Genomic DNA, 143,873 nt, shown 5'->3' with positions numbered 1-143,873 from the left:
GGAGATCATCCATCCTGGAGGAGAAGGAAGATGAAAATTAAATGAGTTGGAGAATATCATGGGCTTAGGGCCAGAACAGATAGCCTTACCCCAAAGCATAAATAATTGGTAAAAGTCTAATGTGAAGTTTAGTTAAAAATACTGAAATATATGAAACAAAATGGAAGAGATCTGAACGGGCCAGTAGATTAGAATAACCCTCAAACTGAGACTGACTTTCCTAACAACAAGAACAATAACAATATAGCACAATAGTGCTAGAACTTAAAGGGTAATGAGAATTAAGAAAGATTCTAAAAAAAAATCCTACTACTTAAGCTACTTTTTGGCTAATCAAAAACCAAAAGAATCCCAGTAAGTTGTGGAAGGGAAGCAAATTAAATTATCCCATTAGGTCTCCTCAGAAGAAGAACCAAGGAATTGTGCAAAGGAAAGCATAATTTAAAAACCTGTTTAATCCAGCAGGTTAAGACAGCTACCAGCAAATCACAGATACAAATAACTCTTACTAGGAGAATCTATTAAAATGAACAAAGCCACATAGAGCAAATCAAATCTTTGTAATGATAAAAAGCAGCACAAGGACAGTGGCACACAGCAGTGGTGGGTTCCACTTACCTTCACTACCAGTTTGCAACTGTGACCGCGCTTGCAGTGCTTCTGCGCATGCATAGACTGTGATGACGTCTGGGCAGGTGGGTGGAGCCTCCTGCTACTACTGGTTCGCGGGAACCGGGGCAAACCAGTAGAAACCCACCACTGGCGCACAGTCAGTTAAAAAGCATATAAAATACATCAGCGTTTTAAGATTAATTATACATAAAATAAAATCACAATAAAAGGAGTCTTTCAGAAGTTAGTCAATGATGTTGGAATTGATTCATCCCAGCTTACCTTATTACAGGGACATTTTGATTTGAATGAACATTTACTAATCTTCATGTGAAATAAAATATAATATCCTTCTCATAGCTCCTGTCTTCATTGTACTCCATCAGTGTTTGAGAAAGTATTTTAAAAAGTACATGGCTCCAAAGGGTTGGAAATCAGGAAAAGAATTTAGCAGAAATCCAGATATGGACTAGAATTTAGTTGGGTTGAGCCATTTTGTTCTAGGTCAGGCATGTCAAATTCAAGGCCCGTGGGCCGGATCCGGTCCATGGGGTGGTTAGATCTGGCCTGTGGGGCCACCCTGGAAACAGCGAAGGACTGGCCCTCGGTGCCTCTGCCAGTGAAGGACCAGCCTGGGTGGCCTCTACCTCGGCCACCTGGGCTCTATTCGCGGCCTCCCTAAGCTCTGTTTTCACTGGTAGAGGGATGCAGGAGGCCGTCGCAGCCTGAAAAACCTGGGTGGGCTGCGCACGTGTTCCCCAAGCTCCATTTTTGCTGGCAGAGAGCTGCAAGAGGCCGTCATGACCGAAAATGGAACCTCAACAAGTGATGCCCACCCCGGCCACACCCATCCTGTTTATGCCCACCCCAGCCACGCCCACCCCCAGCCCCCTGAGGTCAAACACAACCCTGATGCAGCCCTCAATGAAATTGAGTTTGACACCCCTGCTCTAGGCTGTTGAAAAATCCATTCAAATTCATTCATTATCATTTTATCTTACCTTTCTTCCAGGAGATCCTGGTGATGTACATCTCTCTCCCTTCCTCTACTTTTTCCTACAGTAATTTCTTGAAGTAAGTTTAGGCTGAGAGACGGGCCCAAAGTTAACACAAATAGGGTTCACACAGCATCTAGCAAGAGCAATTTTGTTCTTTTTAGAATGCTCTATTCTAGAATAATCTATAAATTATTTTATTACAGAAGTAAAAATTGGAAATTTTAAGCTACATTGTATGCTACTGTTAGCATAACAAAATGTTATTGATTTTCAGGAAGTGAAATAAGGAGTCAAGCCAGGCACAAAAGTGCACGATCCATTCCTAAGAGCACTTTGTGTTAGGCCTAGATTAGAACACTTCCCATAATTCAAGGATATGATTGAGTAAGCAGTGAAGGTTGCCTGCAATTCCTCCATTAAGCACTGCCTAGCCTGGATGGAGAATATAGCTAATAAAACATTATCCTTCATTGTTCAGGACTAAAGGATCTCTTTCCCCCATTTTCTTTTCCAGTTCTGCAATACAAGAAACAGTCTTCTGCTCCCACATCTAAAGACCCTTTGGCAGATATGACTAGAATCAAACATACAAAATAGAAACTCGCTCTTCTTGCTTCTCAGCCTCCTTAGGCAGGTTATCTTAATTGCATGATTCTCTACATCTATCTCTAGGCTCCCTCATGCCCACCTGGATGAGCAGAGCCGAGTGCAGCACTCCATTCTCCCTTATCTTTGGAAAGCAGGAAGTACTGCTCCTTCAGTGGTGCTTTGATTACTGGTGTCAACAACTGCTGAAAATCAAATAATTTTCACTGCACCTCCTTTCCCTTTCCTCTTGAGGCTGCACCCAGGAGAAACTGATTGAGGTTGCATGTGTCTTTTCATCACAAGACAAACTCAACTGCTTATCACTCTCTCTTTTGCCTTAGCTTTTAAAAGATGCTTCTCCCAAAATGCATACAAGCTGCTTCAGGTCCACAGCAGCGGAATGGAGTGAGCTGCTGAAGGATAGGCACAGCAACTTCCAAATAATATCTGTTAGGATTAGAATAGTTAATGGAAAACTCTATACCTCACCCTACCTCTCAAGTTTTATTATATATGGAAACACAATGACTGCACAGTTTTCCAATGGACAGGCCATGAACCAAAGAATGAAAATAGATTCTGGTCAATTAGAAAGAATGGTGTGAGGAGCAGACTGTCTCGAGAAAATGTAATGACCTCTCAAGCAGAAGCTGTATAAGCTACTTATTGAGCTTCTTCTGGATTTTCTAGATTAGAAAATTAGAACTGATTCTGAGCTACATGCATAAATTCCAAGGTCTAGGGCTCTCTAGACTCTTTAAAGAAGCTTTGCATCTTTAATCACAAAAAAACAACAACAACGATACTTTTTGCTAACTGTATTTAATTTCTTTAATTAATATTAATGAAATTCACTTTTGTTCTTGCCTTGGAATGTCCCCCTCTGCACATTCTTCATATTTAAGTATACTCCTCAAATCAAGCATTGTTCCATACCAGTGCACTAAGACATAGACAGAAACTATTTAATTTACTCTTTCTTAGAATCAAAAGCCAAGACTTTGGCAGATTTTTCCTTTAATGATACTCAAGTCTTTTTTCTTTTTTTACTGTGCTCAGACTTGGACAGTGATGCAAACACTGAAATACAGGGAGGTTTCAGTTCTCACTGGTGCTATCCAACAGCTTGATATCTGTACAAATAACTTATAAAGGAACAGATCAATAGATTTTTCTAGGTTCTTTACTTCTTTCTCAGTGGCAGCTCCTTTCTTCTGATTTGTGGAGTCAACCTACAGTAATATATCTTAAGTGTGTATTAACAATTGATATGTAGATTGTGTTCACATATGAACCCAACCATTGTCATCGGTAAATTTTGATTTATGACACAGCATTGTGGCTTCCTCCATAAACAAACCCCTTCATGGCACAAAATGATCTACTCACTGAATCATCAGTTATTGCATTGTTTGTCTGATGTCACATTCTGGGTGCTCAGAGAGAAGTTAAGTGCCAGTACAAATGGAGGAGATGGATGGAAAAACATGGCTTTCAGAAGGAATATGGACAAGAATAAATTAAGCCAAGGAAAGGAGATGAGCTGAAGAAATGATCGGGCATTAATTTTCACTTTAATTTATAAATAGCACCAGTCAAAGAATCTTACAGCAGACAGCTCAGGAACCTGTGCTTAAGGAGCAGAACAAGTGCATAACATTAAAATTATTAGCAAATAAATGAAGATCTGAATAGCTAATTTTAAATTAATAATTACTTGCCTAAAGAGTAAGTGCTATGCAATAGATTTTAAGTGCACATTTCATTCATAATTATGAATTTCCCTTGAGGCATGGGTAAATTGTTTTTATTCATTTTTTTCTTTACTTATTTATTAGAGTCAGCTGGGTAAGTATTCACAATAATGTACTTCAGAATGATATCATAAAATAAATCAGATTAAACAAAAGCTAGTTTTATCCATATCTGCAGCATGTTCCTGAGCATATGAAGTTCAGACAAAATGATTGAACCTTTATAGCTAGGTTCTCATTAAGGTATAGATTAATTTTTACACCAAATACTCTATCAAATCCTGTACATGTTAATAGCGGTATTCCCCAAGGCAGTGTCTTAGTGTCCAACAGTGTCCAACGCTCTTCATACTTTACATAAATGACCTTTGTGATCATATTAAAAGCAACTTGTTCTCTTTGCTGATGATGTTAAACTATTCAACACCACCGACTATGCAACTACCCTTCAAAAAGACCTTGACTATGTGTCAGACTGGTCTAACAAGTGGCAACTTCAAATCTCAACAGCAAATGCTCTGTCTTGCACATTGGCAAAAAAAAAAATCAAAACATAAAATACAAATTAGATGGACATGACCTTGTAGATGACCCTCACTCTGTCAAGGACCTTGGTGTACCCATTTCTAAAGATCTAAGTGCCCGAGCCCACTGTAGCAACATTGCCAAAAAGGCATTAAGAGTTGTTAACCTAATCTTGCATAGCTTCTTCTCTGGTAATGTTGTACTACTATCTAGAGCATACAAAACATTTGCTAGACCAATTCTTGAATACAGCTCATCTGTCTGGAACCCACACTGCATATCAGACATAAATACAATCGAGAGAGTCCAGAGATATATTACGAGAAGAGTCTTCCATTCCTCTAACTGCAATAAAATATGCCACCAGATTCCAAATTTTGGGCTTAGAACTACACCGACTTCAGTCTGACCTAAGCATAGTGCATAAAATTATCTGCCACAATGTCCTTCCTGTCAATGGCTACTTCAGCTTCAACCACAACAATACACGAGCAAATAATAGATACAAACTCAGGGTAAACTGTTCCAAACTCAATTGCAGAAAATATGACTTCAGTAACAGAGTGGTCAATGCCTGGAATGCACTACCTGACTCTGTAGTTTCTTCCCCAAACCCCAAAAACTTTAACCTTAAACTGTCTACTGTTGACCTCACCCCATTCCTAAGAAGTCTGTAAGGGGCGTGCATAAGTGCACCAGCATGCCTACCATCTCTGTCCTAATATTCCTTTTTCATGTATTCAAATTATGTTTATACTTTTACCTGTTATCTTATATATGCTTGACAAATAAAACTTATGATTATGATTAATTACAGACATACCTATTACAGTGGTTATATTCAGCAACATACTGCCTTTACATTCCATGGTGCATTTGTTTTGAATAAAATTCACAGGTTGAAATATGCACTGTGGCTCTAAGTTAATGCAGAAATATACTTTTCCCATTAAAGCCAATAGAATTTATTACCCAACAAATGGCTTCAGATTCCAGTTATAATTGCAATATTCAATATGTTTGCTTGAAAATTAATCCAATTAATTCCCATAATTATTTCTGAATAAAAATACAAATAAGAGTGTGCTGTTAAATCTATTAGCAAAGGTTACTGCTTAATGACTATTACCACTAAGTCATATTGGTCCCTATACAGTCTAAATGCGACCTAAACCTTCCGTTTACAGCTATATTGGACTGACCTTTCCATTCATCCCTCTTCTTACAGTAATCTCCCCACTCCACTAGTAATGGACATATTTTAAGACTAGAGATGTCTCTCAGGTCTAGTTCACAAATAACTCTTTAAACATGGGTTGTTGAGAAAGCCCTAGCAGCCCATGTCAGCCATAAAGAATGGACTCATTGAGCAAAAAGCAAACAGACTTCGTAATGGCTTAATGTTCTACATGAATCCAGCCTCTTTTTGCAGATGAACAAGTAATTATGGTTTCTGTGGCCAATTCTTAATTTATATTCTTTCCCGTTATTGCTATTCATCTCCTAAACTCTTAAATTTTGGGCGACTAAGTTTGGGAATAAAAAAAAGAAAAACCAAACCAGGAATAAGCATGGAAAGCACAAATAAATATTTTATTCTAATGTGCATATTCCCTAGTCGCAGCTGCATCTGGTAAGCCAAAAACCAACCTTGAGTAAAACATCATAAATGGAATAAATGGGCACAAGTCAAACTTCAGAAACAATGGCACTATTTTTTTATAAAAAGGAAGGAAACTCTCCATTCTCCTTACAACATTCTCCATGTGGCAGTACTTGAAACACCCAATCAGATTGTGAAACAGTAGAGCTGAAATTCATTCAAAGATTTGACACCATTTCTCACAGATTAAAAATAGTTCAAGGCTTTTTATCACACTACATAAATTAACTATCTGAAGCAGAAATATCAGTGTCACAGTAAGCGCTACCTCATGTTGGTCACTAAAGCAGTACATTTCTCCACCCTCTGTTGTTGCATCTTTCTCTTCTCTCAGAACATTAATGTCTTATGATAATAGATTTATTGGTCAGGGAAGCCATAGCACACTTTGTTATTTTACTGCAAAAAGATGAAAAGCTCCTCTTTAAGAAGTTATTTATGACATTATTTAAAACAACTCTGTCCCTCTGATGTCTTCATTTACCATTCCCCTTTCCCTTTCTTTTCATCAACACTGACAGGCAACCCCAATTTTACCCCCATTCTTAAATCTCTGTCTTAATTGTCTGTCCTCAAGCCATGATTTAAGTGCTGTTAAACAGCTGTTTTCTATACTCTCTCAAAGTTATTCAATAACAAGACACAGAGGAGAATGAAGTCACTCAAGAAAATATTTTATGACAGAAACTTTTTCTAAGACCATAGTAAGGGCTGGGTTCCACCAAGAGTCACTAATGAAAAATGGAACTGGGACGGATTATCTTCTAGCTATTTTCCTGGATAGCAGTATCATTGTAAAGACTGGGTTTGTTCTTCTGAACATGCAAACATAGACTTGAATGTTAAGACTGCAATGTTATAGCTGCCCACAGTGAAGCTAGTCCCTCAGCATCTGATAGTCAGGTACAAGATCACAACATAACTCCTTCCTCTTTATTAACGAATAAAACTGCTATTCTCAAAAAACAACAATTTGGCCATGCATCCTTTCAGAATGTCATACATTTGATCCTAATTCAAATTACATACCTGCTGCTTAGTTCCAGCCTAATCTAGCAAGAATAAATGGTCAGGCAGGATTGTAAGTTTCATGTGCATGCTGTATTCTCCAGTATTTTATGTATCAAAATATCAAAAGAGAAAAAATAGTTGAAAGGAAAAATTACATAGATTTTTACTGGAAAATATCAATAGCAGAGGTGATGAAGGGCAAAACTGTGCTAATGCTGAGCTTCAATTTGCACTCACGCCCCGTGTCCCTCCTGGTTGGTGCTGGCCTCCCGGGAGGTTACACGAGGCTGGCTCCAGGGGATTATCAACGCTTCCTTGAGTGAGGGTGTCTTGCCATCCACCTTGAAAGAGGCGGTGGTGAGGCCCCTCCTCAAGAAGCCTGCTCTGGATCCGGCTGTTTTGGCTAACTACCGTCCGGTCTCCAACCTTCCCTTCTTGGCAAAGGTTGTTGAGAGTGTGGTGGTGCGACAGCTTCCTGGGTACCTGGATGAAGCTGTCTATCTGGATCCGCTCCAGTCCGGCTTCAGGCCTGGGCACAGCACAGAAACGGCATTGGTCACATTGGTGGATGATCTCTGGAGGGCTCGGGATAGGAGTTGCTCCTCTATCCTGGTCCTGTTAGATCTCTCAGCGGCTTTTGATACCATCGACCATGGTATCATGCTGCGCCAGTTGGAGGGGTTGGGAGTGGGGGCACCGTTCTGCGGTGGTTCTCCACCTATCTCTCCGACTGGTCACAGACAGTGTTGGCAGGGGGGCAGAGGTCGACCCCGAGGCGCCTTGTTTGTGGGGTGCCTCAGGGGTCGGTCCTCTCACCCCTTCTGTTCAACATTTATGTGAAGCCGCTGGGTGAGATCATCTGTGGCTTTGGGGTGGAGTTCCATCAGTACGCTGATGATACTCAGCTGTACATCTCCACCCCAGGCCATCCCAACGATGCCCTTGAAGTGATGTCCCGGTGCCTAGAGGCCATGCAGATCTGGATGAGGAGTAACAGGCTTCGACTCAACCCTTCCAAGACCGAGTGGCTGTGGCTTCCGGCGTCCCGATATAGCCAGCTGGTGCCATCGCTGGCTATTGGGGGTGAGTTATTGGCCCCCACGGACAGGGCTCGCAACTTGGGCGTCCTCCTGGATGCATGGCTGTCTTTAGAAGAGCATATGACGGCCGTGGCCAGGGGGCTTTTTATCAGGTTCGCCTGATTCGCCAGTTGCGTCCCTTTCTGGATCGGGACTCCTTACACACAGTCACTCAGGCACTCGTCACTTCCCGCCTGGACTACTGCAATGCTCTCTACATGGGGCTCCCCTTGAGGAGCACCCAGAGGCTCCAACTGGTGCAGAATGCGGCCGTGTGGGGGATTATGGGAGCAAGGGGGCGCTCCCATGTGACACCTCTCCTGCATGAGCTGCATTGGCTTCCGGTGGTCTTCTGGGTGCACTTCAAGGTGTTGGTTACCACCTTTAAAGCGCTCCATGGGCATAGGACCTGGGTATTTGCGGGACCGCCTTCTGCCGCCGATAGCCTCCCACCGACCAGTACGCTCCCACAGAGAGGGACTCCTCAGGGTGCCGTCAGCCAGGCAATGTCGGCTGGCGACCCCCAGGGGGAGGGCCTTCTCTGTGGCAGCTCCTGCCCTCTGGAACGATTTGCCCCCGGAGATACGAAGGATATCAGATCCGGGTCTTTTGCCGTACCCTGAAAAATTTTCTTTCCCATCAAGCAGGGCTGGCATGAACACCCCCCCTTCTTTAGTCTTTTTTAGTTTTTTAGCTTTTAAATTGTCAATGGGTTTTAATTTGAATTGTTTTAAATTTGGGCCAAAGTTATGTAATTCTTTTAATAATTTTAAATTTTGTATTGGTATGTGTTTTAGTTCTGGCTGTGCACCGCCCTGAGTCCACTAGGAGAAGGGCGGTATACAAATTGAATAAAATAAAATAAATAAATAAAACTGTCATATTCATTTATTTCTTTAATGGTGCCATAGAATCCTTGCTCATAACACATTAAATGTGTTATGAATTAAATTAAATTAAATTAATACACAATTAAAATGTGTATTACTGTGGTCTTTTTAGAGGTAGATATTGTTAGCTCTGTTTTAAGTGGATTCAAATTATTTTTAAAAATTTTGGCTGCTGGGGTATTAGGATAGAAAAATTGATGGGAGTAGTGTTGTATCAATAGTCCTAATAATAACTGACTGCCTTTCATTTGTTTTCAACTAGCTCCCTCCTCCTCCTCCTCTTCCTGCTTTGGATGTAGAGGGAGATACAAACTTCTGGCTCTTGCTCTTCTGATGGTGTCAATCATTGTTAATTGATATTGCTGTAGTGTGTCTTTGATGTTGTCTCTCCATCTTCTTCTAGGTCTGCCACATGTTCTTAGACCTTCTCCTCTTTTTTTATATGCCTTGTACAGTGTGGAATGCCACAACATCCTCTCCAGGTGAGCAAACCATTTTATATGCTATTTTTGTTTGTAATATAAGATTGGCTATATGCCAATTTTTTGTCTTATGGTCTCATTTTTGATTTTATCCTTTCTGGTCACTCCAGCAGTTTTCCTTAAACATCTCATTTCTGTGGTGACTATTATTCATTTATGTTCTGTAGTAAGTGTTCATGTTTGGCACTGGTAACATAGGGTGAGGATGAAATATGCTTTGCATGAGATGTTTCTTTGTGCTGATGGGTACTGCCTTATGTTGTGGAATGAAGCAAGCTTGATTTGCTTTATTGCATTGTATGTTAATCTCTTCATTCATTTTACCGTCTCCGGTGAATGTTGTTCCTAGATATTTGAACTTTGATACTTGTTTTAAGATTCATTTCAATTGATATCTTGTAGACTTTTTATATACTGCATATGGCCTCAAACAATTAGACAGAAGCAAATTTCAAGAGTTTTAACAATGTGCATTAAAGATTAACCATCGTTTGTGTGAATAAATTTAGCTCTATATATCAAGTCTGTCCATTACTGTTTGAATTGTAGCATTTTTCCTTCCTGGTATTATTCAAGCTCACTGTCCTTGTTGTGGATTGTAGAATTTGCATTCATTTAATTGCACAGCTACATTTATTCACACAAACAGAAGAGAAAAATAAAACAGTATTCTATTACTCAGATCTAACTTTTCAGTCAATTATTTTGAATTACTTTCATATGATAAAGCTTTCTTCGTGACCTCACCTAATGGACTAAGCAAGAAAGCAAATGTGTCACTATATTTATAAAAAGCTCTACAAATAAACAGATAAACAAACAAACACACAAACAAACACACAAACAAACAAACAAACAAACAAACAAACAAACAAACAGGACTTGTTAAGATTATGGGCAGCTTAAATGGTAGAAACGTTGCAGGTTATCCTCTCCTTCATAATGTCCATTGTGCTTAATGTTCTCGTATGCCACCTGTTTTTTGCCCAATAACAGCACATATACTGGAAGGAAGGTGAATTGATTTAGCCATTTCATCCTTTCATCTCCTTGCCCTCAGACACAAGCTTAGATAGTTTTGGCAGCACAGATCCATTCTTGTCGTTCACCCCTCAAAAAAATTTCTTGATTTCAGTGCTTAAATTTAAGATAGCGGTTGTTTTGTATTATTGCTATTCTTCAGCTACATCCAGTGGTGGGTTGCCCCCAGTTCGGACCAGTTCACAAGAACCGGTAGTAAAACCGGCGGGAGGCCCCGCCCACTGCCCCAGATATCGTCATAAATGATCCCATTGTGAACCGGTGGTAAAGGTAAGTAGAACCCACCCCTGGCTACATCCATATTGATTTGATGAAAATCATGTATGGGGTAAGGAATGTGTGAATGTCACAAAATTAGCAGTGCAGCAGATTTCTATTCTCCATTAAATCCTCTGCAGATTCTTCATCATCAGAGAATTTCTTTAAGATAAGCAAAATAGTGCTATATCTACCTCTCCAGTCCCAAATCAGACTGATGATATCATGTCATTACTAATATTTCAGTTCCTATTGCAAATAGGCCATCACTTCCCTTTTTAGGCTCTTGAAAACCAGGTCACTTTTAAGTGCCACTTTGACCTGCCTCAGGATACCAACCATTTTATTTTATATTATAAAAAATGGTGTCAATTATGGTATAAAACTTTACTGAAATCCTAGGCTCAACATTTTCTATTAAAATGTGCAGGAACAATGAGATCACCTTGATCAATCTACCAGATACAAACAACAAATTGTCTTTCCCATTTAAAAATAAAACAATTGGAATATACAGCTGTTACATTTAACTCCCTCTGTCTCTTTTTCTAATCCCAGAAGGTTTTGTGGTTGTTGTTCTTTCTGATACTAATAATACTGCTCCCTTCCCAGGCAATTTGCATTGCATTGCATGGAATGTGATGTTATGTGGCATACATGGCTTGATAACAAGAGAAGGACAAACACTGTTTACTCTTTGTATTAAACAGCGGCTGATGAAATTAAATCCTGATTAATACTGTACCCAGTTAAGAATGAATAACTATGTGCTGACCTTTCATCACCAAATATGTGTGTGTGTCTGTGTGTGTGTGAGAGAGAGAGAGACTGTATTTATTGCTTGATGTTCTTGAAATCAAGTAAGCTCAAAAGCTGGCTACAGAATGTGAGGATACAATTAATACATTACCCATGGAGTACACCGGGCTGCAATTTAACTATAGCCTTTTCTGAATCACCCCCTCAGGCAGTATAAAATTAATGGACCTGTCATCAAGTAAGATAACACAACCCTGATCATTTACAATTCCATTAAGTAAGCCATTTTAAAATTAATTATAGAAGTTCCTAGTAAGATTAGGTCAGGCTGATTTTTTAAAAATGGATCATCATGTCAGGTAGGACAACAGGAGGTGTTTTATTTAATAACTGTTTTTGTTTGTCTAATTTTTGTCTTGCTTGGTTTATGTCCCTATCAATTGGCATGCAATAAAAACAATCTCATGGTAACATTTCTGTATATGTTTACAACTGGTTAAAACACTTGCTATTAATCTCCAATTTATCTAACCAAATGCTTGACTAAATAAGATCAATTTTGAGCCATGACCATATGTTTGTTTATACAGAATTTGGATGTCTTGGTGAAAATCCATCTCGTCTCATATTGGAGTTCCTATGAAAAGAAAAGAAAAGAAAAGAAGAAAAGAAAAGAAAAGAAAAGAAAAGAAAAGAAAAGAAAAGAAAAGAAAAGAAAAGAAAAGAAAAGGAGCTTGTGTAAACTGAGGTCTAATTCCAAAAAAGTTATTCACAACTCAGAGTCACAGAAGAGGCAAAAAAGTGAGTCAATCTGAAAAATCAAGGAGATCTCAGCAAGCCTCTCAGATAAGCTTGGGTTGCTTCCCATGACTGTGCAATCAAAGCTCCACCCCTTTTTCAAGTGTAGCATATACACAACATACACTCAAAAAGTGGGGCTTCAATCACATCATAGTAACTACCATCTTGTCTTTTTGACCCCCCCCCCCCAATGCCCCTGCTGCTTTCCTAATCATAATGAAGCCAACACTTATGAGAACAAATTAAGATGCGTATACAGAACAACTGAGATTGATTTTGAATCTTTTTTAATATGAGGCTTGTTTTGAACTTGAAGCCCAGTTTAAATGGGCCTCTTCCTCCCCGTCAGAGTAGCCCTAATCCTAATCAAGGTTCCAGAGACGAAAACTGGGGTCCAGATGTTCATATATTCAACACAAAATTATCACAGCTGAGGCACAGGCTTGCAAAAATCTTTCCTTATTTTAATTCAGTTGTGCTCCTGAGGTTGCAAGGCCAACCAGCTATTTAGAGCATATCTTTAATTTCACACAAAAGCTTTCTTTCTTGTAAGTGACTGCTCTGCTGTCTTTCCACCTTTCTTAGAGTGAGAAGGTCCCATATTAATGAGAACTGTTTCTGTGCTCAGCCCTGGCTCAGCTGGTTCAAAAGACTCAGTGGAAATCTCTGGTCTGTCCTCTTCAGATGAGGCTATGACACAACTGTAATTGTGTCTGCAACCCCTTTCTTTGCATCTTTTCCTTCTCCATGCAAATTCCAACATGAAAATAACACTGCAACATATTGTTCACAACTATGCATCACTATACTAAATATTTGAGTAAAGTTTGTGAATCCTAGAAAGGTTTAGATCAGTGTTTCTTGACCTTGACAAATTTAAGGTATGTGGGCTTCCACCCCAGAATTCCCTAGCCAGTTTATTGTCTGGGGAATTCCAGGAGGTGAAGTCTACACATCTTAAAGTTACCAAGGTTGAGAAATCTTTAGATGATGGTCAGATTCATTATTAGTTTTTTGTTATTTCCACACCCCTTGTTCAACTATATTTCATGTAGGAATGGAGGAGATGCCAACTGACTGAAGTGGCTCTCTCATAAGAGTCATTACAGTATTTTACATCTGCGGAAAAGGAGGCTTGAACGACATTAGCTGCTACTTTGCTGAGTTTGCTGTGCTCTGCTGTTGCATTCTAAGGAAAGGAATTTTTTCCTCTGGAAATCTGTATTGAATTGAAATCTGCTTTTAGAAGAAGCAAGGTTAACAGGGAAATTACATTCCGTTTCTTAAAAACTGAAGATGTTAATGGTAATGCTGCCTGTTGAGTATTGAGTGGCAGATTTGAATGGACCAATCAGGGACAAGAGCGGGAAATTCATGGGACTGTCAGTGTCTGAAGCCGCGGACAGCTCCTAGCTATAAAAGGAGCTGCCACCGCTAGGTTTGGCCATTGCGAATACGGAGCTGAATAAAATGTTGATTCTACTGCGAGTCCTGTCCTTTCTTGCGCCCACGATTTAACACTGCCAGATGAATGGGATGTCTGCTGCAGGCTTCTGACTGGGGAAAGCTGGATTTAGAACAGAAATGGGGCCTTCGGCAGTTCAATAGACAGCTGTTAAAGAGATGAAGGGACAGAAGTACATGGAAATCCAAATCAAGAAGTCAAGTTCCAAAATAGCAGCTAAATATACTGCTCAAAAAAATAAAGGGAACACAAGCAGAAGACATCCGAGATCTGAATGAATGAAATAGCCTTATTAAATACTTTGTTCTTTACATACAGTAGTTTATACACTGCTCAAACAACTAAGGGTACACAAAACTACTGTATGTAACGAACAAAGTATTTAATAAGGCTATTTCATTCATTCAGATCTTGGATGTCTTTTGCTTGTGTTTCCTTTATTTTTTTGAGCAGTGTATATGACAGGCCGGAAGGTTAGAGAGCCAGGAGATAACAAGGTCTGATGACAAAGGAGTGGGGTACAGAGCAGAACGTGTGCTTGGTCCTCAGAAGATCCAAGTGATTTGAAGTTCTACAGGTTCCTTGTACTTTGTTGTTGAAATACACACTTTAAAATCCCCCACGAGAAAAAGGCTGTTTTTTATTTCAGCTTCTGAAGACTTCTGATTTCTAATCCAATAGACTCAGATGAGAGACTGGATTTCATCCATCTGCCCTCAATGCAGTGATTGGGGTCTGGCCATAAAAGTTACAAAACTTATTATTTTAAAGCTAAAAATGTTTTAATCAATAAATAGGCAATAATTATCACCATCATTAGTCAAACTAAAACAAAAAAGATGTCAAAAATAATTCAGATTTAAATAATACCACTTTTTAACATGGAAATTTAATAATTAAGTAATAGTAACCTAATAATCATTTCTCAAATTTGGCAGGCCCTGGTACTTAACCAATGTTAAGTAATGTTAAGTAATGTAAAACAATGTAAAATAAAGTTAAGTTAACTTTATAATTAAAGGGTGAGCTTTTATAGCTGGAAAAAAATAAAGGTGAACTATTTCAATTTTGTAGATTGTATTCCCCTCACAAATAGGAAGTACATTTTATGTTTTGTATTGAATATTTTGATTCATTACACTTTGCCAAGTTGGAAGTTAAATATTTCAAACAATCACCTATGGATATACATAGCTTCTGGTCCATAACACTAAAGCAATTGAAGTCCCATTGCCAGCCAGTATAGATCAAGCTTTCTCAACCCAAGTGCCCTCCAAATATAAGGGAATTCTATTCTCATTGTAGAACTTTCACAGAACTTCACAGTTGGAAGGGTCCTTGGAGGTCTTCTAGTCCAATCCTCTGCTTATACCATTTCAGTCAAGTTGTTCCACTGGTTGATCCTTCTCGCTCTTATTGGTATTGAGCCAAGTTTCATCTAATCTGTACTTGTGCAGTTGGGTTTTTTTTGTTTTTTTTTACCTAAGTGTAAAACCTTGCTTTTCTCTACATTGAATTTCATTTTGTTAGATAGGGCTGAATGTTCAAGTCTGTTGAGATCCATCTGGATCTTGAGCCTATCTTCTGGAGTGTTGGCAATTCCAGCTTGGAATTGTCTGCAGATCTGATTGGTTCCCCTTCTATTTCTTCATCTAAATCTTTTATGAAGATATCGAAGAGTACCAGGGCCGGATTTTCCTATAGGCTAACTAGGCTTCAGCCTAGGGCCTCAAGATCAAGAGGGGCCTACACAGTGGTGGGATTCTGGGGGTCCTAGGGGGTTCGGCCAAACCCTTTGTTAAATTGCTGGCTCGCCCGCCCCTCGCCTCCCACCCGCGCGGCGCCAGCCTACCGTAGCCAGGGGTGGGCAATTGTGGCTCTTTTACAACCTGTGGACTTCAACTTCCAGAATTCCTGAGACAGCTTGGCTGTCTCAGGAATTCTGGGAGTTGAAGGCCACAGGTTGTAAAAGAGCCACAATTGCCCACCCCTTCCCTAGCCTGAGTTCCGCTGCCTGGGATCCACGTGGGCTGCCACGTGGTTTCCCACCGGCTCCGGACGCAAGAGGGCAGGATGGAGAAAGCAGCTTCCATGCCTTCACTCACCCTCACTCTCTGCTCTGTTGGATCGCCGGCCGTTCGCTTACCCCGCCCACTCCCAATCTATTGCTGCCTCCGATGGCTAGAGGAAAAAAAAACTTCAAATTCTTGCCGCGGGGCTTCAAAGGGCCGCCCTAGAGCCAGTGCTGCAGCCGAACCCTTTGTTAAATTGCTGGCTTGCCCCGCCCCTCCGCACCACTATTTATTGCCAATAAATAGTGGTGGGCGAGGGGCGGGGGAGCCAGCAATTTAACAAAGGGTTTGGTGTTTTTTTTGTAATTTTATTGGCCCACGGAGCTTCAGCATAGGCTAATTGGCCTCCCGGCTCTCAGCTGATTTGTCTCAGCTGTTTTGCTCAGGGCTCTTCTGCTTCCTTGCAAAGAGTGCTGATTTTTTTCCCCCTAGCTATGCCGAGAAACGAAACTGAAACTGCTTTGTTGTTGCTGCAAGGTTGGAAAATTAGGCAGGCAGAATTTTTTTCTTTTTCCTCACCAAAAAAGGTAGGTGCAAACAATGGGAAATTTAGGGAAAAAGAGAAGAGTTCAGGATTTTAAAACACAAAAGAAAAAAAGCTCTATTTAACTAGGGAATTGTAATAATTGAGATACTATTAATTGTATATTTCTGAAAGCAGAAATGGTTAAGTTGTGGTTTGGAGGAATATATGGGGGAAATTATTTGGTTTATTATTATTGGTAAATATAATTAATGGATTTGTAAGAAATTGGATTGCATGGAAATAATTGGAATATTCATGTTCATATTGATTAATATACAAAAAAGGTAGTTATATAACTAATTGATTTATATTAAAATGTTGAATTTATATTAAACAACTAATATTACTTAATTAACCAATGTGAGGATGGATATAAAAATAGATGACAATGGGAAGGGGTATAATATAGAATAGAAGGGAAAAATTGAATTTGATTAAGATTAGAGATGAGGATGAGGGTAATATTGGTTTTTTACAAAAATAGATGAGGAATAAATATGGCAAAAAGGAAATATAGAAATTGTACCGTATTTTCCGGCGTATAAGACGACTGGGCGTATAAGACAACCCCCGACTTTTCCTGTTAAAATATAGGGTTTGGGCTATACTCGCCATATAAGACTGCCCCTCTTCCAATGCACACCAAATAAAAATTAAAAAACATCAACTGGCTCAACACAATGTAAAAGCAGCTGTGCTAGACCCAAAATGGCCCCTGCAAGAAGCAGGAACATCACACAGCCACAAAAAGCCCAAAAAAACAACTTTCACACTTTCCACACACAACACAACACAACACAACACAACTGGCTCACCCACAATGTAAAAGCGGCTGTGCTAGACCCAAAATGGCCCCTGCAACAAGCAGGAACCTCAGACAGCCACAAAAAGCCCAAAAAAACAACTTTCACACTTTACACACACACACAACACAACACAACTGGCTCACCCACAATGTAAAAGCAGCTGTGCTAGACCCAAAATGGCCCCTGCAACAAGCAGGAACCTCACACAGCCACAAAAAGCCCCAAAAAATCAACTTTCACACTTTACACACACAAAATTCCACATACAGCTTTGTGAGATTTTGTGTGTTTGTGTAGTTAGAGTGAAACACTACAGAAACACACCACATCTCAGAAAGCTGCACAAATATTATTTTATTTTTATTTTTATATGAAAACTAAATTTAAAACTTCCTAAACTTTAAATGGCTAGGTCTAAAAAAGAACAACTAAAAAAAAACCCAATTAACTTTTTTTTTAAAGCTCCCAAAGGGGAAAAAAAACTTACCCAATAGAACAGGGGTCTCCAACCTTGGCAACTTTAAGACTTGTAGACTTCAACTCCCAGAATTCCTCAGCCAGCTTTGTTTCGCTGGCTGAGGAGTTCTGGGAGTTGAAGTCCACAACTCCTGCCTGCATGATTGCAGGCAGGGAGTGGCTTGCTGATGGAATGGATTCAGGCAAGCGAAGCAAGGCAAGCGTTGCGATTACCAGCTAAGGTAAGCAAGCTGGAGGGGGAAAACTTTTTTCTTTTTACAGGGCTCTGGGCTCTGGCGATCCCAGCTGCGTTGCCTGATTGGCAGGCAACTCAGCTGGGATTGTCAGAGTTTGCAGAGCCACGTAAAGGAAAAAAGTTTTTTCCTTTAACATGGCTCTGGCATCCCAGCTGAGTTGCCTGATTAGCAGGCAAAGCTGGGATCGTCAGACCTTCGATCGCCAGAGCCATTTAAGGCTCGTTAGAGTCTTTTGGGCTGGTCTGCCTGGTTATAGGAGAATGACACCCGGCGTATAAGACGACCCCCGACTTTTGAGAAGATTTTCATGTGTTAAAAGTCGTCTTATACGCCGGAAAATACGGTAAATTTAATTGAAATGACTAAATACTGTTTAAATTTGTGAACCGGCCAAATACTCTGTTCAAAGAAAATACATTGTATGTTTGTATGTGTGTTTCTAATTATTGTTATTTATTCATATTTGTTCTCTTTTATTCTTTAAAGTTTAACAATTCATTCTTTATCTTAATATCTTTATATTTGCTTGGGGTTGGCTTTCTTCCCTTTCATCTTTTTTATTGTACAGCAATCTTTCTCCTCAAACCTACCACCTCTCTTTTCTTTCCTTCTTACTTTCTCTTCCTCCCCCTCTTCTTCTCCTCCCTACTTCCTCTTCCTTTCTCCTTCTCCTCCTCTCTTCTCCCTCTCTCTCCTACTCTAATTTCCCTTCCCTTCCTTCATCCCTCTCTATTGTTGTATCCTTTTATGCATATGGACTACTCAGAGGGCTGAAAAAGTTATTTCTGACTGGTCCTTGCACTTTTGACCAGTCCTCGAACTTACGACTGTCCTCACATTTTACATTTTTGCCCTATCTTGTCACCATGGTGAAGAAAAGCAGTTGTGAAATGAGTGACATGGTTGTTAAGAAAGCTGCACGGGCATAAATGTGAGGATGGTCATAAGTGTGAGGACCGGTCAAAAGTGTGAGGCCCAGTCAGAAATGACTTTTTTCAGCCCTCTGAAAAAAGTCTATGCACATAGCCACGCCTACCCGGTCACATGACGAGCTACCCACGCCTACACAGTCACGTGACCAGCCCACCCAGTCACATGCTTGCCAAGCCACACCCCCAACTAAGCCACGCCCAGAGAACCTGTTGTTAAAAAATTGAATCCCACCACTGGTGAAAGGGCCTCATAAGTCGAATAGCCTAGGGCCTCTTTCAATCTAAATCCGGCCTTGAAGAGTACTGACCCTAAAATAGAACCTTGGGGTACCTCACTGCTTACTTCTCTCCATGGAGATGTACATGTCCTCCATTAAGGACTACATACGTGCAGTTTGTCAGCTACAAATTCATCTGGTGGTGATGCTATCTATCTCACATTTGTCTAGCTTACCAAGAAGTAGGTTGTGGTCTGCTTTGTCAAATGCCATACTGAAATCCAAGTATACTATATCCACAGCATTTCACCGGTCCATTAATTTAGTCACTTTGTCAAAGAATGAAATAAGATTTATTTGACATGACTGTTGTTGATAAACCCATGTTGGCTACTGGTTATACATTTTCTTGCTTGTAGATGTTCATAGATAAGTTGCTTGATTATACTTGACAATCTCAGTGTATGAGCCAATTTTCCTAATTATATAAACCATTGTCATGGTCATGTAAAATATTTGTGGGCCAGCATAGAAACCAGGTGGATGTTGTGACCCAGGTGTGATACTCTAGAAGGTGTCAACAGAACCATAAATTAAAACTACTGTGTATCTATTTTAAAGTTACTTATTTACTTTACTTACTTAATAACACAAAAATCTTGTGAGATTGCCAAAGGTCATGACAGGCTAAATCCAAGAACAACATGGAACAATTCAGCCATAATTCAGTTCTTTATTTGCTTACACAAGACAAATAGATGCTTGCAAGATTAAACCCTTACTTCTCCAAGCCTAATGGTTTTTTCCTGAGAGATCCTAAGGAGTGGTTATCCTTATTCTTTTCCTCTGTCAACTATTCATCTCTGGGCTTGACTACCTTTTGGCCTCCTCCCCTTTTGGGAATGTGCTTCTTTCTTCCTGAGAAACAGCCATTTCACTGTAGTCCATCACCACATTTCTCCTTCTGTGGGCACCATCTCTCACAGCTCATTAAATTTTGAATTAAAACACTGTCTGGCAAGATCTAACAATCTTGTAACCAGAAGTGGTATTTAGCTGGTTCGGACCAGTTTGGGTGAACCGGCTCCATGCCATCTTATTTAGGCACATTTTTGAGGCCAGGTGCATGCGCGGAAGGTGGGCACACGAAGTGAGCGTGTGCACGCACGGCAAACCAGTGGTAACAAAATGTGAAACCCACCACTGCTTGTAACATACTGGCCATTTGGAAAAGTTATTTTCATTTTTGTAATGGTTGACAGTACAAATTCCCTTGCAAATCCCTTCTACATCACTAGAGGACCTTGACTCATTAGTCTACATATTGCTAATTATTATTTAAAGTTGGTATTTTAAAACCCTAAGTTCAACTTTCAAGGCTTGCCTTCAATAATCTGCAAACCACACTTGGCTAAGAAGAGTGTCTTTTGTGTTCACTAGCCTCTTCTAAATTAAAAATACAAACATAATTCTGAGGATTCAGTGGGGGAAAAGATCTGGAGTGGACCAAGGCCTTTGGTTCCACTTCTGTGCAATAATTTATGAAGCAGATAACACACTAGTGTGAGAAAGGATAGGTCTAGTTAAATTCTTTGCCAATGGCAGTATGACAAAGGTAAAAACTTGATTCCATTAAAGTTTTTTAAGAAGCATGAGCCAGCTGCCTTTATAGCCACTCTTTTAATTTCCTGGGAAATGAGAATAGCAGGTCCCAGCTGCTACATAAGCCTGGCAGAATTTATCAGTGGACAACAAGGGTCATTAGTGTTGCTCCAACCTCAAGCTGGTTTAGCTTTCTGGGATAATCAAATGCCATGAAGTTAGAAAAGGTCCTTTATCTCTGTGAAATGGTACACTAATTATTATAGATGTCATGTTTCAGTTTGTAATCTAAAATCCTCCAATTAAGTCAGTACAAACAGATGCTGGTGAAAAGGAGATTTTAGAGATGAGAGACATTAGCAGCTCTATGCGAGAATTTAATACCTGCACCAGCAGCCACAAATAATTGCAACATGAATAATAATCTGGAGATCAAAGACACAAGAGCCCAGAAAGTTTTGATTTTCTCCTATTCATGTGTATTTTAAAGTATAAGAATTCCTCTGGTGGATGAGACTAACCCTTATCTAATTCAGCAGCCTATTCCATTAGTCAAATGTCTGTAAATGCTCAGAAATGGGATGAAAAAGTGGTTATTCCTATTTCTGTCTTTAATGCCAGGATGCATAGAGCTTCAGATTATGTGAAAAAAAAAAAAACCCAACCTCCATGCAGCTAATAGCAACTGAGAAATAATACAGTGGAAAAGGACAGGCTTGCTGGACAAGATCAAAGATATTCTGACCCAGCTTTCTTGAATAAAGTCCAGCAATGTCTTCAGAAACCTCAGAAATAGGACAAGATAATTAGCCTTCTCTTTTCTTACTGAGCCATCGTCTCATAAATATGAGGAAGACTACTTCACACTTTAGTGTTTTATCAGCATATGGTATTATGGATCTAGTACATTAGTTCATGACATTAAAAACAAGCCCAAAGAGTTTGCCCTGGTGGGGACAAAAGTGTTTACTGCTGCATAATGAAAAATCTGGATTCCACAGCTGGATACCCAGTTCCAGGCAGGCAGGCAGGCAGGCTTATTTTGTGTACCCTACAGGCTTGAGCTTAAAATAAAAGGCTCAAGTGATAGAAGGGAGACATTGTGCCTGGAAGGAAGGAACACTGTTGAAGTCTCTGAGTTATATAATGACTTGAGAAATGTAGGGCAAGTTAAAGCTGTTCACTGAACATATTTAGCTGCTCATTCAGGGTACAGTTCACTTGGTGCAGGGATTCCACCCACTTCTTCCCAAATGTTTCTTTGGCACTGAGAAATCTTTGAACCAGTTTAGGGGAATATAATACCTAACTGGAATACTAGTCATTTCCAGAAGATGCAAAATCCACAGATCATTGGCTGGATTTCCATAGCATGCTAAACTATAATCCGAGGTTTTAAAAACCATATTCAAATAACATTGTTATGTTGTAAGGTGATGACCTGGATTTGAGGCTTAAGCAGTAGCTGAAGGCTGTAGTTAGGGGAACTTTGATTAGCTCTGGACTAGAATGCTTTTGTGTGATTGTAACTCATGTCCTGGCTCCCCAGTTGGTTGGATTACCCTAACATGCTTTCAGTAGGTAGCTTTTGAAGACAACCTGGAAACTATAGTGCTCTAGAATGCAATGGCTAGATTGCTGGTGAGTCAACCCTGATTATCAGCCCTGCCTTCATTATCAATAGGCTCAATTCCAAGTGATCATTGTCACTACCAAGGCCTCTCTGGTATAGCACTGAGTAACATCAGACTCTGTCTTGCCAAGATTGAATCTGCCCACCTGGTAAGAACATCAAGAGCAGGAAAGCTCCAAGTTCCTCTCACCATAGGTGATGAAAGGGATTTTGATGAGAAAGCAGTCCTTTTGGTTGTGTTCCGTATGTTGTGGAACTCTTTACTCTTGGAGCACAGCAGCCTTCCTACTAATATTCTCTAGGATAGTTAAAGCAGTTCAGTTCTTTCAAATGTGTAGTCTGACTTAATTGTGTGGTAGTGTTCATCTTGGGGATGGTGGTAGGATTTTTTTGCTCTCTTGCTATGGTTTTATTCTTTTAAAATATCCTTATTACTCTGTTGTATATCATTCAAAGTGTATAGATTGAGCAATTTACAGAAGGGAAGGGAAGGGAAGGGAAGGGAAGGGAAGGGAAGGGAAGGGAAGGGAAGGGAAGGGAAGGGAAGGGAAGGGAAGGGAAGGGAAGGAAAGGAAAGGAAAGGAAAGGAAAGGAAGAGACAGGCTGGGTTTCTTTAACATGCTGAATCCAGATTCATTACATTGTTTCATCATAATTCAGTATGTTATGAAATCCCAGGGTTTTTTTTGTTTTTTGTTTTGCTTTAATTTATATGCCGCCCTTCTCCGGAGACTCAGGGCAGCTTACAATACGTTAAGCAATAGCCTTCATACTTTTGTATATTTATACAAAGTCAGTTTATTGCCCCCACAATCTAGGTCCTCATTTCACCTACCTTTGAAAGGATGGAAGGCTGAGTCAACCTTGAGCCTGGTGAGATTTGAACTTGCAGTAATTGCAAGCAGCAGATGTTAATCTGTTAATAACAGTGCTTTAGTCCACTGTACTACAGGCTCGTAGTACAGTTTATACTTCAGCAGTGAAAATTAGTTCTATTATTTGTATTCCAGTTTTAGGAGTATACAGATAATGTTAGAATAAGATTGCCATTATTTATAATGGGGTGGGCAACCTTTTTGTGGTTAGAGGGCAACGCTTTGATTTTTTTAAAAAATAGATGATAAATGAGATAGACATATAGAAAGATAGATAGATGATAGATAGATAGATAGATAGATAGACCTAATATTTATTTTACTTTTTATTTTGCACTCCTGCCTACCCAACCAGAATAAAAAATATGTTGGTATTATCTGTAGTTTATCATCCAATTACAATTACATTTGGAGTCTACAAAAAAGGGGGAGAGTTGGATGCTTCATAACACTTTTGGCTAAAATTGCTTACCTTACTTATACAGGAGATGGACCTAGTGGCACTTGTCTTTGGAGACATTCATTGGATTGCATTATAACGGTCTCAGATTAGAATGTTCTTAACATAAATGTTAGTGCTACCTATTTTATTCATACTATCCAGTGTATCTCAATATTCCCTCAACACTGTCAAACTAGTTATTAAGTCTGCATTACTATTAATCTTCTCATCATTCCTATCACCCATCTCCTCCCACTTATGACTGTATGACTGTAACCTTGCTGCTGGTATCCTTACGATTTATACTGACTGTTTCCCTATGACTATCATTAAGTGTTGTACCTTATGATTCTTGACGAATGTATCTTTTCTTTTATGTACACTGAGAGCGTATGCACCAAGACAAATTCCTTATGTGTCCAATCACACTTGGCCAATAAAGAATTCTATTCTATTCTATTCTATCTGAAATCCCTTTCCATGCTTTAATTCTGCTCATTTGTTTTAGCCCTTCCTCAAAGCCTCCTTTATATGCAGAGTCTGTGAATAAGTCACTCCAAGTTACGCATTTTAAATTGCTGACTGATGTGCTTGGATATGCACTTTGAAATGAAAAGAGGCTTAAAAATTACTCCACTATTTATTTATTTAAACAATTTATATAGCTGCCTATCTCACAGCAGTGACTGTAGGTGGCAAACCAAAACCAACTACACAATATGAAAAATAATATTCAGAACCAAATATTACATCTGTGTGGTCTAAAAGTTATTCTACTGCTAATCCAGAAACTGGAACTAACACCCTCCCCCCTCCAATCAGGAATTATGGTACTTAAGTTTCCAGCCCCAAAGCCTACGGGAACAGCCACATCTTTTTTTTTTTTTTTTTTTAATAAAAAAGTTTTTATTTTCTGATCAAACAAGTATACAATATAAACAATCATTCATACTATCATCAGAAAAAAAGAAAAAAAATCAATTTGGTAAACTCAATCTTCAACCCCTCCTCACCACCCCCCACCCCCGACTTCCCAGAACAAAAACAGGGCATAGATTTCACCAAACATTTGCTAAAATAAACTAGCTAACTGCAAGATTTAATAACTCCCAAGACCCCTTAACTCCCCTTTTACAATTTCATCAACCTCCCTTTATATAAACACAAAGTAACATGTAATCCAATAACTCTAAGAATTTTAAAACCATTAACAAATCTTAAACATTCAAACCTAAAAACATTTTTCCCCCTCCTACTTTTCTCAAAGTTCAGATATTTTGAAATCTCATAACAAAAAATAAACCTTAGATATTCACTAATTAAATTTCTACATTTTTGTAATTAACCATTAGTACATTAACTAGAAAACCAAAAAAGATTAATCAACCATTAATACATCATATTTAAAAATCAATATTCAACTTTATACTTTTTCCCCCTCAGTAGTTATAACACCTAAAACATAATCAATTTAAACCATGAATAGAACAACTGCAAAGCCAAAAAAAAAAAAATTAATCTTCCATTCTTGGTTTCTTATTTTAAAATCTCATAACAAAAAATAAACCTTAGATATTCACTAATTAAATTTCTTCATTTTTTAAGTTTCTAAATTTCCCCCCTTCATTATTCCTCCCTCCAATTTTTAAAATTTAAAAGATAATCAACAACATAATTAACCATTAATACATAAACTAAAAAACCAAAAAGGATTAATCAACCATTAGTACATCATATTTAAAAATCAATATTTAACTTTATACTTTTTCCCCCCCTCAGTAGTTATAATACCTACAACATAATCATTTTTAACCATGAGTAGAACAACTACAAAGCCAAAAGAAAAGATTAATCTTCCATTCTTGCTTTCTTTTTATATTTTTTCCAATCTTTCTGCATCCCTCCTACTTCTATTTTGAGGAGGTTTTTCATTTTAATTTGAGGTTGATATAACTGCAAAAATTGTCCCCTTTTTAAAAAAGTTTCTTCTGATTTAGAGCCCCCAAATCGCCTCTTCATGCTTATATAAATCAGTTCATTCCTTCGTCTGTAAAACCAAAGTTTGTCAAGAGTTTGTGAAGAAAAGTTCAATTGTTTCTTTTCTATTAAATGTATAGATACCACTGACAAGTCTCCTTCATCTTCTGAAACTTCGAAAGTCTGGTCATTTACTACTTTTTTCCAAACCAAGTCATAATTTTGAAGGATTCTATCAATTTTTCCGAAAAGAGCAGAGAGTAAGCTCGAAAATTCTTGAGAAAATTCTTCCACCCTCTCTGCTGCAATATCTCCTGAGTTGTCATCATGCTCCGTAGTTGTTTTAATTTCCTCAGTCATTTCTGTTGTTATCCCTTTAAGAATTGCTATTTGGTTACTTATAGCTGCAGTATGATTATTCATGGCTTCTTTTATAAATTCTGTAAGTTCTGCATCAAAATCCTTACAACTCTGTAAATCAGACAACTGTTTCGTTTCTGACACCTCCAAATAGCATCCAGCACTTTCAAGATCTCCTTTCTTAGAAGCCATTTTATTTTAAAGAAATTTTCTTTCTTCCCACAACCATAAAATCATAAAGTCAGAGCCATCCTTTTGAGCAGCATTCAGCAATTTCTTTATAAACAATCTTTTCCCAAACAGCTCTTCAAAATCTATTCCAGCAACTTAAAGCCAGTCTCTGAGCACGAGTCTATTAGCAAAAACTTTTTCTAACTTTCCCTTTTAAAATCGCAACAAAGAAACGCCATCTTAACTTCCAGCTCAGAAAATCCAATTAGAAACATTGTATCCCCGGAGTTAAGTGTTATACTTGCAAAAAGCTTGTCCTCCTGCTTCTGTTCCGCCTGCTTTTTTGAAATCATTTAATCTTCTGTTTGACAGCAGAAATTGGACGCAACACCTAGCTCTGTAAAAAAAAACAGAGTCCCCCCGGATCCGGAGCTTCAGTGGGCTGAACGGGGAGCTCTCACCCTCCTAACCCCTGGAATTAATCCAGGGGTTTTCAGGGAGCTCTACCCTCACCCACCTGCTCTCCTCCCCTTCTTTTCCCGAAGGGGAGATTTTCAAGCCGTTTGACAGCTGATTAACGCTGTCAGAACGGCTCAACGGAATCACGGGGGCGGCGGTCTAAAAAGACCGTCAATGGTGCTGCGGAGCCAACCCGGAAGTCAGAAGGTTTGTTTGGGAACAGCCACATCTTTAATGCTTTGCAAACGGTCCACAGGTTTGATGTCACCTGCATCTCTGGGGAGATGCTGTTCTGTAGGGCAGGTGTTATGACTGAGAAGCCACCATTTCTAGGTCCCAGAAGATGTTACTGTCCAATAAAAAGAACCTAGAAATGCCAATCCTGCTATTCTGGTGAAGGAAGCACAGCCCAACAGAAGCAGACAGTTTCACAAATAACATAGTCATGCACCATACAAAGTTTTCAAAATGACAAGACATCCTGGGCCCTGCTGGGTCATTGGTTCAGATATATTTCCTTACCTAAACAAAGAAACAGAATGGCCAAGGATGGACAAACAGCAGTATAAGCAGGAGTGACTTCCAACTTCCTGCTGTCTTCCCCTTTGAGTTTTTTTGTGGGAATCTGGCAGGGAGAATCTGAAATGTCCCTCTTTCCTTCCTTCCCAACTGTTGAAAGGGTGGTGAGAGATGTGGTTGAGACCAACACAACTGGAGAGGCCAAGCTGAGATATATGTACTTACTTTGTTGGCTCAGAACATGACATTTCAACCAGAGAAACTTTTGGGGTGACTTATTAAAGAGACACTCCATGTCTCAATTTACAATCATAAAACACCAATAAAAACCTTGGCTGCTTTTACATGTGATGGAATGGACACAAAAACTTGATGCACACTTGTGCTGCTTATCTGACTTTTTTTTAAAGCTCCCTGGACATTTCTGAGAGATACAAAAATGAAAAGAGTGGGGCCACTGGAAAAAAAACAACAAGGATACAGGTGGTCCCCAACTTACGATCACAACTGGGACCAGAATTTCTATTGCTAAGCAAGGCAGTTGTTAAGTGAGTCACATCCAATTTTATGTCGTCTCTTGCCACAGTTGTTAAGCGAATCACTGCAGTTGTTAAGTGAATCATCAGGCATATTAAGCACATATGGTTTCCCTCATAACCCCCCCATTGCCTTTGCTTATTGGAAGCTGGTTGTGAAAATTGCAAACGGCAATCACATCCCAGGATGCTGTAAATACCTGCCAGATGCCAAGCATCCAAATTTTGATTATGTGACCATAGGGTTGTTGTGTCATAAGTGTGTGGACTGGTTGGAAGTCACTTTTTTCATTGCTGTAGTAACTTCAAATGGTCGCTAAATGGATGGTTGTAAGTCGAGGATTACCCTGCATTCCTGTGAGAAAGGTTGATATTATACAAATGCTGCAACAATCAGATGCAATGACTGTTTTTTTCCCCTCCCCTTTAGCTCTGTTCTCATGGTACCTGGAGAAATGTGATGTTTTTCTGTACTGCTCATTCACAAATAAAAGTAATTCTGAACAGCTATTAGACACAGGTGATGGATTAAAAAAATCAGTAGCAACCAGAATGTTTTTGAACCTTTTGTCAATGCTTGTGATGAGATAAAGAATGTGTGTGTGTGTGAGAGAGAGAGGGGGGGGCAGAGAGAGAGAGAGAGAGAGAGACAGAAAAAGAGACAGAGAGACAGAGACACACAGAGAGAGAATATGCCACTCTAAAGACAGCCCCTCTCTATAACAAATATTTTCCCATGAGCAGACAGCCTGTATTTGAAGGGCAAGGACGTGCTTTTTAAGATTCTTGGAGCATTAATGGCATTTATCTAACCTACACATGAATACTAATTCATATAGCATTCAATGGTTTCTAGGTAAGGAATTCTATTTCTATTCTATTTCTTGTTCCCTTGGGTGGAAGGATTTTTAAAACATTTGACAATATATATCCTTGGTCTGCATTTATGTTACACAAGCCCAGGCTTTGATTAAGTCCTGATAACAACTTCTTGGCCGAGGAAGACCCCAGTCTTCAATATTCTGCTGTTGATGTTGACTACAGTAGCAAAACTGAATTTTTTTAAAAAAAATAACTTCTTTCAAGTAAAATTCAATGTACAGTGACTAAATGGAGATATCCTGGTAATTTTCCTGGCAACATTATAAATTATTTTGCCTCTGTCTTTTTTGCTGACATTTCTTTGATTTACAGACTGATCTACAACTTTAGGCTGGCCAAGTGGCCTCTCATTGAAGTAGAAGCTAGTTGCATTCCTACTTAGACTTTTTAAGATCAGCCAAGATGACTGTCCTTCCTTCCTTCCTTCCTGAATCATAAGGGACCTCTGAGGCCAGCTAGTCCTCAGAACATCCTAAATATTCTTTCCTTGAATCTGGGATCCTCGGTGTTCTCTGAACTTTTTTGGTTTCTTGCAAATGTTTCATTATCCAAATTAGTTAGTAGGGAGTGGAGATTGCTCTCATTTTATATTCTAGTGTCTTGTGCCCTGTCAGTGTTAGTGGGAGTGGTTTAGGTGGTTCTTTGGTTGGATTAATGGCTGTTAGTTTATTTGGCAATTCCTTGACTGGGGTATTCTTTACTTCTTGATTGTTGATCTGAAATTAATCTTGTGGACTTTTGGCTTTGAGAACAAAAATTAAGTTTATTAAGAGGTCCTTCAGGAAGCTTAGCAATTTTTAAATGGTGACTCTCCTTCCAAAAGTTTGAAAACTGTTATAAAATCAACAAACTATCTTTAATCTGAATGGTCAGAGTCCTGCTAGTTTTACTTACTACCAATTAACAATCATCTCCAGCTGATTATCTCCAGTATACGTTTCAATGTTGTGCTTGTTGCTGTCAAAATGGGGTGCGAAATCCCTATCTTGAGGATTTGGGTCAAACAAATTAATCTCTAATGCACATGCCAAGGAGACATTGGGAAAAACAACATAGAAATGGATCCTTTGCCCATCACTTTATATTTAGTATTTAAATACTTACTTTTCTCATTTGAAGACAGGTATCACTAAGTATGCTGAACAACTGAAAAGGTAAATCCCACTGAAATCAATTATTTTGCAATAAACATTGGTGGGGCTGGACTGCAAGATTTGCACACTTTATGGAATGCAAGATAACAAATGAGAATCCATCAGGAATTGCAGAGGAGAAGCCTATGCTCTCTAAGCCCAACCAAATTCTAGTATTTTATGAGAATAATATCAGGATGCTTTCCGCAATTCAGGAAAGCAGCTTACATAAAAGTACAATCAATCAATCTTACTAAAATCAAAGGCCTGCATGAAAGAACAAAACAATTAAGTGAAATAAAGATCTAATACTGTATGTCTATGGACTTTTAATATTTTTTTAACTGAGTATGTCGAGAAATACAGATATGAGAGCTTTGGGCTAAAGAAACTCCAAAATTGGGCTTCCAAAATTCTGTCTCTATTTACTAATAACCAGATCTTTCTAAAAAGCCCCATTTACTGCAATTTTTTTTCCCCATAGGGAAGGAGATAAAAGAAGTAAGACAAACTCTTGAAGCAGCCTGGCTCAGTTCATCTGCTCTGAGAATATTCTTTTTGGCTATTACCTATTACCTATCACCTATTACCCAACCCATAGAACTCGCCCTTTAAAGAGCTTTAAATGCTTCTTACTCCCAGCATTTACTGGTTAAGAAGTTGCATCTTTCTGCTTGATATATTACCTGGACTAAGGCAGCATAACAATGCACTTGCCTATTTTCAGGCATACCTATGTAACCTTGTTTCAGCCAGTAAACAAATACCTATGTGCAGTTGTGATGAGTTGGTATAGGATACTCCAGAGATCAAGCCGACACTAGAAACTGGAAACAACAGAATGTTTAGTAACATTTTGAAATTAGCTATCCCGATTCATTAAAATGTTTTTCCATTAGTTATGACCTGAACCAGTCAAGTAACACAACTCTGTGCTTACATTTCCTGAAATGTTCAGTCTAGTCCAGTGATGGCGAACCTTTTCAGTACCGAGTGCCCAAACCGGAATGTACGTGTGCCGGAGTGCCGGAAACCCGAAGACTAGGTGGCTGGTGCACATGCTGGCTTCGGGTTTCCAGCACTCCTGCACACCTGAAGACCAGGGGGCCAGCGCGCATGCATGTGCCAGAAACCCTAAGAGCAGCTGGTGACAGCACCCGTGCCCACAGAGAGGGCTCTGCGTGCCACGTCTGGCACGCATGCCATAGGTTCGCCATCACGGGTCTAGTCTATTAATTTCTTTCCTGATCTTGGCAACATGTGTAGGGAAACCTAATCTATAATGGAGGCCTGTATTAATAAAAAAAATTGCTGGTTGGAGTTCAGAATTATTAACTCACTGGAACTTTATGGAGATTTAAAAATATTTCCCTCATTGAAAGTGTGAAGAAGAAATCTATGACAGACTGAGGTGGTTTTTTCCAGTTGTAGAAACAAAACTGAGCAACATTGCTCGGTTCTCTAACCCCAGTTGTGATCAGGATTTGTGATACAGTGCATTGGTGTGAGAACCTACTGTAACAGTGGGCAAAGTTTTGGTGTCTGAAAAGGGCTCTGCTAAAGACATAATTGATGGACAGCAACATAATAAGAAGAAGTGGGATTCATCCAAAATTGGTTTATTATTTTAGGGCAGGATGTTAGGGGGCTTATTTAATACCAGTTGTGGCCTTAGTCTCCTTCACAAGAAGACCTGATCATTAAGAAGAAACAACTGTTATAAGGTATCATACAACTTCAACAAATTGTTTGCTCTTTTTATTGCCAGGAAAGGAAAGAGGAAGTTGGGGTGGGGGGCGTTCAGGTATATTATTGATTGCTGTGCCTCAAGCAGCAGAATACTTTTGGACAGTCTTGGACAGTATGGAATGATTGCTGCTACAAAGAGAATCAGACAACTTGAGAAACGGGGTTTTGTCATTTAAGTGATACAGTGAAATTCATTCATATATTATGGAATTATAGAAACATATAATTGAAAATGATTTTAAAGGTCACAGAGGTTTTGCTCACTGCAAATTCTGTGAAAGAGTTTGGCAAAACAGTTATTTAACCTCTCTGTGAAAGCTTTCCAGGGAAGGGGAAAGGTTTGTTAGGCGACTTATTCCACTAGATAACATCTCTTATCATCATCAAATTTATCCTACTGGTAATAACTAATCTGAATCAATGTTTCAGTGCATTGTTTCTGGTCCTGCCTTCTGGAACAACAGAGCAAAAGTCCATTCCTTCTGCTGCATGATAATCCTTTAGATAAGTGGCAGCTGTGGTCACATCTCCCAAGAGAATTGTCTCTTCTGCAGAATAAACTGAACCTTTAATTGTTGCCCATATAATTTATTTTCAGGCACCTTAATTCTTCTAAACTCACTTGAGTTTTATCAATTTCTTTATAGTATAGTATAGTATAGTATAGTATAGTATAGTATAGTATAGCATAGTACTGTAGTGGCCAGTTTGCAAGTGAAGTCCAATCGGGGCAGAGTAGAGCAAGACCATTACTTCTTGTGATCTGAATTCCACAATCCTGTTAATACATCCCAACAAAGAATTTGCCTACGGTATATAACAGTTGCATCAGACTGTTGGCTCATGTTCCCTACTGGTATTCTCAAACACCCAGATCTTTTTCACATGTACTATTGTTAAGCCATATCTCCCCATTCTTAAAGTTTTGTCTTTCTTTTTATCTCATTCTCTTCAAGTGCAGGACTTTGCATTTCTCCCTATTAAATATTATCCATATTGTTTCAGTTTACTGTTCAAGATTTATCTAAGATTTAAATCTTTCTCTTTTTTAAAATGTCAGCAACTGCTCCTAGTTTTGTGTCATCTAAAATTTTGATCATCACCCTTCAATTTATATCATTAATTAACAGGTAGACAGCACAGGAACCAGTAGAGAGCCTGTGGCATTTCCCTTGATACTACATGTCAAGCTGATGTGGCACCATTGAAAAACATTCCTTGGGAGTGGTCATTCAGCCAGTTATGGAGCTAATTTTATCATATAGCTGTTCTTTTATTACTGTAATAATAGGGATTCATTGAGAGATTTTTTAAAATGCTTTGTTGAAGTCCATGTATACCATGTCCATAGAATCCTCCCATGTTCCTAGGCTAAGAAATCTGTCTATAAAGGAGATTCTGGCATAACGTGTTTGGGATAAATCCATGCTGGCTCTTGATAATTGTTACATTCCTGTCCAAGTGTTCATGAGCAATGCTGTTTAATAATCTGATTAAGAACTTTACGCAATATAAATGACAAGCACACAAATACATTTTTCTTCATTAAAGTCTGACTCTTCACTATTTTCTTTAGTATCAGAAACTAAGGATAACAAAATCATTTTCTGACAATGCTCCAGTTATTTTCTTCAGCCAATTTCTCCCTGATAAGGATTAGGTCCTTACCCATCCCTTCCTTTCTCTTCTACTTCTCATAAATGGCAATAAAGAAAATGAGTATTTGGCCTTCTGGCTCTTGAAAGATAGGGATTTCCAGCAGATGTCAGCAGGGATGTCCACAAGGTGTAATCAAAGAGTAAAGATGGCAGCCATGATGGTGCAATTGAAGCTTGTCCCATTTTTAATGGATGTTGCTTGTATCATGCGCATAAATGAATGGAGTTTCAATTGCACCATCATGGCTGCCATCTTTTACCATATGCTCTGGACATCAGAGTAGCTGAAATCTTCCCGTGTCATTCTTGAAAGCTTCTTTGAAACTTGGGTCATCCATATCTTCTGCTTTCCCTGAAAGACTATAATAAACTCTCACAAATTTCTATTTCCTTTTATTGAGTAGATTTACCTGTCCTTTCCAGGGGACCTTCTCTTCCCTGATATATTCCATGATGGTGCAGTGGTTAGAATGCAGTACTACATGCTAATTCTGCTGGCTGCCAGCAGTTTGATTCTCACTGGCTCAAGGTTGACTCAGCCTTCCATCCTTTCAAGATCCGTAAAATGAGGACTCAGACTGTTGGGGGCAATAAGCTGACTCTGTAAACTGCTTAGAGAGGGCTATAAAGCACTGTGGAGCAGTATATAAGTCTAAGTGCTATTGTTATTACTATATTACATTGCAGAAACCCTTTCTTCAAGCCCTTTTACCTTATCCAATAAGGAAAGATGCTTACACTAACAACAGGGGTAATTTTAAGGGAGGAGGACAAACATTGTAAGACCAAAACTTGCATCCAGTTTTAGTTGCCAAAATATAAAAATGATGTTGAGATTCTAGAAAGAGTGCAGAGAAGAGCAACATAGATTGTTAGGGGACTGGAGGCTAAAAGTTATAAAGAACAATTGCAGGAATTGAGCATGTCTAATCTAATGAAAAGAAGGACTAGGGGCAACATGATAACCATGTTCCAATATCTGAGGGGCTGCCACAAAGAAGGGGGGTTCAATCTATTTTTCCAAGGCAGGACAAAAAGCAATAGATGGAAACTAATCAAGGAGAGAACCAACCTAGAATTAAGGAGAAATTTCCTGACATTTGGAACATTTAATCAGTGGAATGGCTTGCCTTCAGATGTTATGGATGCTCCATCATTGGAGATTTTAAAGAAGAGATTGGACAACCATTTATCTGAAATGGCATAGGGTTGGACTAGAAGAACTCCAAGATTCCTTCCAACTTGCCTATACCTTGAAGATTGTCACTAAGTTTCCTTCACAGTCCAAATTTATCAGAGTTTATTAGGAGACTCTCCTCCACAAAGCCCTATCAAAATCCCACACAAAACTCTCATTTGCTCTCCCTGTTTGCTCTGCCTCTTAGTAGGTTCATTTTTCTAGAATGATGACTGCTTTGTATGAGCCCTGAAACTGCCTTGGCTAAATTAGCAGGAAGCAATGTTCCAATCACATATAACAGGCAATGAAGCTGACTCATAACATGGCTTGTTTGATTTTTGATTTCATGAGTTTGATCTGATTAAGATTTATTTAACTAATTATAATTTAAGTGAAGCATCACTTAATCTGAAGTGTGAACCCAGCCAGCATATGGAACTGGCCAGAGTACCAAACATTAACTGAAGAGGCCTCTTCAGTCACACTATTCGTTGAGCGCATCACTGTCAAAGCAGCATCAATCCAAAGGACCCAGGTTGAGCTTTCTGGCAGAGAGGATGGCAAGCAATGTGACAAACACATACTCTTCCAGGGATGAAATATCATCCTTGTCAAGAGTGTCATATTCATCTGCATCACTAGGCATGTCTCCTTATAGTTCATTATTCTGACAAACACTGTGGGAGAATCTTGATAAATCTCTCTTCTTGAAGCAAGGGGAGGGAAAAAAACCACAGTGATAGTCTTGTATAAGTGGTAATGACCCTGGGCATGTCCAGTTGGGGCATGGGACCTATGTTGCCAATTATAGAGCCTTTCTCAACCTAATGGGCTTCAGGTGGACTGTGAGGCAGCTCTTTCCCTATAGGAAGGCTGAAGAATCCCAGCCAACTGTAGCTGCAACACATCTGGATGTACCAGGATGGAGAAGGCTGACACAAGATACTTTGGAGGCAAATGCTAGTCTATCTTTAGACCGCAAGTAGGAAATTTTACCACCTTGTCCCTCTCTGTTCATTTTCATTTTACAGTACTTTACCTTCATTGTATACCAAACAATCCATTTCCAAAATCTTTCTGCCAAGTATTCTCTCTAAATTCCAGATTTATAATTATACTTCGGGGAGGGGGGGGAATGTAGCAATAATATCTGCATCTTCATTGCAAGCTGCCAGGCAGTTGTGATGCTTGATTTCTCTAAATAATCAGTCTGTTTCTGGAATTGGGCGGGGGGGGGGGTTGTAACTCTTCTCACCTGCTTTTCTTCCTTATTCAACTCTTTCCTCCTTGCTCATTTCTCATTTCTGATGACAAAGCAATGATAAATGTAACCGCCTTGACCTACTGTGAAGGAAGCAGGCAGGCAGAATGCAAAAATGGCTACTCTAATGGAAAACACACCAGCTAACTTCAGTGTGACTACTCTTATATGAGACCCAGAGCCTTGGATTAGCTTTATATAATGCACAACCATTATCTTCCGTGGCTTTTGTTAATAACTTCATTTGATGTTGTTATATTTATAACTCATCTTTCCTCCAGGAGAGAAAGCAATATATTCCTTTTTGCAATGGTGTCTTTGCAACCACTCTGTGTAACAGGACAGAGGGTCATTTCAGCAAGCCATGATACGATGTGTAAATGCACCCATCATGGCATTATGTCTAAACCTGGCCATGATAGTTTTTTCCAAAATAAGGCTAAAATAAAAATGGCTTAATTTGATGGGTGAATGTAGACATAATGATTGATCCCAAAGTACCCCAAGCTCAGGCTAAATTATGATTAATGTATGGTATTTGGCAGGGAGACAAATTTATGAAAGTTCTCACCCGACCATGAAATTTACTGTGTGGCTTTGGGCTAACCACTATCCTGGGATAGTTTTGAGGGTAAAATGAAAAAAGACATCTGCATACAGATCAGAGGTGGTATTCAGCAGTTCTGACCAGTTCTGGAGAACTGGCAGCAGAAATTTTGAGTAGTTCAGAGAACCAGTAAATACTACCTCTGACTGGCCCTGCTCCCATCTATTCTCTGCCTTCCGAGTCCCAGCTGATCGGGAGGAAATGGGGATTTTGCAGTAACCTTCCCCTGGAGTGGGGAGGGAATGGAGATTTTACATGCATGTAATAATAAATTAAAAACTGGGGCTCGTAGGTACAGTCAGATTAGTGCATTGAACTGCAATCCACTATTCCTTGATATGGCAGAGAATTATCGCTAGTATAAAATTTACTAACCCACTAGCCAAGTCCTCTCCTTTCTCAATAATAAGGCCAGCAAGTGATGCTCTTCTTTCTGTCTTAATATGTGGAATATGTCAAAGAAAATGCTGTACAAAGAAAGGAAGTTTCCTCACTGTTGTACTTCACTGGATGACCAAGAAGAAGAAAATCATGTATAAGTAGTCCTCGACTTACAACCATAATTGAGCCCAGAAGTGAGAAATGTGTTAAGTGAGTTTTGCTCCATTTTACAATTTTTCTTGACACAGTTGTGTCACACATAGCCACACAGTTATTAAGTGAATATGGTTTACCCATTGGTTTTGCTTGTCAGAACGTCGTCAAAGGTGATCACATGATCCTACGACCATGATGGCGAACCTATGGCACACGTGCCACAGGTGGCACGTAGAGTCATATCTGTGGGCACACAAGCGTTGCCCTAGCTCAGCTCCAGCATGCATGCGCGCACTGGCCAGCTGATTTTCGGACCTTCCAGGCCCACCAGAAGTCGGGAAATGGGATATTTCCAGCCTCCGGAGGGCCTCCAGGGGGGGGGGAAGGCCATTTTCACCCTTCCCAGGCTCCAAAAAAGCTTCTGGAGCTTAGGGAGGGCAAAAAAGGGACCTACCAGGTCCACCGGTAACCATTTTGCCGTCGCGTGCCAAAAGCAGGGGGAGGGCAGGGGGGGGGGCATTGAATTATGGGTGTGGGCATGCACAAACGCGACCCCCCGTGACCCCTGCTTTTGGCACGCGATGGCAAAAAGGTTAGCCATCATTGTCCTAGGACATTACAATCATCATAAATGTGAGTCAGTTGCCAACTGTCTGAGTTTTTATCACGTTACCATGAGGATGCAGCAACAGTTGTGTGAAAAATAGTCACAAGTCACTTTTTTCAGTGATGTTGTAACTTTGAATGGTCATTAAATGAACTGTTGTAAGTCGAGAACTATCTGTATTCATTTCTTCATAATATGTGTGCTTCTGTGCATCTCTGATATATTTTCAATTTACACCTCTTTTTTTCCCTAAGCAAATGCTATAACCTTTCTTCCAACTCCTTGATTATTTTCACTGAATTTTTATTCTGTTTTCAGTTCTACAATAATATCTATGAAATAAAATCTCTCAAATGACTTGAAATACAGCTTTTTCATTTGTGTATATTTAAGCCTTCTTTTAAGATCAAAGAAAGGTACATTAAATCATCTCAAAATCATTATTCATGTAGCTCAATATTGTCAGAAGAGCCTTTTATATTACCATCTGATCCTTCACTTTATCATCTGAAGACAAGATATGTACTAGGGAGTAAACTGGCATTTTCTGCAAGGAAAATATTAAGTTGGGCGATTGAGGCAACAGGAGCCAGTTCATGAACAACAACAGCTCTTAATTTCACAGTGTGAATCCAGCAAAGGGTGCAACGAAACAGCTCCCTTTATATAGTTTTCAGGCTAGGGAGTTAGCCAATCACCAATGTGCATTTTCCCTCCAAAAGTTCCCTCCAAAACTAGATACATTACACCCCTCCCTTCCCAGAAGATTCTTGGGGTTAAGTATTTACATATTTACATATATAATCACGCAGGTGACTAGAGCATGCCTGTACCCTAGTTGACCTGCGCAATTCAGTCTGACGTGTGGCGTCGAGCTGGTTGGAGGGACCTTTTGTTCCTCCCAGCTCCGCCAATGGAACCTCCTGGATTACTTTGGGGGCATTGATTTCCTCGGCTGGGACTGGCTTCTTGAGAAGGCGCTGCTGGATACCGAATTCCTCAGCTAAGTCTTTCGACCACTTCGGGGTTGAGTTAGCTGCCATTGGAAGTTTTTGAGAGTTAGGGACTGGCATTATTTCTGGATATTCTATTTCGGTTGTTATTCGTTTTCTCAGTTGATCTATGTGCCTCCGCCAGATCCTCCCGTCTTCCATGTCTACATTGTATGATTTGGGGCTTGTTATTTTAACAATTGTCCCGGCTAGCCAGAGGGGCCCATTTGAATAATTCTGTGCAAACACTGGTGTTCCTACCAAGAACTCTCTAGTTTTCTTAGCGGTCTCCCTGTACCCATCAGGGGAGTAGTTGGGGTGTAAACGATCTAAAATGCATCTTAACTTTCAGCCCATTAGAAGCTCGGCTGGACTCTGTCCTGTGGCGGTACATGGCGTGACATGTTGGGCAGCCAGAAATATGTTGACTCTGGCCTGCCAATCCCCCGGTCCTAGTCTAGATAATGCCTCTTTGGCCATTCTTACGAATCTTTCCGCTTGACCATTACTAGCCAGATGGAAAGGTGCGGTGAGTGTGTGTCTGATTCCCAACTCAGCTAAATGCGCTGAGTGCTAAATGCGCTGTGCGCTCCCACAGAGAGGGCCTCCTCGGGGTGCCATCAGCCAAACAATGTAGGCTGGTGACCCCCAGGGGGAGAGCCTTCTCTGTGGGGGCACCTACCCTCTGGAATCAGCTGCCCCCAGAGATAAGGAGAATCCAAGACCTCAGTGCCTTCCGCCGTGTCCTTAAAACCCACTTTTTCCAGCAAGCCGGGCTGGCTTAGGAAGACATCTTTTAAATTTTTTAAATGTTTAATTGGTTTGTGGTTTTTTAAATTTTTGGGCCAAATTTATATAGATTTTAATTGTTTTTAATATTTGTATTTCATGTTTTTAATTCTGGCTGTGCACCGCCCTGAGTCCTCAGGGAGAAGGGCGGTATATAAATTGAAAATAAAATAAAATAAAATAAAATAAAAAATAAATACCCTTTGAATTTGGTTGCTGTGAACTGGGGGCCATTGTCTGACACTAGAGTGTCTGGTAGTCCATGGGTGGTGAAGATTTTCTGCAGAGTTTTGATTACCACCTCTGCATTTGTTGACCGCATTAAAACAATCTCTAACCACTTGGAATATGCGTCCACTATTACAAGGAAGGTCTGGCCATGAAATGGACCAGCGAAGTCAATGTGGACTCGCGACCAGGGGCCCTGGGGACATTCCCATTCCCTGACAGGTGTAGTGGGGGAAGCAGGCCTTGACTCCTGACAGGATTGACACTTGCCTACCCATTCAGCAATATCCTCATCCATTTTTGGCCACCATACGTAGCTCCTAGCCAACCCCTTCATCCTTACGATTCTGGGGTGTCCCCCATGTAAAATCTTGAAGACCTTTTCCCTTAGGCATAAGGGCACAATGACACAATCACCCCACAAAAGGCACCCCCCTTGAATCGACAGTTCATCATGTTTGGTTACAAAAGATTTAAATTCCCCGCCTTCAGTTTTTCCCGGCCACCCTCTTGCAACCCAGCTCATTACAGTTTTTAACACATGGTCTTTAACTGAGGCTCTCGCCACTTCTTCAGAGGTGAGAGGCCCAGAGTCCAAATGTCAATTAGAAGGACTGATACTCCTGGGGTTGGGTCTTCAAGACTGTCTGGTAGTGGGCATTGACTAAGGGCATTGGCATGCCCGAGAGTCCAGCCGGGTCAGTGAACAAGGCTGTAGGAGTATGCGGCTAGGAAAATAGCCCATCAAGTCTTTCGTGGGGATAAGGCAACAGGGGTGGGCCGATCCCCTGCCAGGAGGCCCAAGAGTGGCCGATGGTACATGACCAGTTTGAATGTTCACCCAAATAAATACTCGTGGAACTTTTTCACTCCCGAAATGGCTGCCAAGGCCTCCCTGTCCAGCTGGCTGTAGTTCCGTTCAGCGCTGGACAGGTTGCGGGAATAGTAAGCAATGGGCGCCTCTAGCCCATTCGGTAGTCTGTGGCTCAAGATGGCCCTACTCCAAAAGGGGACGCGTCACAGACCAATACAAGGGGAAGCGTTGTGTTGTATTGTATTGTATGAAGAGTCTGTCAGCAGATAAAAGTTTCTTTACTGCAGCAAAAGTGGCAGCCTCAGTTTTTCCCCAAACCCAAAGTGCTTTCTTTGCAAGTAGCCGGTGAAGGGGTTCAGCTACTGTTGCTTTGTCTCGCAGAAATATGGAATAGAAGTTCAAGAGGCCCAGGAAGGCTTGCAGTTCCGTCTTGTTTCTGGGGGTTGGTGCATTTCTAATGGCTCTTACCTTGCTTTCGGTGGGGTGAATACCAGTTCCATCCACCTGTATCCCAGAAACTCTACAGAGGGTACTGCAATCATACATTTGTTTCTTTTGACCCTGAGGCCTGCACTTCTGAACCTTTCTAGCACTTGTTTTAGCTGGTCCCCTAGTTATTGTTCATCTGCTGCAGTAACAAGGACGTCATCAAAATAGGGGACTACCCCTGGAGGTCCTTGCAGCAGACGCTCCATTGTGCTTTGGAATAGGCTGGGGGCTACGCTGACTCCGAATTGCAATCTGGTACATTTGAAGGCACCTCTATGAGTTACGATAGTCTGTGCCTCGGCGGTAGCGCCATCTACTGGCAGTTGCTGGTACGCCTGCTCAAGATCGAGTTTGCTCCAGAGAATGGAGCAAATGGTGCACAATTGGGACTGGATAGACGCTTTGTTGGAGAGCCTTATTAATTGTACACCTATAATCTGTGCAGATGCGCACTGACCCGTCTGGCTTAATGGGCGTTACAATTGGGGTTCCCATTTAGCGTGATCTATGGGAACTAAGACCCCTTGTTTGATGAGCTTATCCAACTCGAGATCAATCTTTGGTTTAAGCGCGAAAAGCACTCTCCTTGCCTTGAGCCTGATTGGAGCTACATTTGGATCTAGATTAAATGAAATAGGGGTCCCCACATACTTGCCCAGGGGTCGTCGAACACGTCCTGGAACTCTTGCATCAGGGTGTCCTTTAGGCTGTCTCACATGTTGTTGATTCCTGTGACCCCCATTCCCAGAGCCTTAAACCAGTCCAGGCCCAGGAGGCTTGGGAGGTGTCCACAAACCACAGTGAGGGGTAGATTCTTTCGGTGCTGGCCGAACTTGACCTGGAACGTGCTGACACCTTCTACAGCGATGCGGTTTCCCTGATAGTCTCGTACAGCATTCACTGAGGCTGTAGTTGTCGCTTCTGCAGGCTGGGGATTGCTGCCTTCAGGCTTGCCCAGGACATGATGGATAGAGACGAGCTGGTGTCAATTTTGTCAAGTCTTGCATGGACTTCCTTTGATCTCTACCACGATGAGTAGTTTCTTTTCTGGCGCCATATTTGCTTGGCCGACTCTAGTGCTGCAGGTCTCTGGACTTTTGAAAGTCGCACCTTTTTTTGGGTGGCCGTATCTGTCGGATTTCTTGTGCTGCGGTGGTTCGGTTTGACTAGTGACAGCTCTTTGCTTATGGCTGAATGGCTGGCTTGCCCGGCATACCCTTGCCAAGTGTCCTTTTTGATTGCAGCGTCTGCAGACTGTGTCTCTGAATTTGCAGGTCTGTCTTTGGTGGGACCCTCCACAGCTCGCACAGACCTCTCGACGGTCTTTAGGGTCACGTTTGTGCTTTTCGGTTTTGAAGACATCTTCGTCAGACTCTTCCTCGCTGTCAGTCTGGGCCACTTCGCTGTGCACCGGAGCTGATTTGTGGGCTGCTTGAGGTGGCGCTGTTCGTTGCAGGGTTTCCGCAGCCTTAGTGGAGGATTTGTGTGCCCTGGCTTCATCCAACGCGATGTGTAGAGTTAGATTTGACTTGGCTAGAAGTCGTCTCTGGCGAATATCTCTAATGCCGCAGATTAGTTGCTCTAAGAGTGCGTCATCAAGGTCTCGGTACTCGCAGTACGTAGCGGCCTTGCGCAGAGCGGCCATGTGAGCACTGATCGGATCCCCTTCTCGCTAAAGCCATTGGCGAAATTCATATCTCTGTACAAATTTTGATGGTACCGGGGCATAGTGAGCCCTCAGCGTGGTCTGCAAGACCTGCCACGGTACCGACTGAACCGGGGTTGGCTCAGATAGTGACTCAGCCATGTCGAAAACCTCGGGGCCGCAGTGGCTCAGGAATAGGGCCCGCTTTCTATTATTGGAGAGTCCTTGCAGGTCATTGGCCTCAAGGAAAAACTCAAATCGAGTCATATACGACCCCCACTTCTCCTTGGATGGGTCGAAAGGCATTGGCGGTGCGAATGCCGACATCATGGTTGTCGCACTTGGCACTTTAGGCTCGTCCGCCTGGCTGGATTCATTGCTGTCAGCTCTTTTTGTTTGCTACCTGTCTACCTCGATCCCACCTTCGTTGCCAGTGTTAAGTTGGGCGATTGAGACAACAGGAGCCAGGTAATGAACAACAACAGCTCTTTATTTCACAGTGTGAATCCAGCAAAGGATGCAAAGAAACAGCTCCCTTTATATAGTTTTCAGGCTAGGGAGTTAGCCAATCACCAACGTGCATTTTCCCTCCAAAAGTTCCCTCCAAAACTAGATACATTACAGAAAACGTATGTCTATCTTGAGCTATGGCCTCTTCTCTCCTAGCCCTTTGTAAATACTCAACGTATACTGTAAGTATTCATATATAACCCACAATTTAGGAAATTTTCCTCAGTAAAAACTTAATGCAGCAAAATAGTGTTTTCTTGGCACTCACAGCTACATTTTGTCCTTGGGAAAACTGCAGTTCTTCCCTTAGTTGTATTTTATAAGCACTGTGATTGCTACTTAAAATGTAGTTATATAAATGTCACAGGCATTGATAGATGCACTATTATAGTTTTGAGGATTTTTTTTCTTAACAGGAAAAAAGCTAAAAGGAAAAGCTAAAATTTAGTAAGCAGTCTGGTAGTCTCGGTGATGACCTCCTTTGGATTTACAAACTGCTGTAGCTTTTTTTTTTTTAAATTATTCAACTGGGAGAAGACAAAAACAAAAGCTGTAGGTTCTTTTCCAAGGAAAATGAGCAGGCAAAATTTGACAAAAATGTTGATGTAAATAAAACATTATACTTTCTAGGAAATTAATTTTCTGGCATTTAAGGTGACCCTTCATCGGGTTGGCAGGAAAGAACATTCAAGTTCATTATCTGGAGATGTATTATATCTGTTCCTTCAACTTTCTACAAACAAGATTATGAAACATAATGAATTCTGTTAGAAAGAAATCTTCACTAGGTTCATTTCTGAGATGGGAATAAAGAAAGTATGCAATTACCTGAATCAGAGGTGAAGTTTATTCTGTGAGCACAATACACCAGAATTGGCTGTCAGATATGGCCATGGTTTGAATTTCTCTCAATAGTTCTTTATATAGTTTCTTGAAAGCATGCAAAACCACACCTTCTAGGAATTGTAAGAAAACATACTTAGTGGCTTTACAAGAAGTGTCATCATTTGTAGTTAGGTACCCACCTGAGCTGTGGTCTCTGCTTGTTTACAGTTGTGGATTGGAAAGGTAATATCTTTGGGTGAAATAACTTTTTTTCTTATTTGATCAAACAGAGCACATTAGATTTCAGACAGAAAAGAGTTAGATTTTGGCATTTCTTGTTCCACTTTGATTTTTGTCCAGTCTATTTTAATTCGTGATTTTTGAATTGCAAAAGAAGTTTGTACAAAGAGAGGACTGGATTTCCTTTCCACAATTCTTTCAAAACCTCCAACCTGTATGGAAGTTTTGATGCAGCAATATTATTTATCCTAAATAAGCCTGATAGTAAATACTTAAATGGAATAAATGCCCATGAAATCATCTCAGATGTACTGTATAAACTTGCTTTTTAATTTTGGAATAGTTTAAAAACAAGGAAACTCCATTTCCTTGAAAATGGAATTGATCCAAAGTAATAATGTTGTGAGGCCCAGTTTATCCGCAAAACAGATTTATATGTTATTTTTAAATTTTGATTATCCCATAATACAAGCAAGTCTGTGGCTAAATGGGTCACAAAACATTAATTCCTCTATATTACTGAGTAAATACATGGAGTTTCTGGCTTTTATGTTTCTGTTTTGTAATTGATTCCCAGTACCCCAAACTGCTTTTCTAGAGTATTCTTTGTTAGACTATTTTATATTCTATTATCCCATAGCAGCCATTTGAAGTCAATTGCTTAAGCACTACTTAACTTCGTAGGAGGAGAGCTATGTTAGTTAGTGGTGGCAAAAAAAGCAAAAGTCTGATTGCATTTTTTTCTAACAAATTTTATTAAAAGGCTAGAGATTTTGTAAACTGAAGCCCCCTTCATCAAATGTCTAGAGTGACTAGACTGATATAGGATTTAAATTAGGGTGAGATGTAGGGAGGGGACAGGAAGTGAGAGGAAGACAGATTGTTTATGCAGATAGAGGCTACACATGAAACTGATTAGCAGTACCTTATCAATTAATAATTGTAATATTTAAAAACCTACTGTTGTTGAAACTATCTGAGATTGTCTGAAATCTTTTGATGGGTGTGAGTTCAGCAACCTCCCTCTTGATGATGGAGTTAAAGTCCCATTTTTCCAAAAAAATCCCCTGAGATCTGCTATAGACTATCTTGAAAAACTGAAATGCTCTGATATTATTGATTCTTATTCTTATTTTGAGTTCTGATGTTAAATTAATGTCCATTTTTTGAGGATTTTTTTTCCTGTTTGCCCTACCTAGAATCCACAACAGAGGGATAGCATGTAAAAGTACCTCAAGAGATATAAAATAATGTATGGTATGAAGAAAGTAGACTGGGAGAAGATATTTTCCTTGTCTTAGAACATCAGAATCAGGATTATTCAATGAAGCTGACTGGAAGGAGATTTAGAAAGACATCTCCCCCTCCCCAAAGTCTTCACATAGTGCATTAGAAGAAATAATGTTAACCAATATCTTGGTTGGCTTTATAATAGGATTGACTATATGTATAGAACAGTGTTTCTCAACCTTTGCAACCTTAAGACCTTCTGGACTTCAACTCCCAGAATTCTCCAGCCAGCTAGAGTGGCAGTGGAATAGAGAATATCTCTGTCAGAGAACTATTGGTCTTGAAGGTCCAATGTTACCAGAATGGTTCTGATTATCTGGTGCAGGGTAATAGATGGGAGAAAGGTATCTGTTCATTTTCTGCTTCTGAGTAGAATACCTAGTAGAATATTATTTGTTTGTCTGCTATGAAGAACAAATTCTGCATTACAATCAGCTTTGGCCTGATTCAGCATAGCTATACTTTTATTCTTATATGCTTTGCTATGCCCGGGGGATGCCAGCTTGCATTTTCTGTTTATACTGCTTTTATTCTCCAGAGCTACATCTGTCTCCTTGTAAGCTACTTTCACCATCAGTGGAAAATAGTCTGATGAAAAGATAAGAAAATAAATAGGATAAATAAGTAATATTAGTTCAGTTGCAGACATAACATTGGATATGAAATTATAGAAAAAGCTGAATTAAAACAAAGAATGTCTGAAAATAAAACAAAATGAGTTGATTAATGGCTTGATTGCAAGAGTGACAATTAATCAGAATCAGCCATCTGGCCGCTCACTGCTGGAGCTAAAAGTGTCAGGTGTTTTAGCAATGTGAAGAACCCAATATATTCTTCTCTGCTGACAAACAACCCTGCCAAAAGATAACTGGGTGGCTGAATCTACTTGTTTCTCTGGAACAAGAGAACATATAGGAGTGAAGGAAAAGTGAGTCTTCCTAATCAAGCCAGAAGAGAGCCTACCTTTCGGGACAAGATATGGTGGTATCAGCAATTCTCTGGCACTAGACAATCTGAGATTTAGAAATGGTATGTAAGGTCTTTGGTGCATGAACCCTGCAGAAGCAGGGGTTGAACTGCAAATGATGCCATTTCATGTGCGTTATAGTTGTTGGAGATTTGCAGCTGCTGCCTTTGTGTTGATTTTCGGTCCAAAGAATATTTATGGTAGAGGGGATTCACCTGCTTTTATTCAGTTTGGGATCATTTGAAGAAAATGCTGTTAATGTAGCATACATTATATATTTTTTAATTAGTCCTGCTAATAGAGCATGTTCCAGAGTAAATTTTCTTTCAAACTGCATAAAGCCACAGAAAAATTATAACTGAATATTTTGATTAATATCTTGAAGTAGTCTGCATATACATGAACTTTGCTCAGATACTAGAGAAGGGAACCAATCAAATTTTAGCACAATTTCTGCAGTTTTATTAGGAAGTAAGCAAGCAATACATAAAAGTAAGTAAAGAAAAAAAGAAATTTTATGTTATCTTTCATAGTACATAAAAAGTCCTTCACAGGGAGCGTTGCAGAAGTAATCTAGCAGTTTACTCTATTGTATGATCCTAAAAGCAGTGATTCTAAGTTTGCTTGTGCATGATCCTCTTTCTTTAGAATTATATTTTGAATGTTGCTTAGTAGCAGACTGGCAGACAGTACAGATCTTTTATCAGTTATGGATGAAGACATTCTAATCAGTAGTTTGAGCCTCTGCATTCTGCACAAATGATAGATTTTGATTTCATGCTACTCTTTCATGAGTAGCCTCACTGAATGCAGAACAACTGAATGCCATATTCCTTTGACTAACCAGGTCCAAAAAGACATTGCTGGTATACTAACATATTGTAGTAATAGATGCTTCTATCCATGTAGGTAATCTTGATTTCTAATTATGGATCCAGGAGTACCTGCAAACCATGACTATGTTACCACATGGAGCGCACAAACCTATTCAGAAAAACACAGTTCCCCTAATTCCAAGACCTAACTCTCTCTCTCTCTCTCTCTCTCTCTCTCTCTCTCTCTCTCTCTCTCTCTCTCTCTCTCTATATATATATATATATATATATATATATATATATATATATATATATATATATATATATAGTTAGAGATATTTAGTTCTAAGGGCTAAAACTAGCACCGTGTCTTTATTTATGTACTCTATTAAAATATTGCTTCCCATATCAAGAAAATATATATTTGAAAGATACACAAATATAAGCTTTGATAACTGAGACATAGTTATAGTCATAGTTCATGCCCTTAGGCATGAAAAATGGCACAGCAGATTGGCATATTTTGGGAGGATTTCAAAATCCCCACAAAAGCTGCAGCAGCATTAGAACATTTTACAAATGCGCCCATACACATAAACCCTTGTGTCAAATGTTCTTATTCCTGGTCACTACTGCCATGCATCTAAGAACAGCCTTTCAATGGGAATAGAAGCAGCTAGCTTTGTGGCAGATTGCAATTTGTAAAACAGAAAATAGCACTAATACCTAAGCTAATGTTTGCAAGATGTTGAGGAACCAGATATTTTATAAATGCTAATACCTTGTACAGTGGTGGATTTCAAATTTTTTTACTACCAGTTCTGGTTAGTGGGCGTGGCAGGGGAAGGATACTGGAAAATCTCCATTCCCACCCCACTCCAGGGGAAGGTTACTGCAAAATCCCCATTTTCTCCCGATCAGCTGGGATTTGGGAGGCAGAGAATAGATGGGGGTGGGGCCAGTCAGAATTTTTACTACTTCTCCAAACTACTCAAAATTTCCACTACTGGTTCTCCAGAACTGGTCAGAACCTCCTGAATACCACCTCTGACCTTGTAACAGTAAAATGGTATTCATGTGTGGCACAGAAACAGACATTTTCTGACCTTCACTGATTCCTTCCATCATATAAAACCATAACTAATCTTCAGGGAACCATGCAGACTTCCTTTAGATATACACAAAGAGGGTTCTGCTAATCACAGAAGTGAGAATGAATCTACAATAATATTGCCTTGTGGGAAGAGATGATTTGAAGGACAACTGCTGTTTCTCATAATTCATAGTTCTCTGTGGTTTCAGACTTGTGTTCTTCTATCCCATATTTATCAAAATAAATCACTACCATGGACTATTTCCTCTCAATTTGCATAGCAAAGCAAGCCACTAGGTTTCTTTGAAAGGAGACTTCCAAAAGAGACCTTAAGGTCCACACTAGTCAGTGGGTTTCTGAAGAGTAAGAAGGTCACCAAGCTCAGAGCCAAATTATGCTTATTAAAAGACACTGAATTCTTTTGGAAATAGTACATGAGGTGGTATCATTATACACATATCTGTAGAGAAATATAGCTAGTTTTTCTCAATGTGGGGATTCTAGAAAGCTAGAGCCTAAAAGCTAGGTCATTACCCAATGTACATTGTCCTTCATGCTAGAATAACTGAAAGAAAGTTTAAGTTTGTCTTCTCAAATGCCTGCTACCAATACTAAATCTTTCTGAGGACCTGTATCTAACAGCATGGGCAGTTCAGCTGTGCCACCAAATCATTCTTTCGCTAATGTTGTATTGAAATCTGCTTTGCACTTTATCAAACATTCACAATGGTGTGTATGTGTATATATGTATGTATGTACGTGTGTGTGTGTGTGTGTACACACACATATATATATATACATGAAGGATGCGGTGGCTCAGTGGCTAAGTCGCTGAGCTTGTCGATCGAAAGGTCGGCAGTTCAGCGATTCGAATCCCGATTTATAAATACATATATATTTTCGCAAGTTCCTTACAATTATTTTTCAGATGTCTTGTACTGATTTTCAGAGCTTTGTTTATTCTTAGAAGAGGCAGGCAACCCAGTGCTCCTGTTGATATTCTGTCTGCATTTTTCCATTACTCTGGAGCCTCCCTGGCTATCACATAATGAAAAAGTGCACAAAGGGATGGGCATCCTCATGAAGCTTTCCCTTTGATTTAACTGAATTTTGCGATGCCAGGGAAATTACAGATCACAGGGGGGAAAAAGGATTGGATTCTATTTTAACTTGCCCCAAGGTACCTCATATCTTAAAAAGTGCAAGAAAACCATCCCACCATCTCCATGTATAAGAATTTTACCAATACCTGATTCTCCTTTGGAAGCAATTTCAAAATTAAATTTATTTCATCAAATTGCATGAGAATTGGCAGGAAAAATGTAAGATAATTTATTCACATGATGCGTTTCTCCCATGTTTTTCTCTATTAAAATAATGTTTGATACATAACATTCAACTATTTACTGCCCCAATCCAATTCATTGATTTTCTTTTGCTTAGTTATCTTATGACTGCTTGCGGAAATGGATGTATTATATTGGAGTGGGTGAGAGAAATGCCTCTGATATCACAGGTTGGTGAGGAAGCACTTTTCTTTCTTAATCTGTGCTATCCATAATACCATTCAAGGACAGTGGATCTCAGGAAGAATTTGGAATCAAGTTTTTCCATTGGGAGATCGCGCTTCCTCATCAACCAAGGTCATCCACACATTCCATTATAGAAATCAATAAAGAGTAAGTGAATTCAAATGTTTAATTTACTTTACTTTCATTGTCCAGAAACAGTTTAAGAAATGCCCTGTTAAGAAAACTGGGAAATTCTGGAATAAAAATAATACATTTGAACATGGTTAAGTCATTCACTGTTGTGGTATAGCTTCCCTGGAATCTTTTGCAATACTGACCTGGGGCTTGTAAATCATACCTTTCAACCAGTGGAAAAATCTAAAATTCGTTACTATCGGTTCTGTGGGTGTGGCTTGGTGGGGGGGGGTGGTAATGTGACTAGGTGGGCATGGCCAATTTTTTTTAAAACTTTTAAAACCATTTTTTCTACAACCTCTTCGGCGAAGAGGTTGTAAAAAAATGCTTTCAAAAGGCTCTGATGATCCCAGCTGAGTTGCCTGATCGGCAGAGGTTTTATAAAAAAGCCTCTGCCGATCAGGCAACTCAGCTTGGATTGTCAGAGGCATTTAAAAGAAAAAAAGTTTTTTTTTCTTTTAAAAGCCTTTGATGATCCCAGCTGAGCCGCGCGATCATCAGAAGCTTTTTTTTTTTTTTTTTTTTACTTTTAAAAGCATTTTTTGGCCGAAGAGGTTGTAGAAAAAATGCTTTTAAAAGTAAAAAAAAGAGAAGCCTCTGATGATTGTGTGGCTCAGCTGGGCATGGAGGGGGGACAGGGATTTTTGCTACTGGTTCTCCGAACCACCGGCCTCCATCGCTACTGGATCGGGCGATCCGGTCCGAACCGGGAGCATTTTACCCCTGCTTTCAACAAAAGTATAGAGGTAGTGGTGGTTTTTTTTTTATTATCTCCAAACCAATATATAAAAGGTTTGATTACTCAAGTTTGGGGTCATTAATAAAACCTTGGCCAGAAGATGCTTCCCAACAACTTCAGGATTGTTTTGAGAAAACATGGGAACAGATGAGACATCTTTTACCACCCTGAACTAGAGGAGCACACTGCAGCTGTTCTGTGCCATATCAAGCACTGCACAGATACTATCACTGTGGATAAACATATTAGGATCTATCCCAAGCACCTGAGGGTAGGACAAGAAGCAATGGTGGAAACTAATCAAGGAGAGAAGCAACCTAGAACTAAGGAGAAATTTCCTGACAGTTAGAACAAATAATCAGTGGAACAACTTGCCTCCAGAAGTTGTGAATGCTCCAACACTGGAAGTTTTTAAGAAGAGGTTGGATAACCATTTGTCTGAAGTGGTGTAGGGTTTCCTGCCTAAGCAGGGGGTTGAACTAGAAGACCTCCAAGGTCCCTTCCAACTCTGTTATTCTATTCTATAATGTACATTGAAGATGGCATTTAATTTCGTTGTATAAGGTGCAATGACAATAAACTAAACTAAACTAAACTAAACTAAACTAAACTAAACTAAACTAAACTAAACTAAACTAAACTAAACTAAACTAAACTAAACTAAACTAAACTAAACTAAACTAAATTAGAATAAAGAAGAAAATGAAAGAAAGAAGTGGGAAAAGACTGGTTTAAGAATAGAATTAAGATAAAAATAATTTAATGATGAAACCCTGAAACTGGAAAGCAGGGTGAAGGGTTTTCATAATAGGGAGAACAACTCAAGACACCAATGGAACATGCAGGCTTGGTTGTGACTACTGATTACTATCAGAGATAGAGATGATGAGAGACTTCAAAATAACTCTTACACTGGACCTCTTTGATCTCTTTTGGAATTATACTTGTCAAGGAACATCATGATGGCAGGTAAGTAAGCTATCTAGCTCTTACTATGTAACTCCTTGTCTCATCTGATCAATTGATTTATAGAATCATAAAATTGGAAGCTGTCTCAGAAGTCATCTCATCTAACTTTTGCTTGGTGAAAAATCTGATAAAGTATTTTAGACAGATGACTAACCAGCCTTTTTTTAGGACCTCAAATGAAACTAATGTGAGACAACATATTCCACTAGTCAATAGCTCTTATCATCAGGGAATTATGACCTGAATTTACTTCCCTATACTCAGTCCACTGTTTCTAGTCCTATCCTCTCCCGTGGTTTCTTAAAGATTACTACAATCAGTTATGTTTCTAGGATTCTCTCTGCAGAACACTAGGATATAATTCATTGGGCCCTGGAGGATTTAATTCATTTAAATTGCTAAGTGTTCTTTCATCCTCTCCTTGTCTATCCTGAGTTGCAATTTCCTTCTTCCATCACTGAAGGGCCAGCTAGAGTTTCATTTTTCATCTGGGCTAGTCTGGAAAGATTTGCTAACTTTTGTTAATTACTGCAAGTGCTTACAAACATGCAGTTCAATACTCTGCTGAACGGTTTTGCCCAGTACAGATGTCAAGTTGATAGGTCTGTAATTTCTCAAGTCCTCCTTTTTTTTTTCAATGAGAGGGGTAACTTTTTTTTCTTTGCTTCTTTGAATTTTGTCTTTTCTCCAGAAGTTCTGACAGTTAACAATTCTGTAATCACTTCTGCTAGCTCTTTCAGTACCCTAGGATGTAGTTAATCTTACACTGGAAATTTGAATTCATTTAAATTATCTAAGTATTATTTTACCCTCTCCTTGTTCAACTTGAGCTGTCCAGAGAGCAGCTATAATATTCAGCTGTCCTGAGGTTGATTGCAATTCACAGATGTGTTAATAAAATAATAAGATAAAATGGGTTAATCTGCAAAATGCCACAAGACTCATTTCTTTTTTCCTGACCAAACAGGTCTCTTAGATTATGAAATAGTTCCTGTCAGGCCTGGAAGCCATCTTTTGCACTGGGCCTTCAGGCCTGCCACATTTACTGCTGTGGGAAACTGGGAGGGCGGGGGGATTGTATGGAGCAAAGGTGATATATAGTCATAATAACATTCCTTTCTCAGAGAGTCAAGGACATCTTGCCCTGCACCTGGAGGGGTATGGCTAGGAGGCATCTCCAGTTGGGACAGTGCTTTGATTGGACCATGTGATGAACTTGTGGGTGCTGGGCAGGAACATGGACTTTCCTTTGGGTGGGGAAAACTTGGAAGCTTTTGGATTCGGGTTTTCCCGGATGTGCCAATATGACATCTCTAATAAAATGGAACTTTGAGGAATTTCAAGCCTCAGAGCCTTTTTTCATTGGGGGTGTTACTTGGAACCCTGACAGTTTCATTATAGAACTACTCTACTGTAGCATGGTACCCATACTACTCTACTGTAGCATGAGTTTAAGAATTCTGAATATTTTTTCTCCTTTCCATCAGTTTTGCTTCTTTCTCTAGAAGTAGGAACATTTAACATTTCTCCTTAATGTGATACTATCTCCTATTTTTCAGCTCCCATTCCTACTTTAGTTTATGAATCTCTCCAAATTGTTCCTCTTCTTCTAGGTGTATGATTTTGTAAGTTTCTAATTGGACATCTTGTCATCTCCCCCTCCCCCACTGCTTAGTGAAGCAAACAGGTTCTTGGTTGTTGTATCTTGAATCCTTGTCCTAGAAATTGGTTTGAGTGTTTTACAAATCTCCTGCTGAAAGAAGAGCAATGCAGTTGGTTGCAATCTTGAGAATAAATTTTCTTTTGCAGTGTTCACTTTATGAATGTTGTCTTTCAAATAAATAGGAGCATAGTAGGAATATAGAATTCATGTTAATTAAGAATGCTTGCAAAATTGTTGCTGGTGCTTTGGAGGCAGTATTGGTACCATTGTTTTGGGGAGCTATAAAGATGTAATGTCTATGTTGGAGATTTATTCCCATCTCCAACATAGATATTCCTCTGCCCTGGTCCTGTTAGATCTCTCGACGGCTTTTGATACCATCGACCATGGTATCTTGCTGTGGCGCCTCGAGGGGTTGGGAGTGGGAGGCACTATTTTAGCATCCTCTCTGGATGCTCGCAATCTCTGCCCCCTTGCTCGGTGTTGGCGGGGGGGCAGAGGTCAACCCCGAGGCCCCTCATGTGGGGTTCCTCAGGGGTCGGTTCTCTCTCCCCTGCTATTTAACATCTATGGGAGATCATCCATGGTTTTGGGGTGGAGTATCATCAGTATGCTGATGATACCCAACTTTTTATATCCACCCCAAATCAGCCCAGTGATGCCCTTGACGTGATGTCCCGATGTCTGAAGGCGGTGCAGGTCTGGATGGGGAAGAACAGGCTCTGACTCAACCCTGCCAAGATGGAGTGGCTGTGGGTACCAGCGTCTCGGTTCCAAGGGAATATTCCATCTTTGGTCACAGGGGGAGAGGTGTTGCCCCCTGTGGATAGGGCGCGCAACTTAGGCATCCTCCTGGATGCACAATTGACCTTAGAAGACCATGTCACGACCGTGACCAGGGGGGCCATTTGCCCAGATTCGTCTGGTGCGCCAGTTGCGCCCCTACCTGGACCGAGATGCCTTATGCAGGGTCACCCATGCACTCGTCACCTTCCGAATCGACTATTGCAACACTCTCTACATGGGGCTGCCCTTGAAAACCACTCGGAGGCTTCAGCTGGTGCAGAATGCAGACGCCCGGGTAGTGATGGGAGTGTCCCGATGTTCCCATGTCACACCCCTCCTGCGTGACCTGCATTGGCTACCGATTGCCCTCTGGGTGAGGTTCAAGGTGTTGGTGATTACTATAAAGCCCTACATGGCTTAGGTCCAGGGTATTTGGCGGATCATCTGCGGCCAGCAACAGCTCCCCATCGCCTGGTGCGCTCACACACAGAGGGCCTACTTGGGGTCCCGTTGGCCAAGCAATGCCGGCTGATGGCCCCTAGAGAGTGAGCCTTCTCTGTAGGCGCACCTACCCTTTGGAATCAGCTCCCCTTGGAGCTCTGGGTGGCCCCCGACCTTCGCTCTTTCCGCCATGACCTTAAAACATGGTTGTTTCACCAGGCTGGCCTGGACTGAATGGGGTTTTAATGGGAATTTTAGTTTCTTTTACTGTTTGAATTTTAATCTGGATTTGTTGCTTATTGCTGTGAGCCGCCCTGAGTCCTTGTGGAGAAAGGGCGGCATATAAGTCCAATAAAATAAAATAAAATAAAATAAATAAATAAATAAATAAATAAATAAATAAATAAATAAAATCTCATGAATCCAGTAACTTGCTCTATCTGAAGCAGAGATGTGGCTGCCTTGACATCACAGTCTCTAAATGATGAGCATAGGGATTTCTTTAGGAAAGCTATCTAGGTCATTTTTAAAGTTCTCAAGTAATATTTTGCACACAATATCATGATAATTCTACTGGCATTATGATGATAAATTTCCTTTCACAATGAAGGTTGACTCCGAGATATGAAGATACTCCTGCCTTCATTTATTTATTTTATTTATTTATTTCGTCAAGCATGTATTACATAACAGATATAAGTATAGACATAATTATGAATACATGAGATGGATACAAATAAAAGGGAACATTAGGACAGGGATGGTAGGCACACTGGTGCGCTTATGCACGCCCCTTAAAGACCTCTTAGGAATGGGGTGAGGTTGACAGTAGACAGTCTAAGGTTAAAGTTTTGGGGGTTTGGGGAGGAAACCACAGAGTCAGATAGTGTATTCCAGGCATTGACCACTCTGTTGCTGAAGTCATATTTTCTGCAATCGAGTTTGGAGCGGTTTACCTTAAGTTTGTATCTATTGTTTGCTCATGTATTGTTGTGGTCGAAGCTGAAGTAGTCATTAACAGTAGGACATTGTAGCAGATAATTTTATGTACTTCTCTTAGGTCAGAATGAAGGCGGCATAGTTCTAAGTTGTCTAAGCCCATAATTTCAAGTCTGGTGGCATAAGGTATTCTATTGTGGAGGACTCTTTTCGTGAAATATCTCTGGACACTCTCAATTGTATTAATGCCCGATATGCAGTGCGGGTTCCAGACAGATGAATTGTATTTGAGAATTGGTCTAGCAAATGTTTTGTATGCTCTAGTTAGTAATACAATATTACCAGAGAAGAAGCTACGCAAGATTAGGTTAACAACTTTTAATGCCTTTTTGGCAATGCTGTTACAGTGAGCTCTGGCACTTAGATCATTTGAGATAAGCACTCCAAGGTCCTTGTCAGAGTGAGGATCGTCTACGAGGTTGTATTCACCCAGCTTATATTTTGTCTTCTTAATTTTTTTTGCCAATGTGTAAGACAGAGCATTTGTTGGTTGGGTTCTGTGCAGGCAGGTAAGCAGCATATCTTTTTTAGTTACAGTAAATTAAAATAAAATGTGAGACAATGATTAGTAATATTATAATTTTATATTTTATTATAATATAATTTAATTTCTAAGTGAAATCAAATTCCCAGTGGATAAATGTGATCTCTATTGAGGAGAATTTATATCTTTTTTAACAGCTACAGATCAGCCTTCACCAACCTGGAATCCTTCTGAATATATTGGAATAGAACCCATCATTCTTGGCCAGCTTCTCCAATGTTCGGTGCAAGTTAATTTTATATCACAACATGACTGCAGATTAGACAAAACTGGCCAATATCTTTGCTACCTTCAGCCATATAAAAACATAGAAAACTGATGGTCCATCAAATCTGCCCTGTTTTTTTTAAATTTTTTGTCAGATGATGGACATGTGCTTATCCCAAGCATGTTTAAACTCAGTTACTGATGATTGACTCACTAGCTTAGACTACCTAGATTGCTATAGATACAATATTTTGCCGTCAAAATGTCAGCTAGTTGCAAAACATTTATTTGGAAAAAAAATATTCAAGAAAGATACATGAAATAGGTATTGTAAGAGATTATAGAAACCAGGAGGCAGAGGAAGAATATAATAGCTATGAGAGAAGAAAAGGAAATATCCCTGCCTTAGGCATCTTGCTATATGCCTGCTTTCAAGAACATATTTTTATCCCAACTGACATTAAAGATACCTTGCTGCATGAATTTGCCAGCTGTGTGATGTACAGGATCTGCAGGGGGTGGGTGGGTGTGTCAACATGTAGGTGTTAATATGTAATTGAAGTCCTTCTTCCATATTACATGCATCATATATGTAAAAAAAGGGGGCTTCTATTGTTCAGTTGTGTCTTACCATCTTGCCTTTTTGATGTCCTGTCTGAAGATACTCTTGTATGGTGACAAATATATAGGTAGGGAAAAAAGAATAAAGATCAACACTAAGCCAAAAATTTATTCCAAAGTTTATGTTAGCTTCCAGGAGTTACCTGATTACTATACTGTGTAAAGAGTGTCATAATTATAGGATCTGATCACCTTCATCAAAGAAGATAAATGGTTTTTTATTTCCAAACATACATGCATGCAGACCTACGCAAATAAAGAAGGAAAGAAAAATTGGCTTAATATTGCTTCCTTTTTCTGTGATTGAATTCTTTCATTTAAAATGAGATTCCATTTTCAATGTAATATAAATATTCAGGCCAGAATACTAATTGCAAAGGAGAACAAAGAGTCTTTAATAAAAAGGAATAATTAACAGCATAGGAAGAGAACTCTTCTTTGCAAAAGTAAAATGCATTTCGGCTTCTGTGAGAAAGGTAGTCTTTTCTATTAGAAAAATGTGATTTTTGAAAAAAAAAGAAAAAGAGGGGAAAAAGAGACATTTAAAAACTAAGCTTTATCTGAGGAACTATGCTATAAAGATCTGGTTTATGTTTAAGAGTTCAGTAGAAGCTTGTGGATGATTATTATTCATAACTATATCTTGGACAAGGTGTGATGAAATATTACCTTCATTTTAGGTCTCAGATCTGAGCATCAGAATCTGCTTCAAAAACAATTTCAGGGCTTTACTGCTAATTCTCTCCACAAGCATCTTTCTGCTTTCCATTGCTATGTTGGAGCTGGCACTTTTTGTGGTTAGAATATAGAATAGAATATAGAATTCTTTATTGGCCAAGTGTGATTGGACACACAAGGAATTTGTCTTTGATGCATATGCTCTCAGTGTACATAAAAAAAAAAATACATTAATCAAGAATCATAAAATACAACACTTAGTGATAGTCATAGGTTTTCAATCCCATGTTTTGATCCTTAAGCATTACCAGGTTCTGAGGGTGGGTAATTATACACTGATTCCACTTTTGATTTGTTTGTACATCTGTATGCAGAAAAGAAGCGGACAGGTCTCAATCTTTGCATCATTCAATAGCATGCATGGTGGTGGCAGAATCTTCTAAAGAGCACTGAGGAATATGACTGTTTTTCTAATGGGGGGAACTCCAGCCTCACTCTTCCCCCCTCTCATACCTGAGTTTCAGATCATGTAATGCTAGTTTGATTACTTTGCAGGTAACCTTCATAATCCAAGTTAACCAGTAGGTATGCTTTGTCCATTTCTTTTTTCTTTTCAGTTAGGGCCACGGAGCTGCAACATGCCAGAATCTGCATTCCCCTCCCCCCCCACTCTTTTTCTTTTATGAGGCTGAGAATGAGGCTGAGGGGAATTTTGTGGCTGCACAGCCTTGGGATCAGGGTTCTGGATTCCAACATTTTAGATCAGCAAAAGCAAAAGAAATAAGAGATTTCCTTCAATCTGTTTCTATAGCTTTAGGCAGTGAAAGTGGGGGAGGGGCAATCTAAGTGTCCTGGGTTATGGCAGGTATAAGGTTTAAGCTTCTCCATTCTGCATATGTTCTAAAACTTTGCATAATACACACAAAATCTGATTAGACTCATGTGGACAATAGTAATCCTATTAATTTACACTTACTCCCACATAAGGTTTTTGAATTGCATTTCTCATTTTTATTGTAAACCACTTTGAGATTTTTTTGAAAAAAAACAAGTGATATATAAATATTTTAAATAAATGAAAGAAATGAATTAAGTTATGATCATGAAAACCATCTGAATCTCTCCCGCCTCCCCGAGCTAAAATCTTCATTTTTTTCTGCATCTACAAATGTTCACTGCATGTGTATCAGGTTAATTCCATCTCCAAAATTTACCTCTGCATAACATCCAGAGGAAAAAAAGAGGGAGTGCTACGAATCTCTGTCATGTTTTGACTTCATCACATGCCAGAAATTAAATATGACCAGCTGTCACTATAAATCAGTTCTTATATTTGCTAGTTGAATGCTTAACTTTGCCTATACAAGCTTTGACCAGGCCACTTGCCACTGGACTGTGTTCCCTTATGACTTTTGGCTTACTCTGTATAACCCCTTCCTCGCATAGAGTAGTAGGATCAAGGAGGAAAAAGAAGACATGGAACATTCTCACCCAGGACAACTAGTGTGAGTGTAGCACTCTCCCAGCCTTATTGCAGATGGCCAAGAGACAATGTTGCTGTTCCAAATCAGGATCTGGTTGAGTGTGATGTACTTCTCATTTAGAGAGGAAGAGATCTCCCCATCAATTTCTCCTTGTCCAGATAAAAGAGCTTTTCTCTGCTTGAAATGGAAGAATTTAAGCAGAAAGGCTGTAAAGATAAAAGTGCCAAGATTGAAAGAAGAGAAAGTTGAAGCTACCAATCTTCAGTTCCCAGAATTTCCAGAAAATCAAAGTAAAGTTAGAATTGAATGAGAAAGAGACTTCTGATTCAAAAGGAACTGTGACTTAAATAGACATAGGTCTAATTATCTAGTTAATACCACAGTAAGGTTATTGTTTATTTTTGTGTGCTAGCCAATATCTTTATTGTTTCTAATGTTTATCTTATATATGGAAGTTTACTGTTGTATGTTTGAAGCTTATTGGAGCTGTGTGGCAGTTTCATATATTGCTTCCACTCAGTGATCTGCCTCAAATTAATATTTTCCTTTCTAGCATTTTGATGAAAGAGTCTTTGGAAATGTGGCGGTTTTAATAGAATTACATATTTATTATTACTGTTTTGCATGTAAGAAATTAAAACCATAAAAGGAATTTTACATCCTCTTTTTCCTTAATAAAATTATTTTATTCTTAGGATTTTGATCCAACAGCCAAAGAATGGAGGGCTGATTTTCTTAGTTATATGCCTCACACCTCAGATCTAGGAAGTGGAGCTATAGAATTGACTACATTTTTATCTCCTTTATTTTTTGCTTTGTGCCAATAAAAATCTAGATTGCAGGATTTCTACATCACTTTCTATGATTAAAGTAGAGGCCACCATCCAAAGGTATCTTTCCAGAACATAGATGGTAATTAGCAAATAGCTATACTAAAAGAGGAAAGTGAGCTTTGTATATATGACTCAGAGGACATGTGGGAGGGGAGAGTTGAGATCTCTGACTGTCATCTCACAAGCTCAGTTTTTCTGGGGAAGGAAGGAAGGAAGGAAGGAAGGAAGGAAGGAAGGAAGGAAGGAAGGAAGGAAGGAATTCTTTCCTTTTACATAAATTTGTGTTTTTTGGTAAATCCTGAGATATCACTGTTTCAGTGCAGCATTTCAGTCTGAGATCTTAGCGGTCTTATTTGTCTCTATAAAAGGACACTTTTATATAGTATAGTTTTCTGTTTATTGGGCCCTATATTTTGAGTGTGCTTTTTACTCTAGAACCTGTACAGAAAATATTTGCTCAGGTGTATATATTTAATCTACATTTATATAGACCAACCATCCTCATCCTCATTATTTGCACAAAGCATCTGTGTCTGGAAGATAGGCATTCTGCATCTTATCATCAGAAATTTTAAATCCCTTACGATTTATGACTTTTGACATTTGCATTGTTCTGTAGAGCTGTGCAATGCTTCAGATTCAAAGGGAAGTTCTTTGGAGTGTGCATGGCAACACTTGTAGCACCTGTTGGCAACTCCTTAAATCAGATATGTGCTTCCTGGGGTTGTGTTGCAGATGTAGGAAAAAAAACCCATAGCTGTTTTAAGCTGATAGGTGCTATATCAGATCTGTGTGTGCTCCAAGCAGTTTTTCCCTCTTAAATCCAAGAACACTGCACAGTTGAAATATTGTCATAAATTCCATAAATGCTATATTTCTTCCTCCGTTGTTATAACAAATCTTGATACACTGTATTGTTTCAAGTGGCTGATGTTTTTAGATATTAATTGGAGATGATTGATATCCTGATATTTAGAAAACTTAGAATATGAAAAATAGACAAGAGAAAAAATAGTATATCAATATTAATTACAATTTTGGATATTGATATTACAAGCATAAAATTATTTGACTTTTTCTTCCAAAATTGAGTATAACATTGAAAAAAGTACTGCTGCAAATTGTATCAAAGTTTTGCCATTGCTGTGTATTCTCCAAATTTAAGTTCCCAAACAGATATTATTGGAATTGTATCTTTCTTCCAATGTTGAGCAAAATTTATTCTTCCTGCTCTGAGCAGCCATCTCATTAAATTATGATGTTTCTTGTTGATTTTCCTCTGATATTATACCTATAAGAAATTGTGATTTCATTTCAAACTTAAATCCTAAGTTCTGAATAGTATGCATACTATGTATACCATACCATACCATACCATACCATACCATACCATACCATACCATACCATACCATACCATACCATACCATACCATACCATACCATACCATACCATACCATACTTTAGGTTTTTTTTTTTTTTTACATGTCCAGATATACATGAGAAAAAATACTGTACTGCTATATTTCTTGTTTTGCCTGGCATAATAATAATCTATGTTACCTGTCTATGTTCAATACACAGCAATGCACCCTAAAGTTAATGCACTCCCAATTTTTCCTCCAGAAAACTGTGCATCTTATTGGGTTTATTTTGTAATTCAGCCTAAGCTGCTTGTCAACCATAGTGGTCTCAGCTGTTTAACTTCAGGAATTCCAGTCTAGCTTATGATGGGTTGGCAACAGGGCCAGGCTGATGCTCAGTTGGACATGGCTACCACAAGAACTAATTGGTTATTTCCCCGTTTTTTGGAATGCTCATTACTGTAGCCTGACCAGGGCAACAATATTGCTCTTTCCATTCCTCTAGCTTGAAAATGCAGTCTAGAGTTGAATTCGTTCCAATGTTCTTGACACTTTTCCTCTGTTCATCTAACCCAGGATTGCTGGTTCATGCATAATCTGTGGTCCAACTGTGTGACTCATTTGGCACCAACATAGACCCTGTCTCTCCCTCACATACCCACACTTTTTTTCTGATGATCTATTATAGTTCTGATGCTACAATAATCCAAACAATAGGCAACAGGTGGTTCTTTCAATCTGTAACACGAAAGCATGGGAACAAAATAGTAATGTTCCAAAATTTCAGTTTAAGATGAAAAATAAATAAATAAAAGGGAAGCTATGGTACTGAAGGGGGAATGGAAGGGGGAAAGTACTGGGGTTTAAATGCAAAGATGCCACCCGGAAGATCAAGAAGGTAGTCTGAGCTTCCAGGGTCAGCCATGACGGTTCGCTGATGTTCTGTGCAGACAATGTTTATCATGGTCCTATGGTAAATCCCCATTCTTCTTTAGCCGTCCCGGGTCCGTTGAAAAACTGAGACATTTTTCAACTGCACTCACATTAATAGCTAACTGGTCATGCTCAGGTATAGTATTTAGAAGCGTCAGCTGGTGGAGAATGCTATATCTGTACTATATTGTTTAGAAAGAGGTCTGTTCATTGTTTCCAGTTTCTGTATATGTTGTGCATGATTTTCAGAAGTTCATTAAACTTTTGGCATTATTACATTGGTTTCATCTATTTTATTCCATTTTTTTTGTTCATTAGAACATGTTCATTTATTCAATGGGCTGCTTCAATCAACAATTTCTGAATGATATACAACTCTCCAAATTCATAGTTTATGGTTAAAACAGATGGATACTTAATAGATTTCTAACACTGTACGTTGCCAATAACTATAAAATCAGGAATCAACATTCAAACAACAATAAAACTGTTTTTCTTTTACTTTATTCTTAGTATTATTTTTTTACTTGATCTCTCTCTCCCCCCCTCCCCCCCTCTCAACTATTTTTCCAACTTGGCTCCTTTTCCTATTAATTTCTCCTAATATGAAATCTTTCTATTACTATTTACATTACTCTAAAGTCCAAAGTATGAATTAGACTGTATTTAGTTTTGCTTTCTTTAATATCAAGAATTCCAACATTCCCCCAAATTCTCACTATTTTGTGCCATACTTTTTAAATTGCTTCTCTTGTGCCTCTTCATGCATCAGAAGCTGTGGTTCTGAGTTCTGGAATGTTCACTTTCAGTTTTTCTGTGAGAGAAGTAATGTTAGAATTGCTTATGTTTTGAAATCTAATAGACAAGCTATATATATTTGAGGCGGGGAGATGAGAATAGCTGGAACAGGTAGAAATCACAGCTGGTAATACTGAGAAGATCAGATGTTCTGCAGGAAGATCCTAAGGGTCAGTTCCTGGCATTTCCAGATAAGAGATGGTAGAATTTGGCCTGCAACTGTTCATCACCAGAATCTCAACCTGGATAACTACAATTTGATTTTGTGAGATTTCAAAGGTCCCCCCCACTTTTCATACCTTAGCAAATCATGTATTCTGTTCACATCACTGGAATGCTATTAGTACTGCACAGATAATCATTATAGTACTCATTAAAAACCCACATTTTAATTCTAAACATCAAACTGTAAAAAAACCCTAAATTAACAAACATATCATAGAAAGCATTTCAAAATGATTAGTGTATATATGTATGATTAATATGCAATAAACATTATTAACTACTCAAAATGGGAGTTTTCTGCCAGCATATCTTTAAAGGCAAAATACTACATTTGAGTCTAATTTTCATAAATACTACAAGTCATAAATTAACTTCAAATCAGGAGACAGTTTTTCAGCCACCAGATTACAGAATCTTCTAGGCCTGTAACGTTTAATTCACTGCTTCGGCTATTCTTTTTAGATGGAAAGAGTAAAACTGAAGGGATCAAGACCTGAGATCTAAATTGTTATGTATAAAAAGTGCTATGATTAGAATATTGTGTTAGTGATGAACTGTTGTAATGAACTGGGCGAGAATGAAGACAGAAGAAACAAAAAGAAGAATTTTTGGAGACAACACTGAGATGTCACATGGAAAGAATAATTGATGTACTAAATGTTTGTTTATCTAAAAAATAAAAAAACTTTTTTAAAAAAAGAGGTGAGATTTATGTATACAATTAGTTTCCACCCTTTCTTCTTTAATTTGGGGAATTAAAGTTAAAGAGATTTGTTTACACAACAAATGAAGTCCCTCCCACAAGATAAACCTCATAAGCTTTATGAGCCTCGGTGGTGCAGCGGACTAAAGTGCTGTTAAGTGCTAGCCCTTAGCTGCCAGCTGCCTGCAATTAGTGCAAGTTTGAATCTCACCAGGCTCAAGGTTGACTCAGTCTTCCATCCTTTCGAGGTAGGTAAATTGAGGACCCGGATTGTGGGGGCAATAATCCAACTTTGTATAGAACACCGCCGCTTGGGGGGGGCGAAAGCCCTAATAAGCAGGTATATACAAAAAAAGTATGCAGGCTATTGCTGTAATGCATTGTAAGCCGCCCTGAGTCTACGGAGAAGGACAGCATATAAATTAGACTAATAAAAATAAAATAAATAAAGAGTGGCACTTCTGATTATGAAGTCATTTTATCTTGAGGCTTTTTGATGCTTAACCAAATACTTTATTTAAATAAACACATTATGTACATCACAGGACTCCCTTAGCACCAAACTTCCAGCCCTTGTGCATCAGCCTATTAAATTGGGGAAAGGTGGCAACAGCACTCCTAAGGCCTTTTCGGGAATACTGAAGACGGAGGTTAGTTCCAAGTCACTTATTCAAGTCCATAAAAATCAAGTTTATAAAAACTACTGTATTCAATTTTTCTCCTTACAAGCGTGTAGCAATTTTGGAAAATGGCCGTCACCTTCCATTTTTCCAGTTGGGTCCATTTATCCTACTGCGATTCTCCAGTGATTTTTTTTTTTGCTCGAGAAGCGCACACCTGGATCCTGCTGCGCTTTCCAAAAGAGGCAGATGCAACCCTTTCATGCAGGATTCAGCCTCCAGAGCAAGAAGTGGAGACACGTAATTCAGGTCACCCTATCTGGGGTTGCCTTTATTCGGACAACCATTAAAGTGAATCCAATGATACTATTGTCTAACACGGAATGGCCGGATTATTACTACTATTATTACTATTATTACTATTACTATTATTACTATTATTACTATTATTATTATTATTATTATTATTATTATTATTATTATTATTATTATTATTATTATTATTATTATTATTATTATTATTACCACCCAGATATTGTAGTTCTGTCCCAAACGCCCATGCTTTGAGTTAAAGATGATTTATTTTTTAACGTTGCTGATGTTGCCGCTGCCGCTGCCATCGCCGTGGCTCATTTATCACCGGGAAAACGCGACGCGGCTGCTGCGCTCCGCCCGCCAGACTGGCGGAGAGACCCGGGCCTCCCGGGAAGGAGCGTGGAAAGCGGCTCGCGCACAAAAGCAGGTGCACGCTCCGCCTTCTCATTGGCAGCAGCTGCTGCAGCCGGCGCCGGAGCCTCGCGGGCCTTTGGCTCTTCGCCCCGCCCACCCCTGCAGCCAGGTAGGATGAGCGCGAGCGGTGGCGCGCGCCGCGAGTGTCTCTCAGTCCTCCTCCGCTAAGCAGCCGAGGGCAGTGCGGCGGAGGCGGGCGGGAGTCGCGGTGAGCCCGGCTGGGGAAACGACGGAGGCTCCATGCAGGCAGGCAGCCCTCAAGGTAAGGACCCTCAAGCCTAAAGGAGCCACTGTAAGAGCCGGCGGGGGGCGGGGAGGAAAGGCAAAAAAAAAAAAAAAAAAGGCGAATCCTGGGGCTCGTCGCGAAGGAGGGGTTGGGGGCGAAAGAAGGTGCGACGTGAAGGGAAATAACTTTACAGTGTTGCTTCCACCCCCATCCCGGGTTTTCTTTTTTTTTTTTTAATACTGCCTTAGGAGGAGATACTCAGAGGTGCTCTTTTGCAAATGACCAAGCGTATCTTCGGAGGAACTGGAGATGGGAGGGGGCGGGGTTCAGTTGGAGAAAAACTGTGTCGTGTTGTCGTGTACCCCAGTGCCAGCCAGGGGGGACGTGGACACAGGTCCGGCGTGTCCATTACCGCCGGGCTCTTTTTTTTTTTTTCCCCTGCGCCGGGAAAAGAAAAAAAAAAACCCCAAAGGATTGCATTTTCCCGAGGTGGATCCGTCACATTTCCGGAGAGACCCGAAAAGCGGGGGAAGAATTGTTTTAAGAGACCGGTTTTTTCCCCCCTCTTCTTCTTTTTGTACCGCAGTGCTCCCATCCTGCCAGCAGGGAGCGCAGAAGAGCCGAATGGGGGTAATTGGGCTGGGGGATGGCTTCGGTTCCATTTGCGGGCAAGAAGCCCAAGAAAAGTGTGGCCCCCCCATCTCCCGTCAAGATTCTGAGCAGGGGGGGGGAGTTGCGCGGAGGAAACCGCCCCCTCCTTCTACCCCCCTCCCCCCCCCCACCCCCCCACGCTAAAGCAGATTGCCTGCTCTGTTTGCAGACCGTTTCAATCCGGATGCCCTTTGCGGATGAAAGATGTATCATGGAATGAACCCGAACAGCCGGGATCCGTTCCTAGAGCAGCCGCTGCCGCCGCCGCCTCCACCGCTGTTTCAGCGTTGCCAGTCTAAACTCTCCCTGGTGGTCTTGTGGTTCCAATTGGCGCTGTGCTTTGGCCCTGCACAGATCACAGGCGGTGAGTGAGCGGCTGGTTCGTGTGACAAGCGGTAGCAAAAAAAAAAACAACAAAAAACCCCAAACGCCCAGCTATGGGGAGGGCGGGAGGAGGGGTGAGAGAGCTCAGGCTGCTTCTGACAGGCAGGTCCTCCTTCGCGCGGGAGGAGGCAGCCTCTGGCTATTGATCTGATGGGCACAAAATGCTGAAACGGGAAAACATCCTCCCACAGCCTTGCCTGCCTTGCTGCTTCTGGAGTCAGTGGATTGTGAAAAGAGAAAGGCTTGAAGGTAAAATCCTGGTTTTCCTCTCATTCAAATCCATTAGAGGAGCGACCTCTTAAATGGCTGCATCCTACCCAGGTAAGTTAAAAGGGGTCCTCCTTAAAATAAATAAAGTCCCGCAGAAGAAGATACTTCATGTAGAAAGCTGTAAAAGAATTCTTACCCTTCAAAGATACTGAAAATAGGACTAGGAAAGTGCATCTTCATTTTCTTCTCTTATGCTTCTAACTAGAAAGTAAGGAACAATGCAATTATTCTGTTTCTATTTTAGAGATATATATATATATATACTAATCCTCTCTGGAACAATTCTTTCCTTGCTCTCCTAAGTAGATATTAAAAAGTTCGATTATATATGCTGTAGAAAAGTTACCTTCCAATCCACATTAATAAATCCTCCAATTATTATAAAATTCCACTTAATATTAATATCTGGGACACACTCATGTGCAAAGTTTTCTTTAAAATTGGATTTCTTTTAAAACTAAGCTTTAATATTGTGGTACATTGTCCATTTCCAAAGGAAAAGGCTAGATAAAGGCACCCATTCGTGTTGAGAAAAATTAGGAGTTAGTGGTTGTTTCTTATTTGGCCAGACAGAGATAAGTAGCAGCTGTATCTTTTTGGGCAATCTTTGCATGTTGGGTGACCTGGAAGTTGAATGATCCCACTTTATAAAATGAAAAAGGACATCACACCATTGCCCTCATTTTGTTTAATCATGCTGTCCTGAGTTCCAAGTATTTCTAAAGAGAAAATATTCATCCAGGAATGTTTTAGTCTCCAAAAATGATGTTGGCAAATGTCCCAGATGTAAGGATGGACATACCTTACCTATCCATATTATAAAGATAGCCCATATAGGACTGCAGTTCAGGCTACCTGGGGCTACAGTGAAGACAATTAGGAGATTTCAGTTGTCATAAGTATAGCTGTCCAAGTGTTTCTGATCACTATTGGACAAGTGTTTGTCCAATCACTGTCAAGGACTGCTTTTATTCGTGCCAACCAACCTGCTTATTAAGTTCAATAACTGTGGCTGTTGTTATTTGTCCATCTTTGCTTTAGCTGATCAAAAGAGTGTCTTGTCCTCACAAGGGGATAAGGAGTTACTATAGAAACTAAATATGTCCAAGGTCCTAAATACTGTATTGGTTCTTTCCGATCTTTTCTTTAAGTGAGTTTAATTAAGCTGTTCTGATATTAACTGTACTATTGATTTTTAATATGTGGGTTAAACTGATAAATGCTGGCTTTTCTATGTGTTTTTATTTTATTGTACTGTTGATAGCCACTTTTGGAGGACTTCTGTCTACAATATTTTTTGAAGATAAATAGAACTATTTATAGTAGTATAAACTGATTGTTGCATTTTAGCTTTTAGATATTATATTTGCAGACTTCTCTTTTTGAAATGTTAGGGTTGCCTATGTTCTTGTGAGCTACTCAGAAGGGAAATAGTATGTGTACGCAGCCTATGTTCCTATCTTCATTTTAAAACTAAAATGAAATGCATTCCTTAATTTGAATTAGATTGTGAGGAAAACAAAACCCTTTTTAGTTTCGGTGCAATAAAATGCTTTGAACAATCCTACCATAAACCATTTCCTAATTGGATCATGTTGAACCTCTCATTTAGTGAGAAGAAAACTGTTAGTTGAAGGAGTTGTGTAGCTTTCTCATGTGATGCAGTTTTTAATGTTAAAATTAAATAGTCTGGCTTTTGTTTAACAGTAGCCTGAAGGTTTGATAGTCAAAAAGATGACCCCATTGTTCATTTATAATGTTTTGTCAATTAGAGTTTTTGTATGTTTCTTAATGAAATCACAGTGAAATGAGGCCTGAACCTAAAACTGAATTAAGTGAGTTTAAGCTTTGTAAAGTTAGCTGAGATTTGACCCAAAGTATCCTCAATAGCTGTTTGGGTATTTCAACAGCATATCCAAGGAAATAAACAAAAAAAAATCACATATATTTCAGCCTACAGAAAAGTGAAGTGTTTGCATTAAACAATTCAGCTCCATACAGAATCCATTAGTTGCATCTTGGAGCATTTTTTCCTGTTCCAAAACCTCTCATTTTTCCACATTGCCATTTCTTTTTATATTTATGCTTTTGCTTTCTCTTTCATTTGCTTGTTCAGGGTCTAATCTCACTTCTTTTGGCTTTTTGTTATTCATTTGCCTCAGACATTTCCTTCTCCCCTTCCTTTCCAAAATTATTCATGTTCTTCCTTCTCTCCTACATTTGAATCAGAAAGTACAGCTAATTTTTTGCTGGATCATAGAAGCATTTTCAAGCCTTTGTTATTTTCCTGTCTTTTTCAGGTGCCTGCACAAATATGTTGTTTTTTGGGGTGCGGTGGAGGGTATGACTTTGAAACTGTGTGTTCAGTTCATGTGGGGTTTTTTAATGCTCTATTTGCTTGTAAAGCTGTCAGCACACATTGGGATAGAGTTCAATATTTGAAGGAATAAAATCTTCTAATTGGGAGTGAAATCTGTTAATGTCTTGTATTATTATCCCAGTTTTAAAAACAGATCTTTTGCCACTATTCATTCTGTGCATATGGCAGTCCTCTGCTTTCTGTACCCGGGAATTCCTTTAAATATAATGATATCTGTGTAAGTATGTGTTTGTATACATATATATGCACACAAGGACATGCATACTTTTCTTATTCCAAAAATTTTCAGAAATTATGCTGGAAGAATACTGAACAGGTAGTCTTCAACTTGCAACCATTCATTTAGCACTGTTCAAAGTTGCAGAGTCACTGAAAAAAGTGATTACAAGTGGATCTTGCACTTAAAGATATTGCAGTGTCCCCACAATAACATGCTCAAAATTTGTGCACTTGGCAACCATCCATGTATTTATGATGGTTGCAGTGTCCCATGGTCATGTAATCACCATTTACTTTCCAGCCGGCTTCTGACAAAGTTAATGGGTGGAAGCCAGATTTGAATCTTAACAACAGATTCAATTAACTGCAATTATTTGGTTAACCATTGCAAAAAAAAGGTGGTAAAATCAGGCATAACTCACTTAATAACTGCCTTGCTTAGCAACAGAAGTTCTGGTCCCATTTATCATAACTTGAGAGGACTATCTGTATACCGATAATACAAAAGAGCCTAAGTAAGAACCAGTATCATGTAGTAATTAAATATGAAGACCTGAGTTCTAGTTCTCCTTTAGGCACAGAAGCCAACTGGGTGACCTTGGGCTAGTCATCTCATTTGGCCCTAATCAGAGTCAGTCAGGGTCTGTGATAAAGCTGGCTGAAAAACAAAACCCTCATTGCATCATGGATTGCTAACATTTGCTGTAAGAACTAGGCAAGTGCAGTGTACAATAAAAGCAAACAAACTTGCAACTAAAGAGAAATACTAAAACAAGTACAACAAAAAAGTATTGGATGTTTTAACAATGGAATCTGGAATTTATTAATGTTTCAATTCTTTGCTGTAGGAAAAGTAATTTTTCTTAAATATTCTACATATTTTATACAATACAAAATGAGTGTCAAGAATACAGGATGGAAACAAATTTCTGTAATATACTATTTTGCGTCAGAGCAATTTTATTTATCAGTTTACCCCATAGATTGTTTTGACTTAGTACTGCATTGATACTGTGTTAAAGAAGCTGTAGTTGCCTGGGTCTTTCATAAATCCTAAAAACATAAACTTGATTTATTAATAAAACCAAACATGTATGTTCTCAGGGAGTGATGTTCCATGACAAGTAAAACATTTTTGCAGTTATGTGTACATACACTATGCTCAGAATGTTCTGGAAAATTTCAGAACAAACAGTATTTAAAAATGTAGAACAACATACTTTCAGAATGTGAGTTCTGTAATGCACATTAGTTTTCTTCTTTACATGTGTATATAGGGCTCACTGCAAGTCTGTGCATGTGGAAAATATTCTCACAGACCTTTTTATAGCTCCATCACTTTCTTTGTACCAGTTCTTAGTTTTACTGCTAATACAGAAGTAAATGTGCTCCACAACATTGCTGGCTGTTGTGAATAATGTGCTTTGCATTTAGTTATCCAGTAACCTACTTTCTTTAGAGACATACCAGTGTGACAGTCTTTGAAATGAGTACCTTAATGTTGGGATTTCTAAGGGGAGGGGGAAATGGTATTTGAGAAGTGTGAGAGACAATTATTACTGTGGATTTTTGGATCTATTTTAGAAAAAGTCATAGTGTGGTAACATTCCTGGTCTTCAGATTTGATAAAGAAGTGCAACTGTAAAGGAATGCTTTTTGAATATTTTGTAGAAAATATACATAAATTGTGTATCAAATAGCAGTTGCTTATTTGTTTTGGCATTTGTTTTTCAAATAAAATTTCATTATTAAATGAGCCACTTAGTTTTGTATCCTGGTCACATCTATACAGGTAGCATATATGCTCCCCTCCCTTTCTGGAGTCAGCAAGAAATTGTGTCACCCTAAATCTTGCTTTCCTGAACGGTACCCATACTCTGTTTTCTGAATGGGCTCCTGCTGTCTATGTAACTTTAATGTGTAACATTTTGAGGGCTGGTTGATGTGGAAGATGGTTCTCTCAACTGAAATTCCAACCATGCCCTACATCATTCAGCATGTGAAAGACCTTCTCCAGTGGCAATGCGCAATTCCCTGGCCATTGTATGCACTGTGCTTTTTTTCTTTCCCATTGCACTGCTGAATGATTTGTTTGTTGCGATTCCTTGAAACTTTGGCTTATCTCTTTGCTGGTATCTAGTGGTCCTCCAGATTTGTGCAGACAAGATGCAGCCAGTGGATAAGTGCTACTGAAGTGTTAAGAGTTGAGAAAAGGGGTTTACTGTGAGGATTGGTGGAGAAGCTATAAATTATCCTAACAACATCACAAGAGGAAAGGAAGCAAAGAGGGAAGGGAATTCTCTGCCAGGCAGGCTGCAGAAGTACAAGAGCTGAATTTTTCAATTTACACTTTCAATTATAATCCATTTCAGACACAGACTGGTCAGTTTCTAGGCTTTGTGCTCTAGATTTCACAAATCCACTTTTTAAAATCAGGCTGCAGAAGCAAGAGATCCTGTTTTTATTACAGCCAAAAGAAAACTGAGGGACAGGAACCAGACTGAAGAGTGTGAGCCCACAGGAAACTAGCAGAACTACTTGGAGCCACAAGATTGCTAGCATGAAATGCATCATTTCCAGCTACCTCCCTGGAGTGTATCAACACATCCTATGTTTCCTGCTCTGCACATGTTAAAAAGTAGAGAAAACTTCACATCCATACTGGAGCACCTTAAGCTATTCTTGGGTTATTTCAGCTTCAGACAGACATTGTAACACAGGGCTTCCAGAGGAAGAAATTGTGGACTAAAGACAGCTTTGTGAAAAGCAGAGCCGATGACTGTGTGAAGAATGAAGAGCTGGTGAGTAGACTGGCTCTTCATACTTCTCTGACAAAGAAAGGATGGGATTTATTTATTTAGCATATGGCATTGTTATATTAGCCAGGAGACTACAATGCTAATGCAGAATAATAATTGGCTGCCTGTTTACCAGCTCTGTTAGGTACATGCTTATGCTCTTTCCACCGTGCACCACAAGACGCAAGCTAACTTCGCACCAGAGAGAAAGGCAAGTGGCTTTTTCTGCAGCATCATCCAAGGTCCTTCTCCTTCCATGAAAGCTGCCTCACAAATGGACTAACTGTCACACAAAGCTCTGGCTTTGCCCCGCAAAAATGAGTACCTATTTATCTACTTGTACAGAACATGCTTTCAAACTGCTAGGTGAGCAGAAGCTGAGGCGAGTGATGGAAACTCACCATGCTACATAGTGCTAGGATTCAAACTGCTGGAGCAGAGACCATCTTCAGCATCATTAAGCCACTGAGCCACCACGCCTCTTAAGAGGATGGGAGATCGCCCACAAGTGCTATAGATCGTTGCTACTCATGAGGAGACCTCAAGACAGCAATCTCCAACCAGTTTTGAGCCCTGGGAGTTGTTGGAATAGCCATCCTGTTCAAACCACAAATGGTGCCTTTAAAAGGATACTACATTTCCATACTTCCTTTTCTAATCTCATTTGGAAATTGCTAACTTTTTTCAGCTATTAGAAACCTTTGGATTGATAAGGCTGAAAATACTAGGTAAGTGCTTTCAAACTTTAATGAAACAAATTTTAACTAAAAGCTTAAGAATTAAAAAAAATGAATAGAAAAAAGGCAATTAAGACTTTGATTTTATATAGTTATAAATGGATTGGGCATGCAGATAAATTTTAAATAAGATCTTGGAGTTAATTATAAAGAATGATGATTTGCATATTTTTCTATAACAGAAAAAAGATGTAAATAGTTTTTTTAAAAAGTTGAACACTAGAGGGAACTAAAGGTTTTAATTAAAGGAGAAGAATACATAAACCTGATTAAATATCATAACACTGGAAATACTAATGGATATTTTGGAAAAATGGAATCAGAAGTTAATATCAAGTGTCACTTGCAATGTTTGCTTCTGTGAATAGTTTGTGTGAAAGAAATGGCAGAAGAGGAATAAGTTTTGTCTGACAAGACAGAAACTGAGTGGAATGAAGCATCAGCACTGAAAGCGGATCTATAAATCACAAGCTGCAAGGATGATATGGAAAAACATGTTTCATTGGGCATACAAAAGAAATCAGTTGATACGTTAAAAAATCAAAAAGGAATTACAAATAATAAATTTAAAAATTGATCTGCTTAATACTTTTATATTAGATTTGCAAAAGATGTTTGTTAAAGCTTGAGTGAATTTTGTGAGAAGGGGTAAAAAAAGAAATGAAAAGTAATCAAGTTCTATATGACATTACTTGAATGGGCTAGAGATTAAGATTGCTAGTAAAAGAAAGGAATATAAAATTGGTCTATTTTATCAAAGTTAAAATATGTGTTATTACTGGCAACTCTTGATGAACTTTCTGGAACCAGGTTTGAAATGATGATGCTTTATGAATATGTTTATATATAAGAGATGGGATGTGGGATGAAGAATTCATTGGTTACAAATTAAGAAGAGGTGAAAAATTGCCAAAATTATTTATACTTGTGATGTAGGTTGCAAATCCCTTCCTTCCTTCCTTCCTTCCTTCCTTCCTTCCTTCCTTCCTTCCTTCCTTCCTTCCTTCCTTCCTTCCTTCCCTCCCTCCCTCCCTCCCTCCCTCCCTCTCCTTTCTACTTTTTAATTTATATTTTTATTGTTGTAATTATAATCTTTAATAAAGTTGCTTTTTTAAAGACACTTAAGATGCAGATGAAGGCATATTATAATTAGTCCTCAACCTTCAACAATATGTTTATAGAAGCACATAAAAAGTTACAAGAAGTCCTCAAATCTATGATAGTCACACAATCATCATGATCATATGGTCATGATCATGATCTGGGTGCTTGGCAACTGTCTCACACTTACAGATAGTTCTCAACTTATGGCTGGTCACTTAGCAATGTTTCAAAATTATGACAAGCCCTGCCAAAGGTATTTATTACCTAGTCCCAAAGTTATATCTATCGCAGCACCCCTGTGGTTGCCCTTATGACTGACTGCAGAGATGCTGCAACATGCCCCCCTCTGTTTTCCCCCCATCCTTCTCATAGGCATTGGGTCAACTCTGCCAGCCCATAGATTTCACATGCTCCTCCCACCCTCTATCACCATAGATGGTCTAGTAGAGGTAGATGGACTTGTGCCTGCACAAGTCCCCCAGGATCTCCTGAGGCAATAAATGCATTCAGGAGAGCAAGGATGGGGACTCATTAAGAGAGTTCACTCCTGACTCCTGAAAGCCCTCCTGACTTTCAACTGTAATGGGTAGGCTCTATTATAGTTGTAACTCAAGGATTACCTGTACTGCATTTGCAGAGTCCTGCAGTCATGTGATTATCATTTATGACCTTCACAGCTGGCTTCCAAAGTTGCAAACTTGATGTGGCAGGAGATTACAAGTCACAATCATCCAATGTCTTGCTTAACAACTGAGTGATTGCCTTAATGACCTTGGCAAAAAGGTCATAAAATTGGATGTGGTCACATGATGCCTCGTTTAATGACCATATCATTTAATGATGAATTTTCTGGTCCCTATTGTGGTTGTAAGTCTAGGACTATCTGTAATATATATTATCTGTTTTTATATAGTTTATTATAAACTGCACAGAGTCAAATGAGCAAGATGGCTGGCTTAAATTGATTACAAACAGGCAGACATACATGTTAAATAAATAGTGGGCCATCCTTGCAAGAATATGTGGATTTGATGTTCCTACCAGTAAAATAATGAAAGCAGAGGAAATGTTACAAAGTAATATAACTATGATGTTACTTAAAAAGGACTCTTGGTCCTTTTTAATTATTATGCTAATAGCATATTTTTACATCTTATGCTGTCACATAAGGCATAAGACTTTTCTAGCTGATATAAGAATGTTTAACTTGGAATGAATGTCATTCATACCTTAGTTCTGTGAATCTTGTCAAAAGGGAATTATTTACTATGCTAAGAGCCATTTACCCAATCTGCCTATAAATTATTCACAGAAGCACCAATATTTATGATAAACAGTACATTTTATTAAAGAAGTGTAATGGCAGTGCATGACTAAGTTACATCTAAATTTAGACTTTGCTACAAAACCATGCAGCTGTTAAGATACTGCATTTTCATATTTAGATTTAGACTTCCTTGATTTTGCTTAATTAAGAGTATTATGAAACTTCCTAATAATCATACATGCATTGGCTTCCAGTATGTGTCTGAGCTTATCGGCAAGCAGCTTTAAAGCCATACCTGATTTAAAACCCAATTACTTGTTTCTTTATCTAGGTTTTTTTTCTTTAATGCCATGCCTTCAAATATATTATTGAAAAAGTTATCTTTTCAATGATGACACAGCATCATCTGAATGCACTTCCTAATTGCTTATGGTTTGTCTGAATTTAGTGCCTTTTTTAAAGGAAGGAATACAAGTATCTCTGTTCAAACTAGAGTATGAGAAATAATTAAAATTTAAGAGATTAAATATGAGGACCCAGATAATTGGGGGCAATAAGTTGACCCTGTAAACCGCTGTAAACAGAAATAGATTGAAATTTTTTCAATGAGCATATTTTCTAAGTTTTCTAAAAATTGAAGATTTTTTTGCTATGGCACTCAGTGTGCCATAACCACTGGGATGATGATGGCCAGTTTATGCCATAATCTTTCAACTTCATTTTTCAGATACTTTGTGATCTCCAATTCTTTGTCTTCTCTTCTATATCTCTTGATATTGCTACAACAATTATCCACATTTTCTACTTTTCAACCATAGTCAAATTTAATACGTTATGAGCCAAATTTAGTATATTTATCAGTTTGTATATACAATATCACTATAGGGATGCAATGTATAGTGAATAGTCATGTATTTCTTGTTTTTTAGTTTAAACTGTCCAGTTCAGCTTGTGTCCAGTTAATAATTGCAACAGTGCATTGTATCAGACGTGTCTCAGGTATTGATAGCTTTGATGATGTTTGCACTATTCAATTTTACATTTAGCTTTTTTCTCACTCTTTGCATATATTCTCTAGTAATCACATTTTTAACTTGCCCATGCTTGCTATTATCCAATTTAAAATACCCAGATACTTGTAGGCTTCATCCTGACAGCTCATAATTATTATTATGGTTGGTTGCGCTCTCAGTTGTTTAGACTGGATTTGATTTTTAATTGATCTGGGAAAGACAGATATTTTATTTGATAGTATTAAAGGTATCATCACAGGATGTAAGTTGTTCCAAGTAAAGCTGACTTTTGCAATTGACTGGTAAAGATTTTGTCAATGCCAGTTGTTCGATTTTGTCAATGCTAGAATTTTATCTCTTCACTAATATGTTTGTTTTTTTATGGAAAAGTAAAATATGTGAAACCATGACCTTATAAAAAGATTAAAAGATTTGGGTAGATGTTTAAAGAGCTTAAAATATAATAATATTTTTATATACATACAGATAACATTTATCTAATTATTATCTCTCCACTTGTAAAACTGTGTGTCCAGTAAGTCTTGAAAATATCACTAGATTGTTGCATGTAAATCAAGTAATTCATTTCATGAGCATTGACAACTAAACCAAACTATAAAATACTATTTATTCCCTTGATAGGCTAAGATATAAATAGGAGGAAAAATTTGTTTTCCTTATATCACTGTTATCTCTGTAGTGTTTAGAAGCAATAAATAAATAAATGTACGGCCCAAGCTGAAAATGAATGTAGTTTTTGGTGCTTAAAAATACTGAACCTTTTCCATCCCACTCCCTACCATTATTGATTAGACAGTATCTGTAAAAGTCAACTTTTACATGAGGAACAAAAAAAAGAGGAAGTTTCATGTGCATCGACCCTAGCAGAAAGGTGAAGAGGTTTAACTATAATCATGCTATTTTTAAAGCTTCCTCTGCAGTGAAGAAGCCTAACTATTATGAAGGAATATAGTGAATCAGCAGCTAAATGTGCCATCTGTAGGTGTTCTTTGCTGTCTCACTTCATGTTTTTATTGTTCTTACCTCTTTAGAATTATGTATAAACACTACTGTAGGAGTAGAACTAGAGTCATTTCTCTGTAGGTGGATCAGAACATTCTCTGACTGCAAAACAGTTCAATTTCATGTTGTGACCATAATTCACACTGATTGCATCATATACTAATGACAACTATGGATTAGTTTGTACATGGAACAATGAGTCCTGTTAGGAAAGCATCCATTCTGGTTCTTGCATCATCAGAATTAACATTCACTTTCAAAGCTTTGTGTATAATGTAGAAAACATGGAGAATACAAGATTTGATACAGTTGCATATATGCACATATGCATATATGTCAATTTGACAATCTGTTTTTCTAATTCTCACAAAGCAAGATTAACCTGGTTTGTTCTTCATTATTTCTCTTTTAATTTGTTTATTTTCTGAACTTTTGAAGAACACTGTCATTAAAGCTAATCCTGTGTACTAAAATTGTAGGATGCGTTCCAGTTATGTTTGGCGTCAGTTTAGGAAACTGAATTTGAAATACATTTAAGTGCTTCCTATTGGAGAAATTCTCAAATATATACTGTATTTTTCGGAGTATAAGATGCACCGGAGTATAAGACACACCTTAGTTTTTGTGGAGGAAAATAAGAAAAAAGCTGATTGGTGGGTGGATCACCCTCCTGGAATACCCCCAATCAGCTGTTCCCAGAGGTGAATTTTATCAATAGGTTCGTTGTGAGCTCTGTGCCTTGCTTTTTTTTCAGCCTCTAAAACTTCTGAAACTCTGTTTCAGAAAAAACTTTTTTTCTGCTTCTGATAGGCTTCTTTTCTGAAGTTCTGTTTGGAGGCTTTTTTTCTGAAGCTTCTGTCAGAAGCTTTTTTTCTGAATCTTCTTTCAGAGGCTTTTATATGTACTCTGTTCAATCTCCTTTCTTTGTTATTGGTATATATATTAACCTGTTCCGATCTGTTAGTTGTTGTGTCATTCTCCAGATTTATTAGTTTACTTTGGTTAGAATCTTTACTGATTTCTTCTTTTGTTGCTTGCCATATTATTTTAGATAAAAGCCTTTCACGGGCTTTTTTTCTGAAACTCTGTTTGGAGGCTTTTTTTCTGAAGCTTCTTTCAGAGGATTCTTTCAGCCTCTGAAATCTCCATTTGTGAGGCTGGGTGGGGCTACATTCAGAGTATAAGACACATCCAGATTGTCACCCTCTTTTTGGGGGGAAAAAGGTGCATCTTGTACTCCGAAAAATACGGTAATCTTTAACCATATTAATTTGCACTATATATATTTTAGCTTGTTAAAGAAACTGCTCAAAATAAAAATATGTGGGTACTTCTCAGATTCCTCTCCTTAACAAGACTGACAGGGACATAGCACTAGTTCAGACTATTTAGTCCCTTTACTTGGCATTATCAGTTCTGACCAAAAATTTCCAAGTTCTGCATGACTTTGATTCTAAGTAGGAATCAGTATTTTGGTATAAAGGAGAAAGTACCAGTTGTATTTTAATAATTAACAATATAGGATATGAAAGTGCTGAATCCAGGCCATAGCACTAAGCTGGAATCTACCCATCATCAGCTGCCTCTTCTTTAAAGAGCATAAAGGCTCTTCCTGGCAGCTGCTTTTAATGCTTTTTTTCCAGTCCATGAGGCATAGGCTTGTATACTTTGCATTGCCCTCCTTGCAGGCCTTGTTCTGCATCAGTAGCAAGGTCAACAAGCAGTGTGGTCTTACATATTTATTTATTACCCAGTATTTATAGCTCATCCCAATTTTGACAGATTAGGGATGTGGAACAATAAGCTAAAACAGACAATAAAAAACTAGATAGCTAAAATAGAAATGCATACATTATGAGGAATCCAATTATTTCTCTATATATGACAGTCTTCTTCATACTCCAGAAAGAAAGAACTTGGTGCAATACAATAGTCCTCAATTTATGACAACTAAAGTATGACAGACTTTTAAAAAGCTACTTATGACCTGTCCTCAAACTTACAACTGCTGACATCCCTACAGGTCTTATTATTAAATTTTGGGCACTTGGCAATGTCAACTGGTTGCAGCATCTTGCAGTCTTGTGATCATAATTTGCAATGTTTCTTGTCAGTTTCTGACATTTTTGCAGGTTTCCGATAAAAATTTCCCATTCGGAAGAATGAATTCATATAACAACCACATGATTTGTTTTACAGTTGTGGTGAATTGCTTCACAACTATCGTAAAAACTATTGTAAAATAGATTCTGATCATGTGGTGCATCACATTATAATCGCAATGACTTTCAACCACAATTCCAGGTTCCATCATAATCCAAGGACTACCTTATCTCTATGCTGTATTTCATTTTTTTTAGAAGCATCAACTGTACATTAGCTTTTAAAAGTCACATGTGACATAGATTCATTTGAAATTATGTTATTGCTTGAGTTTTTCTTCTACAATATATGTGCTTTTACTCTGGTCATCCTTGCATTCAAATCACATTTGATGTTCTGACCCAATGGTAAGTAGACATCCAATAATTCTTTGAATGTAAGTGGCTACTGCTGCAGTAATGACAAAGCATGTTTTCATATCATCTCCTCCAAGTGTGAAAATTTGATTTCTAGATCCAAATTCATCAGTATAATGAATGAGTAAATCCAGCCATATCAGGATTGGTACACCATTCATTCTTATGGCCATGGGCAGTAGGCACACCTTAGGATCTTTGGGGGATTTCTTCCCTCTCTTCCATCTATCTATGCAGTTAACTCCAACTACTGTTCTGTGCTTCAATTTCAGATCAGTTGATTTCTTTTTTTGTTGTTGTTTTATTTTACTATTGCTGCATTACATTTTAAATACAATAATTATACAGTGAGAGTGTACAAGAGGTGCCAATTGGGATTAGGATTCCGAAGACTAGTTGTAACCACCATTCAATGCCATCGTAACTTCAAATGGTTGTTGAATGAATGCTGTAAGTCGAGGACTACCTGTATTCCTTTTTAATTTATACCATGTGTTAGCAACACTAAAGGGCAAGATATTAAAATAAAGTAGAGATCCTTAATTGATACTTCGTTGTTGTTACTATTGCTGCTATTTAAATATACATGTATTCCTTTTGATTTGTTTGTGTCAATACTAGATTAGCATAATAGGAAGGCTGGAAGGATAATATTTATTAGTAACCATTAGGAGTTGCCTTTCGTGTTTATCTCTGTAGAAGATATGCCATGGACCAGGTAGGAAGGCAGACTGTGAAAGCTCAGATAAGACTGGTTTCAGGAGAACAAGGTTCATCAAACTTCATATAGAGATTGTTTCCAAGTTTAATCAGATAATGCATATAATATAAAAACTTGGCATATATTTATGTAGATCATGTGGAGCTTGGGAAAGAATGACAAAATAATCTCACTCCCAGCCCCCACTCTGGTTTCCTATTTTAAATTGCTCTTTTCCTAATGAGCTATTGATCCTTGCATCTATGTACAAGTCTTAATGAAAAGAGTATAGCAGTGTTACCTCCCTAGCAGTGTTGGAACGTTTAGCTTTTAACCAGACTGTTTATATGCAACAACTTACAGGACTTGACTCCTCATTCTAGTAGTTGGTATTACTGATTTCAGGATCTGAGAAATTGCTTTCTTGATTTGTTTGCTACTTCTTCATTGGGATTATCCATTTCCCTTGAGGTATTAACTGACTCTTCTTTTGAATTTGAGCTAACTCTGTTAGAGACAAGCATAAAGGAGAAAAACCAGGAAAATAATATGTGATTATATTATTTATACACCTCCATACACAAAATCCTCTAAGTGGTTATAGACTTAGTTGCAGAATATAGTAAACAATTGTTTACTATCTCATTAGCATATTTCATTAGCATATCTTAGCATATCTCATTTTCACTGTGAAGTGTGTTTTAAGACTAATTGTGTCTGGTATGATGTGCAAAATTTGATAGATAGATTTAATAAATGTTAGCTAATTTTTTTCCTAATATGGTAAGGTATTGCCTAATCTTCAAAATATGATGCCAATTTGGAGTAGATCACATTGTAAATGCTATAACAAACAATTTGTGTCAAAATTACTGCACTGGCCATGGAATTCATTGAAAAGTATGATAACGTCCTATATAGTTTATGTAATATGCTCCAGCAAAAATGCATTCTTATGTTGTGATATGTTGCATTTATGACTTTCTAAGTACATAACAGCAGCATCTATTTGTTATAAGCATGCTAATTATTGAGCAACACATTTTGCTCAATAATTACGACAGATGTTGTAACAATATAGAAAATAGAATTCAAGAAAATGTTGAAATCTGTTTCCTGAAGAAGGGAAAAAATTGTAAGCATTTGTTAATCACTTCACCAGGATAAGAATGCGTATCTTATCTTGAATTTCTTTGTAAATGATTGCTGTTAAAAGTTAATTATCACTGTCTCTATCTTGTACATTTCATTTTTATTTGCCTGCAGTGATTACTATTCCTTCTCCTATCATACTGTGTGCAGATCTTCTAAGAACTTCAAAGAAAATAATGAACTTTATATGACAATAAATTCATTAGTTTTTAATGAGCTGTATTACTTTGTTTCCACTTTGTATCAAACAGCCTTTAAGAAATATGCTTCTTCACTGTTACTGTTGTGATAATTAAGTCACTGTGTGACAAATTTTCTCCCTCCTTAAAAAGGAGCTGCCTCTGGTGATACTTAATAACTCTTCAATAACTCTTCAAAATTTTGAAATATAATGATTTGATGTTGGAAATAGAATGTTTTTCTACATAACAAGCTTAGAATCTAGGGCAGGGGTGTCAAACTGGTGGCCCACGGGCCAGATGTGTCAAGAGCAGGCCATGCCCACCCCAGCTCCGCGAATGGGAAAAACTTTGCAAAACATCATGTGACAGCAACTTGACGCCACAAGTTCGACACACGAGATCTCAGGGAATCTTTTCTATGTTTTCATGGTGAACTACACTGTTGAAAAGTTGAAGTCTAAGGTACAATGGTACCTACCCCAATTGTACAAAATGCTCCCTAAATTGTAGAGAAAATATGATTTCTTGGGTCACCAAAATATAAAGGGAAAAAGGTTACCAATTTGTTTTCATATAGTGAATCAGAAGAAAATAATAATAAGAAGAAATGTTAGGCATTTCTACCACCTTAAGTTGTGTATGTTTAGAGAGAAGGACTGGTCCAAAGTCACCCAGCCAATTTTTCTTTTTTCTTTAAAAAAAAGTTTTTTATTAAAACCCTAACCCTAACCCAGCCAATTTTTCATCCCTAAGGCAGGACTAGTCTCCTGGTTTTCTAAGCCAACTTCATAACCACTACTTCGTAGCCTAAATTGACTTATTTGCTATACTGTAGTTGTTTGCTATAATGTTCTGAAGGGTGATCCCAGCATGCAAGAAGCAAGAAAGAGAATGGGTGAATGTCAGAATGATACGCATCAGCAGTATGGATTCTGATATGCACTGGAAATTGGGACAGTGTATGAAGAAATTAATTTTGACTATAAAAATTTCTCACTGTATATAGCTTGTAATATGAAAAGTGGTGAAGGCAACAGGCTAGAAACCAGGAAACTGTAACATGATTGCTGCTGTGCTGAAAATGGGAGGAAGAAGGAGTATTACATATATTCGCCACCTTATTTTTAACAACAATAAAGATGGCAGGATAAATCATTAAAAAAATGATTTGATGGATATTTTTTTTTTCTTCAGATAATATACCTTGAACAATCTTACATACGTTCTTTGCCCCATTCTAAGAAATACCATTCTTATTCAGGGAACACCATTGCCTCTAGACCTCTTCAAAAAATTTAAAAAATAATAAAGAGGAGGAAAATAATAGCTTCTTTTTCTTTTTTCCCTTTCCCTCTTACAGTTACTTCTCCAAACCCTGTTGAAAAATTGAAGTTCTCAAAATATGTTTTACTGAACAATAAGAGCTAGTTCACTTGATTCTTCTGTCACACATCACCACTGTGTCTGAAGCCAATTTTATGTTTTTAGGTTGGGAGTTTTGCACCCCTGTGCATCTTTGTTCACATTTATCCACATGAATTCACTTGAGATATAACAAACTGCTTGCATTTAGAGAAAGACCTGTCAGAATTTCTTTAAAAATATATACATTATAAATAGATAGTTTCTATAATATACAAAGATAACAAAATAATTAAAAGATCAGGGATGATCTTTCAGAATGCTATTCTGTATGCTATGTAAAAAAAATATTTATCTTATTCTCATGCTGACTTTCCTTTCTTGGAGGATTACTGCTTAAGAAGAGGAGAGGGACCCCAAGAGGATCTTCACAGAATTAAACTCAGAAGATATTTGCAGATTCATAACATGCATAATGGAGATATAATATTTTAAACAATATAGAGTAAAGTGGAATAACTAATGCTGAACTGTGAGCTTTTTCTCTTAGCTTTTAAAGAAAGAAGATCTTAAAGTGCAGACCATTGAGATGCAATGCCAGCTTTTAAAAAGTCGTTACAGGATCAGAGACCGTCCTGTAGCTTCATGTATTGCCTTTGGCTATTTCGGGGAGTATGCTTCAGGTCTTAGTATGTAAGCAACTGGCTTTGTCTTTTACTTAGTCTTTAACTTAATATTAGGCAGGAGTGCAGTTTAAGGGTTCTTAAAAGCCGGTTTATCCCTGTCTGATTGAACCCTTGTACAAGATCAAGTTAAGGTCTTCGTAATGATTAGTAAAATATAATTGTTTTCTGCCTTTATTGCATCTGCAGAATGCCACCTGGCAACCCTTTTTAAGGCAAATTGAGCCCTTATAAGGGTTGAGAAACATCTTAAGGATAGGATCGCACCAGGCAGAACTGGTGTAAAATTTAGATCTTAAAGTGCAGACCATTGAGATGCAATGCCAATTTATTTTGTGTGCCAATTGCTTACTTTGCTGGATTGGGAGATCTCTCTTAAAGGGAGTCATACCCTAATCACCTCCTGTTTGACTAATATAGTACCCTTATTAATTCCAGAATGTAGGTAATTATAGTCCATGTAACTCTTCTCCTCTTTGAGGTGCATGGTTACCAGTGGGATTAAAGAAGCAACTCAATGTATGGATTCTTAAATGGCTTAGGAATGGGCACCTTTAAGATAGTTTTCCTCTTATTGCTTCTGCCAAACCTGTAACATCTGAAAAAGTAGGTGTATTCCAGTCCCTGGCTGGAATGGTTATCTTGTGGGATCAAGATATGTGCTTTCTCTATGAAAGAGCATCCCCCCTGAGATTCATATAATCTCAGTTCTGCTGAGCTTTTTTAAAAAGATGTGGGAATTTAGCTCTTCCAGCAGGTTCTGTACCTTGGTGACCCAGTCTGGTGGTTATAAATCTTTTTGAATTGGTTGTCTTGCCCAGTGAGTGCATGGTTATGTATTTATCTGTTTTGTTATCTTTATTACTTTATTACTTACTTTATTACTTTTATAGGCAAGATCTGTCCTTCCTTTGATTAGGGTATATGTAGAGTAGATAGTTCGGAATGACTCTTGTGTTCTCCTTTTCTCTTTAATTTTGTCTGTTCTTTTTCTTTGAAATTACTAGTCTGATCTTTCTGACTTCATTCCTAGGCTCACATTGGCAAAGTGTTCTTGAGTATTGGTTTTCCTCCTGATAGCATATTTGAAAAAGTTCTCCTTAAATTGTAAAATAATGTGCATTTCTGACTTTTTAACAGCATTCTTTTCCATTGATCCACTTGGATATGAAATCAAAATTCTTTGCCATTTCATCATATATTCTTTAACTTCCTTTATAGGAATAAAGATTCCTATAATTTTTATTTATATATTTTAGCAATCACATGTTCATCGTTTGTACATAATTCATTCTGTTTCATTGCATTCTATTTCTGGTATCTTTAAAATTTATCTTTTTCAAATCTTTCTCTTAATTGTGCATAGGAAAACCATTGAAAGCTAAATCCTTCTATCGTCAATTATGCTCTTGATTTCATCTTAAGCCCCCCAGTTTCCTGTATTAGCAAGTTGTTATATGTTAACCATTTGTGTTTGCTGAAAATGGATAGAAATAAACTGCTGATTTCAGGATTTATTAATTTAAAATATTTGTTTATAGAAAGAAGGAAACTATAATATGCAATATAGAAGAGTTGAAGTGGAAATAATTGCTGTGTTTATAAGAGCAGAAGTCTCTCTTTAATCTCTTTCTTTTCTTATTTTTCACTTTTTTCATCCTTTTATAATATTTTTCTACTTCTTTTATGCTTCTGTAGTTTTTAAAATCTTTGTAAAATTTTGTTGTAATAAAAATATTTTAAAAAGTTGAAGCATGGCTTTGTTGTCTGTGATCTGCATTTACAAATATTCAGACAGATCACAGTGATAGTACTAAGTTAAATAGCAAATCATACTGCTTAAGTCATAAATTGATATAACTTAGATTGCAAGTATTAGATTTGAGGAAAAGCTAAAGTGAACATGCACTGGATTGTGATAATCAGTGCTAATAACAATATATTGCTCTTACCAATATACTGTCAGGTTTCGAGGTCTACATTACTGCATTTACTCTAGTGCTGACATATACTTTGTACTACCATTATTTACCACCTGCTAGTTACAGGTGGATTCTGTTATATATTCCAATATATGTATATGCAAATATCTCCAGATCATTTGCTCTATGTGTTCTGTAGGAATTAAAAAGGTTCTCTGTAAGGTGTCTTCCACATGAATAGTAACTGCTTCATTTCTGTTTTCATATTTGAACAATGGTGATACAGACTGTTTGAAATGTTTCATAATGCAGTAATACCAACATAGTAATAAATGTACAAGCATGCAGAGTGGAAAACATTTATGCTTAGTGTGCAGATTTTTCTAGACATAATTAAAATAGTAAACTGCATATTTCATTTTTTTTTTTAAATCTAGGTTTCTCTCTCCTGCTATGTCAGCTAAGAAATTGTTTTGGTATTCAGCAAATGTTCAGGTTTAATAGCCTCATTTTCTGGAATGCTTATTTTCATTTTGCATTACACTTCTTTATAAACAACGCTATATATATTTTAATAAGTTTCATAAAGACATAATTGCTAAATAAATAATTGTATACACGAAAATGAAATCTGACATTGGCCTTAACGATAATTGACTCAGTTTGAAAGATACTTCCTCAATCTCTTTTTCCTACTGTACGGAAGTGAAGTCTTGCATACTTTCCATGATTGTGCCCCATGACATACTTCTTGTAACTCTGTGATCATAAGATGGTTGTGAATAAGTATAATAACATTTGAATAAAATTTAAACATCCATAAAATACTTGTGAAGCCTAGAGGCTGTATAAACATTGGATTCAAACACAATGCAATAAAATGTTCTCTTTGAATGTTTTCAAATTGATTTGGTGATTTGGTAAATTTTTGCATGTCATCTTTATGAATAAATAATTCATCACAATATTGATTTGAATTAAATCAATTTTAAAAATTGGGTCCTGACTGACTTGCATACCTTAATGTAGCTGAAACAGCATAAACATTAACTCAGATAAAATCTGAGACTGGGACCACCATATAGAGAAATTTCTCTTCAAAAGGGCCAAATATTTAAAGGCTAAAAGAAAACTAGTTGACCTGTACATTTAGGTATTGGGTGGAAACAACTGAAGCCTGGGGGGAAAAATCAAATGCTAGGGACAAATAGGTTTTTATAAGAGGGAAGTGTAATCTTCATTTAGCTTTTGCGTTTGGCGGTTGTGTTATTTCTCCTTCAAGGCTAGCTGACAGCAGTTTAAAGGGAAAAGTCCCACCTCAGCCAATAGTAATAGCATCATATTTAGTGAATTTAGACAGGAAGCTACCGGTAGTTGCAATATATATTCCGTTTTATTAGATTCTCTTATGGATTGAGATCTAAGTATAACAAGTATAAACTTGTTTTGGCTAATATATGTTTGTTTGAGAACATTGGTTTGAGGGACAAACTAGTCTCTGAGTTGATAGTGACCAAGATCAACTTCTTTAGAAATCAGTTGTTTCTTCTTCCTTTTTCTTTCTAATTGTCATCTTGATGTTTGCTTTCACTACTGCACATACTAAAAATTTCCATGCTTAATGAAGCAGTGGTACCCACTCTAAGAAAGGGATCCACACTTTAATACATCATTTATTCTTTGTTATGAACATAATTATAACTCAGAAAATACTCTAATCCAGGGGTGTCAAACTGGCAGCCCGTGGGCTAGATGTGTCATATGAAGGCCATGCCCACCCTAGCTCCACAAAGGAAAAAAATGACATGATACAAACTCGATACGACATGATCAAGTTTGACACCCTGCTCTAGTCTGTCTTAAAATGGCATTCCACAGGAACCTAACACAGTTTTAAGGTATTCAGCAGAAGTGTTTCTTTTTATCTAAGTCTTAAGATTTGTTTGAAGTTAACAAGTTTTTGGTTGCAAATAAAAAGCCATTTAACATGTTCTGTAATGACTTCTGACCAAAATATTTTTAAAAACAGACCTTTATTTGTCCACTTAGATTGCAGGTTGTAACATTCATTTATTCATTCATTTAATTTCAGTAGCTGCTCAACTCAACCAAGTGACTCTGGGTGGTATACAATTCTAAAATTATAATTAAAACAATTAAATTAAAACAGTAAAAACATTCACAAAGATAAATACAAGCAGTAGCCATGATGATTAATTAACTAAAAGTAAAGTCAAGTAACGAGACCATTAACACATTCTGAGCCCTAGGCCTAGATACATAACTAAGTTTTAATTCTTGTAAAAGGACAACAAGGTTAGGGCTATTCTAATCTCTGTGGGGAGACCATTCCATAAGGCAGGGATTACATCAGAAAAAAAGCATCTTCTAGTTCCCGCCAGTTGATACTCTGGCTGACAGGATCTGCAGTATGCCCAATTTGCTGGTTTGAGCTGGATGGATAGAAACTCTTGGTTCCTCATCTTATCTTGGCTAACTTCAAAACGCAGAATCACACCTGGTTACTATTTGAATGGAAAGCCCTTTGAGAATACTAGTGAAGTTGCCTAGGGTGGAAATAGAGAAAGCATTCCAGGAGAAAAAAAATGGCAAACTGGCTGTGTTAAGAGTCCCCATGAAGTCACCAAGAGTCAAGCTCAGAAATGGCTAAATTGTCATGATGAACTAAATTTCCATGATTATTATAAAAAGCATTGCACTTTATCAACTTACTGGTTTTATATTGTCTGTGTTTGCTAAGTTTTTAATTTGCTATTTTGTATTTTATTGTTCGAAATCAATTTACTGTAGAATAGGGGTTAAAGTGCAAGACTAGGAGCATGGAGACCTGAATCATAGTCCTACTTTAGAATAGAGGCCAACTGGGTGATTTGGAACCAGATGTTCAGTCCTAAGAAGAAGGTGATGCAAATCACTACCAAAAATATTGCCTACAATGTGGATGGACTTCTTCATATGGTTCAAGGAGTTAAGATTAAAAGAATTAAAATAAGAAATACTAATAATATTAAGCACTGTTTGGTGCTATAAAGATTTGATGTGCATTGTGTGTGTGCAAAAGGCAAGCTAAACACATGCTTGGGAATCAACTGAGATATCTTGTTTTAGACTCTACCCATTAGCTTTGGAAATACTCCATGCAAGTTTTGCTTTGGAATTTCTATCTCAGCTCAGTTTAGCAAATACTAGAGATAGAAAGAATGGGATATAACTGTCTGACTGAACATAAATATTTTACATCTTTGTTGATGTAGGTTTTGACGAACTCCATGCTTGTTCTGATCCTGGATTCCCCGAATATGGATATAAAATGCCCAGCACAGGCGTTTTCTTTGAAAGTTCAGTTGTCCGATTTCATTGCCAAGAAGGATACAGGCTTAAGGGTCCATCCCAAAAGCTTTGTGAGAGACATTTTAATGGCTCCCTAAGCTGGAAGCCAAGTGATAAACCTGTGTGCCTACAAGAAGGTAAGTCTAACTAACTGTTAGCAAATTTCATTCGTAAAAAAAAACCTCCATGGTTGTACTATCTCTGTGCTTCTGGTTTATGAGATTGTGCTATAATTTCTGAGAAGATTTTAAAACAATTTTAATTTTAATTTTAATACTGCATATTCACAAAGAAAGAGGTGGTATCACTGAGTTAAATAAAAATATACATTTCTTTTGACACTAAAAATCAGAATTCATTAAATACTCTGTCCACAAACAGAAGTTGATATTCCCAAAAAAGCTGTTTTAAAAATATTTTTGTGTGTGACAAATGTGATATATTTTATAGCTATAGAATAGGAAAATTATAAATTAAAGATGCAGGTGGTACATCCAAATAAAATAGATACAAATTTAGTATTTAATTATTCTTCAGATATTATTTATATTACTTGAAAGTTCTATTTTAAGAGCAGGATGATTAACTTATAAAAAGGTAGATGTTAATCAGATTATAAAATCCTTTATGTATTGCTGGAAGGTTGAAAATATAACTGGAAGTGAAAAGGAACGGCACATACAATTGTTTTAAAACTATTATTTCTTGATTAGGAACGCGTCTATGGGTGGTGTTTTCTTTGTAATTATTTCTTACATGCATTTTTAATTATGGAATCTTTGAGAGGAGCAGAGTTAGACAAGGAAATTATCAATATATTATCCATGTCAGTCTAAGTACAAATGAAATTTTCAACATCTATTAAACATTGTGTTCTATATTAATTTGCTATATTAATATTAGTGGTGTTGCTATGATTAAGACTATAGAAAAGAAAGACTGTGCTTATTTGCACGTAGAAAAAACTCTGTTGAAAATGTTCTGTATAATTCTGCTGATGAATTGTTTTTCAGTGTATTTCAGTACTTTAAGGAAGTTCAGGCCTTGGTCTATGAATAGAGTTGTGACCATTAATACAGTTCAGCATGTCTTTGAGGTATGAGGAGACCCTAGACGGGAATGAATTTGCTATTGGCATAAATCATATTCTGACTGAATGTGCTTTATCCCCCACCAGATACAAATTGATTTAGAAAAATACTACTTCATCTGTATTGTGTGATATTTTAGTTGTAAAAGTGAACCTAAATATATCATGAACAAAACTTTTTAGCATCAACCATATAAAATAAGAATAAGCATCATCTGTTTATCACATAAGCAAATTATATATTTTACATATTTTAATAACATTATTAAGCATATTTTTATATGTTAAATTTTCACAAAAATTCTGCAAGATTATTTCTAAAATGGGTGCCATAAGCTTCTTCATTTTTATGCATTTCCATTTTGAATTCTCTCTCCTCAAGAGTCTGTCACAATTTATCTGTAATATATATATGGTCATCAGTCCATATAGCTCAGCCTTGCCAGGAAATGGACCGTTATTTAACTATAATGATAATTACTGGGTCATCCTTTAGCAAACAGTTGTTTAAAAGCAGGTTGAACTACACACATTTTTTGTCTTTTTAGTAAAGGAGAAAGTAAGAGTAAATAATTTGTTGGAGATATAGAATAAGATTTTTTCTTGCTCTGGATTAACAGAGAAATTGCCTTGAAGCTTATCATGTATAACTTGTCTTTGGAAATAGCTGAAAGAGTGGGATCCTATTGATTTTGCTAAATATTTCAGTTGTATTTTGTACATTGAACAGTTCTGTAATGCTGGAGGGATGGGTGGTGGCATTGTGTAAGTTATTTCTTTCATTCTTGACAGACAAGCTTACTTGGGTGGGAAGTGGGGGAGGGACTATATTCTCTTAATCAATAAAATGTTCCACAGTTCCTATATTTATCATGTGCATGAAATTGCTGGGTGAAGTTTTAGGGAATTCTGGCTCTGATATTAATAACGTAGAGATTATACAAGCTCTTTCATTCACTTTATCTGATCTCAGAGACAGAAGTATATAAGCATAAAATGAAAATACCATTTGTAAGTGAATTGTTTAAGTCAATTTATTTTTAGGAGTCACATTTCTAAAATAACAGATTTGTACAGTAGTTCAGGTTGCTCTGTTCTGGTATTCTTTCTCTTTGCCACCTTCACCTGGTTTCCTATTTGTTGCCATTCTGACAAAGGCACATCTTCTACAGTTACTCAACTTTAAATAGCTCCTTCCAGATTTGATGCATCTCACTTTATATGAGATTTCTCTTGAAAAGAATCTGATATTTGATGCAAAAGACTGGATGACCACATTATATCTATTTTAGTTTACTTACACTAAATCTGTTTTCAGCTCAATACAAATTGCTGCTATTTAGTTTTGAAAGGATCACATGGCTTGGGGCCTGAATACTTTAAAAATCGACCTCTTGAATAGCAATTTTCCCACTTGTTCTCATCATCATTTAAGAGCATTGCTTTAGGTCTTCTATTTGAAGCAGCATATGGTTTATAGTTACAGGTTTCAATCCCAGTTATATATACTGCTCAAAAAAATAAAGGGACAGGGAAGCAGAAGACATCCGAGATCTGAATGAATGAAATAGCCTTATTAAATACCTTGTTCTTTACATACAGTAGTTTATACACTGCTCAAACAACTAAAGGGAACACAAAACTACTGTATGTAACGAACAAAGTATTTAATAAGGCTATTTCATTCATTCAGATCTCGGATGTCTTCTGCTTATGTTCCCTTTATTTTTTTGAGCAGTGTATATATATATGTATCAACTTGGTGTCATCTAGATATAATTCATTCTTAAATGGTATGAAAAGTTGCTCTTTCAGGAAGCATTTAGTTAACTTTATTGTTTTTTATTATATTTTAGCTTTTATAATCATTTGCTGTTTCTATCAAATCAAATTTACTATTGTGATAATTGATCAAAGCAAACATTGATTTTTAAGAAAAACATGAGGTATGAATCCTTCTTTTTACCAACATAAATATTGTCTGGTGAATTCTGCTGACCCATGGACAGAATTTTGCAGTGACCAATATCCTTTCTGGAAAGTAGCCAGAGAGATCATACAACAATTTTCAGGCCTGTCTCGTATAGCAATTAAAGTGGGGTTTTTGAAAAGGATCTCTACAGCACAGACTTGTATATGAGCCGCTGTTTCTGTCTTTCCTACACCATGTGGATACAAATGCTGTAAAAAGAAGATCTAAAGGCTCTTTCAGCAAGGCAGAAAGGAGGGAGCTTAGTGAATGCTTTTTTTCTGACAAGGATAAAGAGTTAATGAAGTTCATCATGCCATCGTTTCTCGATGCTCCAAAGTTGTAACGTGTGAACATTTGTAATATGTGAAATACTTTTTGCAAATCATTATTCTAGACACATTGCATTAATCTTTAACCGCATCATGGCACAAATTCTGGGCAAACCTATAAACTAAAAGCTTGCTTTCTGGTTTCTTCAAGCAGAAGGCCTAGAAATGGTAATGTACAATTATGAATACAAATCTGATTGGGGCAAAATAGTATCTTTAGCTAGAGTTTAAAAACACACACTCCCGTACTTGCAGACTGAATTAGTTCTTTAAATGTATTATTTCCTGGGTTTTAAAAATGACTCACCTATCATTTTGCTTGCTGTTACTACCTCACATTTATCAGTATTGAGTTTATGAATGTTCTGTTTACAATACAACATGCATGCAGCTGTCATTTGGCAGATGTACACAAATATACATATTTATTTATTCTTATCCTTTTAATGATACCATAGATGCATAGAGGATGGGGGGGAGGGAAGGGAAGGGAAGAGAGAAGGAGAAAGATTTTCCTCATGCAAAACCTGAATAATTCTGGTTTATAATTGCCGATCAACTGAGAAGAATACTGAATGCTTTGGGCAAAATTATCACTTCTTGGTTTAAATAATTTTCCTAGATTGTTGGACACTATTCCACAAAGATCTACTATTTACTCATTGGAGAAAGGTAATAAGGAGAAATATGAAACTGAAGCTAATAATTGATAAATCAGAGATAGTTCAGTAGGGAGTAAAATCTATTTGAATCCTTTTTAACGAAAACATACTACTAATTTCTTTTTAATAGTTGACCTTTTATAAAGAGAGAGAGAGAACAAATCATCCATTGATCCCTTAAAATGCAATCTTACTCTTTTTTAAACATTTAGCTATAATTTGGTTTTTTACATTACTTTCAGCCTGCCTGACTATCCGAATGGCTATAATGATCAAGCATTAATTATTTTTATTATTTAATAGTCTGTATATGCATCAGAGTAACTGTAAAGATTAATGAATTAATAACCAAGTTACTGATTGATTGGAACCTCTTTGCTTTATCTCATACAAATATCAAACATGCAACTTGTATAGAAAAATATGTTTCTGTAAAAACATATGAGCAAAGCAATACTATTAAAGAATAACACAGGAGCCAATGATCTTAGAGTTGGTTACAACTGAAGCAACCAACCAATCTGCCAAATAAATAAATGAAAACAAGCATGGATTGGCTTTTCCTAGCATGTATCTTTTGCATAAATTCTTACTACTGTAGTATCTTTTTGTATATCCTAGCAAATGCAACAAATTGTCCTCCTGTAAGGTTATTATAGCATCAAGCTACTTAAAAAACATGGGGGATAAATTCAGTAAATAAATGTTATTCCCACACAGATTGCTGTAAATGGTCTAATTGGTGCTGCCCTTGATAACTACTAGGAAATTTCAACTAGTGCAGAATTCTGCTGTCATTTTGACTGGGGTGACTGGGTACAATGTATATTATTTCATTATTATAGATAATAAACTGTCACTAAACGAACTGTTGTAAGTCGAGGACTACCTGCATACATATAAAACTTTTTGCATTACATTAGCCACCATTTTCAAATTTAAGATAATAATACAACATTTTTTTATGAAGCTACAGATTGCCTTCCTCCAGCTGTTGAAGATGCAGAGATTCAGAACAAGACATACAGAACTGGAGATAAATTAATAATCAGCTGTCATGAAGGATTCCAGATCCATTTCTCTGATTTAGACAACCTGGAATCAGTATGTCAAGATGATGGAACATGGGATAATCTGCCCATTTGCCAAGGTTTAGTACACTAGAACATCTTATCTTATAGATCTTACACTTTGAGTAGTGACAGATTGGGAGGGTGGCACAAGGCTTGCATCTTAAGGACATAACAATTAACTATAGTTTCTAGTACAGCATTACCTTTATTAGAGATATTTTGCAATTAAAATGGCCAAAATGCATTTTTAATATGATTAGTCTCTTGTTTGCTTCAGTTGAGAGATAAAATTAAATGTTTTGTATTTTAAGGTTGTCATGTTAATTGAATTCTTTACTTCAATTAAAAAACTAATTCATTACTTAATTCAAAAGTAATTAAAATCAGTATGAAGAGGGATTTTACCTTATCTATTTTCTTTGGTTCTGGTGTCAAATAGAAACTTTCTGACAATTAAGAGCAGGGTTACAAATCATTCTTACACCCGTAATCCTAAATAAAACTTCATTGAAGGTGTTATCCTACATCTTCCAGATAATGAGCACTAAAAGAAATATATAGCATGAAGTCATCATGTTCAAAATTTCTCTGCCTTTGATCCAGTTCATTCATTTGCAGAAATAAGGAAATCCTGAATAAGATATAGCTGTATAGTTATATGAAAGAAAGTCCATCAAACACATAAGATGCACAGTACAAACTATTTTTTTCAGGGGAAATAAGCTCTTTTTTATTGAATTCCATCTCTTACTTTTATCATTTTTAACCAATAAACATCCTTAATAATAATAACATCTTTTTAACTTAATTTTGTTTTGTTGGCACCCATTCCCATATCAGCAAAGAACAGCTCACAATATAAATAACCAAACACAAATGCAATAAAATAAAAATACATGAAAGAAATAAACATTAACCTCAAAAATAATGTTAATAAATACACCCAAATAGTAAAATACATAGAAACTGTGAACCTTTCTTATAAAACAAACAGGGTAAAATAGAATTTTTAAAGTCTGAAAGAAAATGATGGTTCTTCTGGACCACATTTATGCCATATCATGCCACAATAATTTGTGTGTCTCTTGTTAGCTAGGCAAGTACCGTAGCATCCACTTACTCTCTGATTTTTGGAATAAGTATATTTAGATTGGGGGGTTGTTTTTATTCCAGTGTTAAATATTCTTTATTCTATGATTTGCTATTAATGGATTGGGAGGACGAATACATTTGGTTTGAAGATCAGAAAACAATGGGTTTTAGGTCTTAAATTCTTCGGGTGGGGAATAATTAGGAAGTTCTTAATTTTCTTTTCTCATGAATCATAGGTGTATAAGTTGCAGTTTGACTGCAACTATTTCAAATGTTATATGTACTTTAGGTGTATACTTCAGATTCAGTTGCATAAGGATAACTTTTATTGTCTCTACCACAGAATGTATATCTTGTTACATAATTATAATGTCCCTGTAACTTTTCCCTACAATGTTAAGTATCTCAATACTTAAATATCTCAAGTGACTTACCTGAGATGGAGAAAATTGATCAGCTTTTCCAGTTTTTGTGTCAATGTTTAACTCTTTTGTTATGCCATACGCTAAATAAACAAAATATTTTGTAGTTTCTCTGTAATTTTAAAAATTTTTAAATTGTGATGCTCATTGTAATTTTCTTTACAATGATGCAACAGCAACTGTGAAATACAGTCACATCATACAGACAGGAGACCCTATGCCATTTCAGTTAAATGGTTGTCCAATGTCTTGTTAAAAACCTCCAGTCATAAAACACCCACAACTTCTGACGGCAAGCCATTCCACTGATTAATTGTGCTAAATATAAAGAAGTTTCTCCTTAATTCCATCTTGCTTCTCTCCTTTATTAGTGTTCATCCATTGCTTCTTGTTCTGCCTTCAAGTGTGTTTAATTTTCAAGTTCTTTTCTATTATTATTATTATTATTATTATTATTATTATTATTATTATTATTATTATTATATTAATTATCTGTTAAATTTGTCTGCCACCATCTCACCACAAGGCTTACAATGTTAAAAGCAATAAAACTACAAACATATATCTAGTAGGAATAAAATTATAAATTATGGTAAAAAGAGGGGGAGGGAGAGAAGAGAGTGTGCAGGGGGTGAGGTGAGATCTGCTATTAGTCCATCAACCATCTTCAGCATGGGCCCTCCATTGGGCCCAAAACCAACTAGCACACAGCAAGGTCTTCAGGCCCTTATGGAAGATCAGGAAGGTGGGCAAGATCTCACCCCAAGGGGGTAAGATGTTCCAAATGGCAAGAGCCATGGCAGAGATTTTCTGGATCCTACTAGCCAAAATTCCTTAACTTATAGGATTTACAGTATGTCCCGTCTGCCATTGCGGGGAGAGTGGGCCTGTTCCATTGGAATTCTTTATTAGGAATCCCTAATAAATCTAAGCATTTATCGATTCCTGCTAAATGTGCATTTCATTATTTCATTGAACTATCTACCATCAAGAACTACTTTCTTAAATAGTTGAAGCCAATCTTCAACACTTTGGAGGAGTTAAGATGTTTTGCCTACTATGTATCACTCTGTACTTATCCTGAATTACAGACTTCATTGCGAGATTAGCAAAGATTCAGATCTCTTTCTGTTTTTTATGTAGGGAACACTAAAGTGAAGTGGGATCAAATGCTGGGGGAATCAGAAAGCAGGGATGCTGCCCCATTTAACCAATTTTACTTCCAAATCCCTCACAAGTTTATTTTTTCTCTAGATTTTTTCTGGTTTCAGGAAAAAAAAAACCTATTTATTGCAGAAATGCTTTTAGCTGAATCTGTGGATATGTAGGTTAACCTTTCTATAATTGACACTTTCTATAATTGAGTCCCTTCTTCTCTAATATTAGTAGCTTAATGGTGAAAATGTGAAGTTGATGAACTCTGGTTTCTTTTGAAATGTGTTGTAACACAGAGGTGGTTAATGTATTATTTGACTATGACTAAATCTTGTGGTATAGATTTAGCAAGATTTAGCATTAGCCATAGCTTTCTGGATGAATGTGTAGTTTTAAAAGATAGGTGGACAGGTGCTACAGTTCTTGCTGATACTGTAAAATAGCCATTTGCTAGAGTACAATTTATTGCCATTTTAATAGACCTGCTAGCTCTCACACTTTCAGTTGTTGCAACATCCCCTGGTCTCATTATTGTTTGATACTTGTCAGTTATGACGATTATAGTATCTCATGGTCACATGATTGCCATTTGTCATTTCACAGCTGGCTTATGATAAGCAAAGTCAGTGGGGATGGAAAAATTAGCAGGATATCCTAAATTACAGTCACATGACATTGTGCTTAACAACCACAAGTGATTTGCTTCGTGACTGCAGCCTGAATTGATGTCTTAAGTTAGACATGGTCACATGAAATTTCATTTTCTGACCACATTGCTTAGTGATGGAATATTTGATTCCAATTGTGGTTGGTAAGTAAGGATTACAGATAGTCCTTGTTTTACAACCATTCATGGTCATGTGAAAAATTTGGATGCTTGGCAACTGCCAAGTATTTATGATGGTTGCAGTATCTGAGGTTCATGTGATCATGTTCTTTGACCTTCTGACAAGCAGTCAATGGGGAAGCCAGATTCACTTAACAAATTTGTTACTAATTTAATAACTGCAGTGATTCACTTAATAATTACGGCAAGAAAAGTGATAAAATGGAGCAAAATTCATTTAACAAGTATCTTGCTTAACAATGGAAATTTGGGACTCAATTGTTGCCTTAAATTGAAGGCTACCTGTATCTGTATAGAGTTGTAAAAAATCTATATCAGGACAGTCAGACTGATATTGCTGCACTATCATGATCAATGTAAAAGCTTGATTTAGAAGCCTGTTCTTTTGAGAGAAGCATTATCTTCTGACACGAGAATAAAATTATGGTCTTTTGCAGGAAACTATCAATGCATTTTGTTTTAAAAATAGGAAAGTACATGGGGATCCTTCAATAGACTAGACTTAGAGTAAATATTTTCATTCTCTCATCATGTAAGAAAGCTGTAAATTAGATGAGAGAGTCTTGCAGATAGATACTGTAAAGTAGTTTGCCTTATTTGATTCCCTGCAAACCGCAGTCTCTCATTATTCACCCTATGCATCCATATTAAAATACAAAACCATAAAAAGAATGGGGATTAAGAAGAAATATTTTTCTCATAAATTTCCAAGATCTGAGTACTACTGGGTAACTAAGTATTAGTATTAGTGGGTAACTAAAAGGAAAGATTTGCTCAGTTGGCAACAGGTGGCTAATCTTGTTGAGATTATTGATATTTGGATGAGAGATTATAAGCAATATCTGAGCTGTATTCTATGCTGGGAATCTATGGAAAATACCCTAGAAATAAGCTATGCCTGTCCTGATGCCAAGAAAAATTCATGGTTATGTCCATAGGAGTCAAGATTGATTCAAAAAATCTTTATCATTTAGGAGGAGTAAATTGTACATTTGTAAGTCAGTCAGTTAGAATGCTTTTGTCTAATTTTCCTACTAAATACAAAGCTTCTGCTCAACTAGAATTGTGGTAAACTGCCACTTTTGTATGGCCTTAAATAATTTTATGTGGCATTAAGAGAAAACTATTTCTGCAGCAACTTTTAATATTTTAAAAATACAACTATGTAGCTTGACGTTATTCCCACGAGGAAGAGATTGAAAGACAACACTGATTTATTTTCTTATTTGATTTGATAAAATACTATGTCTTATAGTTGTGATGGCGAACCTATGGCATGCGTGCCAGAGATGGCATGCAGAGCCCTCTCTGGGGCATGCGAACTGTCGCCAGCTGCTTTTCTGGTTTCTGGTGCCCACAAGCACACTAGCCAGATTGTCTTCGTGTGCGCCGGAGCACCAGAAAGGTTTCTGGCGCTCCAGCGCATGCTAAGACTGGATGGCTGGCACATGCATGCGCACTGGCCAGCTGGTCTTCAGGATTCTGGTGCTCTGGCGCGCGTTCCAGTTTGGGCAATCGGTGCTAAAAAGGTTCGCCATCACTGTCTTATAATATATCCATTATATAAGTTAAAACACAACCCACACAACATGATTGCCCAGATAAAAATAACATTCCTGATATTTAAAAAAAAAAAAAAAAAGGTTCCAGAGGCATCCTAACTTCTGCCTTGGAAACAAAGCCAAGTCCTAAGAAAATTTATTTTATTTATTTTAGAGAATTTATATAGGCGTCTACTCATTCACAGCGACTCTAGGCTTACAGACGATAAAAACACAATGAACAACAACAACAACAAAACAATAAAATAACAATTCCCCCTCCCCTGGCGACAACACACACTCAAACCAGCCATTTAGTGGGTTCCATCCCACTCTCGATTCCCTAGTCTTGCTGGCAAAGCCATATCTTTAGGGCCTTATGAAAAAGTGTCAAAGTGGGGGCTAGTCTAATTTCTGGAGGGATAATGTTTCAGAGGAAGGGAACTACTATGGAGAAGGTCCTTCTTCTGGGTCCCGCCAGATGCATCTCCTTAGGGGATGGGACCCACAACATTCCCTACCTTCCCGCTCTAATGGGTTGGGTGGATGTGACTGGCAAGAGACAGTCCCTCAAATAACCTGTTCCCAAGCCAGAATCCTTGGAGATTGATACACAGGGGAAAGCTGTTCCAGAGAGCAGATAAGGTATGCTTCTTCAATCCCACAAAATGACAACATTTAAATGGGAGGACCTCAATACAGGCTGTAGCATAATAGGCTTCTATTATTCTCATCTATGGCAAATGGCCAGCTAGGGTGTTCTGCAATAACTGGAAGGCTTGAAAAGTTAAGAGAAGTTACATGAGAATGACAGACTTTTTTTCTACTGTTAGAGGTTAATATGGTAGATAGACAACTGTTATTAATTCCTAGTCTTTATTTTGCAAAATAAAGAATACTTATAAAAACAATAGCAGAAAAAGGCATAATTGACAACCTGGCATATTAGATGTTTTTCATAAACTTCTCTTTGAAATATCCTCAAATTCTTTTTTTGAGATTTTTTTTGAGAATTCCTTTTAAGAAAAAGTTAGAACTTTGAACTAAGCATCCTGTTGGTGTCTACATGGAAGTATTTGTTCTATAAGTAAGCTTTTATTAAATTATTTTAATATTAAAATATATTGATCAAAACAATTATAATGAAACTTGTTTCAGAAATATGCTTTCATACATTTTTTAAATATTTTATTGTAGCTTTATTTAGCATCTAAAAGGAAGGTAAGAATAAACTCAGTCTGCCAGGAAAGTCTTCTGTTCACATAACTTCCATTTTCATAGCACTGGAGATTTCCCGTTGGAGCAATGAGGCCACATATAAATATCTTGCTTTTAATAAATTAAAGTAAAGATCAATGTAAATCTGATTCATTTTGCTCACTGTTGTGCAAATCTAATTTTGCTCTAGGTTATTTTTGTTTATATTTTTAATAAAATACCCAAACATGTTAAATAAATACTGTGTTTTTTAGTGACAGGGAAGATTTTACCTAGATCTAAATATGTATAAAGTAAACTGGGATTTGGATTATTTTTTCCCAGCCCATCTGCTCATTAATAGTAATATGTGGCTATCATAATTTCTGTATTCTGTATGAATACATAATCATGTATTCTCCTAGAAACACCCATTATGCAATTTTGTAAGTAATGAGTAACTGGAAAGCTTTTGTATTGACTATCAGAACCATTGCAACTAGTTAAAATAGATTAAAAATCCATTTATGTCTATATTTTAATAATACTAATAACAGTAAATAAAACATTAGCGTAACAGTTTCAAAGGAAAGGAACAATTGTTCCAAATAGGTTCTGTTTTTTTTTTAATTTAAATTTCTAAGGCCACCAAACTCAGTGATGATTGGGAGACCTCAGAAATCTAAATGAAAAACAAAATAAAGACCAGAACAAAGAATGTAGAAAATCTCATATTAAAATAATCCTATGCTGAATTTAGTACTTTTGTTTCAAAGTGTATGCTGAACAATTAGAAATTGTGATCTAGCATATATGGGAATGAGGGAATTCAAGAATGAATCGAAGTATTAATTTGCTGTTCAGATGAAGGAATATCTATATTAAATTTATTGCTAAGTAGCTATTTTAAAAAAATAAATATCTCATAATAAGACACCTCCTTCTTCTTAATTTTCAGGTTGCCTGAGACCACTGCTGCTTCCTCATAGTTTCACTAATATATCTCAGTTCGAGTCTTCCTTCCCAGTAGGATCAATGATATATTTTCAGTGTTTTCCTGGATATAAACTAGAAGGTGCAGAGTTCCTTGAGTGCATGTATAATCTTATCTGGTCAGATAGTCCACCTAGGTGCCTTGATGTGGAAGGTAAAACGTCTTCTATGTTCAGACAAATACTAGTAAAGTCTTAGTATAGTTGTACTTGGTCTAGTAACATTTTACTTGATCTTAGTCTTTTTTTGGGGTACATAAACAATGTGTTTTACAGATAAATTATATACAGTACGTGTCTGCTTAGAATTAAGTACTGCATTCAGTTCAATAAATATAAAATTTCAGGCACACTTATTGTATATATTCATTATTAAAAATAATTCTAGGTTTAATATTGTGTAAAACTGCTTACAATATGCATTAATTAAATGTATATTGCATGAATTAATTGATTAATGAAAGGAAAATAGAGAGGTTGTATGTCTGTGGAACTAAAAGAAAGCAGAAGGACATGATATATCTGAATGAAAGTGGTCTGATTTTGTGGAGTAGAGTTGATAAATAGGTGCAGGAAAGCTAAGGTTTAGGTTTGATTAGGAATGAAAGGATAAAATGGTTAGAAAGTATGAATCGATGTAATCCCAATTATCATGGGGCACATATCGAAATAAAAATTCATAGATTGATTATAGTAACCAACCTGTGGCATATAGAAGAATCACAGGTGAATTTTGGGAAACACTGTGCAAAATTCTGAATGAGTGTCATTTAGGGGAAAAAAATATTTTGCTGGATGATATGAATGGATGGGTGGGATCAAAACAAGAAAGTAGGGGGAAATGATGATGGAGCATTCAGAGATCCAAGAACAAACAAGAATGGTGATTCTTTGGTAAGTATTTGCTTAAAAAAGCATGTTAGTTTTAAATATGAGTCTATTCATATGTATTCATGGGGAATAAGAATATAAATGTAAAAGCACAATTTATTGAATTATTTATGATAAAAGCCTGAGAGAATTAGTAAAGGGATACAAAGATGATTAATTCTTCTGAATATGGGTAGACCATTATATGCTAGTATCAGGAATGGATATTTGGAAAAATAGATGAAAAAGGCAAATAACTCAAATAATGTAGAGAGAAACTAGGAAGTCACAGTATGTATTAGAAAATAGGTTAATGGAAAGGGAACACGAGAAAAGAAGATGTGGAAACTTTTTGGAACAGAGTTAAAAGAAATGTGTTACAGAATTCCATAGAAATAGGTGGACAAAAATGTTTGTTCCTAATCACAACAGTACCAAAATGATAAAACATGCAGTATGACTCCACAGCTCCAGGTCTATCCTTTCATTCTTGTGTTATGACATCACAAGAAAAAAAGGAAATTCTGTTGCAACACATGTTTCATCATTTACCCTCCTCCTATAAGTTGCTAGGCACCCTTGCATAAGTTGATAAACACCCATGAGAGTAGGGATAGTGATAATATTTGTGTAATGATATAATCGTGAATTCTGTGACATATATTCTTGGGTCAGATGTTCAGATGCAAGTTTATAATAGCATCATTTGTATGAGTATGTCATTGAATGTGTATCATTTTGGCATCATCTTGATTTGCCAAAAACATTCTTCTTCTTTCCCGTTCCTTCAAAATAACTCTTAGCAGGGGTGAAATCCTACCGGTTCAGACTGGCTCGGGTGAATAACTAGGGATTATGGGCATCAGCTCGCCAAACCAGTAGTAATTACCCCTCGTTGCCCCCACCCACACCCGGCCGCTCACTGCTCACCTCTTTCGGCCGCTCGATATTCCACAGAATTCAATGTTAAATGCAGCAGCTCCATTCAGAACAGAGCTGCTGCAGCCTGTCCCTTTAAGGTAGTCCCCAGGAGGGAGGGGGCCAGGAGGGAACCATAAAGGGAGCAGCAGCTCCGTTGTGAATGGAGGGAGAAAAGTTAGCATTCTCTCTGCCACAGAATTCAATGTTAAATGCAGCAGAGACAATGCTAACTTTTCTCCCTCTATTCACAATGGAACTACTGCCTGTCCCTTTTAAAGTAGTCCCCAGGAGGGAGGGGGATGGGGGGAGCAGCTGGAATGGAGCCATTTTTGTGAAAGGCAGAAAAATGGGGAAGGGGATTTTCCTGCTTGTCATCCATTCCTCAATCTCAGCACAGACTGAGGGAAGGATGGTAGGCAGGAATATTCCCCTCCCCATTTTCCTGCCATTCGCAACAAGGAGTGGCTGGGAGGGGAGGGGCCGGTGAGGAGCCCCTCGAGGTGAGTGATGTTGAGTTGGCCACGCCCATCCAGTCACATGACCTCCCCCCAACAAGCCACGCCCACAGAACCGGTAGGGGAAATTTTTTAATTTCACCCCTGAATTTATCTTAGTATAAATAAAAAATAATAAGAGCCCTCTTTCCATTCTGATCTTTAAGTTGTGTAATAGTCCCTTTTTAAAGGATCATACAGATAATTCATTTCTGGCCTTGAAAAAGCTTTAAATTTTAATCAGGCTTTTAAATGAAATTTACATATACATCTATCCATCATGCTATTCATTTTCAGGGTAAGCAGTGTTATGCAAGGGGGCAGAAAAGAATAAGAAATAGTAAACTGAAGTATTTGAAGGCACAAGATAAGAAAAGGTAATATAACTAACTAGTTTATACCTACACTGCTCATTATGCCTTTTGTATCTTCTGTCACCTGCAAACCATCCTTGTTTCCATCACATTCATAGATCACTTCCATACGCTGCTTTTTGTTCTTTAAATTTTTCATCTCTGTCTTTTTGAAGATCTCACCAACTCTATTCATCCATAACTTTCCCATTCTTCTTCTTCCTCCGCTTAATGATACCCTCATTAGTAAAATGGTACATATGGACTAGAAGATGCACCTTTAAATGGATTCATAATTGAATGACTACACCCAGAGAATACTCATAAATGGCTTTGCATCAGCTTCAAGAGTAGTACTGTGGATTGCCACGTGCTTTGTCCTGGTTTCTGTACGAGTCAACATTTTTAATAACATGCATTACAAAAAGACTGATCAGTTTAATCAATTTGTGGTCAAGCCCCATTGGACATACTGTTTCTAGTTCTAGGCATAGCAGTCTAAAAAGAACATTGACAAACTGGATCAAGTTCAAAGAAAGGTTAACAAGGTGAACCGAGAATTAAAAATCTTGTCCTGTGAAGAATGGTTCAGCAAACCTGATATGTTTATCTGCAGAAGCAAATGTTGAAGGGAAACATAATAGCAGTCTTCAGATATCCACAGGGTTATCGTATAGAGGAGGGAGCAAATATTTTGCTCAGAAGGCAGGGCCTGAAATGATGAGTTGAAACAGCAGGGAAATTGAACCAGTTTAGATGTTAGCATTTCCTGCTTGTAAGAGCTATCAATCGGTGGGACAGGTTGCTTGGTGAAGCCATATGTTGCATTTTACTGCAGATCTTTAAATAGAGATGAGAGAACCATCTCTGCAAAATATTTTAGCAGATTCTGCACTGAGAAGGTTACCCTATTTGACCTCTCCATTTCCTTCCGATTTTTATAATTTTTGAATTACATAAATACATCAGTGTAAGCTAGCAGTTATCAGGCTCCATTTGAAGTTGACTTTACTAATTGATTGATTGATTGATTTGATTTGTAAAGCCACCCATCTAAAATGAGTGACTTTGGGTGGCAAACAATCATAAAAACAATTAAATAGTTAAAACACAGAACAAAAATGCTTAAACACAAATAGCAACCAAGAGATACTATAATCTGTCAGCTTCAACATAGCCAGAAAACTGTCCTTCCCACACTCGGAATCCCAGGCCTGGGCACATAGCTAGGTCTTCAAGGCCTTCTGAAAGACCATCAGGGGTGGGAAATCCTAATTCCAGGAGGGAGAATATTCTAGAAGGCATGCGCTATGCAGAAAAGCCACATCTCCTGGTCTCCGCAGCTATCATTCCTTGGCCTATGGGACCCGGAGCATGTCCATCATGCCTGTCATGGAGGCTCTGGAATCTTGAGTCTGATTTATTTATTTTATTTATTTATTTTTTCATATTTGTATACCGCCCTACTCCCGAAGGACTCAGGGCGGTGAACAGCCATAAATAAAATACAAAGACATACAAAAGTTAAAAACTATTAAAAAACAGATTAAATAATTTAGGCTCAAAGATTAAAACATCCAAATTTATCTAAAAGAGATTTAAAACCCAATTTAAAAGCCAATTTAAAAGGGAGAGTTAGGCCAGACCAGCCTGTTGGAATAAAAACGTTTTTAGGGCGCGGCGGAAGATGCGTAAGTCTTGGATACTCCGTATCTCCGGGGGGAGCTCGTTCCAGATGGCAGGTGCCCCCACAGAGAAGGCTCTCCCCCTGGGGGCCGCCAGTTGACATTGTTTGGCCGACGGCACCCCGAGGAGCCCCTCTCTATGGGAGAGAACTGGTCGGTGAGAGGCTACTGGTGGCAGGAGGCGGTCTCGTAAGTACCCTGGTCCTGAGCCATGGAGCGCTCTAAAGGTAGTAACCAAAACCTTGAAGCGCACCCGGAAGACCACCGGGAGCTCCCGTCACCACCCGCGCGGCCGCATTCTGGACCAGTTGGAGCCTCCGGGTGCTCCTCAAGGGGAGCCCCATGTAGAGAGCATTACAATAATCCAGGCGTGAGGTGACAAGGGCGTGAGTGACCGTGCGTAACGAGTCCCGATCCAGAAAGGGACAAATCAGGCGAACCTGATAAAAAGTCCTCTTGGCCACGGCGGTCATATGCTCTTCTAAAGACAGCCGCGAGTCCAGGAGGACGCCCAAGTTGCGAACCCCATCTGTGGGGGCCAACGACTCGCCCCCAATAGTCAGAGATGGCACCAACTGACTATATCGGGACGACGGAAACCACAGCCACTCGGTCTTGGATGGGTTGAGCCTGAGTCTGTTCCTCCCCATCCAGATCCATACGGCCTCCAGGCACCGGGACATCACCTCGAGGGCATCATTGGGGTGGTCTGGGGTGGAGATGTACAGCTGGGTGTCATCAGCGTACTGATGGTACTTCACCCCAAAACCACGGATGATCTCACCCAGCGGCTTCACATAAATGTTGAACAGAAGGGACGAGAGGACCGATCCTTGCGGCACCCCACATACAAGGGGCCTCGGGGTCGACCTCTGCCCCCCTGTCAACACAGACTGCGACCGGTCAGAGAGAAAGGAGGAGAACCACTGTAAAACAGTGCCCCCCACCCCCAACCCTTCCAACCGGTGCAGCATGATATCATGGTCGATGGTATCAAAAGCCGCTGAGAGGTCTAATAGGACCAGGACAGAGGAGCAACCCCTGTCCCGAGCCCTCCAGAGATCATCAACCAATGCGACCAATGCCGTCTCTGTGCTGTACCCGGGCCTGAAGCCCGACTGGAACGGATCTAGATAATTCGATTCATCCAGGTACTGAGGCAGTTGTCGTGCAACCACACTCTCAACAACCTTCGCAACAAAGCGAAGGTTGGAAACAGGACGATAATTTGCTAACACAGCTGGGTCCAGGGAGGGACCTTTTTGAGGAGGGGCCTCACCACCGCCTCTTTCAAGGCGGCGGGAAAGACACCCTCACTCAAAGAAGCATTTATAATCTCCTGGAGCCAGCCTCGCATCACCTCCCGGGAGGCCAGTACCAACCAGGAGGGACACGGGTCCAATAAACATATGGTCGCATTCAGTCTGTTCAGTATCCTGTCCACGCTTTCGGGAGTCACAGGATCAAACTCTTCCCAAATAATATTCTCAGGACCTGCCCCTGTCATCTCCCCTGGATCTACCCAGTCAGAGTTCAGCTGTTCCCGAATCTGAGCGATTTTGTCATACAGATATTGTACAAAATCCTCAGCTCTACCCTCCAAGGGGTCTTCCCGTGCCCCTTGGTGGAGCAGGGAGCGGGTCACCCTAAACAGGGCGGCTGGGCGATTATCTGATGACCCAATAAGAGCAGAAAAGTAGTTACTCTTCTCTACTCTTATCGCCACTAGGTAATTCTTAATATGAGATCTTACCAGTGTCCGGTCGGATTCAGAACGACTAGCCCTCCAACTGCTCTCTAGGCGTCTTTTCCGGCGCTTCATCTCCCTCAGCTCCTCAGTATACCAAGGAGCCAGGTGAGACCGGCGCTGGGTCAGAGGCCGCAAAGGCACGACTCAGTCCAAAGCCCCAGCCACCGCCCTATCCCAGGCAGCCACTAAGTCCTCAGCCGAGTCGTGTGCCAGAACCTCAGGAAATGGCCCAAGCTCCATCTGGAATCTATCAGGATCCATCAGGCGCCTGGGGCGGAACCATCTGGTCGGTTCCACCTCCCTGCGACGGGGTGTGGCGGTTCGGAGGTCCAGGCGAAGGAGGGAGTGATCTGACCATGACAAGGGTTCAATCGCTATATCCCCTATCTCGAGATCACTCGACCACTGTCCAGAGACAAAAACCAGGTCCAGTGTGTGTCCCCCCATGTGAGTAGAGCCATAAATTAACTGGGTCAGGTCCATAGCCGTCATGGAAGCCATGAACTCCCGAGCCACTTCAGACGTCTCGCCGACTGATGACAGGTTAAAATCCCCCATGACCATAAGCCTGGGGGTGTCAACCGCCACCGCGGCTATAACGTCAAGCAGCTCAGGCAGGGCTGCTGCCACGTGGCAGGGAGCCAGGTACGTGACTAGCAAGCCCAACTGCACCCTATGACCTCACTTCACAAGGAGGGACTCACATCCAGCCGTCTGAGGAACAGTGTCATCAGTGATGATGACAGGGAACCAGCCCTGCCTTCCTAAATGAGAAACACCAGGATGTTTTTACTTAAGAGGAGCTTTGACTTAAGACAGGTAGTGGAAACAACCATCTATTACTCCAATTCTCTATGCCTTGCCTTGCTTGCCAGTCTTCTCTTAACAAGTGATCGACAACCCTTTCTGTGCATTGGATTCGTTTGACCACTCTTGTGCCTGACTCCCTGGACTTGGAACTCTCTATTAATGCAAATTGCTAGACTGATGGAAACTTCAAGTGTGTTGGCACCTGGCTTTTTGTTGATTGTTATAAGTAAGTTTGCAGTTGCCGCTTGGGTGTGTGTGTGTGTCTGTGCTTGGCTTGAGACAGGACATTGCCAGACTGTATTGGATAGGAGAAATAACTGGAAAAGATGGTTCCTCAGGTAAGCCAGTCCTGAGCCGTGAAGGGCTTTAAAGGTAACAATCAGCATATTGAATTGCGCTCAGAAACACACTGCCAACCAATTCAGCTCCCAAAGCAGCAGTGTTATATTTGCCAAATAACTGACACCATTTATAACCCATGTAGCTGCATTCTGTATCAGCTGAAGCTTCCGAATGCTTCCAAAGAAATTCCAGCTGGTGGGATCCAAAACAGACCATTTTCTGCCATGGCACCCATCCTCTGGAATATTGTGAACCCCAAGGGGCGATACATACCTACCCTTTTGATCTTTTGAAAGGTTTTGAAGACATGGCTCTGCCAACTGGCCAGAGGGCCCTATGGGGGTGTGACATTCTGGAGGTTGCTAATGGATTAGATAACACCCAACTTCCTCCACTTGCACATTTGTTCCCTTCTTGGTCAATTTAATTTTAACTGAATTTTAAATTTAAAATATCTATTGTTTTAATATTTTATATGGCATTTTATTGCGTGATTTTAAACCGCCTAGAGTTGCCTTTGCTGAGATGGGCAGCATATAAGAGAGGCAGAAAGAGAGGGAGGGAGGGAGGGGAAGGGGAAAGGGAAGGTTCCACCTTATTTCAAAATGTTGGCCCTTTATTCCCATGCTCTTTTAATAAAAAGTGTAGAAAAGAAGCTGGTTCTTTGCTATAAACTCACACAGACATATATCTCTATTTAAAGGAAGAAATAACAATCTGGATTCTATTGATTAACTGCAAGTGAGATCTGGAAAAAACACATCGCCCAATAAAATGTTCCTATTTAGAACTACATTCTTCCTTCTGCATTGTTAAGAAATAAAGCTTCTTTTTCCTTTAAATATTGTTTCTTAAGGATTTTCTGTACATTTGTATTTGAAAAATGAAATAGATTGGCACCATGCAGAAAATGCTGTTTGTCCTTTGTACAATTCAGTATACAAGAGTTGTACTAAAAGGTATCCTGTAATTTTCAGAGTATATGCGAATAGAAATTTTATAGTGCTTTGTACATTTCTAATGTGAAACAGAGGAGAATATAACATATTTTATTTGTAGTTTTTATACTCTTTTAAAGTTTGTAATCTTCAAGAAAGGAAAAGGCACATAAATTCAAAGTCTTGTGTGTTTTTTCTGACATTCATAAAATAGATTATCTTCTGCCTTTCAAACCAATGCTAACTGTCATTTTACAAAACTGTTGGAGGAATGTCATTGCCATCTGCTTAGTTTAAATTCAGGGCAGAGAATGTTCGTGTAATATCTCCTAAAATGCTTCTCTAGGGGGAAAAAATTGAGACTAAGTATAGTATTGAATAGCCTCCAGGGCAAATTACTATATTTGCTAACAAGTGAATTAAGTATAAGAATACAACGAAATACGACTAGCAAAAAGGAGAAGGATTATTCTTTTTGTGTTACTCTGAAATTTATGAAAGACAATTCTTCATTCCATGCAGTTAAACTTTTGAGGTCCTGGGATTCTATTTTGACTGTAGTTTTTTCAATATCTCCACTGAAGTAATAGAGGTCAACAAGGTGGATTTTATCATTGTCCTGACAACAGTTTCACTGCCTTGTTTCACTTTGACAGTGGATAAAAAAAAAAAACACCTTGTGAAAGTCCTCAGTTCTGGATCAAAGACAAAATCATCAAGTGGTTGCAACAGAAAATATCCTGTATCCTGTTCTGACCTAGGCTTCCTGCTATAGTAAAAAGCACACAATTAGTCCCAAAACCCCTTTTTTTTATTTTAATGGTTGTTAAAATAATTCACAGCACGTGCTGAATCACCAATAGTTTATAAATAGTCCAACAGAAGTCTGCCACAGTCCTTCGGATAAGGCTGGTAAACACCCATCTTTATTTTCTTTGACACGCTGCCCAAGACCTAATTGGCAATTATCTTGGCAAGGCCACACGGAAACACAGAGTCAAAAATGGAGCTTCAAAGTACAAACTTACACTATCCACAATGTTGCTTCCTGCAAAGACCCACATGCCTTTGCTCTTCCTTTATGTCTTATGGGAGGGGCCAATCATCTCCAAGCCTTGTCCGAGCCTTCCCCAGACTCCAGGACTGGCCCGTGTTCCTCCCCAGCCTCCTCACTGTCCGACTCTGCTGCCAGCTCCGCAGGCTGCTGGAGGACCACAACATATCCTTGCCCAGCTTTGACAAACCTAGTTTTGAAGTTCTCTGTAAACCCAATGATGAAAACAGATAATTGATAGAAATATGGGACATGGATTTCTTTATGGCCGTACAGTTAGCCTTTGGATTATGATGGCAATCGAGCCTAGGATCCATTGGTAATTGATATGATCATAAAGTGTGATGTCACATGATTGCATTGCTTAGGGATGTCAATCCCAGCAGTTCCAGTTGCTGCCCTGATCCCAGGACCATGCAAGTTGTCAAGTGGAAAGAAGGGGGGGTGGGGTGCTTTCCTTTCTTTCAAAGAAGAGGAAGTATTCTTATGACTGTTCAGCAATAACCTGAATTTCCAAATTTAGCCTGATTTAGTTTCTTCAGAATCAGTTGGGATCATTGTGGTTTTCAGGATACAAATATACAATTATTATTCCCATTGTTAGCTGTTCTTGAGAGAGATTTGTGAATGGGAAGAGGTAATGATATTAAAGTAATTGTGTATACTGGTATATAGGAAGTGGAGGACTTGGAGTCTAGCTATTTTTAAAATTGTTATTTATCCTTAAATTAGAAATCTGGGGCTGTGTAATTAGTCTTAAGTTATAGAAATGTCCCCTAGGACCTACTAAAGTGTCATGCTTATTATTTATTTGAAATGTTACCTTTAGAAACAATGATGGCATGCATCCTAAGACCGCTCGAAACTTGTTTTGACCTCATTTTTTCTATACTCTGTCCATTTTTTAATTTCCTTTTTATTCATGATATTTAAGTGATTTGTCTTAGTTTATTTTTTTAAGTGTAAGAGATTCCTGATGAAGCAGAAATAATAAGAATGAAGACCAATGTTTTATTGTATTGCTGTGTAGAACGCCTATTTTGCATTTATCCTGAAATTCATTTTCAGGGCAATAAATTGTTGTAGGGTTTTTGCTGTTTTTTTAAACGTTTATTATTATTTTATTCATTTATTTCTTTATTCATGACCACAATGTAAGACATGCAAAATGGATGTGAAATGATTATAGAAACATAAATGGGTCATTGCATTTTGGATCAACTGTAGTTTCTGAATAATTTTCTAAGGCAGATGAAGTAAACGTTATTGCAGAAGTCTAACTGCATTGTGAGAAGTGCAAGACTCATTGACAAGCTACAGTCCCCTAATTCTGCTTTGATGATCTCTATATATCACTGGCATCAAAAATAGTTGATGCTGTTTCAGCTATTTTGTGGCAGGGAACTAACCTGCCCCCATCTTGTATGCTATGAAATACGTTTAACACGGTTAAAGAAAGATTTGGGCAGGGGGAACTAAAATTCTGGTTTTTCCTTTATGTGTGACAATCCCTTCCTCACTGATAATCCTTTCTTTTTGTTTTAATCTTACCTTGAGAAACTCCATCTCATTCAGGAAAAGGCATCATTTCTTATTTTTCATTGCGCAAAATCCTTCAACCTACTTGTATGAAATGTAGTATGTTTCTTCCCACAAAAAGCTCTACTGTCACTGTAAACTTCACTGTCATGTTTCACTACACTGTAAATTAAATTACACTACACTACACTACACATTTAACCATGTATATGAACCTCTAATTCTTTATTCCACTTTTTTTTTAACATCGGCATGTCTAATTGATTTATCAAAAACAAATATCTATAAAAACCAATAGGTTGTTTTTTAGTTTTAAAGGATTTAACAAATTGTTCTATTATCTCAGTTGTCTCTGAATCTGAAAATGCTACTAGTCTAAACAGATTGCTAATAAATATTGTAATTGTAAATATTACCATTGGGTTATATCTGATAGATGATATTTATTTTTTAACACAGAGTATGTTAAAAAAACATCTTATCAATCAGTTGGTTCTAATTCAGTATCCCTAATCTGTCCAATTTTACTATATCATCATGTTTCTTCCAATTTTTAAAGTTAGATTTTCCAATAAAGTCAATTCGGTGTGGGAAAAATGCCAGATCTTTTTTTAAAGTAGATAATACATTCCATAACTTTCTAACTGATGTAAATGTTTCCAGAGATACCGGAGTTTTAATATATTTATCCTAATACTGTCCATCCAACCAAAGGTGCTATATATTTATATTCCAAAGTTGCCCAAATCAGAAAATTGTACAAACACCAATTGTTGGCTTTAATATTGTATTTAATATTTTGAAAAGTAAAATATTTAATATTAAATTAATATTTAATATTTGGCAATAGGCAAGGATGATGCTATACCTGTACCTCCAGTTTTGGAAAACCAATTGCTCCATCATTAATTGGTAATTGCATTTTCTGTAAATATATTCTCAGAATCAAAGAACCTCATAGAAATGTTCTAAACAAAGAATTCATTTTCTGAAAATATTATCCAGATATATAAACTGTAATCCCTTGCAGAGTATACATTATTCTGAGAATAATATTCATATTGAAAGCATTCATCTTTCCCCAAAGTGTAAAGTTTAATGACTCCCATATTGATATCTGAAGAGATCTCTATATTTTGTTTCTATTACATATTACTGAGTTATATCTTTTATTATATACAGTACATACTTAAATATTTAATGGATTTGGTATAAATATGGAATTAATATTGTTTTAATGGCTCAATAAGCACATTTTCAATTTGGCATCAATTTTTAATTTGGCATCAATTCCAATTTGGAGCAATTAATACAGTAACCTGCTATTTTGCTAAAGACATTCATCTTTTGTGCCAACTGTGGAATAGCAGCATGAGGTTTAGAAATAAACAAAATGCCATCTGCAAATGAAACCAATTCACGTTCAACTGAGTTATGTACTATGTAGATCTCCCTATATTGTCTAATAATACAAGCCAAGGATTCCATGAAAATATTAAAAACAAGGATGAAAGTGGAGATCCTTGTGTAGTTCCTCTGAATAATGGGAAAGTAGGAGAAAATAACTACTTTAGATATGGGGGATTTATGAATTCCAAAGGAAATCTAAATATATTTGCTACAGCAAACATACTGTTTATTTATTTTGTCAAAAGCGTTTTCAGCATCTAATGACATAATTACAAATTAATCTTTATTTTTATTCAAATCTATCTACAACTAATCTAATGATTTTTGCTGCTTGCCTAGTTTTATAAACCCTGCTTGATTATTCTAGCTAACAAACAATATCATTTCATTTGCTGTAATCTATTTGCTGACACTGCTGTTAACATCTTTGTATTAACATCAGTCAATGAGATTTGATTATAATTAGCACATTAAGTATGATCTTTACCTAATTTTGTTATAACTGTAATATAAACCGGGTTAAATACCCCAATAAAATTCCCTTATCTTTATACACTTGACAAAATTTTGGTGCCAAAAGATATGTAAATATTTTAACCCATAAACCTGGGTTAACTAAACATAATTGCTATGTTCATACAACTTTCTATTGTAAATTTAAACAAAGAAATTTCTATTCTGTAATGCAGTGGTCCCCAACCTTTTTATCGCCGCGGCCCGCTGAGCGCGCGCAGGGGTGGGGGCACGGCCCAGGAGCTTTTGCGCACGGCCCATTGCGCACGGCCCAGGAGCCTTTGCGCTGCAGCGTTCATGTCCCCCGGCCGCTGCGCGGCCCGGTGCCAGGTACTCCACGGCCCGGCACCGGTCCGCGGACCGGGGGTTGGGGACCACTGCTGTAATGTAATGAATTGGTTTCGTGTAATGAACTAGTTCATACAACATGATAAAATAATGTCTGGGCTTCCAACAACATGCTGAAACATCAAATATCTAATCATAGTCTAATATGATTTGTAAATCCAGGTATTCTGTCCAAAAGCAACATAGCATGTTTTTTTAAAAAATATATTTTAAAGCTAACTCGTAATCTCCAAAGGGTGTAATACAAAAACTTGTATGTGGGTTTTGCATTATGTTAATGACTTTACATTGTCTTATTTTGTTTCTGTTACAGTTTCCATTATTCACAGTGGATCACAATCTTATTCCAGATGTTAATTATTTGTATGCTTTAGGGCATATTTCTATTTCCTATGATAGACTGGATATAATTCTTTGGCCAGAAAACATTATATTTAATTTTTTTGTTAAAGCATTGTACAATATATGTTCTTGGTATTTTTATATTTGATACTGAATGCTTACAATATGACATAGAATCACCTTAATTTTTTTTTTACATTTCCAGTAAATTTCCAATGTATCTATCATATTTAGGCCTATATTGCTAAGGCAAAACTTTTCCCCTTGCCTGTCTGATTTGTTTTTCTTCTATTCTGTTTAGATTAAGTACAGATCCAAGTTGTAGAATTGTTTCTCTTCCTTTCTTAATGTTGCTTTTGGGGGCCTAATAATCATGGCCCCTTAATGTATTGGATATTTATCGATGTCTAGAGATGGCATTACTTTGGCTTAAACTTTTCTTTCTAGAGCAATTAATCTCTGTGATAGAAAATCTTTTCATTTTGCTTGCTGTTAAATCAAAGCATTGGGAAGACTTAACAGTTACTTACATTAGATTTCTGCAGCCACCAGAAAAAATATGTAAAAATAACAGAGGAGAAATGGCTGAAGACCATTGCTAGAGTGATCAAATGTCTATTAATCAGCTATAGTTAATTTCTGTGGTTTACTTATTGAAAAAGATCTGTTTGACCAATACCAACAATTATTTCCTATTTAACAGAGTTATTTTAAGCCAAACAAGGAAAGTGTTTAAGACCTTCTGCTGACTTCCTTATGAAACTTCTAGTATTCCCTTAGGTTGATTCCTGCTGGGAAAGCTTTCTGTGTGAATTATATGCTCTAATTTTACAGTATATGCAGTATTATAATTTATAAAACCTTAACCAGTAAAAATGCAAAGAAAGCCATGCTTTAAAGTATGTGTGAGTGTGTTGTACATTACAATCAACTCTTTTTGAAGATTCATTTAGTGTCTGATTGTACTCTTTCAGGGGGAGGGGTGGGATTACTTTTGAAATGCATTATTTATGTGAGTAGGTGGAAGGGGAGAAATTACTGAATTGTGATTTCTATGAAAAATATACTGTTGTGAATTGGTGCATGCATTATTTATATTGATGCAGTAGGTCTTTACTGTGTAACAGAGCCATGAAATAAGCATATCAGCCTACGGGGAGAACAAGGGATAAGATTGCTCCTTCCTCAGAAGGGAAGGAACCTGGAGTTTTAACAAACCTAAAACTGGAGATTTGACATCTGGCAGTTGAATAATTGATTTTTGCAAGCTAGCCTATGGAAATAGATTCTAGTAACAGAAATTCAGTATAGAAGATTTTTTACGTTTCCATTCATTTTCTTTAAATGACAGCCATTTGAATTTGCTTTCATCATACAATGGAAGGGGCAAGTATAATAGGCAACAGAACTTGCTTAATTTCTAAGCAGACAAGTGGTAGAGATCAATTTGACCTTCATGTCTAAAATGTATGATTATTTTTCTTCTCCATTGTATAATTCACGCACATTCAAGATATAAAAAATGTTATGCATTTTTTATAAAGCACAATGGAATATTGAGTATTTCATTTTCCCTCAATGTTCGCACCCATTTCCCTGACAGTGTTTCTGCCTCAATAGTGTCTGTGACCTATTGAGTCTGTGACCTGAAGACCAGGCCTTCCTTGTCTTGGTCAAGTCTTGCAGTTTCTCCATTTTTTCCATTTTTGATACTGTAACTGCAGTCTCTGTTTTGTTTAGTACAGTTTCACATAACAGTATCGGATAATGCATCTAAATCCTCGGTCTTGATCTAATGCAGCTAGTGCCTCACAATTTAAAAGCAAATCAAAGTGTTATAGCCAAGGTGTTGTAGCATCTTGGCTAACATTTTAGCCACTCACCCTGGCACATTACTGATGCCTATGCTAGGTCAGCTCTGTTTGCCTGACAATACTTTCAAGATTGAGCGGAATGTTCTGACCCAGTCTTAGCAAGCAATGAGAAACCGCTTACGAGTAAAACAACCCCCCATTTTTTAAAAACAGGGCAGGAACAGTTTTTGTTCAAGTAGAATAAACAAAACCAAAAGTAACTAGTCACAAATGAAAAGCTTTTCCCCTTCTGAAACAGGCAAGAACTGTGTCTGTTCACATGAGAACTTAAGATAAAAAAGTCCTTTCAATGATTAAGCCAAGCAGAAATAGTCCCTTTCACGCCCGCTAAGGCAACTTCACTCCCTATTAGTTCCCAGCAGGGAGACTCGGTTGGCACCTCAAATACAAAGCAATTAGTCTCAACAAACCTGGTTCTGGCAAAGGAATTTGACTTGATTGATGTACACTGGAAAACGAATGGTTGTCTGCAACAACAGGCCATTCCCAAATCCCTACTATTTATTTCCCAGCCAGGAAGGGGCTGGCTAGCATCAATGTCTTCTTTTCTCTGAGAGTTGGCTTATTGCCTTCCATTGCTATCCTCTCTACACATTTGCACATCTAGGATGGGCCCCATCTGTTTCTCCTCCTCACTCAGTTCAGGCCCTGAAGACAACCACCTCTCCACCTGGGGGTGGACAGAAGGCCCCGCCTCTGATTCTGCTTTGTCATCAGAGCCTTCCAAAGACTCTAAAAGCTTGCCCGGGGTCCCTCTCAACCTCCTCGTCTGATTCTGCTGATAGCTCTGCTGGCAGCCTTCAGGCCACAACAAGGAGTGACCTTTGGTCACTGTACCCATTTGTTGTCCTAAACTCTGCAGCTACCCCCTCTCAAAAGGTGGTCTTTTCAGCTTCTTGAGCAATTGTTTTGTCAGCATTTTTGCAACCGTTAGATTTGCAAGCTTGGCCATTATCTCTTGTATCAATGGATAATTTGTTATCCATTTTGCTAGCTCTTTTCTATGTGCAATGGCAGATAATTCTTATTGCCACGTTGATGGTGTTTCCAACTGCAAATCACTGCTTCTCTACACAGACACAATGCTCATTTGGTTGCAGAGTGTCAGGTCTGTGGCTTCTTGACATTATTCAGATCAGTAAGTTCAACTGAAACTGAGTGGCAGATTAGAGGGTAGCACAGATTTCAATTTGATCTTGCATTGAACCAGGTAATGGTTAGACATTGCTATTCTTCAGCACCTCTCAATATCCTGACATCATTAGCAGCAGACTTAAAGAACCTTCCTATTAGGAAATAATTGATCATAGAATAAGGTGACCAGATTTTAACATTGGTAAAGAGGGACATTGTGGGCGTGGCTTATTTTGTGGGCGTGGCTAGCTGGTCATGTGGCTGGGTGGGCGTGGCTAGCTGGTCATGTGACCGGGTGGCCATGGCTATGTGTATAGGGTAAGGTGAACAGATTTTAACATTGGTAAGAGGGACACCATTGTGGGCGTGGCTTATTTTGTGGGCGTGGCTTGGAGGCCATGTGACTGGGTGGGCGTGGCTAGCTGGTCATGTGACCGGGTGGCCATGGCTATGTGTATAGGGACTACTCAGAGGGCTGGAAAGTCGTTTCTGACAGGTCCTCACACTTGACTGGTCCTCACACTTATGACCATCCTCACATTTATGCCCGTGCAGCATTCTTAACAACCATGTCACTCATTTCACAACTGCTTCTCTTCACCATGGTGACAAGATAGGGCAAAAACGTAAAATGTGAGGACAGTTGTAAGTTCGAGGACTGATCAAAAATGCGAGGACCAGTCAAAAATAACTTTTTCAGCCCTCTGAGTAGTCCATATGCACAAAAGGACTAACCAGAGGGCTGAAAAAAGTCATTTCTGACAGGTCCTTGCACTTTTGACTGGTCCTCACACTTATGACCATCCTCACATTTATGCCCGTGCGGCATTCTTAACAACCATGTCACTCATTTCACAACTGCTTCTCTTCACCATGGTGACAAGATAGGGCAAAAACGTAAAATGTGAGGACAGTCGTAAGTTCGAGGACTGGTCAAAAATGCGAGGACCAGTCAAAAATAACTTTTTCAGCCCTCTGAGTAGTCCATATGCACAAAAGGACTAACCAGAGGGCTGCAAAAAGTCATTTCTGACAGGTCCTTGCACTTTTGACTGGTCCTCACACTTATGACCATCCTCACATTTATGCCCGTGCGGCATTCTTAACAACCATGTCACTCATTTCACAACTGCTTCTCTTCACCATGGTGACAAGATAGGGCAAAAATGTAAAATGTGAGGACAGTCGTAAGTTCGAGGACTGGTCAAAAATGCGAGGACCAGTCAAAAATAACTTTTTCAGCCCTCTGAGTAGTCCATATGCACAAAAGGACTAACCAGAGGGCTGAAAAAAGTCATTTCTGACAGGTACTTGCACTTTTGACTGGTCCTCACACTTATGACCATCCTCACATTTATGCCCGTGCAGCATTCTTAACAACCATGTCACTCATTTCACAACTGCTTCTCTTCACCATGGTGACAAGATAGGGCAAAAACGTAAAATGTGAGGACAGTCGTAAGTTCGAGGACTGGTCAAAAATGCGAGGACCAGTCAAAAATAACTTTTTCAGCCCTCTGAGTAGTCCATATGCACAAAAGGACTAACCAGAGGGCTGAAAAAAGTCATTTCTGACAGGTCCTTGCACTTTTGACTGGTCCTCACACTTATGACCATCCTCACATTTATGCCCGTGCAGCATTCTTAACAACCATGTCACTCATTTCACAACTGCTTCTCTTCACCATGGTGACAAGATAGGGCAAAAACGTAAAATGTGAGGACAGTCGTAAGTTCGAGGACTGGTCAAAAATGCGAGGACCAGTCAAAAATAACTTTTTCAGCCCTCTGAGTAGTCCATATGCATAAAAGGATACACCAAGAGAGGGATGAAGGAAGGGAAGGGAAATTAGAGTAGGAGGGTAAGAGAGGGAGGAAGAGAGGAGGAGAAGGAGAAAGGAAGAGGAAGTAGGGAGGAGAAGAAGAGGGTGGGGGGAAGAGAAAGTAAGAAGGAAAGAAAAGACAGAGGTGGTAGGTTTGAGGAGAAAGATTGCTGTACAATAAAAAAGATGAAAGGGAAGAAAGCCAACCCCAAACAAATATAAAGATATTAAGATAAAGAATGAATTGTTAAACTTTAAAGAATAAAAAAGAACAAATATGAATAAATAGCAATAATTAGAAACACACATACAAACATACAATGTATTTTCTTTGAACAGAATATTTGGCTGGTTCACAAATTTAAACAGTGTTTAGTCATTTCAATTAAATTTACAATTTCTATATTTCCTTTTTGCCATATTTATTCCTCATCTATTTTTTTAAAAAAACAATATTACCCTTCATCCTCATCTCTAATCTTAATCAAATTCAATTTTTCCCTTCTATTCTATATTATACCCCTTCCCATTGTCATCTATTTTTATATCCATCCTCACATTGGTTAATTATGTAATTATGTAATACAGTTGTTTAATACAAATTCAACATTTTAATATAAATCAATTAGTTATATAACTATCTTTTTTGTATATTAATCAATATGAACATGAATATTCCAATTATTTCCATGCAATCCAATTTCTTACAAATCAATTAATTATACTTACCAATAATAATAAACCAAATAATTTCCCCCATATATTCCTCCAAACCACAACTTAACCATTTCTGCTTTCAACACAGTATACAATTAATAGTATCTCAATTATTACAATTCCCTAGTTAAAAAGAGCTTTTTTTTCTTTTGTGTTTTAAAATCTTGAACTCTCCTCTTTTGCCCTAAATAATTTCCCATTGTTTGCACCTACCTTTTTTGGTGAGGAAAAGGAAAATAAATCTGCTGCCTAATTTTCCAACGTTGCAAGCAAACAGCAAAGCCAACAGCCTGTTTTACTTTCAGTTTCGTTTTGAGCTTGGTTTGCACAAAGAGAAAAAAAAACTGCTGAGCAATTTAGCAAGAGCAGAGCCCTGCACAAATCAGCTGAGAGGGGGAAGCCGAGCTAATCAACGTAGGGCGGCCCTTTGAAGCCCTGCGGCAAGAGTTTAAACAGGTTTTTTCCCTCTAGACATCAGCTGGGACTCAGGAGGCAGCCGGGACTCAGGAGGCAGAATGAAAAATCGGGACTTTTTTAAAACACCGCGGGACGCGGGACAAATTGCTCAAAAGCGGGACTGTCCCGCCAAAAGCGGGACGTCTGGTCACCTTATCATAGAAGCAACATTTAGTGCTCATGACTACCAAGTTAATTGATGATCAGGCCTGTCCCTAAATAGGTTGTTGCAAATGAATAGTGAGTTTAATTGTACCAATTATCATTCATGCTTTGAGGCATCTTCCCAGCCAAGCTGCAATTTACCAATCTGTGCATTTAGATCACCTGCCAACATGAACAGTCCTCTTTATGGCCTTCATTTGTAATGCTGTATGATTCAATGTAAAAAGGGTATATTTTTGTCATCGCTATTCACCATTGTTGATGCATAGGCCACAAAGATCAGCGCAATTCTACTGAGAATGAATGTGACATCACAATTTGAAACTGCTTCAAACCTGATGTTACCAATTTGTTGTACCTATTGTTGACTATGAATTCTAATCTCCAAGCAGACGTTCACCAAAGAATAATAACCAGTGCAGATACTAAGAACTATTTATGCTGCAAAGAACCTTTTTGCCAGATCCAGATATAATTTAGTTTAAAAAAAAAAAAGCTAAGAGTTATATATGAGCAGCGGGAGGTGCAGTGGTTAGAATGCAGCATTGCAGGCTAATTCTGCTGACTTCCAGTTGCCAGCAGTTCAGCAGTTTGATTCTCACTGGCTCAAGGTTGACTCAGCCTTCCATTCTTCTGAGATCAGTAAAATGAGGACCCAAATAGTTGGGAGCAATATGCTGACTTTGTAAACCACTTAGAGAGGGTTGTAAAGCACTATATAAGTGCTGTTGCTATTTCAACAATTTTTACAGTCTTGCATACACTTTGTGTGAATAACTCCTGGTTTCATTCTAAAGGTAGTGTAGAAGGTTCTAAAGGTTTCTGAAATTTCCCCTTTCTATTCTTTCTATTGCTTATTCTAACTTTTAATCGTGTCACCTTTTACTGAAAAAACATTTTCTTTCTATCCTACCTGGCTTCTAATTGTGTCACCTATCTGAAACAAAAAAAGAAAAAGAAAAGGAAAAGAGAGAGAGAGAGAAAAGGAAAAGCAAATCAGAACAACAACAAAAATCATTTATCCATCATCTCTTGCCTGCTTCAACATTTTGGTTGCTATGCTTTTTTTTTTAATTTCCCTCCCACTTTCCTCTCTAGGATCTTTGTCTCTATCTATAACTGCTTCTTGACTATTCAATCTAGGTATTTCTCCCACCTCTACCCTCTTCCACTGCCTGGTTTCCAAAATTTCTGCCCAAGCCCCTATCTCCCTTCCAACCGTATCTTCCAATTCTCTTAATACATTTCCCCTCTGGTTTACTTCATCAATCACTATTATTTCCATTGTTGTCACCTCCTTGTCTTCTTCTTCCTTCATTTCTTCTGTTGACTCCTCCCTTCAGGTTTCTGAAATTTCAATGTAGGTCCACAAAAAACGAATATAAGATTTTGCCAGTTACTGCTGGCAAATTTGTGATTGTGTTAGCTGGGAATATTGAAAATAGCAGAATATTGGGCTGGAAAAACTGGAATGGAGTTGTGTTAATATGTAAATATTGATGATTATTTCCTTCATGTTATACTGGTAACAAAGCCACTAATAGAAATCAATACTCCTGCCTTTTCACCAAAGTTTATTTTGTACCTTAGATTTGAGCAAATACACCAGGAACTACAATTTCTTTGACTTCAGAGATATTTGGGTAGATCACATTCATTATGTAGTTCTCTAAATAGAAATTTAGGGCTTGTTTAAGAATTTTTATTAATTAACTATTTTGATATATCTTGTATTAAGAATTTTAAAATTAAATTAAGTTACTTGTTTTAGTAGGTGCAGGAATGTCTATTGCAATAAAACTGATGGTTTTTTCTAATTTTATGCTCCTGGTGAAATGTTACATTGTCAGTTAGTTGTAGATTCTAACATATATTTTATTGACTAAATATGAAGCATGCTTAAAGTACTTTATAAAATTATAAGAATGAAATAGAGGCATAATACTAGGAATATAATTTGTGTAAAGTTTATTTTTGTTATTTTTAATAAAACCTGATATTAATGTTTGCACAACAGTGTTTTCAGCAACAGTAATTGTTTCATTCTTTTTTATTCATAGCATTGCACCTGCCATTGTGCAGAAATTAATCTGTTGATGTGTAATATATTGGTACCTGTGGCAAGAAATTATGCATATGTTTATGTTTTGACTGAGGTAGCATTATATAGAAATATTGTTACATTCTTATTTCTGTTGATGCTGGGTGTTACTATAATTAACTGACATTTTAAAAAATATTTTATTTATGTCCAAGTTTGTCCGCTACCTCCTATGGTGACTCATGGAGATTATATCTGCCATCCGCGGCCTTGTGAACATTACAATCATGGAACTGTGGTTGAGTTCTATTGTGATCCTGGCTACACTCTCAGTAATGATTACAAATATATCACCTGCCAGTATGGAAAATGGTTTCCATCATATCAAGTATACTGTATCAAAACAGGTAAGAATAAAGGAATCTGGATATTAAATGTTTAAACATTAATTTTTTCAAATAAAAGTATGTTTTAAATTGAAACTGCCTCCACAATACTATATTACTTGTAGCATTTATTTTGCTTTCAAAACAGAAGTTTTGAAACAATCCAAATCCTGCTCCTTTTGTATGTACACAATGTCAATATCAACCATGTGTGGTTAGCTCCCATGACCATGGCCATCATCTTTCTGTTTTGATCTGTAGATATCACTGCTTTCACATGTGATAATTTATTAGATTGGAAATAATTTTGTAAAAGCATAAATAAATGTGAGCAATCATATTTGTTATGTTTGTAGCTCTGTAGCTTAGCTTGTAGTTTGGGTTCTGATTCTTTTTGTGTACAATAAAAGGCCATTATTATCTAGTGTTTCCTATTACTCTTTGTTTCACAGAACAAGCCTGGCCAAATAACCAGGAAACTCTTTTGCGAACATGGAAGATTGTGGCATTCACTGCTACTAGTGTTCTTCTGATGCTTCTGTTAGTTATTCTTGCCAGAATGTTCCAAACCAAATTTAAGGCACATTTCCTTCCAAGGTTAGTATTGGTTTAATTTTTGCTGGTGTACAAAGCAGTTGATGATTCTTAGGAATTTTATTTGCAACTGATTTGTAGTACAATTAACTTATATAGCTGTAATAACCTGTTTGTTTTCTGAAAATAGTATGATCAATGTATCCTATTAAAGTAGGAGTATTGCGTTTTTCAGAGTCAGGCAAAATGTTCTCATCAATTGTGTCCAATTATTATTTTGGCCTTCCCACTTCCTCTCAGCCCTTTCACTCTTTCTTCATACATTTGTTTTATAATTAAAACTTCATTCTATATTCCCAAATTATCTAAATATATTTATTTCATTCTGTACTAATCATTCACTTTTGTATCCAATACATATTTACTTTTTATCATACCTCTTTTTATATAATTTTAAGTAATGTCTTCCTCCTTTTAGTAGTTTGCTTTTTCATTTCTCTTGACTTAGAAAACATTTATTTTCATATAACAAAAGTGGACAGAAGCAAGTTCTTTATAAACAGACATTTTCATTTCTTCAAGCAAACACCTATTCTGTGTGATAGACACCATATTAATCTCTATTTTAGTACCAGATTTTGTATGTTTAAAATTATTATATTCATCTTCCCATCTTTAATAAACATTCCAGCAAGATACAAAACTCATCTACCTGTTCTAACTTTTCACTGTTTAATGTACAGCTTTTATTTTCCCCATCAAGCCCACCTACCTTGATCAGTTACTTAGCCATTCATTTAGTTCTCTTTGATGGTGGGGGGGGCATGTGAAACAGACATCACAAGAATTTCCTACAATGGAAAACAGACTGCTTTCATTGACTGCAAAAGCAAAGCTGTACACTTCCTATATAGTACATGAATTGCAAGTTTCAAAGGTAAACATAGCTTTTCCTTGTTCAACAAGGAGGGAGACCCATACAAGCATGAAATGTTTTAGTGGGTAAAGCATTCTGCTGGCAAATGCAAACAGATATCTGGGAAGCTTCAGTGTCTAGTTTAAAAAAGCTTCACTGACTACATCATTTCATTTTTGAGGCCAAATCTGTTTTGGTTTTTTAAATGTATAGCATATTCCCTAAGCATTACCTAAGCAGGACTCCTCTAGTGGCATTGGGGCTGCAACTCCCAGAATGGATCCAGGAAATTATAGGCCAATCAGTCTGACATCAACAATCAAGTGGAGGGTTTGTGGGTACCTAGAAATGAACAAGGTGATTACAGGAAAGGAGCATAAGTTTGTTAAAAACAGTTCATGCAAAGCAAAACCTATATCTATCTTCGATAAAGTGACTACATTAGTGGACCAGTGAAATGTTATTGAAATAGTATTCTTGGACTTCACTAAAGCATTTGACAAACAGATGACAGCCTACTACTTTCTACATTTTTCTATCTTGATAAGATGTGTGATAGACAGCACCACCACCAGATGAATTTGCAGTTGGCTGACCAACCATACTCAGTGTGTAGTCCTTAATGGAACTACATCAACATGAAGGAAAGCTTGCAGTGGGGTACCTCTAAGGTTCTGTTTTGGGCCCAGGACTGTTCAATATCTTCAAAAATGATCTAGACAAGGAGATAAAATTATAACTCATCAGATTTGCAGATGACACCAAGCCGAGTTGGGGGGGGGAATTGCTAATACTTTGGAAGATAGATAGACTCAAGATTTAGAAGGACCTTTACAGACTTGAGCATTGGGCCCTATCCAACAATAACTGCATTTCAAATGATTTAAAATTTTGTTCTTGAAGAACTCTGTTTCTGGCAAAGGATGTTTAGCCATTCTCAACATCATTTTTATACACATGCATTCTCTTTTTTCCCTGATCTAGAGATACTCAAGAGAATTGCAGCAATGGCCCAGACTTTGTGGTGGTGGATGGTGTCCCTGTCATGCTTCCTTCTTATGATGAAGCTGTGAGTAGTGGCATAAATGAGTTGGCATCAGGATGTGCGCCCCCTGCAGGCCAGGGATATGTTTTTCAAGCCGATGATCAGAATCCTCCAGCTTATCCTGGACCAGATGATTTGAACAGGTTGCCAGCTGAATTTGATACCTGTGACAGCATTTCAGGCTCTTCAGAACTTCTTCAGAGTTTATACACATCTTCTGCATGTCAGATGGGAGCTCATCCTGTCTCAGACAGAACTGATGTTATCAACAGCACCACTGAAGAAGTAGCATCAACCAGCCCAAGCATTGATATTGCTGATGGTAATTTTGAATGTTGAACCTTATGTAGGATTATTTTAGCATCAGTTTTTTTCCATATGGAAAAGCCATGAGATTGTGCTTGGGAAAAGCAAACTATCCTCAGATCTGTGGTCTGTCTCTGATGTTCTAGCTTCTCTCTCTCTCTCCTCCATTTTTTTTCTAGCAGAGCTTCTTTACAAGCCAAATTTTCACTGCTGATCCAGCAAGCATATATCTGTCCTTTATTGGCAGGAAATGAACTGGTGGATGGTGGGTATGCTTCATCATCAATGTTAATTGAAGGACACCAGTTAATTATGCCATTCAGAGTCTCAATATCTGATTGTGTTCCTGAAATACTTTTATTAATATTGATTTCTGTCTGTTATAAGGTGCAGTTCTGATTCATCTCAAAAAATCAGGAAAGAAAAACGAGTATTATTGTTTATAATCAATACTATGTGTCAACCAAATTTATTGTTAATGTTTTTGTTGTGACAGAGAATATTTGTTGGAGACTCTGTTTAGCTAGTTTTCATAGACAGTTATTTATTCATAGAATCAGTAAATAATTAGGGAACTTAAATAGTTATCTAGGTGTAGAATATGAAGATAGCCATGTATGGCTATCTCATGAGCCCATATTCCAAAACCTCCAATCTTTTTTGGTCAGGTGCATATTTGAAGTTTTGAGGATATTCTGTGAGTGCCCCAAATTTTTGAAAAATTCCAAACCCAGAATTTTTAAAAAATCTATATTTTGACAGAATGAAAAAAGGAACATTTTTAATGTTGAATTCTTGAAAACTCAAGAAACTCCGAAACCCTAAAAATCAATAATTCAGTATTGAAGCTAAATATTTATTAAATTTATATGTCACCTATCTCACTATCCAAAGCGACATTGTGTGGCTGAATAGCATAAGAATATTTAGCCCTACTGTATATTTTGTGTTTGTGTTTGCTGGGTTTTCTTTTTAAGTAGGTTGCCGGTTAATTTTTGTTACAGTCCATATTCTTTAATTTTCATGTAACAAGGAATTTTAAACAATGATAATTTTAACTTTCTGGAATGTAGCAATCTATTTTCTCTGTGCACAAAGGACCCTCAGTGAACATACTATAAAGCCCATGTTTAGTCTCTCCCACTGTGTCTGTCACTCAATTATCTCCAGCCAATGCCAATAGAGATGGAACCAATTGATTGATGATTAATTACATACTATCAATAATAAGAGTTGGAAGGTTTTCAAATCCAACTCCCTATTGTACAATACTATACTTATTGTACAGTCATTCTGATTTTTTTAAAGAACTTGATCAAGTTGTGGTTGATTCTTAACAATCACATAGATTTTCTCCATGATGAGATGGAATCTATATCTGCTGTCTTATTAATTAATATTGTCTTTAAGACTCCATTTCTTGGAGGAGTGTTTTTAAATCCCATCAAGGGATGTTGGAACACTCAGAACAAAACGGAATGTCCAATTTTGTCCCAACTCAGGATAGAATTTCTGGAGAAAGAGATTTAAAACCCACTTGAATTCAAAATGTTCTTGGTAAACAGTCAGATAAATTATTTTCCAGAAAAGGGCTGCCTTTTTATAAAAATGGATGCAATAAGAGGTGTGGGTGAGCTTTTTACCCTTGTAAAATACTCAAGGGTCATTTTGGGATTACATGAGCAAATTTACAGGGAAAGTCAGGGCTGCAGTCACCTATATCACTTCCCCCTTGAGAATGTCTATGGAATTTAGGTGAGATCCTAATGATCATGGAAGCATACCTCAGAATAACAGAGTTGGAAGGGACCTTGGAGGTCTTTTAGTCAAATCCTCTGGTCAGGAAGGTAACCTTATACCATTTTAGACAAATGGTTGTCCAGTCTCTTCTTAAAAACCTCCAGCAAGTGGAGGCAGGTTGTTCCACTGATTAACAAATAATAGAATAGAATAGATTTTTTTTTATTGGCCAAGTGTGATTGGACATACAAGGAATTTGTCTTGGTGCATCATATGCTCTCAGTGTACATAATAGCACACCACAGAAAACCTCAAGGCAAAAACCTAGCACTGATGATGTTACCTAGTTGGGCAATGAAACATCTGCCAGAAAAAAACTAAGCTCAGGGAGCACCATGTACCTCATCTAAATTCCATAGATATCCTCAAGGGGGAAGTGATCAACCCATAGTTCAACTCTGAGCTACAAATATTTTCTTCTATTGGATTTAGGTGACTAATGACAATTCTGGTACTTGCTTTTATAACTTAAATTTGTTTAAAGTGGAGCGGGCTGAAAAAAGAAGTCATGCTGATATCCTAGTTACACCCAAATTATTATTTTTTTTAGTATAACATTCAAGTTATCCAATTAATATTTCAAGATCCTATAAAAATCATGTCCTTTTGCTGAGTATGGATTTTCTTAATACCAGTATGTGCATTTCAGTGGGCTAATATGCTGAATATAATTGTGCTGTAGTCTGACAGCTTCTTCTACAATATCAAAGAAAGTACAAAATTAATGTTTGTAATTTATTATAAGTGAAATTGTGAAATTATGCAAAACCTACCATTCCAGGAATTGAGTGTTCTCCAGGAAATTCTGTTCTTCTAAATCGAACTTCTCCACCCATTCCGGGAATAGTCTGGAAGTTTTGGGAAGCAAATCTTCCAAATCTTTAGTTAATCATTCACAGTATGTTCTAGTTGAAACAGGTATATGAAGAGAATAGCACACAACATTCGATTCCTGAAACTGTAGAGTTTATTTTCTTATATTCTCCTTTGTTTATTTGCTTATTTATTTATTTGTATTCAGCCTTTATTATTTTTACAAACAAATCAGGGCAGCGATATGTCCAATTTCCCCAAAGACACAGAATTACTCTAAAAAGCCCTAACATATTTTAATCTTGAAATTCCTCCCGTTCTGGAACAAAGCAGAATGCAACAAAAGTAAGTGGATAGTATAGTGCCATAATTATTCAAATGACCCAAACTCATCTGAAATATATAATATAAATGGTCCATGTTTAGTGATTGCCCTGTGTAATGACCATTCTTACTTATGACAGTGCCAAAAAATTAGCTTTATAGTCAGTCCTCACATTTATGACTTTCAAGGTCTGAAACACAAAACAAAACTGAAATAAGATCATACGCACAGTCAAGCCTTTTTCTTAATGACTGAATTGTGGTCACTCAGTGTGGACTACCTGTATGCCAAATTTAAGATATATGAGAATTCATCTGCCATAAGACGTGTTATCCAGAAAACTGCTTCAGAAAACAGCCATTTATAAAGTGCCTTGAATAAATTGAACTGACTCTATGAAGTCACTGATTCTGATTATACAAGTAATTGTGCAGAGACTAAATAAAAAAGATTGCCTGAATTCCTGCATAACTGAATTATCTTAAGAACTGGCAAGCTCATTGCTGATATGTTATAACACAATAAAATTGCAGGACATTCCATATGACAATTCACAATTAAAGCCCATTAATTCTTTCTTTTATTTTCTAGAAATTCCATTGATGGATGAAGACCCTTAATCTGCACAAATATTTCTCATATCTTGTTGGGTCGGGGAATAAATCATTTACATATGTATACATACATATCTATATTATCTATATGAATCTCTATATAAAGACTGATTACAGATGGAGGCAAGGATATTTTCCGTTTTTATAAATCTTCCTCATTATAATGTCATCAGATTTTGTGCGCATATTTTAAATCAACTTTGGGGTTGAGAGCATCAGCTATTCAACAGCAGCTTTACAAAATGAATCCTGAGGATTTGATGAGACTAAACATTACAGGAGAATTACACGTTTGTGGAATAGTGACAAGTGTATCTGCATCGCAGGAAGTTTTAACAGATGTTTTAAAACAACAATGAAGAGTAGACAAAGGTACAAGTGCAAGTCATAATAAAAGTATTTCAGCTAATGTAAATTCTGTTTAATCAAAGCTGCTTCATATTTATGATGGACCATACTTTACAAATTTAATTTATTGAGGGAAAAATAAATGGTTGAAATTAAAATCAAAGAGGGTCACTTCTAAATTTCTTCACAAAATTCAAGGTGGAAACTTTTACTGCAAGCAAATAAAATACTTGGACTCAAGGAAAAGCTTAATTATTGGGGGTAGAAACTCATTGGAAGTAACCTGAAGATTATATTGAAATTAAGTAAAAGTACTGTAGATGATACTGTAAAGAACACGATATGTCATAGGGAAATGATGAAGTATTGATACTTCCTAATTATTGTGTTAGGGGACCTGGGGAAGGGAGGCATTAAAATACTTCATTGAACATGGAAACATATAAAAATAAAAAATATTTTTTATTCAAAAAAGCAAATGTTGGGAAATCTTCAGCCTCAGATATGTAGTAAGAGACCTAGGTTCAGTAGCATCTAAGAGTCATAGAATGGTTATTCTCATGAAAGAAAAAGAAAACTAAGTTGAGTGTGAACTGTTTGAGTGCTTTAGGACTGAATATCACAGAAAAAAATGCTATTAGTTGTGTGACATTGATCAGGAAGTGATTGCATATACAGGTAACTTTTGTATATATAAATTTTCATTATATATTTTTCTACTGTATAGTCATTTGGATTGTGTAAAGAATAGCATTGCTATGGGATAAAGATATGATTCAATTTTTAAAAGAATGAGCTATCAATACAGTAATTATAGCTGAAAGTAACTTCATTTCATTTCATTTAAAGATGTGGGTAAAATAAATAAAATGCTTAAGAATACAGATGTGAAAAGATTGCTTTTTTATATAAGGTTGCCTATAGACATTATATCTTTCAGCCTTATAGTACTGCTGAACAGAGAATCGGAAGAAAGAGAAGCTTCTATTGTGAGAAAGCAGCTAAAGTATTCATACAGCTGAAATTTAAGCCACATTTAGGATATGATAGGACAACAACATTAAGCAAACATTTGGGGGTTAAAAAGCAGCTTTAAAGTATCCTGGGATCCTCAGAAGGTTGGTCAATTTTTTGTGCCATCCTCCTGTCAAAAATATATTCCTTCACTACCCACCTGCTTTTGGGCAGAAAGAAAGATAGGAGTAATGTCTTCTCTACCAAGTCAAATGGTCATCTCAGCCACTGAACATGGATTTCCTGACCAAATCTAGATATTTAGACTGAAACTCAAATATTATTTTCAGGGTAAATTTACTGTTGGATTCAGTAAACGTCAAATTGATATAAAAAAGATTTTTGAAGCCACACAAATTATGTTGATTTTGTTTTTACCTCTCTTATTTCTTCTGTAACAAACTACAGGAATTTTTGTGGGGGGAGAGAGCTTGCATCTCTTGATGATCATTTTTCTTTCATTCTATAACACTAAAAATAACATGCTACATGTGTTTTATGTACATTTAAATCTTACTTAAGTAAATAGCTTACTGTTAGAACTATTTTGATTTAACAGCAGCCATGACAAGAAGGGTATGCAATAAACATTTTATAATGCTAACAGTCTCAATTCTTCAAGCTATAGTATTGGGAAATGTTTCTCTAACATTTGCAATCCTTCAAACAAACCAATAAACTATATAGAAGATAATTTTAGACAAAACAGAAATAAATTGTTAGTGCCTTTTAAATTTGCTTTCAAATAACCATTCCTGGCTATTTGAAATTAATTCATAAATTTTAGTAAAACCTTGCAAAAGTTAATAAAATCACCAGTACAGCTTAGTCTAAAATTTCTGGGAATAAAACACTCAGTCGATAACATTTTTTTCTGAAGGATCCACAGTGTAAATAACAAATGACACAACAGGCCAGGGTATTTAAATGACAATGACAGATATAAAATTTCAGAGTAATGGCTCATGTAAATAAGGTAGAGTGAAAACTCCATTATTGGCTCAAAATTGTAGCTGCTTTCAGTGCCTTAAACTGGGCATGAACAACCCGTAGCCCATCAGCCACATGTGGCCCTGGACAGCTAGTGATGATGCCCCACAAGCTCATATAAAAAATAAAAAGGGAAATTTGTTATTTATATACATTAACTATATTGTATATTACATGTGGCCCAAGACAATTCCTCTTCACTTAATTTGATTCAGCCAAGCCAAAAAGTTGGACAACCATGTCCAAACACTATGGATGCTTATACCAGAAAGATGTCCTCAAACAGTAGCGCTGCTGGTTTTCTGCCAATATTTGTTTTCTAACAGCTTGGTAGAGTCTAAATAAACCAAGACCTATATTTTTTGCAAAGAACAAATTAGAAAAAAAAAATCCTGGGTATATAATGCATACAGATTAATGTTTACTTTGTATTTTGATTCTGAACAATGTTGAGGACAAATGTTGAGGACAAAAAGCTCTTGTTCCAATTCAACTAAATTATTCATAATTATTCCACTTAAGAAAATGTGTCCCCATCCCTTCTTTTATGACATGCATGTTTTCAATTACCGGTAGTTATCTTGATAAGCCCAGAAAAATTCAGCACTAGGGCCCTGTCAAAATCTGATCAGGAGAATAGAATAGAATAGAATAACAGAGTTGGAAGGACCTTGGAGGTCTTCTAGTCCAACCCCCTGCTTAGGCAGGAAACCCTACACCACTTCAGACAAATGGTTATCCAACATCTTAAAAATTTCCAGTGTTGGAGCATTCACAACTTCTGCAGGCAAGCTGTTCCACTGATTAATTGTTCTAACTGTCAGGAAATTTCTTCTTAGTTCTTAAGTTGCTTTTCTCCTTGATTAGTTTCCACCCATTGCTTCTTGTTCTACCCTCAGGTGCTTTGAAGAATAGTTTGACTCCCTCTTCTTTGTGGCAACCCCTGAGATATTGGAACACTGCTATTATGTCTCCCCTAGTCCTTCTTTTCATTAAACTAGACATAACCAGCAGGGGTGGGTTGCCCCCGGTTCGCACCGGTTCTATAGAACTGGTAGTAAAACCAGCAGGAGGCTCCACCCACCGACCCTGACATCATCAAAATGCTTCTGCGCATGCACAGAAGAGCGCGAGCAAAGCGAGCACGTGTGGCCCCGCTGCAAACCGGTAGTAAAGGTAAGTAAAACCCATCCCTGATATCCAGTTCCTGCAACCGTTCTTCATATGTTTTAGCCTCCAGTCCGCTAATCATCTTTGTTGCTCTTCTCTGCACTCTTTCTAGAGTCTCAACATCTTTTTTACATCGTGGCAACCAAAACTGAATGCAATATTCCAAGGCATTATAAAGTGGTATTAACACTTCATGTGATCTTGATTCTATCCCACTGTTTATGCAGCCCAGAACTGTGTTGGCTGCTGCACATTGCTGGCTCATATCTAAATGGTTGTCCACTAGGACTCCAAGATCCCTCTCACAGTTACTACTATTGAGCAAGGTACCACATATACAGTACCTGTGCATTTTGTTTTTCTTCCCTAAATGTAGAACCTTACTTTTTTCACTGTTGAATTTCATTTTGTTAGATCGTGCCCAATGTTCAAGTCTGTCAAGATCCTTCTGTATCTTGAGCCTATCTTCTGGAGCGTTGGCTATTCCTGCCAATTTGGTGTCATCTGCAAATTTGATGAGTTCCCCATCTATCCCCTCGTCCAAGTCATTGATGAAGATGTTGAAGAGTACTGGGCCTAAAACAGAGCCATGGGGTTCTCCACTGCATAGTTCCCTGCATCCATGTAGATGCAGTTCCATTGAGGACTACACGTTGAGTACGGTTGGTCAGCCAGTTATGAATCCATCTGGTGGTGATGCTGTCTAACCCACATTTTTCTATTTTATCAAGTTTTAGGTTATGGTCTACTTTGTCAAATGCCTTACTGAAGTCCAAGTAAATTATATTCACAGCATTCCTCTGGTCCACTAGCTTTGTCACTTTGTCAAAGAATGAAATAAGATTAGTCTGGCATGATCTGTTTTTGACAAACCCATGTTGGCTTTTGGTTATTACTTTGTTTACTTCTAGGTGTTCGCTGATTTGTTGCTTGATTATCTTTTCCAGAATCTTCCCTGGTATTGAGGTCAGGCTAATAGGTCTGTAGTTTCCTGGATCTATTTTTTTTCCTTTTTTGAAGATGTGAACTACATCAGCTCTTTTCCAATCCTTGACAGTTCCCCGATGCTCCAGGATCTTTGAAAGATATCGTTCAGTGGTTCTGAGATCTCGTCTGCCAGTTCCTTCAGAACCTTGGGGTGTAATCCATCTGGTCCTGGTGATTTGAACTTGTCTAGGGTAGACAGGTGTTCACTTACCATTTTCTTCTTTATTTTAACTTGTGTTCCTAATCTGTTTTTTGTGGTACTGTTTTTGATAGGTTGGACTGTTTTTTCTCTTTGTGTAAAGACAGATGCAAAAAATGAGTTAAATAGTTCTGCTTTCTTCCTGTTGCTTGTCACCTTCTTGCCACTTTCCCCAGCAATGGACCAATTGTTTCCTTGACTTTTTTCTTGTTTTTAACATGTTGGAAGAAGCTTTTTTGTTATTGTTTACTTTTGTTGCAACCCTTTGTTCATTGTGAGCCCTAGCTTTCCTCGCTTCATCTTTACAGGCTCGGGCTATTTGCTGATATTCTGCCTTAGTTATTTGCCCCTCTTTTTATGCTTGTCCTTTTTATCTTTCAATTTGTCAGAGAATTCTTTATGCAGCCATGCTGGTTTCTTTTGAGAGCTGTTATTTTTCTTCTTCATTGGTATTGTGCTAGACTGGGCTTTTATAATCTCACTTTTCAAAATTTCCCAAGCTTCTTGAGTTGTTTTCCCCTTGAGGATTCTCATCCATGGAATCCTTCTCAAGCTCTCTCTAAGTTTATCGAAATTAGCTCTCTTAAAGTCCAAGACCCTAGTTTGACTTTGTTCTACTACTTGTGCTTGCATAATGTTGAATTCCAATATTGCATGATCACTTGCCCCCAAGGTTCCTGTAACTTCCATACCTTCTATCATTTTATCTCTGTTAGCGAGAATTAAGTCCAATATGGCTGATCCCCTTGTTTCCTTCTCTACTTTTTGGGAAACAAAGTTGTCTGCTAGGTTTGTTAGGAACTTCTTGGATATTCCACCTGGTCCAGAGTTTGTCTCCCAGTTGATGTCAGTGTAGTTAAAATCCCCCATTACTATTGTTATGTGCTTCCTACATACCTTAGTTACCTGACTAGCAAAAAGTTCATTTATTTCCTCTGTTTGGTTGGGTGGCCTATAGTGTCGACCTATGGTAATGTCATTTTTCCCCTTTGATATTGACCCAAATGCATTCAAGATAATTTTCATCATTGTTGTGCTCTATTTCTATAGAGATATAGTTATTTCTTATATGTAGTGCAACTCCACCTCCTCTTTTTGATCTATTTCTTTTAAATAATTTAAATCCTTCTAGCTGTATATTCCATTTGTGGGTTTCATCCCACCAAGTTTCCATAATGGCAACAATATCATATCTGCCCTCATTTACTTGAATTTCTAATTCACCCTGTTTATTCCTCATACTCTTTGCATTGGTGTATAGACATTTGAGTCCATTTTGATTGACCCTGTGTTTACTGTCTACATAACCTGTGTTGTGCATGACTTCCCCTACTTTCTTGCCATCTGTTTGATTAGTGCACTCACTATTAAATGCGTGGTTTTGCTTGACAGCAAGGTTGAAAATCTTACTCGCACAAACATCTATGTTACATGCACTGATAACCCTATTAATTTTAGATTGCTGGGAACAGAAAAGTTCTGTATCAATTAATTCTCTGTGCCCACTGTTCAGTTTAAATGTTTATCCAGAAAATATGAATTTAATGCCAAGTAACTCAGTCCCTTTCTTTGATGGATGCAAACCATCTCTTTTGTAGAGTGTTTCATTGGACCAGCTGCAGACATCATGACTAATAAAACCAAAGCCTTCCCTTTTACACCACTCCTTTAGCCACACATTAAACTCCGCTACACGCTGGCCTTTCCCTTTTTGTTCCTCATATACTGGTAAAACCTCTGAAAAGATAAGCCTACAATCTATACTACTAAATTCATACCCCAAGCTCTGGAAATCATTCTGCACAGAAAGTACATCTTTTTGGGATAGATCATTTGTGCCAAGATGTATAATAGCATCAACATCACAGTCCTTACTGGCATTCTTGACTATCTTAAGAATACACTTCTTGTCTCTGCTGCCAGTAGCACCTGGCAGATACCTGAACTCTTCAAAACCTCCATATCCTTTCCTAAATTTACATCCCTTACAATTGAATCATCAACCAGAAGGTAGCTTCTCTTTTTGGATACCTTGCTTTTCTTGTGTGACTGATGTGTAATACCTGATTCACACTTTCCCCTTTCCAAAGTAAGTTCTTCATCTCGGACCACAATCCCCTGCTTATTTGAGTTATCACTATCACAACTACCTTGACCTGTCACTTTAGTGTTCCTATTAAGGTCAGCAAGGGCACTGTATCTGTTATGCTGGGACACAGTGAAAGCTTTGTGTTTATGGTTCACAGCTCTCACCCTGCCAGATCCCATGGTTGTCCATACTGCCCTTCTCCTGCAGGGTCTTTGTGGTAGAGGGACTGACAGCATGGCAGCTCAATAGAGTAGAATGGCTGAATTGGGCACCTAATTTCTGCTTCAAGAGCACAGATTAGAGATTCTAGATAGGTAATCTGTCTATGTAGACTAGTAATTTGTTTACAAAGAGGACAGTATCCAAATTTGAAAAGAGTACTGCGAAAGACAACTGCAAAACAAGTATTACACTGAACTAAGCCAGTCATTTTGAAATAAAATAAAATCACAATCTCAAACGCACTAACCCTGAATGTATTATTGCTATTTTTGGTTTATAATTATATGATAGGATAGGACCGCTACTTTTGTTCTCTGTACTCCCTCTCAGTCTCCCCCACTCACAGCCAGCAGCTCCTCCCAACCAGCCTCTGGGAAGTTAAAATGCAAACTCTTTATTAATGTTATCTTTCGAAGGGCCACAAAGATAATTGTATGCAATTTGCATACTGAATCTAAGGGATTTAAGTGCTATTACTATATCACTGAGATTTATTGAGCCATTAATGTTTAGATAACTTTCTATTATGCAGTAATTAATATATTAGTACATGGTTCTATATACATTGAACAATTATTATTTATTGAATATATTTTTATAATGCATTCCTGTTTTTTAAAACTTATTGAGAGGTACATTTTCTGGATCAAATCCTACATCAGAAAAATATAATGATACTGTGAGAACTATGGAGCAACATATCTTTGATTGTATGATATCACTTTAAATACTTCTTTAAATTTAAAAAGTGATTTCCTTCTCAAATGGCGTATTAAATTATACTAAGATTCAAAGTGGACATACATTCTTCATTTTCTATTCATATTCTTACAAAATGTTTACATTTACAAAATTGTATTACAGCTGCACAAAATCTGGTTCCTTCAAATATAACGGAACTGTGGGTCCCTGAATTTCCAGCCAACGGTCCCAAATGCGATTGGGAAAGATACTCCAATCTTTTGATGATTCTTCCCGCTTCCTGCTTCTAGTTTGTTCCCTACTTGATGTTCCAAATTAGGATTTTGTTGTTGTTGTTGTTCTTGCACTTTGCACTAACTCTAAATCTTATTTGTCATTTGTTTTCAGTTTAAATCAGTGTTTTACAACATTAAGCATTTTAAGATATATAGACTTCAGCTTCCCCACACAGCCAGCCAAACACTGGCTTAAATAGTTTGAAGAAATCCTTTCAGTATTTGCACCCTTTGGGCTTTCAGTGAATAATTTGCAGCTAACTAAGTGTTGCTTATTCCATATTGCACTTTTGAGTCAGAGCTTTTTGTGAACTCTGCTGACTCCATCTTAGATTGGAAGAATATTGTTTAAATTGCTCTACTTTAATTGCTGCTCTTTAACAAATTGCTGTATCTAATATTAAGCCATTTGAAGACATAGTTACTTATTATCTGGTGCTTCTGAATGACTACTTTTGAATGTCTCTCGTGTTGCCATCTTTGTCATTTGTTGCAAATACAGTAATAGGACTTTTTTTAGGTATATGGGATGCACAATTAATTACAATATTAATTTATATTCTACCTTTTCCTCTAACGAGCTTAAGCAGTATAGATAAGGCACTGCATCACTTTGATCTCTTTAGAATGTTTCCATTTTTTGCCTATTAATTAACCTCTTCAGTAAGATGGTATCAGGCACATTTTGATAGGGTTTAATATTTATATCATATATTGTATATAAATAGATCATTGCTTCCCATAGAAGATAATATATGTAGCTCAAGTTGAAGTGTGAAGTCCTGGGTGATCTCTGAGCTTGGTTACCCATGAGGCTTGCTCCCTGTTTCTATACAGCATATACAGTGTACTGTATATATACAGTAGCTTACCCTGCCAGTGGCCAGCTACTATACAGACCAAGCTACTGTATAAACAGGGAGCAAACCCCACACTCACTAGCAATGATGATATTAACTAGTCAGGTAATGAGATACCTGCAAGCAAATGGCAAAGCTCAGAGAGTACCAAGGACTCCGTATCAAATGTCTGACAAGAATAGACATATGCATAAAATAAGATTTTCTTGTAGCATGTGCTGACATAAGTTATCATTCAACCACGACTCGTTTCCACATTTTAATAGGGAAACAGCAAAATGTTTTGAAAATACATTTTGAGGGAGAAACCAACGAGGCAAGTTAACTAAGTTATTTTTTTAATATTGAGAACAGATCCAGTGCTATAATAAAAATGGTTGATTTTACATCTAAAGCAGCCAAGAATGCATTAACAGTAACTGTAGATTGATGTGATGTACTTCTCTCAAGCTGATGTGCTGAAGAGCTGAAACAGTACAGCATGTACCAGCAATTTCTTTGTTAATGTCAACTACAAAATACTCAGCAAATTAACCAGGCAGCTACGCTGGTGGCTGTGGATTACAACGGGGCCTCAAATGAATCTGCCTGAGAATGAACTGGATCTGCAATATCTGAAGCTTCATTTGTTCATAAACAAGCCTGGCTTTTATCCAACAAAGTAGGTAGGGCTATTTGGTGTTCTTAACTAGCTGTTCTTATTAAGCTGTTCTTCCCTTGTGGTACTCAACTGCGAGTTTCATTTGACAGAATAACAGAATTGGAAGGGATATTTGAGGTCTTCTAGTCCAAACCCTGACACAACCAGGAGACCATAATACCATTCAGGACAAATGGCTGTCCAATATATTAAAGAAGCCCCATCATTGGAGGTTTTTAAGATATTGGACAGCCATTTGTCCAGAATGTATAGGGTTTCCTGTTTATGCAGGGAGTAGGACTAGAAGATCTCCAATGTCCCTTCCATCTCTCTTATTCTATCCAATGAAACTCTCAGTTGAGTACCAAAAGGGAAGAACAGCTTAATAAGAACAGCTAGTTAAGAACATCAAATAGCCCTACCTACTCTGTCGGATAAAAGCCAGCTTGTTTGTGGATTGGGCATACATGATGGCTTTTGAAAACTAAATACATTTTCCTTTTAAAAATGAAGTACAAAACATCTATCAGAACTGAAGATACTCAGACTTTCAAAGCCTATAACATAAATGCACTTGACTTTACAGCTTAGAAACTGTAACACTAAAAGTTGAATTTAGCTGTCAGCCAGGAGAGCTAAAAATATACCTGTCTTTATAATCTGATGGATGTAGAATACATGTTTAGCAGGGTCCTTATTCCAGGCCAATGTACTGTGAAACAGCTAGAGTTGCATAGTGTTGATTTGTGACATTAAACATAGGTTAAATATATTGATTGGTATTCTAAATCACTAGAATTTGTCTGCCTATCTACTACCTGTCATATAAGGCAGAGGTTAAAATTCAAACTGATGTGTACATGAGTTTAAAGCATAGAATTATCAGTGTAAAACATGAAATAATGTGGGTGAGATGAATGCTGTAGATAGGAACAAGTCTTCAAGAATCAAATTAGACTTTCAGTTGACAGGTTGGGAATAGGCAACCTTCGCCTTTGCAAATATGCTTCAACAATGATTGCTACCATATTTAGCTGAAAGAAAGTCAATCCTTAATATCAATTGACACCTCCTAAAAAGGATGCTTAGGCAGAAAATTATAAATGTACAAAAATCCTCTGCGGTGGGCATAGAGTATATGAACATTTTCTAGACCACACATTCTCAAAAATAAAACAAGGGGTAGAACCAGGATATTAAAAAAAATAATACCTCCTGATTAAAATTAATTACTTACAATTTTTTTTTAATAATTTAAAAAATTTAATAATTCTCATCTATACGGTAGATAAGCCACCTTCACATACAGACAGAAACACATGGATTTCCTTTCCTCCTTCCAATAGAAAGAGAGAGAGAAAAATAGGATACTAAGATAATAGGTACATATTTTGAAAATTATTTGGATAAAATACTTCAGATTTTAAGTAAAAATTAAGGTTAATGCAGTTTGGGAAGCAGCAACACTTTTATGTTGAGATAGAAACCTGAACAAGCCAAGTTGCTTTATTGATGCTGATCTCACCCTTCTGAGATTCTTTCGCAACATTTTGGAAGCAAGCAGAGCCTTGACCAAGGGGAAGGATACTGGTTGCTAGTGAAAAAAAGGAAAGAGGAAGAGAGGGACCAACTGGGTGAGGTTGCAATGAGACAGAAGAGGCAACTGGAACAGGGGAAGAAAAGAGATGGAGCCTCTGTTCAGATGTTACAAAATGTAATAAATTCCCCAGAGAAGCAACAAATAAAAACCCTTGCTATTTGTTGCTGTGGATTAGTCCCCAGCAAAACATGGAAGGAAAAAAATCCTTAGCATGGCAATTTTATCCCTCATGAATTCTATACCTTCCTGAAAAAGATGCCAACCCAACAAAGTCATATCCAGAGACTTATCATTGCTGTGAAAAATATGCTTCAATATAGCAGAGGTGAGTTTCAGCGGGTTCTGACCAGTTCTGGAGAACCAGTAGCAGAAATTTTGAGTAGTTCAGAGAACTGGTAGTAAAAATTCTGACTGGCCCTACCCCCATCTATTCTCTGCCTCCCAAGTCCCAGCTGATCAGGAGGAAATGGGGATTTTGCAGTAACCTTCCCCTGGATTGGGGACAGAATGGAGATTTTACAGTATCCTTCCCCTGCCACGGCCACCAAGCCACACCCACATAACCGATAGTAAAAAATTTTGAAACCCACCACCACAATACAGCATACATTTCCACAAAAGTCCTCCTTTCTCATTTATGCTGTTCAAATATGTTCACATTTGCATAGCATCTACTAGTCCACTGCTCTGATAGATTGTTAGCTTTATTTTTGATCAATTGTACATCACCCAGACACAATGTTTGAGTTGGGTGGTCATATGAATTATTTAAAAACAAACTAATTAATAAACCATATGAGTAAATTAATCTCATGTATGAATATATCTGTTTATGTATTCCAGGATACTTATTCACTTAAAAAAAATAACTGAAACTTTAAAAACTTGATGATGGATATTGAAAGAATACACCATCGAAGGAAAACATTTTTTCTAAATTAATTCTCAGAATTCAGAATCTAAATTTAGTAACAAGATTACTATAATTGTGGGAAAAGAAAAAATAGCAAGCATCTGTTTTGAAGAGCTATTTTTAATAATAATCTAATTATTTATGGAGAACTCATCAGCTGAGTTAAAGTGGGATAAATGCTGACCCTTATGTTTAAATCCCTAATTTGTATTTGAGGTTTAGAAACTCCCTAATTTTTATTTTATATAAAGGCAATTTGTTTTATTATGTGGCATTAAGTCAGTGTTAACTTTTAGTGATCACATAGATTTTCTTCATGACAATCTGTCCCTAACCTGGGTTTTCAGCTTCAGATTTTCCAGTGATATACTTAGCATCAATGTAATCGAGTTTATTCATGTTCCTATTGGTCATTCTCTTCTCTTTTCTTTACTTTTCTGAGCAAGAACATTCTCCAAAGAATTAGGTCTTCACTTAACGTGTCTGAACTATGATATTTTATGCTTGGTCATTTGTGTTTCAAATGAGAATTCCAGGTTGATTTGTTTGCTTGTTTGCTTGGCTGTCCACTATTCTCAGGAGTCTTCTCCAATATCAGACTTCAAAGACCTCGATGTTATTCTTTTCCCTTTATGTTAGTTTGTATTTTAATGTCTGATGTTGAAATTTAATAAAGAGATTACAAAAAAAGCCTCAATACTTTTCCTATCCTGCTATTTCAAAATCCAACTTTCACTTTCATAGGGCCACAGAAAATTGCACTGCCCATATTATTTTGAATATTTATTTGAATATGTTTTCCAAGGCCTTCATGACCACTCTACCAAGTGCTAGTCTACAGCATATTTCTTCACTACAGTAGTCCTCGATTTACAACAGTTTGTTTAGTGACCATTTGAAGTTACAAGGGCTCTGAAAAAAGTGACTTATGACCATTTTTTGCACTTATGACTATTGCAGCATTCCCATGGCTATGTGAACAAAATTCAGATCCTTGGCAACTGATTCATTTATGACAGTTGCAATGTCCCAGGCTCATGTGATCTCTTTTTGCAACCTTCTGACAAGTAAAGTCAATGGGGAAGCCAAATTCACTTTACAAAAGTGTCACTAATTTAACAACTGCAGTTATTCGACTAGTAACTCTCGCAAGAAAGATTGTAAAATGGGACAAAACTCACTTAACTATCTCATTTAAGAACAGAAAGTTTGGGCTCAATTGTGGTCATAAGTCAAGGACTACCTGTACTTCACTGGAGTTCACGGGTTGCCTTTTATGTAAGGCATTCAGCTTTTCTAAACAACGTGGAGGAGAAATACTGGAACATTCAATGTCCAGATTCTGAGCATGCAAAGCTATTCCTTGTTGGTTTGTCCAAGTACACAGAGTAAGGAAAAACAAAGTCCAGTTGCCACCTAAAAAAGCACCTTTGGGACAATCATGACCTGGATGACTGAGAATCTCTACAGACAGAGTAAGCAGAAAATGTGAATTTTGGGCTTGGTTCTAATGTAGGGCAAATACAGTCTAAAGCAGCTAGAGAATACTCCTGCCCCAATCCTAATCTAATACTATAACCATTGTGTTGCAATGGTTCTGTGACAGATACCCCTGGAATAATCACCCTGAGCTGACCCCCCTTGTGAAGAAAAGCTGCATTCTTAGCACACCAAACTGCATGCTGCATGCACGCTCGGAAGTTTGCAGGCACATTGTGCACATGTTGATTCATCTCTTGTCACGTAAGTCACATCTTTTACAAGTGCCAGTTGCACACACTGGACTATGTGCAAATTCAGATTACCAAAGGTCTTCCCTTTTTGCTAGCCTGGAGTTTATTTCACAAGAGAGAAAGAGCTGGAGTAAGGAACACTGGGATTTCGCATCTTTCTACAATTTCACAATTAACGGGGGGGGGGGGGGGAAGAGGAAAATTTAAATAAAGGAGAAGAAGAAGAAAAACATTTTTTTCAAAAAAAAAAATTTTCAAAGATCTTCTTTCTCTTATTAGAAATAGGTAAATTACTTAGGCAACAATCTGCAATTAAACATTTAATTAGTTTTCTACGTATGTGTTAATTAAATCTTTTCATTTATTTTCATTTTACTTGC

The 143,873-nt window shown here is 37.8% G+C and overlaps 1 protein-coding gene across 1 annotated transcript; it reads left to right on the top strand.

The window, feature by feature from the left end:
• Positions 1 to 66,199: 66,199 nt before the first annotated feature.
• SUSD4 (sushi domain containing 4) lies at positions 66,200 to 129,809 on the top strand. The gene is made up of 8 exons (XM_070949315.1): positions 66,200 to 66,359; positions 88,986 to 89,198; positions 94,091 to 94,264; positions 101,400 to 101,588; positions 123,228 to 123,419; positions 123,851 to 123,995; positions 125,833 to 126,215; positions 129,729 to 129,809. The coding sequence occupies exons 1-8, from the start codon at positions 66,200 to 66,202 to the stop codon at positions 129,755 to 129,757; spliced, it is 1,485 nt and encodes a 494-aa protein (XP_070805416.1). The 3' UTR covers positions 129,758 to 129,809.
• Positions 129,810 to 143,873: the final 14,064 nt, after the last annotated feature.

Source organism: Pituophis catenifer, unplaced genomic scaffold, assembly GCF_029215685.1.
Source record: "Pituophis catenifer annectens isolate HBS135680 unplaced genomic scaffold, rPitCat1.0.hap2 SCAF_1, whole genome shotgun sequence".
NCBI lineage: Eukaryota > Metazoa > Chordata > Lepidosauria > Squamata > Colubridae > Pituophis > Pituophis catenifer.
The sequence above is the reverse complement of the archived record's forward strand: the minus strand, read 5'-3'. Positions and strand labels throughout refer to the sequence as shown.

Coding starts and splice junctions, on each gene's coding strand:
- SUSD4 (XM_070949315.1), top strand. CDS start 66,200: ATGTATCATGGAATGAACCCGAACAGCCGGGATCCGTTCCTAGAGCAG. Junction 123,420..123,850: donor AGTATACTGTATCAAAACAG/GTAAGAATAAAG, acceptor TTTGTTTCACAG/AACAAGCCTGGCCAAATAAC. Junction 126,216..129,728: donor AAGCATTGATATTGCTGATG/GTAATTTTGAAT, acceptor TTTATTTTCTAG/AAATTCCATTGATGGATGAA.